Source organism: Tachypleus tridentatus, chromosome 6, assembly GCF_004210375.1.
Source record: "Tachypleus tridentatus isolate NWPU-2018 chromosome 6, ASM421037v1, whole genome shotgun sequence".
NCBI lineage: Eukaryota > Metazoa > Arthropoda > Merostomata > Xiphosura > Limulidae > Tachypleus > Tachypleus tridentatus.
The window spans coordinates 35,641,943-35,786,121 of NC_134830.1; the positions used below are offsets into that span (position 1 = coordinate 35,641,943).

Consider the following 144,179-nt stretch of genomic DNA (forward strand, 5'->3'; position numbering starts at 1 on the left):
GTTGTGATCAGAGACCATACGCTCTACAGAGCAACTCCTCCCATCAATATCAGCAGTTTTCCAGCGGGGATGGTGGCCATTAAAGTCCCCCAGGATTAAAAAGGGAAACGGAAACTATTCAATAAGAGCATCAAGGTCCGATTGATCATATGTCTATCCAGGCGACAGGTAGAGAGAACAAACAATGATGGTATGACCCAAGGAAACACGGATCGCTATGGCCTCCAAGGATGTGTCGAGTGGCAAAGACAAGGTGGGCACATGCTGATCAACCAACAGCGCCACCCATCCATGCACTCGTCCATCACACAGCTTGTCATTTTTTTATAAAGAAAATTGCCGAAAGGCGACTGTATCGGCAGGTTTCAGAAATGTTTCCTGTAAGGAATGACATACAGGATGGTAGGAAGCAATCAGTGTTTTGATGTCATCCAGATTAGAACGTAAACCTTGACAGTTCCATTGTATCAGGGTGGCCATTTTTATTTACGTGTTGACTAGTTGGTTGGAGAACCCTTCTTTTTATGACCACGTAATTTTTCCTTATTATTTTTATTTGAGGGCGGTCTGTCGACCTCCATAGATCCTGCCCTGGGTTGATTGGTCAGGTCTTTGCTGTTGGAAGGGGATTCCAGTAACTGAGGACGTGAAAGAATGATTGTTTTGGAGTGAGAGAAGAAGATGTATCGGAGGAAATGCCTGTACGTGAAGCCAAAGACTTTTGAATGAAACAGGGAGACATTTGCCCTAAAGGTTTGTCTGAAAATGAATGCAATATAAGAAAATGAGGTACAACAGGTGGTACAGGTGGTGAGGATTGCTGCTCAGAATCTTCAAGACGTGGTCGTTTACCTATAGACTGTTTTTCGCTATTTTATTAAGATTTTTAATTGGAGTATCCATAATGAATAAGGAAAAATTTTCATTAATTTTCTCAGTTTTTCATTCTGAGATAAATGCCATTTTTTCCTTCTGAGATTGATCTCAATCATATTATTTTGAGAGTTAACCACAATTCTTTTGTTGTGAGATTAATTTCAATCCTTTCATTTTGAGGCTAATTTAAATTCTATTTTTCTGAAATTAATCTCACATTTTTAAAGTTAATTTTATTTTTTTAAATTTTGAGGTTAATTTCAGTTCTTTTATTCTGAGGTTTATCTTATTTTTTTCATTTTGAGGCTAATCTCAGCCATTTTATTCTGAGATTAACTCAAATACTTTTATTGTAGGTTAATTTTAGTCCTTTTATTCTAGGTTAATTTCAGTCCTTTTATTCTTTGGTTATAAATTATACAGATACCTAATTGATGATAACATAAATTATACAGATATCTAATTGATGATAACATAATTTCTAACCCTTTTATATGAGATTATGAAACTCGTTCTTCACGACACCTCGAATGTGATATAATTTCACAATAAATGCGCACTGAAGCTTATTCCTTGATTCTGCGCATGTTTAAAGTGTTTTACCTGTTCCTCCTGAAATGAAGTGAGGCTACACCCCTAACAACTTGTTACACTGGGAAACCGATTAACACTTTCTTGTATTTAGAGTTTCTTGTTCTGAACAGCGCGTGCAGTAGAATATTTACACTGTTTGTCATCTCCACAACAGAAGAAAAACATTCCCATAGCTTGATTATGATGGGTAACAGTCTTTGGTATCATTTAAATCTTCCAACACAGATCATACAGGCAGTAAAGTAGTTCCTTTTGTATCTCTGATAGCTCATAAAACTGACTTAAATTATGAGCTTACGTGTTAAATTCTTTGTAATCTGTGGGTTTACGTTCTGCTTGCCAACAGCGGTTAGCTCCTATAATAGATTAGTATCTTTTAACTACGCTTTCTTAAGCTATTTATTAATCAACTTTGGTTATCAAGTTTTTCTCTTGGATGCGAGATTTATTTATTTCTGGAGCAAAATTTTACTTCAGTGCAGCTTTTATTTCTATATTGGACAAGTTCAGAAATGATAAAATTTTTGCTGTGTAGTGTGAAAGTGTATCTACATTTCCATGCTACTTGCCCAGACAATGCCGTATAATACAAGCGTGGATTAACATGTAATCATCTTTATTAGTTCTTTTAAGTTTATCAAATACTTCATGAAATACGATCAACTGTTGGAAACTATATGGAGTAGTTTAGCTGGCATTCAGATATAGAACATTGCTTGTTCTCCGTTTTCACAATACAGTCAAAGAATATATTCAGTTTGGCCTCAAACTGAAATATTCTGAAACTTGTGGTTTATCACTGAGAGAAAAATACGCGGAGTTGTAGTAGATTCTAGATCACACCGAAAGAAAAGCGTAGTGGATCCATTGTTTTCACTGTTCTCGAAGGAATATCTTTCAGTAAAAGTCGTTAAAATATTCTTATGTTAAGACTTATTCTTCGCAATGTAAAGCCACATAGAGATCACTTGTTCGAAATGTTTTGTTATTGCTTTTTATCGAGTTATGGTAGACGCTACTAAATTTTTAATCCTATTTATTTCCATGCAATATAGTCACAATTCACGAAATTTATGTTATTTATATTTCATTGTAGTTCATAATATTATTTTTTGGTAGACTAAACGAATATTAAATGGATTTATTTATGAAGTCAGACATGATTTCAGTTAATTTATTCAGATTAGGCTTAACTTGCATACGAAGGAGGTTGCATTTGTGAAGAGATAAGTTAGATAACCTTCGAGATCTTAACCTTGGTCACTACTTGTAAAATAGTTGCCCTAATCTTAGTTACAAGTGTAAAGTAAATGAGCTTATTTTTAACCCTGGTTCTGTCTCCATGACAACCAGTTAATCAACTGAGTGTTGATGGTATTATCGTTTAAATAACTCACTTGTGTTTGATCTCCTTATGAGTGTGTTCGAGGGAAGGTGGGGACATATCGCGACTCGAGCCTTCGACTTTATAATACGCAGCCTGTCACCTCAACAACTAAATCATGCCAGACTCTGTGTTTGCAATAAACTTTTATGTACGAATAGTATTTGGATATACAAATTAGATATAGAAACACATAATTTGAATGTATTTATAATTATTAGGAACCATTTTAATAAATCTTCATTCGTAACTGGATATACAGATTTATCAAAAACAAAGCGTCGAGGTTTAATCTATTATTTTAAATGCTAAATATATAGCTAATTGTAGTCTTAAATTACTTATTCATCACGTGTATTTATGAATGTATTTGTTCATGTGCGTGTTTGTATGTGTAATAATCTCAAATAATTTCAAGATAATCTTTGAGAATGTTGCGGATTCGTGTAATTTTTAAGTCACAAAGTTTCGCGTGCTCCTTATAACAACCTCGGTTATCGTACTTTTCTGTGTATGAGAACCTAACTGCTCAAAAGTTACAAAATCCAAGGTCGCCTTTTATCTTAATTTTATTGGCTTGAGAACGTGTATATATACTTTTTTTTGAAAAGAGGCTGCAAGGGGAATCCACGGAGAAATGAATGAAGGTTATATATGTGAAGCCTTAACCAGGTAGAACCCAACTGTTCTACTTCTTTCTAGCACAACACTCGTACATTTTTTAATGCGTATAAGCACCAAACGTTAGTTGGATGTAAATGATTTTGATATATAGAATGCTATTTTGCAAGGGGTCCACACTGACTTTTAAAACAACTTTTTATGAAATATTTGTAGGTCACTTACCTTGTTGGATACAAGGTCTCCAGTAACACGAATCATACAAAGAAATTGAACAAAAATATAATCAGTATTGCTATTTATGCCTTCTGAAATACTCCATTGCGTGATCATTATATCGGATTATCGAATTAAAAATAATACTTTAATTATTGATCACTTTTTTTCACGGATTTACCGCGGATTAACTTTAATGTATGGAGAGGTGTGATTCGGTAACAATGGCGGCCTCCATGAAGCTGACATAGAGAGCGGATAAGGTATTAACGGTCGATTTCTATTGTAATATATTTTATTTATTTCCCAAATTAAAGCAAATCCTTTTTAAATATCCCCTTGAAGTTATAAAGCCAGGATTAAATTCGTAAGCCGCGTTTTTACACGTTTTTAAATTAGCGGTGAGCCGCGATAATCCTCGCTCACATCGCTCACAAGACTTGCTACAGCGGCTTAAGCGATTTCACGGTTTACCGATCCGCGGCTTAGTGGCGCTCAACTGTATCTAACAGAATTGCTTAAAAAGCAATAAATACACTTTATTGTTATACAATCTTGTAAAACGTGCATGGCAGTAGTTGTAATATGTCGATTGTTCGAATCCCCATTTCACCAAATGTGCTCGCCCTTTCATCCGTGGGGGTGTTATAATGTTACGGCCAATCCCACTATTCGTTAGTAAAAAGAGTAGCCCAGAAATTGGCGGTGGGTGGCGATGACTAGCTGCCTTCTCTCTAGTCTTACGCTGCTAAAGCAGATAGCCATCGTGTAATTTTGCGCAACATTAAAAAACAAACAAACAATACTTAATATAGAATACACAGAGTAATACAACAATACTTAATGTAGAATATACGTGCTAATGGAGTACTACTTAATACCGGTTGTGCAGAATAAAATAACAGCACTTAATAAAGAATACGTAAATTCATATTGCGGCACTTAATACAATAATGATAGAAAAATATGTAGCTACTGCTCTAAACGTATTATGCTAACGTCTTTCCTGTCTTGTAAAATGATAACAAAAAATAAGTTGAACTTATGTATAAAAAATTAGCAGTTTATGAAGAAAAAAAGACGCATGAACGTGATAAATCTGAGGAAGCCACAGAAAACAAAAGTACGAGTAATATAGATAACCACATGTCATCAGAGTATATAAAAAAATATAGTTTGAGGGCGGTAAGCATGATAACCTTGGATTCACACTTACTCACCGGTAGACCGTTTCGACCAAGGTATATCTGAAAAACAAAACGTGTTGAGGCTTTAAAATATTTATAATAATTGTACTCAACCTCTGTATTCAGTGATACTAGAAAACTTAAATGTTTCTGCCATGCAGTTGTGTGCAACATTGTTGTTTTGTAAAGAACTTCTTGAAACAAGTATTAACATTAATAAGTTGTTTCGAAGCACAAATGATTGGTGTTGTATTATTATTTATTTTGCGCTACAAATTTAACCGATAACGACAGCTTTCTTTGCTTGGTATGTTGCAATGTCTAGTAAATGATTAAGCAAGGATGTTTTTGTGCAACACGAATATAACGATAGTAGATGACACACTGGCAAGAACTGGGTTAAAAATGAAAAATATAGCAGAACAGAATACACAGAGTAATACAACAATACTTGATATAGCATATACACAGAGTCAAACAACAATACTTGATATAGCATATACACAGAGTTATACAACAATACTTGATATAGAATATACACAGAGGTATACAACAATATTTGATATAGAATATACATAGAGTTATACAACAATATTTGATATGGAATATACACAGAGTCATACAACAATATTTGATATAGAATATACATAGAGTTATACAACAATACTTCATATAAAATATACACAGAGTTATACAACAATACTTGATATAGAATATACACAGAGGTATACAACAATATTTGATATAGAATATACACAGAGGTATACAACAATACTTCATATAGAATATACACAGAGTCAAACAACAATATTTGATATAGAATATACACAGAGTCATACAACAATACTTGATATAGAATATACATAGAGTTATACAACAATACTTCATATAAAATATACACAGAGTTATACAACAATACTTGATATAGAATATACACAGAGGTATACAACAATATTTGATATAGAATATACATAGAGTTATACAACAATACTTCATATAGAATATACACAGAGTCAAACAACAATATTTGATATAGAATATACATAGAGTTATACAACAATACTTGATATAGAATATTCACATTATACAACAATATTTGATATAGAATATACACATTATACAACAATATTTGATATAGAATATACACAGAGTTATACAACAATACTTGATATAGAATATACAAACTAATGAAGTATCACTTGATATCGAATGTGCAGAATAATATAATAGTACTTAATGAAGAATACACAAACTCATATAGCAGCACTTAATACAATCATGATATTAAAAAAAATACCTAAGTTCAAGAAATCTTGATAGAAAAATAAAAAAAACAAAAACATAACCAGAGCACTTTCGAAAGGTGAACCTTTCTCTACAAGGGGCAAACTGGAAATCCCAAAACTTTAAGAAATTTAGCCAATTTTTTTTCAAAATAAAAAGAACATTATTTCTCTCTCTCTCAGTAACAAGAGTTTCATGTTCGTGAAATGACTTAGATTTAGTTGTTTTTTTCATATTTCAAGTAAGACAAAAGGTTGAGTTCTAGTCAGACTGTGAAGTATTTGTCAGAATAGGTGCCACAAAGCTTAACTGAATTCAAAAGTTTAGCAAGTTAAACGTACCTACATTTAATATCACTCCGAGAATACAGTAGCTCAGACAAACCTGCATTCTTCATAAAACTGAAAAGCGAAACTGTTTCGAAATGTAGAAGCTGAAGAACCAGTGTCACAACAATCCTGACCAAGTTTTGTGCGAAAAAGTGAAGTGATTATATAAAGTATATATTATATACAATACACAATAATTTATCTCAACTCTGTTTATAATTTAAAAATTATAAAAAGGTAAATCGAAAATAATGAAGGAAAGGTGAAATCACGATAAAAAATTCTGTCTTTTATTTACATTTGTAACATAAATGTAAAGATTTATTTGTTGTTCTTTTCGGTGAGAAAATGTTTCTACATAATAACAGTAACAGAACACTAATTTAACAAGTTGACTCTTTAAAGATTTCTTAACACCTTGGTCTCCATAGGACATACGGTGTAGTTACATTATAATGATATTATTTACATAGTTTAACTCAGTTTTGGTAACTAGAGGAAAGAAAAATAAACCACCTAGCGGAAAGATTTGTCATCAAAGGGAGTTAAGACACCCCTTTTCCCAAGGACAACAACCAGTTAGAACTAGTTCATATAATGCTTACTTTATCTTCACTTTGAACAGCAGTTAGACGGACTCTCTTCAACATTGTTTGAACTTAATTTATGGTTCTATATTTTTATTGATAAATGATGCGTCTCATAACATTATGTGTTTTTTACTTGATAGCCTCATCCTACAGCGCACAATATTTGGCAGCGGACAATGTGTCAGAATCAGTGATGCTAAAATTCAAAGGAAACGATCTTGATAAGTTATATGTCGACAGTAGAGACGGAAATCAACAAAACAATAACACTAAACGGTCAGAAGAATCTTCTGACAAAGAATTACAAACAAAGATTAATGCTGGACCACAGTGGTCGGACATAGAGAAAATGATCAAAGGTTTGGTTAACAACGTTCTAAGCCAGTTTCTTCCAGCCATGGTACGAACTACTTCCAGTGTAGATTTGTCTGGTTCTTGTTATTCTAGTCTATTGAAGCTGATTTTCGGTGTTCGGCGTTTAAGATCTTGGGCAATTAGAAGTAAGTATTGGTATTTTTATAAGCATATGTATATTCATTAAACACGCATGTGACTATAAGTTGAATTATCAGTGCAGTTTAGTTTTGTCTTCATTTCTTAGAACATTTTTAGTAGTTACTAGAAAAGAAATTTCTGGAGACTGTAACTTACAAACATATGTAGCGTTTAACATTTAAGGTGCCACTGGAAAGTTTCTGAGATAGTACAAATTATTTTAAAACAAATGACATATGGCTGTCATACGTATTGCTGTTGATTACGTCTTTGAATAAACTTAAGGAAAATGAATAATACTATAAAAATTCAAACCAAATACAACTTTAATTTATATTAAAAATGATACAACTGTTACGTATAATGAACATAAATAGATAATAATTGGATACCGTCTAGGAACATGCTGTGAAACATTTTTTCCGAATACACACAAACTAAGTCAAGAGTCTATATAAACGTTGTTGTTTGAGAAAGTTAGCCTTGTCTAATACCAAGTTCAAAACGCCAAAATATACTAGAAATAATTACAGGAAGCAAGAAATGAATTTCAACAAAGCAGGTGTTCTGAACTCGACATTGTTACCTGTTACGTTGCCCCCACCAGTGGCTCAATTGTGAGTTTGTGAGTTTACAACGCTAAAAATCGGGTTTCGGTACCCGTGGTTGTCACAACACAGATAGTCCAATGTTCATATTATTGTTATTATGGTGGTACTTTCATTATCTAGTAAAGAAAGTACAGAGTGAGCAAACATTTCGGGCACCTTCCCTCAAACAAAGATAGTGTACATGAAAGAAAGAATTTATTGGATGTTGATATATTTACATAGTCTAACATAAGGTTCAATTAACAATCCAAAATGTGTCTCCGTTGGCCATAATTTTCATGACACAGAATGATAAGTCGCCAATTGTGATGTCATATCCTTCTCAGCATATACAGGTGACAGAAGCGAAACTTTCAACAACTATTTTGTTTCAAAGCACCAGTTATTTCACATCTTCCCTTTGACACAATCGGTTTGACAGAACCTCACAGTAAATTGTCACGTGAACTTTAGATAAGGTTAGACTTTATGTCCACTTTATATATTTGATAAAACACAAACTTACAAACATAAACGTTTGCCGGTACCAAAAAATTAACACCGGACCTTTTGTTTACGAAGCGTACACAGAAGGTTAAGATGAAATTATAAACAACAATTGGAAATGCTAGGTTATATTTTGTGTTGTTAAGTAATTAGAAATATGTATAAAATAACAGACTTAACCACTCTGACGATGTTCAAAACATCTTACACAATATAATATTTTACATTCATTGCTTTAAGTTTATATGTAATTGAATACCTTAGAGAATTAATAAAACAATACCAACACGTTATTTCGCACTTTGCTGAAAGTATTAGAAGAAGTGTCTTTAATAAACTAAAATATCACATAAAATTATTATGGTACACTCTTTTGTTGTTTAGAATTTTTACACGAAGGTGTCCGTAGTCGTTCTTAATTTTCTAATATTTGTATAAAGGAAAGACAGCTATTCAACAAAAGCCCACCGCCTATTCTTGAGTCACTCTTGTCTGACACAGTGGAGTCTTACCGTTACTTTTCTAGATCACCCATGTCACTGAAGTGTGAAACGTTTTTCTTTCCTTTGAAGCAACGAAACACGAACCATGAACCTCTGGATTCACGGTCCACACATGCTAACGACTAGACAGCGCCAGTATAAATACAATATCAACTTCCAAGTCATTTACATCGTATACAGTATTATTATAAAGTTGTTTTAAATTCATGAATAGAATTATTTATAGCAGAATCGAGGAGATGTAGGATGTAACATCACGTCAACAAAACAATTTGATGGTAATGACCACTAATGCCAGCACACAACATGACTGAAAACAGAAGAACGATGAGTAAAAACATTGAGTCTGTTAATGTTGTTATCAGTTTTAATAACAGAAAATGCCGTATTCCATTTTTTGCTAACAAACATAAAATACATTGGTAAGTGTTCTAAGAGTAGCAAGAAACAGTCTTCTTATAAACCACATTTTAATTTTACAAATACAAATGGTAGTTTTGACAAACTTTGGATTAGATGAGTACATGAATTGTTAACATAGAACTGAATAAATAGAATCATGCTATGAGGTATGTAGTTGCAGAAGAAATCCATCAGACATACACCATTCCTGGCTCTTCTTATGATTTTCTGTCTAATTTGAAGATGTAAGAAAATCCTTTTTTACTTGTTACAAAAAATGGTATTTTGTTCGTGTTTAAAATATATCCTGTTTCTAGAGAATCAACCAATTTTAAATTAATCATAAGCTATTCTTTTTGGCGAATATGAAAGATGTTATTTGTCTCTAAAATATTCTAATTTAATTCTAATATTCTTTCAAGCAATTTAGGGAAACCTGAGTTCTAATATGTGTCTTGAAACACCTCTACGAATATGAAAATTTAATAGCCACGACAAAGTTTCTCTAGAGTCACTCAAAAGTGGTGTCTTTAAACAAATCTGTTTAACTTCTATCTAAGTCTGTGTCAATATTCAATGACCTAGTAGATTACAGATTTTTAAACTGATATTTTGAGTTTCCATAGCTCCCTATAGAAATTTGAAACGTTTTTACTTTTAACAGCGCAGAATATCTTTGAACGCTTGTACATAATTCATTACTTATAGACCAAGTTTCATTATCTTTAATTGTTTAACAATAACTAACGACTCTTTGTTTAGTGTTGGACGCTTCAGGAAAGATCACAAATGGAATTTTGGACGGGTCATCCACAGATTTTGGTTCTTATGATCAATGCCTCAATGTCATCGTTTCCAACCGAAGATCGAAGGAAATAAATTTCCGTGGAAAATATTGTTTCTTACAGATTCATCCCGAATTTCCTTCAGCATCAATTTCACCGGATTCTAGGCTACAGGAAACGGTAAGAACGCCCTTTACTGTAAAACGCCCTTCACTGTAAGAACGCCCTTTACGGATGAAATTTTCAAAACGATGACTTTTTTTTCACTTTCTATTTTCTACTTAAAGTGAGCAAAAATGAATCGATATCAATACTTTGCAATTAAAAAAGAAATTTGAATTTGGTTTATTATTATGAGTTATCGAGTAGATTAAATAGCAGTTGTTGTTTTCTTAAAGCAAAGCTACACAATAAGCTAGCTGCACTTTGTCCATAGCGAAAATAAAGTCCCAAATTTGAGCGTCGTAACTCGGCAAATTTAACGCTAATCAACAGGAGAGGGACTGGACATAGGTTATTTAATTCTATGACCCATGTAAATATTAGAATAAAAACTATTAACTATAATTAACCGTAGTTACCAGAAGATTTGTTGAAGATCAGTGCTGGTTATTCACTTCTTTAGCACCATAAACATGCATTTGTTAGTTCTAAAATGATATGGTTGAGCTAAATGAAGTCAAAACCTGTTTCCTTCAAATACCCTTGCATTAATTGGTGTCATGTAATCTTAGAATAAAAAGCTAAATTAACAGTAGAGTCTCTACATGACACCTCAAAACAAATATTTTTCATATTAAATTAATAATGTGAGAACCAGTCCTGATAAAAAACAACAGTAACGCTGTTTATTTTTGTGTTCTGTACAATCGACAAATGATTGGTCGTCGTCTCGTTATGCAGCTTTAAATTTACTGGTTGATTAAATTTAGAATCAGTTTCTCCACACTTGTACAACGGTATGTCTACGGATTTATAACGCTAAAATCAGGGGTTCAATTCCCCGATGGACTCAGCAGATAGCCAAATGTGGCTTTGCTCTAAGAAAGACACACACACACACAAAGAGTTAAAAGCTAATAAATAAAAATATTATGATATTATTACAATATTGTTTTCACTAGAAGTAAATATAGAAAACAAACCTACAAGAAACACAAACTATTAACGTCTAAACTTAATTCACCATAACGACACTTGAGAACAATAGTTCCAAGAACTTCCTAACTGAAACTTTAATTTCACAGACCAAAGAGCTTCAACATTCTACATACCTCCAAGAATTAGATATATATAAAACACCTAGTCGAGCAATTGTTTCAGTGTGTAGGTGTCCTAAGAAAAGGTATCGTGTTTGTTGGATGGTATGAAACTTCTAGTCTCTAATTTGCCATTTTTATCTAGAGACAACACTTATGCTCTCAAAACTGGCAGTGACATCCAGCTTCTTAGACATCTTAACTATGAACATCAACTTATTGTAAACGGTAACCCAACATGATGAATGGACGGAGGTGCTAAGGCTTTTATTAACCCTTCTACGGCATAATTTTATTTAAACTCCTAGAACTTGTCCTAACACTATATTATTTCGAATTTGCGAGTAAATGTTACAAAAAAAAAATAATTGTGGTAACAGAGATGACAATGGGGTTTTCTTACTCTAATTGGTTTGTTTAAAACATTAAGGAAAAGTTATACAAGGTATGCTCTTGATACATTTGAACGTTACGTTGAAGAAATTATTCGAATGGTCTTCTGTAGCATAATCAACTACCAAGTTTCATAGGTTTCATTGAACTGGCATTGCCTGGTGGTTTGGCCACTCGACTCACAATGTGACAGTCGCGAGTTCGAAACCCGTTACCAGACATACTCGCCATTTCAGCCATGGAGACATTATAAGGTTACAATCAATCGCATTATTCGACTAAAGTAGTCCAAGCGTTGGTAATGAGTAATGTTGACTAGCAATGCATGGATTTCATTCAACAAACAAACAAAATCAACTTTTCATTCACAAAAAACTAACAGCCAGAGATGCTTCCCTTGATTTATTATCAGCTCATTTTACAACATGTCAAAAACAAACAAACAAAGATGAAGCCTGTTTTACTATCACTTTAGAAATGCTAGGGACACAAGAAACACACAAACGAACAACAAAACCAGAATGTTGGTAATAACAACCTTAGTGAACTAGACACAGGCCCAACAAGGAGAGCTGGTTAAGTCAATCGAACTCCTAATCTGAGGGTCATGTGTTCGAATCCCCCTCACACCAAATACGCTCGACCTTTCAGCTGGGGGGCGTTATAATGTTACAGTTAATCCCATTATTCGTTGGTAAAAGAGTAACCCAAAAGTTGGCGGTAGGTGGTGGTGTCAAGTTACCTTCCCTCTAGTTTTACATTACTAAATTAGGGACGGAGATAGCCCTCGTGTAGCTTTGCGAGAAATGTAAAAAAAACAACAACAACTAGATACAGATCTCGTCGTACATATGAAGTTTATACCTAGTTTCACAAAATGAGATCAGTTGTTTAAAATAGTGTTCATATCACGCGGGTATTTAAAGTGAACCATAAGAACAAAATAATTGCCTTTACGTGATTTTTAATAAAACAATATTTTGTTCCTTGTTTTTAAAGATCGTCAGGTGTTTAACTCTTCTAATTATAATTTGGATACTAAAACATGATCAACGAACTTAGTGATTTCGTGGAGAAAATATGGAAACTGAGAGCGCAAAGTAAAAGCTTTTTACTTCAGATTAACAAATCTGACAAGCTCTTTAATAATTTATAAAATTTCTTTCAGCCTTCAGATTTTCATAGCCACAAATATATAGCCTACAAACAAACCCATTAACCAGATACTTCTTTAAGTCATATAGCCTTTGCTTGTTAAGATTATAACTATATTTTCGGAAATTCATGTTTTGGACATATTTGCTCCTTCTATTACTAGAGCTTATTTTGTCCAAAACTCTGAACCTTTCGCTACACAACTAAAAACCCCCAACCCGGTTTCCTTTATGGTTATAGCCTAGTGTTTAGGGTGCAATAGGTGGGTTGCGGGTTTACATCCACGTCGAATGAACGTGTTCGTCCTTTCATCCGTGAGAGCGTTTATAATGTGATGATCAATACCATTAATCGTTGGTAAAAGGATAATCCAAGAGTTGGTGTTAAATGTTGTTAATTTTCCTTCTAGGAACAGCTATCACAGAGAGTTGTGGAGCAGCTTTGTGCGAAATTGAAAACAAATCAATCTTTCATCGTTAACTGTGATGTATGAAATCTACTCATATAAGTGCCCCTTGAACAAATAATTCACTATGCTTTGAATGACTGAAAATGACTCCAACCCCAGACCATTGCTTAGTGTTCCCTCCATTTTTTTTCACTTCTAGTAAAACGCTCTATTTCTGATTCATAATTAAAAGCAGATCGACGGTTTAAGTTAAGGAAATTCTGTTTAATATATTTTGGATAATTTACTTATTGTTAAAATTGAAAAAAATCATCTTCCGTTTCACCCCAGCTTTCAGTTTTTGGATCGGTTATGTAGAAGGTATGGTTGAGCTACATGAAGTGGCCTGTAATGAAAGGGATTATATTAATAATTTTCTTGCATATACGAACCTATTCTATTCCAACACCAACTTCACGTTTACAGTTTAAAATGAAGTTGACGAGAAACGGTTTTTTTAAAGTGTTAATTGAAAAAGTGGCTTAGCATGGTCAGGTAGTTAAGACACTCGACTCGTAATCCGAGGGTTGCGTGTTTGAATCCCTGTCACACCAAACATGCTCACCCTTTCAGCCGTAGGGGCGTTATAAAGTTACGGTCAATCCCACTATTCATTGGTAAAAAAGTAGCCCAAGAGTTGGCGGTGGGTGGTGATGACTAGCTGCCTTTCCTCTAGTCTTACACTGCTAAATCAGGGACGGCTAGTGCAGATAGCCCTCGAGTAGCTTTGCGCGAAATTCAAAACAAACAAAACAATTGAAAAAGTAAAAGTGAACTCTATATAATCATTATTCATAAAGACACATTCAGGAATTTATATTCATTGATATTACGTTTTCGATTGCATGAACAAAAGAGGCATAATAAAGAACATTTTTTCATACAGCTCAACAGTTTGCTTTCCGCATAAACATGTTAAACTCGCAGTTTTACTAGCAAAACAAACATTCTCTCACAGACAAATGAAATGTTATCATTCCGAGAAAAGTAACAACCTGGAGATATACTAACGATTGAGAACGAGTTGTAATGTTAAAAAATGTGATAGGCCTAACACGATAACATATAACAAGCGTAATTAATTATAAATTTACGATGTCTTTTTCACGCTTGTTGATTTATTAATTCAAAACATTGTTGAACTTATGAATGCTGTTGTTTATTAGTTGTTTAATGTTGATTTTACGAATTGTTTTACACGTATTGTGCATTGACCTTTTATTTAAATAAGTAATACAAGATCTCGTATTCGCAGTGTAGCCTGATGAAAGTCGTAGTTCCGAAGTTGAAGTAACTGATCCTCTAATGATGTTCATTAGTTCTGTGTGGCTTAGTGGTTAGTGCATTAAGATTGTGAATATTGTGAAATGTATGATAAATTAAACTTTAATTATTTTAATTTCTAAAGTTATTGATTTATCAAAACGGTAGACTTTATAAGTTAACAAGGAGCTAATTTATGAAGTTAATAAGTTATTAGGACGTAAAGTTACCTCAAAATATTTGTTGATTAACATAACTCTCACTTACAATTACTCATATTTTCAGGTTTTTCATGAAATTTCGGAAAACACGGAATATTTGTCTGAAGTAGCTTATCTTACAGCATTATGTGTTCCCTCAACGTGTACTACTGAAGACATCGAAAAACTTGCAAAAAAAGGTTTGAATATATTTTAACGATCAGTATTTATCTAAAGTTTGACGTTTTCAGCTGTTAAAATCACGAGAAGTTTTTTACGAAACTACGGTTATGATAAAAACAGTTTTTTTATTTCCATTAAAAACAAAACAACCTCGAAAAAACCTGTTTTAGGAATTGGGTTTTACCTTCATATACGTTCGTGACTTGATTCATCATCATCTCTAGAATAATAAAAAGTCTTGATGAAATACTTTATACGTTTGAATTAAATAAATAAACATGACTGCTGCCAGTTATCCATGAAATGTTCATGTACAATTGTTTGTATAATAAAATTATTGTAGGAGTTCGCAAGTTACGATGTGTTTACAATTTCAGTAGACACCTAACTAGATTAATTGTTGTTATTCAGTAGACACCTAACTAGATTAACCGCTGTTTTTCAGTAGACACCTAACTAGATTAACTACTGTTTTTCAGTAGACACCTAACTAGATTAACCGCTGTTTTTCAGTAGACACCTAACTAGATTAACTACTGTTTTTCAGTAGACACCTAACTAGATTAACCGCTGTTTTTCAGTAGACACTTAACTAGATTAACTACTGTTTTTCAGTAGACACCTAATTCGATTAAATACTGTTTTTCAGTAGACAATTAACTAGATTAACTACTATTTTTCTTCTTGTTTTCTACTGCACAAGAGAGGCGAATTACAAAAGTCAAATTTTTCGTTACCTGTATTTCCTATCAGGAAGGAGACAAAGAATGAAACATTTCTACTCAGGTCGAATTAGCACTTGTAAATAAATTACGCTACATCGTAATTTGCCTTACCTATATATGGCATTACCGCTTTACGAGTTATTAAATCTTTATTTTTCTTCTGCTTGTTTATGTTTTGCTACCCAAGTTTTTATCATATGTTTCCTGACCCCCTCATTTCTCTATTCTAATTCTATTATTTTTCTTTATATTCTTATTAGTATCTTTTAGGGGCCCAGCATGGCCAGGTGGTTAGGGCGCACAACTCGTAATCTGAGGGTCGTGGGTTTAAATTCCCGTCACACCTGACGTGCTCGCTCTTTCAACCGTGAGGGCATTATTATCATATGCCAATACTACTATTTCACCAACGAATAGTGGGATTGGCATATAATTAAGGATAACTATCGCAGACAGCTCTCGTGTAGCTTTGAGGGAAATTCACAACAAAACAAAGTATCTTTCTGTGTTTCTACTTTGTTACTTCTATCAGTTTTACTTCCTCATTTATTTACCTATAACTTTTATCAGGACCTATTTGCCCTACTTTATTGGTAATTTCTGTTAGTGTTTGATGTTCATTAGTTCTGTGTGGTTGAGTGGTTAGTGCATCAAGATTGTTAATGTAAGGGTTTATTTTTTGCTGCAAAAAATGCTTTCTGCACTTTGTAGCCGTGAGTACCAACTATTCAGTCAGACGAGAGTGGCCCAAAAATGGTTCCTCACAGTTTTTGATTATTACTCCATTACTTATTACTTCTGTTACATTAAGTATTTTTAAGTCACTAATATCACTATTTTTTCCAGAGAATTTCGCGTTTTCTATTGGTTATTCCTATGCATATTATTTTTTGCTTCCCAGTTTTTCCTTACATAACTCTTGCCAGCTCTTACAATTTCTAGGTTTTGGAGTCCTTTTTAAGTCATCATTTAGATGTGTGAATGCTATAAAGACATTGTACTTAATTGACTATTTGATATTATACAGAAAACGTCATATAAATATTACAGATTTATTTTATTTTCACAAAAGGTGAACTTCAAATTATCATAATTAATGTTGTAGAGGCTTAATACATTACTTGATTGACTGCAACCTATGCTGTGAACCGCAGTTTCACCTCCTGAAGACTTAATATATTCCTCGATTGCTGTAGCAACAAATTATAAAGCTAAAGTAGAAAATATACTACAGGTTCAAAATTCAAAATTTAGCTACTGAAATGTGAGAGTTAAACGAAATACACAGAGTATTTGAAACAAAATGAAGTTTGTATCACTAAAATAATGGTTTAAAGAGTACTGGTATAATTTACAGTCCTTCAAGATACGGTTCGAGTCTCAGTTCCTCACTGTGAAGATAAATCAGAAAAGGAGTTGACTAAAGAACAAATTGGTGTTTTGTAAGTTACCCTATCTTCATATTGATAGTAGCTTCTAGTTGGTGTCAAATATGTTTTTATTGAGCGATTGTAACCCTTCATTATGAGTTACGTGGACTACAAAAACGTATTTGAATGCTTTCTTTAATCACTTAAGTACCAAAAGCTATAACTGATAAAACTGTATCTTAAAAAAAAATAAATTGCAAAGATAAGAAGTGAATGCGAATTATCGAGTTACATCCAATTTTCACTTTTTTCCAAGTTTGATTGGATAACATTAAGTAATTTTTCTCTCTGAACAAAAGAAAGACAATAAAGAAAGTATTTAAAAACAAAACCTCAGTCATAACTAGCCAGACGACTCGAAAATCACTAATGTGGATGGTAAATAATACGGAATAAATTAGAATTTATTTGATTTCTTTTGAGTACTGATTTATTATGTTATGGAGTGATCAGAAAGTGTTGAGTCATGAGTTGAATACTCTCGTTCACAGAGTTTGATACATCAAACTCTACATCGTCAAATTAATGAACAAGTAACACGTAACAAATGCAGAGGTAATATTAATATTTTAAAACAAAAACCACATTTAAATTCTAACACATGCGCATTGAAATTCATTTATTTCACAAAGTCAAAAACTCGAAATAAAACAAACATGAAACCTCGACACATGGCCATTTCTGATTTTTTTGAGAGACAAACTCTTGTGTATTAAAGTATTTTTATGTGCATAGAAATCTGTCCGTTTGTATCAAAATATTTTTACGTCTTTCAACATTTATTCATATCTATCAAAATCTTTATGCGTATCAAATTATTTCCTATATATCAAAATATTTACGCGTATAGACAAACATTTTCATGTGTGTTTTTTTTGTATCAAAAAAATTTTTATTGTATCAAAACGTTTTGACTTCTACCAAGTTAGATTCATATTTTATTAACAACTGTCAAAGGCTCGGCATAGCCAGGTGGTAAAGGTGCTCGACTAGTCCCCTGAGGGTCGGGGGTTCGAATTCTTGTCACACCAAACGTGCTCGTCCTTTCAGCCTTGGGAGCGTTATAATGTTTCAGTCAATCCCACTATTCGTTGGTGAAAGAGTATCTTAACTGTATCTTAAAAAAAAATAAATTGCAAAGATAAGAAGTGAATGCGAATTATCGAGTTACATCCAATTTTCACTTTTTTCCAAGTTTGATTGGATAACATTAAGTAATTTTTCTCTCTGAACAAAAGAAAGACAATAAAGAAAGTATTTAAAAACAAAACCTCAGTCATAACTAGCCAGACGACTCGAAAATCACTAATGTGGATGGTAAATAATACGGAATAAATTAGAATTTATTTGATTTCTTTTGAGTACTGATTTATTATGTTATGGAGTGATCAGAAAGTGTTGAGTCATGAGTTGAATACTCTCGTTCACAGAGTTTGATACATCAAACTCTACATCGTCAAATTAATGAACAAGTAACACGTAACAAATGCAGAGGTAATATTAATATTTTAAAACAAAAACCACATTTAAATTCTAACACATGCGCATTGAAATTCATTTATTTCACAAAGTCAAAAACTCGAAATAAAACAAACATGAAACCTCGACACATGGCCATTTCTGATTTTTTTTGAGAGACAAACTCTTGTGTATTAAAGTATTTTTATGTGCATAGAAATCTGTCCGTTTGTATCAAAATATTTTACGTCTTTCAACATTTATTCATATCTATCAAAATCTTTATGCGTATCAAATTATTTCCTATATATCAAAATATTTACGCGTATAGACAAACATTTTCATGTGTGTTTTTTTTGTATCAAAAAAATTTTTATTGTATCAAAACGTTTTGACTTCTACCAAGTTAGATTCATATTTTATTAACAACTGTCAAAGGCTCAGCATAGCCAGGTGGTAAAGGTGCTCGACTAGTCCCCTGAGGGTCGGGGGTTCGAATTCTTGTCACACCAAACGTGCTCGTCCTTTCAGCCTTGGGAGCGTTATAATGTTTCAGTCAATCCCACTATTCGTTGGTGAAAGAGTAGCCCAATAGTTGGCGGTAGGTAATAATAACTAGCTGTGTTCCCTCTAGTCTTACACTGCTAGATCAGGAACGGGTAGCGCAGACAGCCCTTGTGCAGCTTTGTGCGAAATTCAAAAACAAACAAACTACGTAACTTTAATGTTATACCTTGTTCAATGATTCTCACCAATTCTCGAATAAAAAACAACAAAAAGTAAACATACTAGTAAGACACTTAATAGTTATCACAACATAATGACTGCTTAATCATAAAACAGTCAAATTGTTTGTATAACGTTAATTATGGATGAGGATTCCCATACTGCGATATATTGAATAATTTCATTCTTATTCGTGACACAACACTTACTCTTAAAAATTAATTAGCCGAAACAAGTCATTTTATTTGTAACATGCATAGGATATCTAAGGAGCAATTAGTGGGATCAAATACAACATTAATTTTGCTTACATTTCTTCGGTGTTGCTTATGTTTTATCAGGGATCCTGATATCAACAAATGCAACATTTGTTTAGCATTACTCTAGCCTATAATTTTACTTAGAATATTGTTACCAACAAAATCGTTAAGCAATTCTTGATGACGAGAAACCCACTTGAAATAAAAATGTATCTTAGAATAGCTGTATGGGTATTAAAAGTATTAATAGATAATTCTCTGGTTAATTTCTTTATGAGAACTTGTTTCTATCCTTTGGTAAATCTAACGTTATCATTAAACCATTTTTTTTATTAATGAAATACAAATCATGAGCTAATCAGTAGAGTATGTTACATTAAAATAAACAGAATATTTTTTCTAAATGGTTATGAGGCCCGGCATGGCCAGATGCTTGGAGCACTCGACTCGTAATAGGCCCAGAATGGCCATTTGATTAAGGCACTCGACTCGTAATCCGAGGGTCGCGGGTTCGAATCTCCGTCACACCATGCCTGCTCGCCCTTTCAGCTGTGGGGGCGTTATAATGTGACAGTCAATCCCAATTTTCGTTGGTAAAAGAGTAACCTTAGAGTTGTTGGTGGTGGTGATGATTAGCTGCCTTCCCTCTAGCCTTACACTGCTAAATTAGAGACGGCTAGTGCAGATAGCCCTCGAGTAGCTTTGCGCGAAATTAAAAGCAAACCAAACCAATCGACTCGTAATCTGAGAGTCGCAGGATCGAATTCCCGTCACACCCAACATGCTCGACTTTTCAGCTGTGGGGTCGTTATAATGTTACGGTAAATCTCACTATTCGTTGATAAAATAGTAGCTTAAGAGATGGCGGTGGGTGTCGAAAATCAAAATAACAACAACCAAATGGTTTTGACATCTTAACAACAAAATACAAATGTAAAGATAGCGATAACTGCCAGTAAATGGATTGTTCATTTGTCTTCCTTCGTTTTTAAAATCCAGTAATAATCGCAAAGTTTCTAGTAGTCAAGGGTAAAGAACAGGTTCAGCGAGTAGGGCTAAGACAAAAAAGTATTCTGTTGTATCATTGTACTCTTTAAAAAGTGTTGTGTCTTACCGTAACTTATTTATATTTTAATTAAATATTATTCAGTTACATTAGCGTTTGCTTCAAATAAAATTGCAAGCTTTGTTCACTTGGAGTTTTAATTATATCATATAATAAATACCATTATTGACAAAGAGACGAAAGTTTCTGTTTTGCTTTCCTCTTCGTTTGATTTTCTGTAATAGTTTCGCAATTTAATGTTAGAGATTTAGCATAAACGTTCTGTAAGAAACCGTCCATGTTATTTATGGATTTAACACGTCAAAGAGGAAGTGCTTGCAGATGAAATGTTCAAGATATTGACACAAGACACTCTCATATGTTTTTTTTTACCTTCTTTGTGTAATGTCGAGCAGATACGTTAGGCCAAACTGGAACAACCATGTTAGGCCTGATTACTGTTAAGCAACTACATGACTTCGCTGCATTTAAAAATAAGCATCGCGTTTAATTTATAACTTTCATTCCCGGTTTGAAGTTTATCACTAAACTCTGAAGTTCAAAATATTAATATTTTTCTTAATTAGTTTAAGTATTCTACCCAATTTTGAGAAGTTTTAAGAATATAATTATTGATTTGCTTAGTTTGTGCAATTATGCGCCAGGTCGTAAATCGAAGACTGTGGTTGCGTCTATAATGAGCAAAAGTAGCGATATTGGTTTATACTTTTTATATTAAAGTCGTCTTTCGCTTCTACTTACATTGGACGCCCCCAGGATTAACAGAGACCCGATCAAGCTTCTATGTTATGCTGGCTTATTTTTGTTGAGTAAAAGACTCAAAGTTGGATATAAGCTCGAAAAAAACAAACAAACACGGTTTCAAGAATCGAGTTCTTGGAAGTCGTGGGGGAGGGACAAAACACATATTTGAGTCCAGCGGCTTTGTAAACCTACTCCTAAACCTCATCCCATTATTTTTGTGTAACCTTTCAGGCACGTTATATCCAACATGGCGTCCCATATAAATTAGGACACCCACCGGGCCACGCCAAGGCTACCTATCAAGTTAGTACGAATAGCCCCTAAACATTTGGGTTGTTCGTGGAAAAATTAATTCACAAACGCAAAACTTGAACTAATATGAGATTTTGTGGAGTTTAATGAAACTGTAAGCAAAACGGCGACGCAACTTTCTTCGAAGAACATAAATGAAAAACCATACAAGTATTGGGTAAATAAAAATACAGTAGTATATAAGATCTAACTGAAGAAGTTTTCTGAATTTAATATATTTTTAAATAAAAGGTTTGTTGTCTCTGTTACATTTTTTCTTATGATAGAACACATTTAGATGAAAGGTTCATCATAATAAGAAAATAAATTTCGGACAATTATAGTTTACACTGTAGTTTGTTTATTTGGAATTAAGCCCAAAGCTACACAATGGGGAATGAGGGCTACGTGGAAGTACCAGAGTGTTTTAATGTGAAGTAAACTTGACAAGAAAAACGATTTTCATAAATAGAAATTTTTCTCATGAGGTGAAGAGAGATGAAGAAAATAAAATGTTTCTATTAAACACAAAACTAAACAATGGGCTATCTGTGATCTGCCCACCACGGGTATTGAAACCCGGTTTCTTGTGGTATAAGTCCGCAGACATTCCGCTGTGCCACTTTGGGGCAGAAAAGATTATGCCTAGCTTATCGCTTCTTTTGATTATGTGATGAAAATATATTTTAAACTGCGTATTTGAGACTCTCTGAAATAAATTTTGTTTCTTTGTCATACAGATATTTTCATGTTATAAAACTGTGACGTTTATTGCACCATAAGTCCATGTCATCAAACTTCATTGACTTCAAGTAGCTTTATTATAGCACATGCGCTATTCATTACGTGGTGAAAATATAAATTTTGCTGTGGCATTGAAACTTGAACGTATGGTAAAAGTGAAGACACTAAGTATAGAATGACTGAACGTGTCCAGTAATGACAGCCTAATCCCGAGTGTTGCATGTTTCAGATCAGCAAACCTTAAAATAAGTTTTTAATATGCTGTATTGTTCTGTGTGATGAACAATAACATTGCACTTGGCTATCCTAACCAACACCATCTAGAATCGATATTACAGGAAATCCAATACCTCAGGTTTTATTTTATAACTATTCATTTTGATGTTACAAGTAATTAGTGGCTAATTTGGCGATAGCAAAGCACTATTTGGATATCAAGTGATATCTAGATTTGATTTAATATGTATTAACAGTTTGTTTACCATAATAAAGGTTGTACAATGTACTTTACTGAAGTTTCTGTAACAGATCCGTGCTCACATTGCTTCAGTATATCAAATTCACGCGAGGAGTTACTAATGCTAACAGTTACCTCTGATATCACGTGGCTTTAATCTGACATTTTGTTGGACCACTCTAAAATCAATTACACTGATAATCAAAAGTTTCCAGTCCGATAACAATGTTATTATGATGACGAAAATTTTCTATTATAGCACTGACAAAATATTATCATGAAACAATCAGCACATGTAACAATACATTAAAAGGAATGAACAAGTGTTATTTGTCTTGTGCTCACGACACATTGAACTTAATCTAATTAACGAAGTAACGCTAGCAGGCATAAAATACATGATAAAAATATATCTATCAGTCCTAGAAGTTTAAGCACATTCAATACTAAAGAGTGGAGCCTACCTATAACGGAAATTCTTAGGGCTCACAGTGCTATTAACTAGCATTCGATATTCATGGTAAATACAGCATATATAGAACATTGTGTAGCTCTGTGTTTAACAAGCAACACAATACATATATTTGTGTTTTGGTATTTCATATTGTTCAAGAAAAGAGGAAACTTGTTAGAAATGTTAAAGAACTTTTGATAACATACGTTTGTAAATATGTGAAACTGTTAAATCGTCATTCGTTGAAAATAAAAATATAATTTTGAAAATCTTACATTAGGATTGTGTTTCGATGAATCAGGGGTACGTTTACGGACTAGCAACACTAAAATCAAAGATTCATTTTTCCGCGATGGGCAGAGTGCAGATAGCCCACTCTGTAGCTTTGCAATAAGAAAACAATTACAACTACTTCGTGGTTATGTACAAGTATTTAACGTATTGTTTACAAAACGAAGTCAAAAGAGTGTGTGTTTTTCTTACAGCAAAGCCACATCGGGCTATCTGCTGACCCCACCAAGGGAATCGAACCCCTGATTTTAGCGTTGTAAATCCGAAGACATACCGCTGTACTAGCGGAGGATGTAGTTAAAATAAAGAACCGAGGAAAAATATACATCGGTTTCATTGTTGTTAAGAGCAATGTTGCACAATGGGCTATCAGGTTTCTTTTCTCCGTGGGTATCAAAACACAATTTTCAGCTCTATTAGCCCTCAAACTTACCGATGGGCCACTGGGAGACCAATTACAGTTATAAAAGTGACTTCAATAATAACGACACCGGGAAAAAAACAGCACCAGTAACACTGGAAGTCACAAAACGTAATACAATTTTTTCTTCAAAAAGGAAAATAAGAGAAAAAACTGTATACTTCCGAGTTCTTATAGAGTTCTGTCAAACGTTTTTCTCGTCGTACATTATTACTGGAGCTGTTGTAATTGATATCTTTTCCATAGTAACATTTTACCTACAGTTCTTTGTTACTGGTTTCAATTTCAGTAGTACCATTATCATTGGTACTGTTATTACTTGAAGCAGTTGTTACCAGAGAAGAAGGTAATGAATATTTTATTCCGAATAAATATTTTAACAATTTTTGTTTCAATAGGCAGATATAAACCCAAGCTTAACCATTTCGTGATATATTAATTTAGATTTTGGAAATAAAAATGGTTCTTTATGGTTTTCATGTTCTGAAGAAAATGTTCCGAGCATCAGGACTTTAATTTGAAAGCTAATATTTGTTTTCTAGTTTGCTTTATATCATTTTCAGAGCTAGTGTTATCACCATCAGGAATTTCTCATTTATCGTGTACTTTACTCTTTAATTTGGTGTGTATGATTAACAAGGCTAGCTGCTGAATCTTTAGCTTAGATAAGAAAACTAAAGAATCATTGTACATGAAAATACCAAGTCTGCCATTGAATAGAGGTACTGGCATAACAATCAGGTCTAATGGGGAAGTGTAAAAATTTAATTTTCAAAACATCGTTAAAGTTTCATTTTTCTTCATTTATTTCAACGTGATGAGTCTGTTTCAACGCCCCAGGAAAGAATACCAAATAACAGCCTTAAAGAACAAATCCCACTTTAGCCAAAGAAGATAACTTTAATGAAAATGAATTTCAAAAACAAATTCAAGTTATTTAAATAACTAACATCAGCTCAAATACGTTTTAAAAAAACATTTTTTCTATTTCTTCGAAATTTTTTCATTCAAAGTTTTTTTATTTACAAATTTCTAAAGCAAATTAAGTAAGTCAAACTCATAATAAAGTTTATAGATTTTCCTAAAAATGTTACAACTTACAAGTTTCTCAATATCGTGGGTAATCTCCAGATTATTTATTTAACTCTCCGCTGTACTGTAGGTCCCTTCTTGGAACGATCCTGTTTTTTGTGACCTTAGGAACAGTACTTGACCTTTGGAAACATTACCAATCAGATTTGAAAAGCGATGAGGGAAGTGTGTCTTGGAAAGGTGAGAACTGACCCGTGTAAACGAGAAAAACTTATATCACAACTTGGTTGTCCTTCTCTCTTTCAAAACTCTAAGATTCTGTTTTCGAGATCTATTTATAAAATGTAAAATGTGAGAACTAGTAATGTGTGATAGCTATTAGAATATAGTCTACTTAACTACAGTGACGCTAGCGGGGGAGTGGAGAGCAGCTGCCCTAACCACTGAGACTTTTTTTAAAGTATAAAGCGCCTGATTAACATACTCTATGTTTGTAAAAAAAAACACTTATATTGATATATACAGAGTACGAAGTCTAAATTTCCGAAGTATAAAGCGCCTGGTTAATATATTCTATGTTTGTAAAAACACTTATATTGATGTATACAGAGTACGAAGTCTAAATGTCCGTATTTTTCTTATATTGATGTATACAGAGTACGAAGCCTAAATGTCCGTATTTTGTCCCTCATAACCCTCAGGGTTTTACGTAGTTATTACAGTTGATGTATGAAGTCGAGAATTTACTAAGTAATTAACACTTCATGTATTTTGTAAAAATTATGGTTTAACACCCTCAAAAAAAAAAAGCTGAAATAACTTCTATAACTGCTACATAATCTAGTCTTGACTAAAACAACTCGATATCTCAACTTAAACAGCATTTGATTTATTATTTAGTAAGATATGATTCTCGCTTTCTGCATAAAAAAAAAAACGTTTAGAAGCCTACCTAACATTTCATTATTTGTATTTGTTTCTGACTGAATGAAAACAAAATACTGCAAAATAAGAAGTGAATGACGTAATTTCTTGCTTGGATACTGTATTGATGTCAATGGTAATAAACTTGGATATTCATTCGCCTGTATATCTCTTCTTTCGTCAAGTGACCAGAGAGAATGTACGAAGACATGGAAACATAAACCTTTATAAACCACACCAACGAAACTTTCTGAGATAATAATTATTAATTATTATGTCCTACAACTTTTGTTACTTTTTGTCAAATGACATGCATCAAAAATAACAATAATTAAAAAACAAAACACTTTTCGTGTCTAAATATCAATTTTTAAAATAAATTTTTTAGTTGTGTTTAGAATGACTAAAACACAACTTTTAACAAATGATTATTTCAGCAGGACAGGTTTTCAACTTCTACAAGTCATTTTCCATTTTCACCAATGGAAAGGAGCTGCTAAATACAAAGGTCGGATCAGGAAGCCTTGGTGCTGTACATGGAATGAGGTTCTTGACTATTTTATGGGTTATCTTGGCACATACCTACATGTTCCCGGATTTTAGTATTTTCAGTAAGTAATCATTTGTTGAAAGTTTCAATTATACCAGTAAAGTAGCCTAAAAGCTATCACAAAAATTCATTGAGGCTAATATAGACTTATACTGAAAGTAATTTGAAAATACATGTCAACTTTAGTCCTTGAGCACGCGCAGATAATACGGGATTACTAACTTTAAAAAGTACATATTATTTTATTTTATTCTAAATGTTTCTATATTTTTGATTTAGTTTTATCCTACCATGTAAGAGTTTTTTTCAGTTGTGTCAGTTTTTTGGTTTTTTTACTACGATGTAAAATAATGGAAATAGACTCGCCGTCTTTTCATAAGGTCAGTAATGAATGTAAATACAAGTATCTTTATTCTATTCTAAGAAAAAATAGGTTTTGTTTAGTCATTACGTTCAACAATTTATTCTTAGAAAATCTTTGGAGATACAGACTAATTTATGTTACAGAAGATATAAATATTAAATTTAATTTCATTTGTAACTTACAAGTAGCTTTAGCAGGCGTATGTCAGCCACTAGTTATTGGAACATCTCAGTGTCAACATTTTTCAACTACGCTGTGGGGTGAATAAAAATTTATCATTTCAGAACCAGTAACAGATCACAATCTTCCTGAATTACGTACAAGTGAAACTGGAAGTGTATTTACACTATTCCATAATAACGGTTTTCCTTTGTCATAGTCAAATATATTATACATTTTATTATAATGTGATAAACTGTGGCGTCAAAAGTGTTCTGTGTATTGTATACCAACAGCAAAACGATAAGCAGAATATTTGTGCTATTACTACAGTCTACTACTTTTCATGTACTCCCACATAGGATGCAACTTTTGGGTAACCCTGTATATTGTTATGTAAACTTAGAGAAACGAGTAGGGCTGCTAAAACTGCCTTGTCAACTTGGTGTTGTTTCTTAAAATATTTTTGGGCCTGCCTATACTGAAGATCTTGCTAGAACAAACATAAATAATCAGTTGAACTAATATAACATCTCATATATGTTTCCCCCCGCTAGTACAGCGGTATGTATCCGGATTTACAACGCTAAAATCAGGGGTTCGATTTCCCTCGGTGGGGTGAGCAGATAGCCCGATGTGGCTTTGCTATAAGAAAAACACAAACAAACACACTCATATATGCTTCCAAATTTTGGAAATGAGTTGAATTTGAAACCATAAGAAAAATATTGAAAGTTTAATATAGTAACAAACGCTTTCACAAGGTTTTATCGTCTCAAAACGAGTTCATCTTCTTCAGTCTCAATAAAGACTTAGTCAAATAATAGAGTTAAACCACAGGATAAACACAGTGTCAGCATGGGCATTTGGAACACTGTGTAAGATGAAACATGTAAAATGGACAAAGTATTTTGCTCACATTTATAAAGAATTACAAGGGGGGGGGTAATAACTCAATAACAGTTTTTTTATTCAGTAGTACCACCATCATTTTCTATGAATGTATTTATCTTGGCAATGATACTGCTAAAGACCAAGTTTTCACCTGCGTTTGTCATGGTCCCCTGATTTCACTCTTCTAATTACTGTTTGTGAGACTTTCTAGATGTCTATCGCTGTAACCTACATAGTAAAGAATCCTCAACAGATAGTTTTTGTTTTTTAAACACAAAACTTTACCGTGAGCTGTTCCAGACATTATAAGCCTTCAGGCTTGTTGCTGAGCCACTGAAGGACTAGTCCTCAACAGAAGGATACTGTTGTGTCAACTGTTCAGACGATTTTCCGAGAGGTGTTGCGTGCTGCAGTATCTAATACCATTGTCAAAATGGACGTTGTAATCGAACTCCCTTGGTGTCACTTCCAAAACCCGGCATAGTAAATGTAAGCACGTATGCTAAATATCTGTCATATAAACTGTTCCAAATTCCGATTCCAGTCCTGTATACGGGACATGTTTTACGCTGAAGACCAGTAAAATATTTTAAAAGAATAAAAATGGTTTTACTCTAGGCTAATTTGAAGATTATGAATGCAATTTTTTTTATATTAATGAATTGTTTCGCTTCACTTAGAGCGGCTTGTAGATTTCCGAGATGCACCAAAGAGCGTCAGTTTCCTGGTTGTGTGGAACTCGTGGTTGCAAGTAGACACTTTCTTTTTTCTCACGTGAGTAATTTCGGTATTGAACAATATTTCCTAAGTATCTGTTTTGCTTCCTTCATGTAAGTACGGACTAATTGGGAGAATTAAACGGCTCTGGAAAATACTCAAAAATTAGAATGATATATATAGAAAGAAAGGTGTACTGTGCGTTATTCAGTAACACTGGCAGAGTATTAACAGGTTATAAACCCACTGGCCCAAGCTTCACTTGAATTTTATCTGGTGTCCCAGCAGCCTAATCCGTACTAGTATATGTTGTTGTTTTTGGTTTTTCTTCAGTGATTAGTGTGTGTTGTGTGTTTCTCTTTCAGTGAACAGTTTATGTTGAAGAAAAACATTTGCTTTGTTACAAGTTTGGTTTAATTGTGATTCTAAGAAGGTCACTCTTACTTCTTTACTACCTTTATTCAAGATACGTATTAGAAGTTTAATAATAAAAAGAGTTCAGAATATTCAACAAATTTACGACAGTCTTAAAACTTACGGATAAACAGAGACTCTTAAAGTTGATAATATAAACAGGGAGTTTAACTGGGAAAATTAAGATTATGTTTTGCGCATCTGATAAAATTATTTTAATGACCTTTTTGTGAAGTGGTTTTAATAATATAAGAGCTATTCGAACAATTAAGTTAAAAATGTTTGTTTGTTAAACTTCGCGCAAGACGTCACGAGGATTATCTGTACTAACTGCCCCTAATTTTGAAGTAGAAAAGCAGATAATTAACATTGAGCTACCTTGTTCGAATAGTGAGATCCACTGTAACATTATAATGTCCCCACGGCTGAAAGTGCGAGCATGTTTGCTGATGGAATTCGAAGTCGCAGGTTGCGATTCGAGCGCCTAACCAGTAGGTCATACGAATTGCAAGATCAGTGTCGGGAATCGATTTCTGCGACCTACAGATTGAAATTCAGGTTTTCTAACCACCAAAGTAAAACTATGAAGGTTGTTTTACTGTTTTTCTAAAATCCAAAATTATATGATATTAAAAAAAATAATTTTTAAATATCAGTCCCGAAATAACACGTCTAAACTTCTCAATAGGCCATTTCTTATAATTCCAAATTTTGGAAGACAAAACCAAAACAATTTTTTTGGAATAATTATGGTAATGGTAAAAATCATTAAATTAATTATAGTGGTAAACTTGTAGGGTATAAAAGATTGATAAATACATTTTTACAAAATGACCATCATATAACTAGTGCCTTTCGTAAACGATTTTGTTCTTGCTTTTTTTTTTAATGGACTTTGGCCAAATGGTTAAGGCGTGCGACTCCCCGTCGCACCAAACATGCTCGCCCTTTCAGCCGTGGGGGCGTTATAATGTGACGGTCAATCCCACTATTAGTTGGAAAAAGAGTAGCCCAAGAGTTGGTGATGGGTGTTGATGGCTCTCTGCCTTCCCTCTAGTTTTACACTGCTAAATTATGGACGGCTAGCGCAGATAGCCCTCGTGTAGCTTTGTGCTTAACAGTAAACAAATCCATTAAATATTTTTGTTTTGTTTTTGAATTTCGCATAAGTTTCAACATCTGATGTTTTGAGATATAAGCCAACACACTAACTGTTGAGCCATTTAATCTTAAGTTTTTAAAATGAAAAAAAAACCCATTTGATTAATAAATGAATAAAGGTAATTATGTTAATATATTTTCAACAATATAGTGACAAACTCTTATTTTACATATGATATCAAATGTTAAGGTATCAGTAATGCAGTAGTGTAAATATAATTACGTAAAACTGTTATAATCATATCAGTTTCGCCAGATATAAAATTTCATTTTGTCTTGCCTATAACGAATTTTAACAGTTTATATATGCATACATATATATACCCAAAAAACATTTTTATTTCGTAATTTCATATAACTGGGTCAACACAGAAATCTTCGTTTATAAAGGACAGACAAAGAAACTAGGCTCTAAACTAGGAAAAGGTAAACTGAACTCATTAAGAATGGTATCTGTAAAGTAACAAGGCTCTAAACTAGGAATAGGTAAACTTATCACATTAAGACTAATATCTGTAAAGAAGGATAAAACAGAAGAAAGAATACGCTGTCTATTAATGAACATTAAAATTAATATTGGATATGAATAGCCAAGAACACAACTTTCCTTACCGTGTGCTCCCAATTTTAAACAAGTATGGTTCTTTTTTTTTTGTAGTGAAAAGAACATTATTTGAAAAACAACATCAGGTTGCTTGAAGTTTAATAATGAAGATACGAAACAAGTAGTTGTTGAAGTTAACACTCAAGCTCTAACAATGACATGTATGTGAGGAACATAACGAACCTTCAGTTTTATCAGCTACGAATATCAGTAAAATAACAAAAGAAACTAAAAATTTTCTACATCCTTTTCTCTGACCACTAGGGTGTTAATACGCATCTTATTTTTCTTTTCGTGGGGAGCTAATGAGATTTTTGCACATAACTGGAATTATGTCAACTGAGAAATAAATCTATTAACATTTAAAAGATGGAGAAGCTTCTGGCTTTCAAAATAGTGACGTATTGTTTTAAAGGAGTTTGTGTGTGGAGAGCAAAAGTTACATTGAGTAGGTTTAGCTAATAAAGGGGACCACAATGAAACTAAGCCATACAATTTTGGAAAATATGTTAAAAACACGACTTCAAGGACTTCAGAGAAGTTTTGCCAACATACGATACAAGTGGGTTGATTTAATCTTACGTAAGGTGAGGTTTACACGGGAAATTCCACTCCGCAGCTACGTCGTTCTAATAGTCCTTTGTATATCCATTGCGCAATACAGCTGTAGGTATAAAAATTCACAAAAAGTGTTGTGGATATAGATAAAGATAAAAATAAGAAAAGGGAAAATAAAAATAAAAACCTTTTAGCATTTAATAAAGAAAATGTGAACACTATGAAATTAGTTTAAATACTAGCTGGTCAAAAGTTTAAGATCATATCAAAAAGAAGTCCTAAACAGGATAGGAAATACCTAACAAGAGGTCTCAGTAGTGAGCTGCACGGCTGTCATTACGAATAACTGCAAACATTTGCTTTGGCATGATCGATATAAGCGTTTGGCTGGCTGGAATGTTATTCCAAGTGGTGAAGATGGCTTCACGAAGATCATGCACTGTTTGGAATTGACATCCATTTCTATAAAATTCCCTTGCCATTCACCCCCAAACATTTTTAATGGGGTTCAGTTCGGGCGAACATGCTGGATGGTCCAAAATAATCACGTTATTTGCTATGAAAAAGTCCTTTGTCCTGCGGGCATTGTGGATTGCAGCGATGTCCTGCTGAAAGATTCAGTAATTTCCACACAAGCGAGGGCCTTCAGTCAAGAAGGATGCTCTCTCCAACGTGTTAATGTAGTCAGCTGCTGTCTGACGCCCCTATATAACCTGAAGCTTTATTGTTCCATACAAAGAGAAAGCACCCCAGATCATGATGGAACCACCTCCACTGTGTCGTGTAGAAAATGTCTCTGGTGGGATATCCTTATCGTACTAGTAACGTTGGAAGCCATCTGGACCATCCAGGTTAAATTTTTTCTCATCAGAGAACAAAACCTTCTTCCACTTTTCTACGTCCCATGTTTGTTGCTTCTCAGCAAAGTTTAACCGAGCTGTTTCGTGGTGTGGAAGGAGGCGTGGCCTTTGAAGAGGTTTATGGTTTTTAAAGCCTTTCTCTCGTAGTTTGCCGTCTTATTGTTCTTGAGCTGCATTTTGCGTCCGTAAGGACCTTAATCTGCTTCAATGATCGGCTGGTGTCTTACCGGACAACCCATCGAATCCTCCTGCTCAACGCCGGCGAAAATTTCTTGGGCCGATCACTTGAAATTCTCGTTTCGTATCCTTCGGGGTCTTTTAAGAAATTTGTAACAGCAGTTTTACTACGCCCAATCTCACCAGCGATGGCACGTTGAGAAAGACCTTGCTTTTGCAGCTCGATAATTCTGCCACGTTCAAACTCTGTCAACGTTTTAACCTTTGTCATGTTTTTACCCAGTGTAACACAAAAGATGCCAGTGGGAAATGTTGACAACGCTAATGCTTGAACACAAATGACTAAATTTCGTCACGTGTTTACCGATTAACACTTTGTTTCAGTATGGTTTTAAACTGTTGACCAGCTAGTATTTAGGCTAATTTCATAGTGTTCACATTTCCCCTATTAAAATTTTTTAAATTTTTATTTTCTCTTTTCCTTATTTCAACTTTCGAAGCTCTACTCAAATAAGGGGTTGAGTCTAGCAACGCAAAATGCATATTTTTTCTTTATGTTCATTAGTCTTAAGATTTTGGCCAGTAGTGTATAAGCTAGCTAATACGGTATTTACAAGCCCAGATGATGATAAAACAAAACTAGTAGCAAAACTTTTTACTGGGATGTGAGGAAAACCTGCGTTACCCATTCAAGTTAATTATCATGTCATATAGAACACATTTTTACCTTTCCCACATGTGACGTAGATTTTAGTGTACAATTTATTTCTGTTTTAAATGTGCGATGTTCCCTAGTCTGTGGACTTACAACGCTGGTAACAACGTTTTGATACTCGTGTTGGGCACAGCATAAACAGCCGACTGTGTAGCTATGTGCTTTACTTTAAGACAAACAAACAGTCATGCCTGGCATCATTTTCGTTTCTAGATTATTTATTATTTTAATAAACGATTTACTTCTGGAAATATATTTTGCTTATTCGGTTGCTCCAGGGCATGGTTAAAAATAGGTATCAGTATGTTGTTGTGTAGCTTAAGAGCGATTAATAAGACCTCCAAATGCTTTCGTTATGCGATTAAATGAACAAAGATTTGTGACGTTAATGATTGGAACTTTCTTTTTCTATATTTGTTTGCTCGTGAGTTTATTTACGTACACATACATAGTTATTTATATATAAATGACCTATCTATCGAATCGGACCTAGGCTAGTAGTTATTCTTGATGACGAGAAAACCACTTAAAATACAAATGTATCTCAGAACAGCTGGTATAAGTAGTAACACTTTTACTGATAGTAAAAGTGTTAATACCCCTACCAGCCGTTCTGAGATACAGCCTAGTAGTTAACTATACTCAGACCGTAAATCAGAACGTTAGTATTTCGAGTTTTCACCGCTACAGATAATTGGCTTCACACTTTAGAGCCATGACTACGGTGTAAGAGTGGCGGTCAAATCCCACTGTTCAGTTACAATAGCCCACGAGTTGGCGGTGAGTACCGTTGACCAGGTACCTTCCTTCTAATTTATCATTTAAAAATTAGAAATGGAAGCCGAATGTTGAATATTTTTACATGAATATCTAAAACACACAAACAAAGGACATAATTACTATAAACAGTATATTTTTTGAATTTTTCAGTAACGTGTTGTTATCTATTCATACAAAGTCTATCAGTTCCTTTTCTTTATAATAAAAAATTATGAAAACTAAGGTTCTCTGCTATGAAACGTTAGATTCAATGAGAACTTCTCACTGTTGTTTTGTATACAGAGCGTATGAAAAGTCTAAAACCATAGTTCATCTTCTAATTTCGGATGGAAGACTGGTTTTCGAAGCAGGAGAAGATAGAGTTAATCCTGTTGTTAAACCAAAGTTGTTTCCAATTACAAAGAACATATTCTCTAAACTACGTTGAAGTGTCTGTTGTTTCAAACTCTTCAGACCCCCAGTACAATTCAAGTAAACCTGGTAAATATTCACTGAAGAGTTGAACTGTTTAGCATTTTTGAGTTATGGACGATATAAGAATTGTTTCTTGAAGAATTTCCTGAAGTTTTAAAATATTCACAGTTTTATTAATTTTCGCAACTGAAGAATCGGGTTGCTTTTAGATTTAAATGCTCTAAATAATGTCTGACATATTAAGATATTCCATTGAGAATAAACAATATATATTTTATATACATAATAATCTTCTACCCATCATCACATTGCTACAGAGATCAGGATTGTTCTTGTAGCTAGAGTGCTGTGACTGTTCGTTTGTTTGTTTTTGAATTTCGCACAAAGCTACTTGAGGGCTATCTGTGCTAGCCGTCCCTAATTTAGCAGTGTAAGACAAGAGGGAAGGCAACTAGTCATCACCACCCACCGCCAACCCTTGGGCTACTCTTTTACCAACGAATAGTGGGATTGACCGTCACATTATAACGCCCCCACGGCTGAAAAGGCGAGCATGTTTGGCGCGATGGGGATGCGAACCCGCGACCCTCAGATTACGAGTCGCACGCCTTAACACGCTTGGCCATGCCGGGCCTAAATTGTGAAAATAGTGCCAGGAGTGGGGTGCTGTGACTGAGAATCCAAGGTTCATGGTACATTTCCATTGCCATGAAAACACGTTTTGCACTTTGGGATTATGGGCGTGCTATAAAAGTGACGGTTAATTTCCATTATTCGATCAAATAAGAGCAGCATAAAGGTTGATGTTGTTGATCAGCTGCTTTCCCTCTAGCCTATCAGATAACAAAAGCTGCTAATGCCAGTCTAGTTATGACCTACAGTAATTGGACATTCGATTTGAGTCTAAATAATCCTCCTGTTCTCCGGTGTGACAGTTGTAAGATTTCGGATTTACAACGCTAAAATCAGGCGTTCGATTCCTCTCAGTGGACACAGCATATAGTCAGTGTGGCTTCGCTATAAGAGACACACACACACACACACTAAATGATCCTCCCAGAGATTCTAACTCCACACAGTTATTCACATTTCTTTACGTGTTTCATGTGAATGTGAGCTATATATTAATTTCGTTTTACTCTAGGGGTTTAACACTGACGTATACATCGATGAAAAAACTTGCTCAGACAAATGGCCGATTGGATATTGTACGATATGTGGTACATCGATACTGGAGGTAGGTGTGATCAGTGTGGTACTCTTTAATATTATTCAACATTTCTGTTGAGTAAGAAATAAGCTAAAAATTCATTATTAGTAAGTAAGTTTAAAATTGTGATACTTTATGGCTGTTTTCACCTGCTGATAATATTGTCATCATATATCGAACACTCTTCACGTAGAAAAACAAGTTACTTTACCCACGACTGTTTAAACCTTTAATGATTTTGTCATCATATACCAAAACCATTTCGCTACCCGTTAAGATTGAATGTCTATATACCTTTCACATTGTCACACAACTTAGATGTAACCACCGGTGGCATTAGTCTTTTTTGCGTAGTTTCTGTATATTGTATGAAGATAACCCTACTGTGCACTTAACTGATGTATTTGATTCATATATTTTTTATAAAAGTAGTTTGTTCATCCACTTCTGTAAAAAAAAGAAAGCTATTTTTAACATGTAGAATAAGAGAGTTTGTGTTTTGTTTTAATCCAAAAATTTCTTTTTTTCGTACATAGATCTATATTTGTATTTAAAACATTTTGAAGGTTGACACCTCCGCTATATTTGTATTTAAAACATTTTGAAGGTTGACACCCCCGCTGATGCTCGTCATATCATTGGTTTTTCTCCTTCCCCTGCTTTCTTCTGGACCATTGTGGTACAAATTTGTTGAGCCTGAAATTCAAAATTGTAGAGACACCTGGTGGGCAAACGCTTTGTATGTTAGTAACTTTATGGGATTATACAACGTCGTAAGTATCTTATACTAAACAAAACAGAACTTGTGTCATTAACAAATGATAGGTATAAAAGAAAAAAACTCAGTTGTCCTTGACTGTTGTTTGATATGTAAGAAAATGTTTATTATTCTTAATTACTGTTGAAAGTTTATGAGCAATATGGTTTGTTATGATAATAATATATTTTTATGTTTTAAATCATGAGTCGTTCGTAAAATAGAGAGAGAAAATAGTTACATAAAAGTTGTAATAGCAGAGAAGAATTGCTTATTTTATATCTAGTCTGGAAATTAGAATATTAATATATTACTTACGGAAACATGTTTCAGCATTTCTAGTTCAATCACAGCTATTTCCAATAATTAAAGAAAAATAAAATGTAGTTATTAGAAAGTTTTGTACTTAAAACTTAAAAACTATTCAGTTTACATTAAAGCCTAATGTTAACTAGGCTATTATGTAACTATGACTCTGTTAAGGTAGCCAAATGCCCTGTCATCTAATTAGTGACGCGCATGAATGGATTAACGAGATTCCCACTGTCCCTATCTACTATCTAGCGAAATCACAGCCAAGGGAACGGGCTTGGAGAAATGTCACGTCAGAGCTATTTTCGGACGGAAAAATAAAATGTAGTTATTAGAAAGTTTTGTACTACTTAAAACTTAAAAACTATTCAGTTTACATTTAAGCCTAATGTTAACTAGGCTATTATGTAACTATGACTCTCTTAAGGTAGCCAAATGCCTCGTCATCTAATTAGTAACGCGCATGAATGGATTAACGAGATTCCCACTGTCCCTATCTACTATCTAGCGAAACCACAGCCAAGGGAACGGGCTTGGAGAAATGTCACGTCAGAGCTATTTTCAGACGGAAAAATAAAATGTAGTTATTAGAAAGTTTTGTACTACTTAAAACTTAAAAACTATTCAGTTTACATTAAAGCCTAATGTAAAATGTACATTTTCACAGAAAACAATGTACCTGCACCCATTGTCTGACTTATACTAAACCTAGTGTTATCTGATTTAGCCAAGAACTTACTACTAGTATGGTTGACACCACGTAGCGGGTGATATATTAATATCATTAAATGTATTTTATTATAGTTTTAGGTTAGAGTTTCTCAAACTTTGTTTTTTTTATTTGGTTCTAATTTCAACCGTCGAGCACTTTATTTCTCTTTCGTAAATATGATCCTGAGGTTTGTTACTTTTATGAGTATTGGTCAGTCTAGGATATCTCTGTCTTCTCATTAGGTTGCAATATTTGTGGCCACTGAAAGGTCAACCGCGGTCAGTGGTTAGTGTGCTGGACTGTGGCACGTCTCTCCCTCCCAGAAAAAAATTGCATTCCGTATTTAGGAATCATGAGTACACTATAAGAGTAACAGTGAACTCCAGCTATTGGATTAAAGCAACCTAAGGGCTGTCAGTAAGCAGCATCATCTAAATGTCTTCTCTCTAGCCTTCCACTTCAGAATTAAAGACGGCAAGCATAAATAACCCTTGAGTAGCTTTAAGGAAAATTCAACAAACAAGTGACCACCAAGCTGGCCTTCTAGGGTTACTGACCAGATAGTCACGAGGGAAGACAGAGTTGCATGTGACACCGTTCCTAAGTTCGGACGGACATTTTGTTCGTTTGTTTTTCATTTCTAAATTATCCCAAATTTGATGTCTGTAGGGTTGAGCCGATCTCAAAGACGTCATATGATGATTTTCCGCAAAGAAGTCCAGGTGCTATAAACTGAACAAACTTTCATTACAACATCTTGAAATCATTGGCTATATTTCACGAGTAACATAACAGAAGAAACTAGAGGCAGAGCAATACTGCTCAGCCATAAACCTGTCAAGTCCTTAATGTCACTTCAATGGACTTTTGTGCTGTTGATCTGAATAAAGTTCACTTGGAAAAATGTAGACTTTAAATAATAACAAGTTTATGAAACTTTACAGAAAAGGTGGTTAGGGCGTTCGATTCGTAATCTGAGGGTCGCGGGGTCGAACCTCCGTCACACCAAACATGTTCGCCCTTTTAGCCATGGGGACATTATAATGCTACATTCAATCCAACAATTCGTTAATAAAAGAGTAGCTTCTAAATTAGGAACGACTAGAGCAGATAGTCCTCGTGAAAGCTTTGCTCGAAATTCAAAACAAACCGAAAAGAAGAAATTTAATCTGAAAGACACATCATTGCAGGCTTATTGTTAAGAAGCATATGAACATGATTTCCAGACAAAAAATATAGACGTAAGTACTGATATGCTACCTTATCATAGTTTTTCTAAAACTTCAAATGACAAACTGTATGTCTTTCATGAGTTATATCAAAACTTAACGTCATTTTAAAAATTGACGTTATGTGATACAAGTCACAACTCTTAATACTTTAATTTACATTTTAAACTATATATGCTAAGTTATAATGTTTACCACCCGACAAAATAGAAATCCTCTAAGTAAGACGGGTGATGCTGTGTAACACAAACTGTGTGAAAAAATACAGTTTTTTATTTAGAACAAAGCCACATGAGCTATCTGCAGTCCGTCACAGGGAATCGATTCCAAGATTTTATCGTTATAAGTTTATTTTTTAATTAATGTGGAAGACTCAGAAAATATTAGTTTTCGTGGTTTTGAAATCGTTCTGTAAGCCTCTGACTTTACAAGTAATTTTATTATATTGAATATTTTACTGGTTCACCTATAACACTTGAATATTCATCTGTAATTAATTAAAATTATTTATTTTTTAAAGTCTAGAGTCAACTTTTCTCAAGGTATGTTTTAATTTATTTCCTTTTTTTTTCAGTGCCTCGGACCAACTTGGTACTTAGCAGCTGATATGCAGATGTACTTGATATCTCCTATCGTTCTTATAGCTTTATATAGGTACACGATAATGTAGCTTTTTCATTTGATTATAACAATTTTCACCTCACATTGGTCGGGCCTGGCATGGCCAGGTGGTTAAGGTACTCAAATCATACTCCGAGGGTCGCGGGTTCGAATCTCCGTAACACCAAACATGCTCGCCCTTTCAGCCGTGGGGGAGTTATAATGTGACGGTCAATCCCACTATTCGTTGGTATAAGAGTAGCCCAAGAGTTGGCAGTGGGTGGTGATGACTAGCTGCCTTCCCTATAGTCTTACACTGTTAAATTAGGGGCGGCTAGCGCTGATAGCCTTCGAGTAGCTTTGCGCGAAATTCAAAATAAAACCCATTAGGTGTTTGTTGTAAACACAACAGGTATCCCTCAGATCGTAAAACAACTGAGGGCTTATTACCCGGGCATCCTGTTTAAAGACATTAAACGTCTTCCAAACGGAAGAATCATGTTAAAATGTACGGAACCACACGAATTTGCACACATTTTGGCCCACTGGCCCAAGGATGCCTTCGGGGTCCAAGCCACCATTAGCACACCAAAACACAACACTCCAAAGTTAACTGTTATTATCAAAGGTGTCGATTTCGACATCGAAGATAACGAGATCACGGAGGAGTTAAAAACACAAGGTTATGAGATTGTAAAATCAGATCGAATCATCTCTTTTAGAACAAAACAAAAAACGCCACTTGTCAAAGTAACCGTGAACAATAAAGACGACCAGGACAAGCTATTAAAAAACGGTTGCTTTTTATTCTTCAAAAGACACACGACCGAACCGGAAAAAAACACCAAAAGCCTATTCTACAATGTTATAAATGTCAAAGGTTCGGACACACAAAAACCAATTGCATGGCTAAAGACAGATGTGTGAGATGTGGCGGACCTCACGAGGTTGCTCAGTGTCCTAACGAGCGAAACCAAGTGTGATGCGCAAACTGTCAGGGCCCTCACGCAGCCAGTTAAAAAGGCTGCCCCAAATACACACAGATACGAAACAAAATTATTTTCAAAACCACGAACAGTAACAAACAACCTCTCAACACTCACATTACTAAACAACCACTACTAAAAACTCCAACAGACACTCAGATCACAAACACTCAGCCAAAACCAACACGTACATACGCACGAAAACAACACATACATTTAACCCTACGGAATTCACTACAAATTTATTAGCAATGCTAATAGAATTGAGTGAATTCCCTGTATTTGAATCAAGGCACGAATCACTCAAGGCTCTTTGCAGCCTTGCAAGTTATTACTTTCCCCATTTCAAACCACACCATCTTTCACTTAAAATTCATGCAAGGGAAGTAAAACAACACAATGATACAACACATTAAAATTTTACACATCAACTGCCAAGGAAATCTCAAAGATAAAAGAATAGAAATCTACAATATAAACAAACGTATAAATGCCAACATTATCATCGTATCAGAAACACTTTGTACAGAGAAACAAAAAAAATCACAATCCCCGGACTCATCACGCACAGCATACCTTACTCAGAAAACAATAGAGGTATAATAGCTTACTTTAATATAGAAATTTCGCATTTAATCTCAATAGAAGATTCCTTTAGATCAAACATAAATGAAACCATTTTTTGTAATATACACTTTAACAACCGGCTAACAATTCCAATTCTAGCCATATATTGTTCACCCACTAAAGATATTGACATTAACTTCCTACAAAAATGTGTTAACCGTAAACCCAAACCAATTATTATTGGTAATTTTAATTCTCCGCATACAGAACTAAGGGGGAAACAGAAACACACGCAGAGGGTTGTGTATAAAAAATGTTCTTTCTAGTAACAAAATGCACCTAATAAACGACCAAACACCTACACACTTTTCAGCCGCCAACGGCTCATATGACGTACTTGATTTCATCATAGCACCCAAGGGCACGTGACTCCCTCAGCATACACTTATACCAAAACAGATTGGCTCACTTTCAACACTACACTAGACTCATATCTACCCAATTGAACATGCTAACAACAAAACAGAACTAGACAACTATGTAAATCAAGTTACAGAAGCCATACATAAACCCATAAAAAACACAATCCCAAAAACAAGGAGAAAGCAATCACATAATCAATGAACTTTAACACCGGAAATTCATACACTGATAATCAAACGCAGGCAATTAAAACGAACACACTACATTACACGTGATCCATCTTTCAAAACACAGATCAATAGAACAAATGCAAAAATTAAACAAGAAATTAAAATAGCAAAAGAAACTAATTGGCAAAACTTCTGTAAAAACTTAGAAAAAATCAAGAACAATCCAAAAGAATTTTGGAAAAACTTCAAGAGTATTTCTTCAGACAAAAACACAAATCACATGCTACAACATATCACACACAACAATAAAATCGTAAGGACGGACGTAGAGAAAGCGGAACTATTAGCTGACTACTACGAATCCTCCTTCAGCAACCTAAATTTAGTCGACTTTGACACAAAACACCAACATCATGTCAACAACTTCATAAATACAAACCAAGCTTCATTCTCACCACGGTTCCCTGGCGAGACACTGGAAGCATACTCAAGTTCAATTAATAGAAAAATAACCATAACTGAACTAAAAATTAATATTAAAAACTTGAAAAATACTTCCCCCGGACATGACCAAATTCCAAACATTATTCTGAAAAAAAGCTCTACTCTCCTATTACAACACCTCACAAACATCATGAACATTTCACTAACAACTGGATATTACCCCGACACTTGGAAAAAACCCATCATAACCACGATTCCAAAGAAACAAACCAACAGAACCAATCCAGATAATTATCAGTCTATTAAGCTGCCTTGGCAAACTGATGGAGCGGGTTATCTCTAACCGTCTTCTCCACTTTTGTGAGACAAATAACATCCTTCCAGAATCCCAAAATGCCTCCAGGAAAAACAGGCAAACAACAGATCACCTCACACGACTCACCAAATCAGTCTATAAAGCTTTTAACAACAACCAAGTAACCATTGGTGTATTCCTAGATGTCAAAAAAGCATTTGACAGCGTGTGGCACAATGCCATCAAATACAAGCTAAACCACCTAAAGATAAACCCTACCATAGTTAAATGGGTATCAAATTTTCTAACAGATAGAACAGCACAAGTAAAAGTCAACAAAACTATATCAAAATCCTTCAATATAACTGCAGGAGTGCCCCAAGGATCAGTCCTTTCTCCACTTCTATATATTATTTTTGTCAGTGACATACCTTTCCCCAATTTAACATACACGCATAATTCACAATACGCAGACGACATCGCTATCTGGAGCACCTCCAGAAACCCAGTGATGGCCATGTCTCGCCTGCAAGAATCACTGAACAACGTCTCGACCTGGAGTAACAAGTGGAGAGTAGTTTTAAATCCAACCAAAACACAAGCAATCACCTTCTATAGGAAATTAAAAAAACAAAGAAAAAAATCTAGAAAAAATAAAACTATCACTCGGAAACACGCCCATTAACATGAGCAAAAACATCACATTCCTTGGCATCACTTTCGACACAAAACTAACATGGAAAAAACATGTTAACAATATACACTCATCAATTAGAAAACGGATTACACACTTAATGACTCTAACCACTAAACACTCGAAATGCTCACCAAACACCATTATCCAAACATACAAGGCTTACATCCGTCTACTAATAGAGTACGGATGTCAAGTAACATACAAAATGTCAAATAACACACTTCAGAAAATCCAAGTTCAACAGAACAAAATACTAAGATTTGCATTCAGTCTACCATCATACACTCCAGTAAATTATATACATCAAATCAGCAACTTACCAACACTAAAAAATAGACTAACGGAAATATCACTTGAATAGTATTTAAAAGCAGAAAACAGAAACAAACTAACGGCATCACTCTACAAATTAACTGGTGCACTAACCAAATATATTTCACCTTACAACATATTTCAAGAATCACAAGTCACACAATAAAGTATTTAAAGAACAAAACTCACGTTAATACTATCTATTTTCTTTTTTAGGTATCGGGCACAGGACAGGTAAAACTTTCGGCGCCTGTCCTGTGAAAGTGGGTTTTTCTCGGGGCGCTCCCGTTTCCCCCAACAGCAAAAACTTAGGCATTGGATCTTTAGATCCCAGCCAAGGCAACTATTGCCATGCCCTGAATCGGATCGTTTAGATTTATGTTCATATTTGCCGTGACATCTGCCTTTCGGGACAAAATGTGACCGTTTTCTCCAGTGCTGCCTGTGCCTCGTTCACGAATAATACTAAACTTTACTCCTTCACCCAAAAAAGAGTTTAAAAATTATTTAATAATAATAAAAATAAATAAATAAAAAAAGAAGCTAAATTCAATAACCTTCCACGAAAGGGGACGAAGAGGAACCACAACGTTCCTAAACACCCCAGTTGGAGAGAGAATTCTCACGATTTCTCTCTCTCTAAACTAAACCCCTGCCACGTTAGTTTGCGTTTGTAAAGTACAAAGCTACACAAGAGAACCTCTAACAAAACTCGATTTTTGGCACAATAAGCCCACGGTCTTAATTTTAACCTCTCGAGAGTTATCTTCTGTTTATCACAATATATGGATAAATAATATTGTAGATTTCTAACATTTTATGTGACAATTTTTTAAGTTTGTTTTTATAATGAAAAACAACAACAAAGCATTGCCAGCAACAATCATATCTGTAATGATACGGATTTAATTATTTTCTTTAAGATAGACTCCATTAAGCTTATCATTTTTATGTAACTTCTATTATTATTATTTATTTGTTCCAACATTGAAGATTACTTATTTCGTTTATTGTTCAGGCCTTGCATGGCCAAGCGCGTAAGGCGTGCGACTCGTAATCCGAGGGTCGCGGGTTCGTGCCCGCGTCGCGCTAAACATGCTCGCCCTCCCAGCCGTGGGGGCGTATAATGTGACGGTCAATCACACTATTCGTTGGTAAAAGAGTAGCCCAAGAGTTGGCGGTGGGTGGTGATGACTAGCTGCCTTCCCTCTAGTCTTACACTGCAAAATTAGGGACGGCTAGCACAGATAGCTCTCGAGTAGCTTTGTGCGAAATTCCAAAACAAACAAACAAATCGTTTATTGTTGTAATTCGCTTAATCATAGTTTATGGTAAAACAAAGCTCTATTAAAATATGTTCACCGCTTTTTAATAGTTAAGAGGAAAGACCGAAGCTAAGATCAACAATAACAGTCCAGTTTAATAATCTTACGCTTCGTGTTTATATATTAACGATTTCAAAGATTATGCGGTTTTCTAAAATGTCTTTATTGAAAACAGACGTTTAACAATAAATAATTTATATGTTTACCAACAGATGGCCACGAATAGGAATTGGTCTCGCCACCCTTGGAATATTAGTATCATGGGTCATTATCGCAGTAGTCACTATGTCGATGGGCTTTCCTCCTTCTGTTGTAATTTCTGACATCAAGTAAGACCCTAAGACAGTATTGTAACACAGATATTGAATATATTTTAATATCAAATATTTAATTTTAAATAATCCAGAGCAATTTTTGTTTAGTGCCGGTATTTCATCTTCCAGGAGTTTCGTTTTAGTGAATATAATTATCTAGCGATTAGAGAAAATCAAGATGAACACATTGCTGCTTTAAATTTTAGTTGAAGTCAGGTAGTTTTCTGTTTAGAAAACTCATTATATATGTATAAAAGAAATTCACTATTGAAATACTTTACGCATACGTTAATTAATTGTCCATTATGGGAATTTTAGGCAGACAAATGATTACTATTAATCACACATTCAGTTACTAATGCAACATTCGCTTTCTTTAATAAATTTTTCAGGCGTCCTTGGGTGGGAGAACAGTAAGTTTACGGACTTACAACACTACACTCGGAGATCAGATTTCCTACAGTAGATATCTCATATGATTTGGTTCTGGTTTGTTTATTTGCAGTTAAGCACAAAGCTGCACAAAGTGCTATGTGTACTCTATCCATCACAAGTACTGAAACCCGGCTTCTGACGGTGTAAGTCCGCAGACATACCGCTATGCCACTGTGTGTGGGAGGGAGGGGATTTGGTTCTGGAACAACTAACCTTTCACGTTTTATTCCTAATGTGTTTTGTTCGATAAGCAAATCCAATCGCGTAATAAATCTTAGCATTCAGTAAGCCTTGTTTTCAGTAAGCCTTGTTTTCAGTAAGCCTTGTTGTTTTCAGTAAGCCTTGTTTTCAGTAAGCCTTGTTGTTTTCAGTAAGCCTTGTTGTTTTCAGTAAGCCTTGTTTTCAGTAAGCCTTGTTTTCAGTAAGCCTTGTTCAAATTAGTTTTACCAACAGAAATTTCCGTATTGAAGAAATCAAACCAAAAACGCTTGGTTCTGGTTTTGTATCATCACAAATAATGAAAGTTGTTCATCATGCCTGAAAATGTTACATTTGATTTCCAGTTTTTCATTAATCATTCTTTTGTTTGACTTATAATTACATTTACTCAGAGCTCTGGTTATACACATAAAGAGTTGAAAGTTCGTTGAGTTTAATACTTTTTTCTGATTTATTTTTGCTTCTGTTTATTCATTAAAACTACGAGAGATGATTAGTTCCCGTTTCTTTATTACTTTCGTAGTTTTCAACTTGCTATTTTTAGCATAGTTAAGTTTTCTGTAATGAGTTATATGACGTGATTTTCATGATTATAACAGGAAACAATTTCTATAATGTTGCTCTACGTGTGAAGTACCATACATTTCGGTTCCGTATGTCTGCTTTCTAATTCTTATTGTAGGTAAATTATTGTATTGTGTATCCACGTTTTATTACCTTGTTTCATACTGTGAGAACGGTTTAGCAGAATCAGTCTAGACATTGGAAAGTAGACCATAAAGTCTCTTTATACAAATTACGTTCTTACTAACTTGGGCAAAAATAGCGAATTTGTCAGAACAAAACCTGATAAACACGCGTGAATAAAATATTTTAAATAGAATAAGCTCCATTACGTTACAATAGTAAATTTGTTAGAGTGAGGATTGAGCTACATTTGATGAAATAAATTACAGGAGTACCTCTTGAAATTGAAGATGGAGAAATTATACTAGAATGTTTTTAAACAGATTATAACAGCAGAATTTAAGAGGAAAATGAATTATGGCATGATTGTAGCTGAATAACTATGCTATCCTGTAAAATGTTAAATAAAAGTTGATTCTTATAATCAAAGTTGGTCCCACTTTCGAGAAAAGATCCTTTAAGGTTAAACACATAGTGAATTGAAGACTAAAGAAAAATCAGAGTTATCCAGCTAATTGTAAAATCTGAACAGTTAGTATATTCCTATTTAAAACTCATGGAAAACAACAACTAAGAAGTTCAGTTTTTGTTCGTTTTCAAGTACGTGAGTAAATAAATGTATTATTCCATAAATCCTGTATTTAAAGAAGAATCGTTACAACAAAGATACTCATTTGTTCGCAACTGTTTTGTTTTGAAAATTATTATTAGTTGTAAATACAACCTTTACGCACCAACTTTATGCTTTTAGCCAATTTGCGCTAATAATTCATTACACAAACTGTTCATTTATGTATTTAATGAATTATTCTCACTTCTAAGAACATAAATCTCATTGTTAATACAGTGTTTTTCTATAATTGAAAATCGTATCTTTTAATAGAAATTCTTATTATTACGTTGATAAGGTTTATTGAAGGTCTAAATTTGCACCAGCTAAATCTAATAAGTTTCAGGGATATTATAAAGTGATATATATGTTTAAAAAACTTGTTTCTCTCAAACTGTTTTATTAGAGAGGAAGCTCACGAAATATTTATTGATTTTCAGTTGTAAGAAAATTGTTTGAATATTAAACATAAAAATATAAAAGTTATAGCCATACATGAACATAATTCAACATTTTTATTTATGAATACTCACACAACTTTAAAGGTAATGAAGAGTGTTTGAAAATAATTGTTTTTAGTAGAATAAAAATTGTCTAAGATTTGTATCCTATTTTAATGCTTAGAACAGTAAAGGAAATGACCAGCTACGTTCACTTTATGCCATATGTTCATTTGGGCCCTTACTGTGTTGGGATAATTTTGGGATATCTGCTGCAGAAACACAAAAACATGAAAGTGAAGCAGGTAAGTGTCGGTGGATACTATGTATTTATTACACGATAACTTATTGCCATATTAATCCGGTAAGATGTTATTAGTTGAAACAAATGCGATTATATTTCGTAACGATTTGCAGTAAAAAACGTATTACAGTTGAGGCAGATATTTTTTGTCCTTTTCTGGGAGTAAAAATCATCCAAGCAAAAAAGATACAATTCTGAAACTGATAATAGCAAATGGAACAATGTGAAATTATGTTTATTGAATGAACCATTTATGTTTAAATGTTTAATCTTATTTTATTTTTTACCAACCATAACCGTTTAACTGTGCAGACGATCCTAATAGTCCACACTTGTTTAATTTCATTGATTGAGCAGCCTTCATACTTTTGTTTTTCAGCCGCGGCATATGGGTTCAGTAAACGAATCTGCGTTGTTTTTTCTTTTGTTTACAAATACATATTTTTAGCTCGTAACCCCGTCGTATCTTGACCAATTTTAAATCTAATTACAGTTTCGGGCTCAAGAGGCCAAAGCCTTTCGAATGATGTATTTCACGATGCTAAAGATGTCATAGTTTGAGGATAGGCTGGTAGAGATTCTGATGAGTAATAATATTGGATCGGGTATATACACGTTCCACGCTTGGTATTGCTGGTGAACAAAAATACAACTAATAAAAATGAAAAAAAGGTCCCATAGATCAACTTATATTTAATCCTGCCTGAGATAATTCCAAGTATAGCAGCCACTGAGGTCTCTTTCTTTCTTTTTTTTCAGGTTGTTGTGGTCCTTGGCTGGATCGTTACTACAATATCATGTTTGGCTGTGGTTTTCGGAGCTTATGACTGGCATAACGGAATCAAACCAAACATTTTTGTTAAGATTCTTTACAGTTCGGTTCATAGAAGTGTGTTTGCTTTGGGACTAGCTTGGATAATTTTTGCATGTACCAATGGTTATGGAGGTGAGAGTTCTCATCTATTATCTCAGATATTTACATTATATTTTAGGTCAAATGTTTACGGTAGGTCAATATATTATTTTTCTTAAAATAAGCAATAAAATTCTAATATCATCAAATAAAATGCACCAATTTCGATTGAATTAATAGAATGCACAACTACATTGAGAATTTACGTCCTAGTAAAAAAACATACGAGACTAAGGTGAAAATGTTATATCTTGTAGCTTGCTCTTAATGTTATATCTTGTAACTTGCTCTTGATATCTTTTCAACTCATTATAATTAAGTCGCTGCTCTATGTAAATATAAATTGTTTTGCAGTTATTGTATCTAGCACCTGCTACTTTTAATTATTCATTACTAAATATCACTTAGAACAGCATCAAAAAGGAAGAATGAAATTACATATTAAATGTCTGTTTCTAAAATGACTATTCTAAAAATAAAGTCTCCCGTGATGTCGATTATTTGCAGTAAATACAGTAGATAGCAGTAAACACAGTTAGATTTTACTGTTTTCGAACATCAAGTGAAGAAGAGTCCACGGATATTAGTGTCAAATTTCTGAAGACTGGAAAACATAATTCAAATAAAACTAAGGGAAAAGAAAAAAATCAATAACTTCCTGACTAGTTCAACTTACTACTGAAGTAGAGATGAACATTATACGTAGTTCAGACAGAACTTAGGACTAAAATGTTAATCTTCTATCAGAGCTACTTATTTCACAATCTAAAGATAATCTCAACCTTTAGGAAAACTTGGTGTTAAGTTTATGTTAAAATAATCTGATTTATAACACACACACACGTTAATGTTCTTGCTAAAACCGATTTCTAAAAGACTGAGACTTACTTCGAAGAATATATAAATATATATATATATATCAGTGGAGTTTCATGACAATATTTTGTAACAAATAAACAGTAAAATATTGTACGGTAGCACAATCATGCCACTAAATAAGTCAAATTTTTAATGCAACTTATAATAATACGTTTTTATCTAAATGTCAAGATCTGTTCTTGCTCTATACAGTGATAGCAAAGCTTTCAGTTTAGCTCAAATATTTAATCACAGCATTCGTAAAATAATGTTTTGGTTTTAAACATATGTTAGTTAAAATCGCTTATAATTTTAACAGGGCCTGTTAATGCACTATTGGCATGGAAACCATTTATAGTCCTTGGAAGACTGACGTATATGATCTACCTGGTGCATTCTTTAGTCCTGCTCACCATTCTGGGGTCAGTGAGAGAAAAACAGTTTTTCAGTCACTTCGAACTTGTGAGTCTTTCAATTATAAACGAATTATTTTCAGACGCGAATGCTCCTTGAAACAACTGGACTTTTACAAAGAAATGAACCTATAAAAATAATAAAGTCATCTAAAAAGTTTTCGTTACATTTCATCTAACTTGTCATTCAAGGATAGCATGTTTCGAAATTAAAACAGTACTTTGGTGATGTTACATTGATTTTAAAATGGTCTTGTATTTTTATAAAGCTTGATACTGACTTTTTTCAGTCATAGAATGCATTCTTTGGTGTTTGAGTTACACACGTAACGAAACCGAAACTTAAAACTGAAAAAGAGTTTTGAGTATAATTATCACCAGTTTCATCTTGATGTAATATCTCGTATATTATCATCTAAAATACATGAAAACCGTTAAATACACCAACAGAAATATGAAATCCAGGTCTGTAATACTTTAGTTTTGTTTTAAAGATGTTAAGATATAAAGTAAACAGAAATATTCCGAGACCAAACTTTGAAGCTAAGCCTATTTAGCAAGTGCAAGTTCTCCATAATATAGACGTTTTCCCAATTTGAATTTTCACATAGGTGCAAAATGTTTAGGCATTTCTTTTGTTTGTAATTATATTAATCTAGCTAATATGTCGTTTCGCTAGTAACGTTTTTAGAAATATGAATTTGAATGGTAATACTTATATTTATATTAAACAAAATAAGCTAACCTGCGAACTATTAAAATCATATATATATATAGATGGCGGTTGTGAATACTGTTACATCTTGATCCGCATGTCGTCTCAGTAAATATGCTGATAGAAATGAGCTTCGTTGTGTATTGAATAATTGTAAATAATTCATTAAACATTGATAGTACTGGTGGTAGTTGTTGTTTGTTATTAAGCACATAGCTACACAAAGGGCAATCTGTGCTCTGCTCAATACGGGTATCGATACCCGGTTTCTCGTACTAGAAGCCAGGAGATATATCTTTGTGCCACTGGGGGACAATACTGGTAGTAACACTCAAAATGTGAAAAGACAACTCAATGGCAGTTCATGTATAGTTATTTATACGTTCCTCTTTATAAAACTTATTTTAAATGGACCTTCTGTATTTAGCCCGGCATGGCCAGGTGGGTTAAGGCGTTCGATTCATAATCTGAGGGTCACGGGTTCAAATCCCCGTTGCACCAAACATGCTCGCCCTTTCAGTCGTGAGGACGTTATAATGTGACGATCAATCCCACTATTCGTTGGTAAAAAAAAACTAGCCCAAGAGTTGACTGTGGGTGGTGATGACTAGCCGCCTTCCCTCTTGTCTTACACTGCAAAATTAGGGACGGCTAGCGCAGATAGACCTCGAGTAGCTTTGCGCGAAATTCCAAAACAAACAAACCTTCTGTATTTACAAAAATCCACGCTTATAAAACAAAAGGAAATCCCTAATAACTGTGGTATTTGAAATTATTTTAGGCAGGGTTATAGTAGATTAACCTCCGATACATTTCCTTTTCATTTTTTATTAGCTATATATTTGTGCGCCAGCAACACCAAGTGTGAGGTGCGAACATAAAAACCTGATTCGACTTCTTGATTGAAATTCTCTGAGGCAGGATTAGAAGAAATTAATATATGAGACCCTGTGCTTGGTTAAATACATCGATTGAAAGAATTTGAGCTCCTGAGTCCAAAACTGTAATTATATCTCAAGTCGGTCAAGAAATGACCAAGCTATGGACTGAAAGTTTGTACTTGAAAAACAACAACAAAAGCAGAACCATTCTTTTTTAAGTCACTCAGTCGTGGCTAATAAATTTTATCTTACCATAAATTGAGTTATTATTCCTTAAAATGTCCAGAGAATCAGTAACTGTACCAGTATATTACATAATCCTAATTAATCTTGTATAAAAATTAACTATTTTAGTTCCTAGATTAATTTTTCGTGTTCATCTATGTAGATATCTTGTTTCATCAGAGCTTATTGATAATGTACACAGATTGCCAATAAGTAGCTTGACACCCACTGCAGAGAGAATACTATTGTCTTAAATAATAATAATAAAACTTGATACAAACAGTGCTCACTATTCGTTGGTAAAAGAGTAGCCCAAGAGTTGGCGGTGGGTGGTGATGACTAGCTGCCTTCCCTCTAGTCTTACACTGTTAAATTAGGGACGGCTAGCACAGATAGCCCTCGAGTAGCTTTGTGCGAAATTCAAAACAAACAAACAAACAAACAAACATATATAAAAACAGTGTGCAATCATCATTAGTATTTAGTGGATCTACTCTTTGATGTATTTAAAGTACAAATGGTATTTATAAAATCTGAAACCTAATCCTCTTGTATCGTACGTCACTCTTGGCAATGATTAGAGATGTTCCTAGAAATTGAATATTTGTGATCGGTCAAGAATGAACCACACGTGTATCATAGCATTAATATCCGGCGATCGACCATTCGCGGTGAGTGGTACTGCATAAATTTCTAGCCATCCTTTTGTTGCCGGGGCTGAATAAGCAGGATCCCCATTCTGGACGAAAACACTGTCTTGTAAGTTGATCAATTGGCACAGAGATATAGAGAGCGGTGATCTTCGCATACAACCAACTTTGTTCGTTCAGGTGCTCAGGTAACACGCCATACCATAATAGGGATACTACTGTTTTGTTTGGCTTGTAGACGGTTTTACGAAAGTTCTTGTGAAGGTTGACACTAAACCAAAAAGTGTCCGCTGCCAGAGAAATGTGCAAATTTGGACTTTCCTAAAAAATCAACCGGACATAGCCTGGTGATTGGGGCTTCGACTCGAAACCTGTGGGTCGCGGGTTCAAATCCTCAACATTGAACATACTTGTTTTTTCATTTGCAGGAATGTTATAATGTTATAGTCAATCCCATTATTCGTAGGTAAAAGAGTAACCCAAGAATTAGCAATAGGTGGTATTGATTAGTTGCCTTCCTTTAATCTATCACTGCTAAATTATGAAGAGCTTTGCGCGAAATTGAAAACACATCAAAGCAATCTGAAAAATCATGGTACAGAAAAAAATGACATCTGAGAATCCTACTGTTATCAACATGTGATACTGTCTGGGGTGAGATGTAGGCTTCCATCCAGCTACTGCACAAGTGTAGCCCTAACTTTTGATGGTATTGAGAGTGAGCCTCACAACGGTGGCAGCCGTCTTTTAGCATGAGTTTTTCTCCACGTGTCTTCTCTCAGCACGAAAAATTCGTTTTGTTAGTTCTAAAAACTCAAACCAATCATAAGTTTTGTTTTGCGACGTGACTGTGTTCACTGTGGACAGCTCTGTTGCGGGCATCTTCACGATTCTTCGCTGACCATAACTAAGCTCCCACAGTCCATTTATACGGCCTTATGAAACTCAGGTTAAAGTTATAAGGATTATTTCCTTCATGGGATACTTGTTTTTAAGATTTTTTGTTGTATTTTGTTAGGAGTTATTTGAAAATGTCTTTAGGAGGGGTGGTCTTATTTATTATTTCGAGAAAGTATATGTGTTTACCGGTAGGCTATATGTGTGTTTTATGTATATATTATTCTATACCTTGTAAATAAATCGTCCTAAAGTTCTTATTCAATGTACTTAGTAAACTCGTGCACTTTCTTTCAGGCTTGCAAGTTCCTGGTCTATCTTGCCATATCGATCGGAGTAGCTTCAGTTCTTTATCTGATATTCGAAAGTCCTTTCCTCAAACTAGAACGGTTTATCCTACCTCGAGTAAAGTCGGCCAGGAACGTTTCCACGATGAAACAAAATGGCGAGGTTAATCATAATGTTATACCAGCCAGCGGAGGGCAACAGTCGTTGGGAGAAAACGAAAATATTTCTACCTTCACTAAACTATAATATAATAATATACTAACTTATCGTTTTTACTATTCATAAGTGCTCCTGTGGAAAATAACATTTCATAATTACTTACTACTAAATGGTGTACGATGTCTTATACTATCAACTACCAGCTTGATAACGGCAGCAGCGCCATCACGAAAGTATTATTTCTTTGTGTAAGAAATACGTGTGTTTGTCGTAATAAACTTCTAATTGAATATAAGACTCAACTTAGTGTTATAAATAACTCAATTTACTTATCATTAATAATAAATAACGACGGCTAAGTAATACATACTCAAAACACAAATGTTTACTAATTAATCACAATAATGGCTTCAGTCATATTTATAATTTTTGTGTTTGTGTTACCGCTTTAATTTTTTTTTCTGCTGGAAACATGTTACTTTTAACACCCCACAATTGTTTATTTCCTTAGTTTACTAGAAAGACTTAACACAAACTCAACATGTTATATATGGTTGGAAAGCTCTGTTTATCATCTATCATTTAAAAATTATTATATATTTATGTAAGTAAAACTCCGAGACATTTACCTCAAAACACTGACAACATCGAACTGGACACATGAAATCCTAGCCCATAAATTGGTGTGTTTAATAATGGCAACTAACAAAATGCCATAATAATCTGTCTTCAAAAATTACCCGTAAATATTTTCAACGAATATATCTGAAAGTTAACAGCACTCTTCCTGGTCCGGCGGAAATAGGAGGAGACACATGCTCTCAATTATGATCCCAGTAGTGAAATGCTCCTTTAAATGGAGAATGGTTCCATGTGTATAACTCATGGAAAGCCGATCTTTTAGTTTTAAACTTAATAGTCACGGTTAACAAAAGCAAATGAGGTGCCTTCAATAGTCGGTATCCTTCCCGGAATGTGTTTCGCCCTCTTTGCACTTTTCAGTACTTTTAGATTACACATTCAAATCACGTACATGCAGTCTTGTTAGGTCACTAAAGACGAAATAAAAACGTCTAAAATACAAAACAAAAAGAAATAAGATGGTAAAACATTCAGAGTTCTCTCCTGAAAAAATAATCCAAAAGAACTCGGTTTGTCGGATTTCCTTTTTGTCTTAATTTTAAAAATATCAACTACGATCTGAGTTAAATATATGGAATGTAAGTTTTAAAAGCAGCATAATTAAGTACGGTAGAGATCGTGATTAAACAATATAGTGGACATGAGCAAAACGAAAGTTTATTGTACTTATAAAACTGCCTGACTCGCTATATATGTGTATATGGAATAAAAGAAATTAACCCAACTCCACTTTTTTTCAGGTCATTAATTAAATAAACCCTTATGAAGATGGATGTGTCTGAGGAAAACATCAGGCATATAATGCTTTATGAGTTTAAAAAAGGCAACAGTGCAGCAGAAACTACACGAAATATTCAAGGTGTTTATGGTGCGGTGTCTATCAATGAAAGAAAAATGTCGAAGATGGATTCAGAAGCTCAGGTCAGGTGACTACAGCTTAAGTGATGCGCCATATTCAGGTCGTCCTGTTGAGTTTAATAGTGACTTGTTGTTGACTACACTTGATGAAAATTGTGCTGTAACAGTTGAAAAACTAGCACAGAAGCTTAATTCAACCCATTCAACAGTTCACTGTCATCTGCAACAGCTTGAAAAGGTGTCAAAACTTCAAAAATTGGTCCCTCATGATTTGAGAGAAGCCAATCTTAGAGCTAGAGTGGACATTTGCACTTCTCTGCACTCTCGTGAATGTAACTCACCTTTTTTGGTCAGGTTAGTGGATATTATAAAATGGATATTTTATAAAAAATGTTAATCGCCGCAGACAATAGCTTAGTGCAGGTAAACTGAATGAAGCACAGCCCAAAATGGACCTCCACCATAGAAAAGTCTTGTTAAGCGTTTGGTGGGATATTGATGTTGAGTTGCTGCCACTCAATGTAACGATTACATCAGACTTCTATTGTCACAGTTAGAGTGCTTGAATGTTGCAATGAAAAAAAAAGAGGCCTGCTTTAATCAGTCGTAAAGGTGTTGTGTAACATCAGGATAATGCACGGCCCCATACAACAAGAATCACATCTGCAAAGATTGAAGAACTAGACTGGGAAAACCTCCACATCTTCCTTATTCTCCAGACCTTGCCCCATCTGATTATCATCTGTTTCAAAGTTTACAGAACTTTCTTGATGGAAAAGAGCTTGGAACACATGAAGATGTCAAAACTACCCTCTCTGCATTATTTTCCTCCAAACTCCAAGAGTATTATAGAAGTGACATTCAGAAGATTGCGAATCGTTAACAGGAAGTACAGGTCTGGCATGGCCAGGTGGGTTAAGGTGTTCGACTCGTAATCTGAGGGTCGAGGTTTCGAATCATCATAACACCAAACATGCTCGCCAGTTCAGCCGCAGGAGCGTTATAATGTTACGGTCAATCCCACTATTCGTTGGTAAAAGAGTAGCCCAAGAGTTGGCGGTGTATGGTGATGACTAGCTGCCTTTCCTTTAGTCTCACACTGCTAAATTAGAGACGGCTAGCGCAGATAGCCCTCGTGTAGCTTTGTGCAAAATTCAAATCAAACCAACCTATTTTGGAAAACTGCTGTAATTATTTAGACCTGAACCAAAACATAGTTAAGATTTTTTTTTTAATTTTCAGTAACTCAGTTTTGTAAATTTGACTTTCTTCTTTTAATACTCTTTGTCACATTAAATCTTTGTTAGTACAGTTAGCTAGGGTTATTGTTTATTATTAAGCACAAAGCTACACAATGGGCTATCTGTACTCTGCCCACCACGAGTATCGAAACCCATTTTATAGCAGTGTGAGTCCACAGACATATCGCTGTGATACTGGGGAGCATCTCGCTAGGTGGCATGTATCGATCTCCACTTGTCTTGATAAAATTTGAATTTTTTCATTGTATTTGTAAAATACCTATACTTATGATTAAGGCCCTCGACTCGTAATCTAAATGTCGCGGGTTCAAATCCCCCGTCACACCAAACATGCTCGCCTTTTTAGTCGTGGAAGCGTTATAATGTGACGGTCAATCCCACTATTCATTGGTAGAAGAGTAGCCCAAGAGTCGGCGGTGGGTGGTGGTGACTAGCTGCTTTCCCGTCACATTATAACGTCCCTACGTGTGATAGGGTGAGCATGTTTGGTGCAACGGTGATTCGAACTCAAGACCCTCGGATTACGAGTGGAGTGCCTTAACAACCTGGCCATGCCGGGTCCGTAATAAATGTTTAATTTAATGTGATGTTTACGTACAAATGTATCAAATGTTTTGATGTATCAAAAGGACTTGCGTTTCAAAAATTTACTTTTGGTAAAATTCTGTCTTAAACAATCATTTTATGTCAGTAACTTTTTGGAATATTTTTTCTTTCTTCCCCCCCCCCCCAAAAAAAAAAAATGACGAAGAAATGCGATTTTCTTAATATAATATATAACAGTAACAGGTCTTGAAGAAATTATTCTGAAATGAGAAAACTAGAAGTTTCATTAAATATTAAAAAATTATAAATTTTTAACAAATATAATTTTTTTATTTACTAGCTATTACTTTCTTCTTTTATTTTATTTTACCCAAGTGTCTCAATCAAATCTATCAGACGTTGCTGATAGGGAAGAAATTCTAACTAGTGACTCGAACGCCCTCATCACCAGGCCATTTCAGGCTCTAAAGATAGGGCTAAAAAACACACGTGCAAATAGAAATCGAGACAAAATTTAGAACTAAGAGACAAGCACAGAATCCATCAGCAAAGACACAAGTTTAGAAGTTAAGCAACCAGTTAAGGGACCTACCAATCACATTATATCTTCAACTCTCTGGGAGTAAACATCGCTTCATACATGTTCAAGATAATGGTTGATTGCCACTCTGTCATAACATAACGTATATAACAGCTGAAAAACTTTCCACGTGTTTATAATGGGTGTGTATGCTCCCTGATAAATAGAGGGGAAATACAGACATATGGTAAACATAATATTTTGAAATTATGAAAATTTCACTAAAACTCATTATTTATTCAAGGGCAGTGTAATCGATTTAATTTTAAATTTATAATCAAAATATTGAATATTAAACTGCAATTTCCATTCGATCTTCCATTCCAGGTTCCAAAAACGCAAAGTTGACTATACGCATACTTGACGTCATCATTTAACACTGGGAAAGTACAGATATACTTTATAGGGTAACCGACATATACTATACACTCTCTTCTGGACCAGAAATAGGATAGGACCAGCACTCGAGCTGTGAAAAGTTAACAAGAAAAAGTCCTCAAATCTAATTCACCGATGTATGTTTTCTCAGTCAAGAGTTTTACAGCCGCAGTTTCTTTCAAAGGGGATACTGCTCTCCTTCGTTTCTTCTTAGTTCGAGCATTGGATAGAACGAAGAAAAATGAAACTAAATAATGTAGGAATATATTAAAACTTTACAGTAAAACTAATTTCACTTTAAAAACATTACCCTTTCAAAATTAGTTTAAAATATAAATATAATACAGTATGGAATATACATTACAATTGAATATCCCTATGACGTTACAGCTTAAGCCCTAAACGAAATTTATTCATAAAGCTCAATACTGAATATTCCAAGGAAATTTTTGACTGACTGTCTAAACTACTGATTAAATGACAGAAGCAGTAACTATTATTTTTTTATCGACTATTCGATCATTTTTTTCTGAACTTTCATTCCTACGAAGTATAGAACCTTTAAATACTTAATAATAGGTTTTTGAACATTTTCGATTTTAATGTATGAATTAGAATGTTTAAAATGAGCTTAAAACCACAGACGATCTTACCTACTGGGCAAACTGGGCAACTTCCCGAGGCCTCTTACTGCTATGGCTTTTAAATCTAACCCTGAATTTCCTTAGACGGTCTTACCTATTGGGCAAACTGGTCAACTGCCAAAGGGCTCCCACTGCTATGGCTTTTAAATCTAACTCTGAGTTTCCTTATCATTATGTAGCCCAATTTATTGAATTATGCTCGGGGTTCCAGAATGACTAAGACTGTCCCTGCTTATAACAACAACAAAAAAAAAAGAGAGTAAAATATTAACGGTATTTTCATCTAAATTAATACAATATTCGATCATCACATTCGTTTAAGAAAATGTTGAAAATAACAACAATGAAAATAAGAATCTTAAAGTAAAAGTAATTTTTAAAAGAACTTAGATAAATAAACCAACACTGATTACAAGTATCTAAAAGTGTAGAATGCTTTGGCGTAATGGAAAATATCCGAGTGATATTGTCCCTCTGTGGCCCAGAGAATATGTCTGCGGACTCGCACCGCGATAAACCAGGTTTCGATATCTATGGTGGGCAGACCACAGATAGCTCATATTGTAGCTTTGTATTTGATATCATGAAACATTGTGTTCTCAGGCTTCAAAAGTTTTGATGAGAACATGGGTGTATGTTTCAAACAATACTTTATGCAAATCAAAACAAATCTCCGTTTGGTAGAAGATCGTCTGGTTGGCTCTTGGAATCCGAAAGTAACCTAAATTTAACTAATTGTAAATGTATGAGTAGAAAACCTCAATTCCTTGTGACAGAGATGGCTAATCTAAAGCAAGTACGTATTGTAAGTGGCATGCGAAGCAAAAACATACATGGCGCTTATTTTGCTTAGAATTTCTGCACACACACATGAAACACTATAAAAATACGTATCATATTATTAATTGTTTTGTATAATTTATAATGCCTTTTAATTCCACTACTTGAATACTTCCTTCAAATCCCTATATATACTCTTGAAAAAAAGAAATGCAAAAGGGATATTTTTGTTATTTTAAAGAGATATATATGTAATAACGTTACAAGCTCAGAGTATGTGATGTTACACGTGTTAAGGCACTGATTGTCAGACCAAAATGACAATAAAAGTTGTGCACTTTGAAAACGGAGGAAAACATCGGATTTTTCGCCAAAACGCATTCGTGTCCAATAAATTTGTTTGAGAGATCTGCATGTTCTGCAAGTGCAACATGTGCAAAATCCCTATAAAAGTGACGGGTTCTCGGTTTCCATAGCTCAGTGTTAAGCCACCGGCACGCAATATAGTTACGCCAAGACTGACTGAAGCACAATGCAACAACGCCATTGGTAGCTTGGAAGCAGGCGAATCTCGATCAGATGTTGCCAGAGCTGTGAATGTTCACCCAAGCACCATCACAAGGCTATGGAATCGTCACCAACAACATGAATCAACTTGTGACCGTCCATGATTTGGCAGACAAGATCGCTACATCCGGTTACGTCACCTTCGGGATAAGACAACCACTGCGACGTCTACTGTCTCAACCATACCAGGGCTGTAGGATTTCCGATCAAACCGTACGCAACCGTCGACGAGATTCTTAGGCCCCATGTGCAACCCATCATGGTGAACGTCAACGACGTTTTTCAACATGACAACGCCCGTCCTCACACAACCCGACTCACCACTGTCTTCTTGAGACACCACAACATCAACGTTCTTCCCTGGCCCTCCAGATCCCCAGATTTAAACCCCATCGAACATCTTTGGGACGAGTTGGACTGACGTCTGCGACGGCGACAACCTCAACCTCAGCTTGCAGCAGCTTTGCAGGCTGAGTGGACAGCCATTCCACAGGATGTGATTCGTCATCTCATCGTTTCCATGGGGAGGAGATGCCAAGCAGTTATTGATGCTCACGGGGGGCATACTCGTTATTGACGTTGAGTGACGTTAAACTTCAACTAGTGAGCGTGGACTTCGCCTTTGCAGACTTTGGATGTTCAGTAGTGAATGTGCAAAGTTTCACACATGTCATACAGAACTATCCGAAATAAACTTGTTAACAATATGTCTCAAATTTTGCCTTTTGCGTTTCTTTCTTTGAAGAGTATACTTTAATTTTGATTGTTTTTTGTGGTCAGTAGATCCTTATTTAAAGTTCAGAACTTAAAATGATTCTTATGCTAAAGGTCTGATCACCTCTGCCATATAAATTTAAAGACTGCTTTTGTGTAAGACAAAAAATTGTTACAGAAACCTGAGAAGGAATTACAGAAATGTTGTTATTTTTTCCTGTGATAGTTTGGGTACATGATGGGATGGAAAATGATGTAGGTTCAGGGGAAGTTTTGAGACTATATTTTTGGTTTAGTCCAAAGAAAACAACATATATGTAACATTTAGTTTGTCTAATAAGAATATCGTGAACCACTGTTATGGTTTATATAGGGTTCGCTCAAGAATTTAATAAAACTTCTAATAGAACACAGGGCAAAACCAGACGTGTATTTAAAAAAAACAACACTTAAGTTCTTTTATCTTAACGGCTAAGGCTTTTCAAATATTGATAATAGTAAATACATGGGATTCCTATTGTTAGACAAAATACATTAATTTGCCTACAGTTCTTGAAGCCATACGAACATTAAAACCTACATCAGAAATGGCTACATATACTATGCCAAAATCAATGCACAACTACGAAACAAATTCCTGCGATGGTTATGCTATTTTTAAATTGATTGTTGAGATACTCACACTCTAAGATTTTTAAAGAACTTCTTCGCTACCACGTAAGATATTTGAAGCCATTTAAACATCGCAGAAGTGTAATAGCCATCAAAGCACCGTTATACTTGTCAGAAATGCTTAATTTAAACGGAGTAAACAAAGTATATTTATAACAGTGATTTCCAACTTTATTATTGCTGATTATAGTTTTAGAAGCTATTACATAAAAATACTTATAAATATTTTAATGAAACCCGTACAATAGTAATTAAAACAGTACTAAGTATGTCATAAGACAGTTTTTAAATTAATTCAAGCGTCTTCGTTTTTTCGTCCTGAAGAATTTCTCTAAGTTCTTCACTCTCCACCACTGAAAAAAATACGTGTCTTACTAATCCGCAGTAGTTGGAAAATAATTTGTGCAACTTATGGCGCATTAATTGGAAACATCCACGTTGAAAATTCAACATTTATCGAGTTTGCTATTGTATTTTGTCCATACGTGGTTTCCTACAACCACTTCAATGAGTTTTCTAACAGTAGATTATTACTTTATTAGATTTCTCTACTACTCTTCTGAGTGGTGATTTATTCTACTGAGTTTGTTGATTTTGTATTGTTGAAATTGTTAGTGTGTATTTAGTTTTATTTTATTATTATTGTTTTCAGGATAATCAATAAATGTGAAATTTAAAAGGGAGATATGGATCTTTAGAAGTTAAAAAAATAACAGAAACAAGTTAAATGAAAATGCAAAGAATTATATTTTTAAGCCTACGACAAGGAATTTAGAAAAAAAGTAAACAAATTGGGCGGAGAGTGTTCACATTATTTTCTCCAGCTACAAATCTCTATTTTTACTCCACTAAAATTGATAAGTACTGCAGACATACGTTAATATAAATATCTTTAATAAATATTGTATCTTAACTTATGTTCGTCAACAGGGGATATTGACTTATATTTTGTGGATCAGTAATTTGGCAATGAATTAATTACCAGAATAGTTAGTCGAGGGTCAAAACAACTGTATTAAATGGTGTGATGACCTATATTATCATTTCAAAAATCAACACTTTCAAGAATAAGCTTTAAAATGAAATTATTATCAAATTGGAATAATAAATATTGAAATGAAATAATAAAACCTTATTATAGAAGGTACATTTCGGATGTGATAAGTTACGATCTGAAAGTTGAATAAATAAAACAATAATGTAAAATTATCAGAAAGTTCAAATATAATGTAACTTGGAAAAAATGTATCATCAGTGAGATTTCAAATATCAATTGTACGACTTAAAAATTAAATGTAAATAAAGTAAAAAAATTATAAAAACTTTTCTTCATATTTTGAAGCATTCTAAAAAACGGCTTAAATATAATAGTTTTAAATAAAAAAGAGCAATAATAAATTTCATAAAGTATGTTAAAACATGTAAAGAAAAGCTGCCTTTTTTTCAAATCTTCTTTTAGGATTTAATGATTTTGGTCATATTCTTGAGAGTTTGACATAATTTTCGGATATTTGAATTTCTAACTACATTTTGATATCTGACAACACTTCAGAGAGTGCTGTGATCGCCACACATGGTAGGTGTACCTGTGTGCGTTGTTTTCTGATGGCAGTATAACTAACTTACGAGAGATTAAAAGAAAAATAATCATTTTGATCTCATTTAATTTATAATTAGTAAGAAATAGTGTTTGTTTATTTTTCGAACGATAAGTATACTATATTTATTTTTACGTCTTTTTCCTGAGGTACTAATAGAGTACACAGTTTCTACAAAGTTAACTTGATATTTATAATTTGTTGCTAGTGAAGGTTGTACTTAAACTGTTGAAGTATTATAATATTATATCACTAGTATTCAGTGATCATGATTAATGTTGATAATACCAGGTACTGCATTTGACAGTTAATTATTTTGTCTAACAGTTACGTTCTGAGGATGTGTTTTTATTACTTGTAGTTGGACATCGACTATGAGTGATTGTCAGATTACATTCGACCGTCGTTATTATCAATAGCGACAGACAGTGCTCATGGACGTCATGTAGTTGTAATGTTTTACTAGTTTTTAAGTGCAATGTATTGTAATGTTTACATATATGCTGAAAACGAAGCTGACAAGATTCATGTTCTGTCACTGTTGCATTGTTTTAGTTTATTATGAATCTAGAACAAATCTTAGGTTTCATGTATTCTCATTTTCTTTTTCTAGTGTTTTTTTGTCAAGATATCCATTACTTATTCGTTAGTTTCATTTGTTTTTGTTGGTATAGTATCAGTAAAATTTCAGTTTACTGCTTTGAAAGACAGCAAATGTGACACAGATAAAATTGTTGAAATGAACAATATGCATGGTGAACTGGTGATTAGCTTATATCTTGATTAACTTCTGTGTATGTTAACAAAACCTTATATGCAGAAACACGTGTAAATAAAAACAATGTATTTACCTTGATCAGCCATCACCATGCACCAGACAGGATATCTAATTTAGGCTTACTAAGTTAAACTTACTTAATAGTTTTCAACAACAACTTATGTGACATTGTGAATTGTATGTCATAACAAAAAAATCAACTGATAGAATATTCTGAAAGCACTAAAGTTTTTTAATCATTCAATACAGTTTTTGGGGAAATGCCAAGAGCATCTACAGTTTTTAGTGTCTTGGTAAGTGTACAAAGTGTGATGTAAGATAGTAAGTTCAAATTAAAAACCACCATTCATACATACACTTATGACTAATTCTTTTTGTAGCATATTTTAAACTTAGTTATGATTTTCTTTTGTGAGAACAATGGGGTAGTTATAGGGACATGTCACTCTCTCATGAATTCAGTTTTTGTATAATATACATACAGGTAATTTAAGAAAAAAGGATCTGTTGGTCTCATCTAGGTCATACTTTTCAGTAACTTAAACTTTAAAATAAAATATTCACATCCAGACATTATCATTCAAATATTTATCAAACCTTCCCTGAAAAGTTAAATTAACTGCATCCATCATATCTTAAGGCAACCAATTCCAAAAGCTAATCACCCTGTTTTAGCATAAGATGACTCCTATCTTGCTAAAATATATCTCTGTGTCTCCTAGTTCTACCATTCTTATCAAGTACAAAGAAAACAACAATTATGTAAACATCTTACACACCTCAGTCACATTTTCATTAATTCTTTTTCAAGAGAAAACAATTTCGGAGATCTTAACCTGTCCTTGTATCACAATCTCTTTCTTCCCAGGTATCTTTCTAGTAGCTCTCCTTTGAACCACTTCCAATAATTAAATCTCCTTCCAAAGGTATGGCATTCAAGACTGAACACCATACTTCAAATTTAGTCTGAACCATGAAATTATAGTCTCTTTACTCTTGTGTTCAGTATTTTTGTAGATATACCTTAAATTTTATTTTCTTTGCCACTAACAATAACACATTAATGATGGCTACAAAATCCTTTATCACTTCTCACTAACCTTCCTCCAATCCTAACATTGTGCTTACTCTTAAGGTAAATAAATAATTTTTTTACATTTCAGCCAACCTTTCTTTATGTAATTTTTTGATTTCCCATTTAACCAAATCTCTAAATCTTTTATAATTCATAACAGTAAATTTAAACTCCTTAAATTTATGATGCTTTTGATTTGTATCTCAGTTCACAACAGATGATTGTCTCATTCCTTCAAAATGTGTTTCTGAAAATTTAGAACTAAAATCTCATTATTTCTTATCTCCCTATGTATAAAAACATTGAACATAATTGAGTAATGATGTTCCACAATCTCTACTCTAGCAAGTACTTATATCTTTAAAGTTAACAATAAATCTAGAATATCACTGTTCTTGATAACTTTCCTGAGTAAAGTATGAAGAAAATGATCATTAACAAGTTCTAAGAACCTGTCTATCCCACAACTTTAACATTTCTCAATCCATATGTCTGAAATTAAAATTCTTCATAATTATGACATCATTAACAGCTGAATCTTTTACTTCACCATAGAGTTTCTCATTAATTTCTTCAACTTTGTTTGGTGGTATGTAGCATATTCCAACTAAAAGCCTCTTACCCATACAAGTGCTATTAGCTTTGATATTCTCAATTTGAATGGGATTTAACTCGTATGTAAGGCTGTTTAACCCCCTGGTTTTAACACTCTATCCCTATTAAATAGCTTATAACCCTGCATTTCAAAGAAATTCCTATCTTCAGAATTTCTTTACATTTAATCAAGTTTCGGTTATTGGTAGTTTATCTTCTATTCTTAGTAGTGCTCTAAGTTCATCTATTCTATATCTTATAATTTTATTATTACAGTAATTACACTTTAGCCTATGATTAAAGTTATCTGTGTGTTTTGGTCCTTATTATTTTTCTCTATATCTTATTTTCTTCATTTAGTTTATTCTGGCCCTCACTCTCATGTTGTCGTAGTTTATAGCTCTCTTACAACTGACTTGATAGCCCTTATGAACAAGCCAACTCCTGCTCTATTTGAATTTAAACCTCATATTTGAAAAAGCTGCATTTTTCCATTAAACTAATCCCATATCCAGCCAACCTGTTTGTGTTTACATCCAAGCCGTGTGTTCTATTTATACTTTTATTCAACAGTACTCATAACAGATATAAATTATTATGGCCCTTTTCTTTAGATGCCTTTATCGATTCCATGTACTTATTATTGAGCCCTTTTAACCTACCCTTCCTCGCGTCAATAGTCCCTATATGCACTACAAATACTGCATTGCTGTTATTACCTTTTATTAAATCACTTGATCTGTCAGTTACATTAACTACCCCTGCCCTTGAATATCATAATTTAATTCTTTTCTCCCTCTTTACCTCAACAAATATTCCATCCATGTGCTATACTAAAGAATTGTAATAACAACAACAACCTTTTCCTCCTGTCATGTTCCTTTTGTTGTCCTTTCATCCTCTTGTTCTTCTGTGGAAGGTAAAGGCTGAAATCAGCTACTTAGCAAAGCCTGCTCATTACAATTAAATTCATTATTTTTACTCTATCAGTACTGGTTTTAACTTTCTAAAAGTCATCATTAGCTATTGTATACTTTACATGCAAGACTGTAAGTCATTCCTCAGAGTTTATCTTCCTCTTTTACCTGTTGCATTTATTTAGGATAATCTAAAAGTTTTTCTCCAACCCACTAACTCTACATATAAATTGTACATCTTTACTACTAGTTTCCCAAATAAAACCCACTTCTTGTACCTTAAACTGTTAAGGCTTAACACTTACACTACTCTTAACCATTGTAGTCTGGAAACAATCAACACTAAATACAAATTACTTATTGACAGTACTGTTAAGTGTGACGTTAAGTTAAATATATTATACTTTATCACTACCTTATTTTTTTATTGAAGCTATTACATTTATCATTAAGACAACAAGTGGTAAATAACTAGTTCTTAAATCATATTTATGTAGTAATACAGTATATTTAGCTAATTTTTTTTAATGAGGTTTCTCTTCTAATTACTTTTAGTTCAAAATGTCCTGTAACAGGACCCTATTTCAACTTCTCTCATAGGTGTTGTTGACAACCTGTTTGTTTCTACCGAGATTGCTACATATCTCAAGAAGGTTTCTAACAACTATGGCATCTAATACTGAAGGAGACTACCAGTACACTCCAGGTCTTCATTCTGTGACATATGTTACAGCTCCAAATGAAGAAACAGCTAAAAAGTTGGCTGAGTAAGGGTTTTTTTGGAAAACCATCAATGAACAAAATAATTGTGATATATTATTTACTTAGAATTGTGTGTAATTTATCAAGTTATTTGCACCACTTCTTATGCACTTTAAAACTTGTTTCAAGTTGACAACCTCAATTATCATATGATTTTAGAGTTTTACTTTTATTGTTAAAGAACTAATTTTTACTCGCATGTATCCAAACAAAATTATTTAGGATTTCTAAGTAAGTTGTAACATGTATTTTGTGATGCAGATTTTATGCTGAAAGATTCTAAAATCCACAACACAATGAAATGTATCTTTAGTAGGAAAATAAATATTTTTTTTTAGTGTAAAATAGTTTTAACGATAAGGTATAATGCTAGACCTCCCCCCCAAAAAAAAATGTTCAGTTTGTATCAGTAAAATAATTATGCACACATTTTGAAATGCATCATTATAAAATAACTGTTAAGTGTTTGAACCTGGATTGTGATATTAATTGTATATTCTTAGTTATACATGTTACCTTTAGAATATTGTGTAAATCAAAATTCCAGTAAATGTAGATAATTACCTCTTTACTAAGCTGTGATTATATTCATATTACTTTTGATAAATGTATATTCTGTAACTTCTCTTTCTGTAATTACAACCTTACATAAAAAATGAACCATTACACTGATTTTGGTAATTATTTGAGAAATTATGCAAGTTTCTTGTAAATATTTAATACTGTAAACAGTAATATTTCAAAACCATGACATGGAGTGAAATATATACATACCTGTTCAGCTGATTATGTCAGGTTTCTCAACCAGAAAGAAAAATCACTCTAACTTCTCTATGTGTAACCCTTTGCTTCAACATATATACATATATAACATACTAAATTGTAGACCTATTTACTCTTGGGATGTACTAATTATCAAGCAGTATATTCCACAAGTTAACAAACTTCATAATACCCACTTTATGGATCTGTGGTTAATTTAAATTTCCTAAGAATATCAAACTATGTACATGTAATTTCTGTCAGTGAAAACTTTGCAACAGCTTGAAACATAAATTCTGATTGTTGAAGTTTTTACTTCATTACTTATTATTCTTTAAGAAATATCATTGGAAATCCTGTGTGTAGAATATTTAAAGTTTATGTCAACTGTCAGTATGAACACAATACTTTATCAACTTTAATGATATATGTTAGACATTTTTTGGTATTACACTGTAATTTGCTGTATTTCAATAAAGTGGCAGTGTTCACTTTGAGATTGTAAGTGGTATCTCAGTAAGCTACTATGTTTTAACTAAGTCAAACAAAATGAGAGAAATTGTATGTTTTAGTGCATAGCTGAGTACAGTTATTGTATTTGCTGATTCTGATGTATACAAATTAGATAAATGTTTGTACAGAGATTTTGAATGTTCATACACTAATTAATTACTTTATCCCACTCATTGATCAGCAGCATTTTGTGATAGATTAGATTAAGAAAGCTGACTTGACTGTGCTTTTAAGATGGAGGCCTAATTGATAACCAATGTTCTTTGGAAATTTACAAACTATTAGCAAGGCTAAGCCCCTAAACATATAACTATTAATGTTCACCATGCTTGAACCCACAATATTATATACTATAACTTACCAGACAAACAAAACACAACTCTAACTTTTAACCCAAACACTTACATTCCATCTCTTCTCAAATCAACAATATGCAAGGCTATGTCAAAGTTTATAGAAGATAGACAACTTTCCATGTTGGCAATAAAGTTAAAAATTCAACATATATTCTCCAGTTAATAATAAAAGAACTTTTTATTCCTACCATTTCACCATTGCAGGATTTTAGGGCGAGTAGCTACGATGAAACATTGGCAGAAAGTTGTCATAATGTATATTAGATACTAAAGAACAAACTTCACAGGGAGGAAATATTTATGTGCATTATAAATAAGCATTAAGGGGTTAGATATGATTCTAGGACTGTGTTTACAAATCCACAAAGAGGAATTAACTTTCTTTTTTCTTTCTTTTTTGTAGAGGACTTGTAAAAAACAAATTGGCTGCTTGTGTCAATATTATTCCCAGTATATTTTCAGTGTAAGTAAATATCACTTACTTATGTGACTAAATATATTTTTGTGTATTAATACAACTAGAAAAAACTCTAATAACTAAGTATGTAAATGCAAAACTGATCTTGCTATTCTAATGTAACAGTTTTCTTTCATCACATTAAAAAATAAGTTTTAACTTTTAAAGAACTTTATGGGTGAAAGAGTAAAATGTTTTAAAGTAAAGTTATTTAATATGCTTTATAGCTTTAGTTAAGTGTTATCTGAAATCAAGACACTGAAATTGTAAGCACTTGGCTCCACTTCAAGTGCATTATTTCTGGTTTCATCTGAGCTTAGGATACTACACATGATTGGTATAGTAAGAAGACTTGCTGAATTAGTTCAGGCTGTAAATTTTTTATTTACATTTCTTTTTGTGTAAGTAAAACAAAAGTAAAATTCCATGCTTCAGTTTTCTCTTTTTCACATTATTAGAGGATGGAGCTTTGGTGTAAAGTTGTAAGGCACATTTATCTTCCTCTTGAAGCTGAGATACATCAGAAATTTTGTCATTCATTCTAAAAGTTTTTTTATACATTTGAGACCTAAATCTCAATTTAAAATTCATTTTGGGACACTATGATTAAGAAGTTTTGATTTTGTACACATACATTTTTAAAAATAATCTAAATGTGTAAAGTGTCGATGTTATGGTGTTTTTAGTGAACTTAAAAGTATTAGCAATTTCAGTCTTTCAATTAGGGCCAAGTCATATATCTTACAAATTTAACACAATGTTGCAAAAGAAGGCATGGGGAGAAAAAGCTGCTTTGGTTGGTACATCTTGCTACATTATCAAACCATTATTCATTGAAATATTACATCTATTTTAGAAAGAGGGTTGGAAGTTTGGCTTACAATTTCTGAGGTTTTTACCTTAATTAATTGTCTTTTCAGTTTTTATTTCTACATTGGTTTCTATACATTCATTATTAAAGGTGGCAAGTGACTGAGTAAATATACAGAAAACTTGAATACATGGTATATCAGAATATAACAGTTATTTACAAAACATTAATTGTGGTGATAGTTTTCCAACTTATTATTATATAGATATGAATGGAAGGATGAGATACAGAAAGACCCAGAAGTTCTTATGGTAAGTCGAACAATACTAAATAATACTTTTCAGATTTTTTTCTGAGTACTAAACGTATGGCATAAGTCATAAATTTTACAGTTCACTGAAAAGCATTAAAATTATTATTTATTTTCTAGGTAAAGTTCTAAACCTCTTTACAGAACAGTATAATTGGAGTAACAAGAATTGCATTTTAATAGTTTTAAATTGTAATATAGGTGATAAGGTATATTTTATTAAATTTATAATACAGTTAGTTACATTAAGAACTAAATAGTGCTTGTAATTTCATCATTGCAATAACTTGTGTGTAATCACAATGAAAATTAATTTTGAGAAGATACTGTGAAGTGCAACAAAATTTTTGAGAACTTGATGTTTATAATATAAAAGAAAACTTTTAATATAATAATAATATTAATGCAAAAGTAGTGGTTTCTCAAGATGGCTGGTATGGGTATTAAAACTAATTAAAATAAAGTACAAAAAACATTTTGACCTTCTTAGGTCATCTTCAGGTTAACAAAGAGAATTTCCAACTGATTGTTGCCATGCACATGCCTTAGGGACAAGTGTAGGACATTGCAGTTAGATGTTAGATTATTAGATACTATAGGTGTAAAGGTGTTCTGGGAATATGTGGTATGTAGCAGTATATGGTTTCGTGATTTTTTAAATTGTGGGGTATATTTACTTTTGTTAGTTGATTTTGCTCTTTGTCTCGGTGTGTGCGTATAATGTTTTCTATGGTTTGTGGAGGAAACTTATTGATGTTGATGAAGTATTGTTTTATTTTGTGTAATTCGTTCTTAATTTTATCTGGTGTGCATGGTTTTATGGCTGGGTTTATTTGGTTTCTTAGTATGTTGAGTTTTTGTTTTGTTTCATGTGCTAAGTTCCAAGGAATATATAGTCCAGTATGGGCGATTTTTCAGTGGATTTCTGTTTTAAGTTGTGTATTGGTTCTTGTAATTTTGAGGTTAAGAAATGATATGTGATTGCTTTTTTCCAGCTCACAAGTGAAGTTAATGTTGGGATGTACAGAGTTAATGTGATTGAAAATATTAAGTGTGTGTTCTGTAGATGTGAATCCCACAACCGTGTCATCTACATATCTGTACCAGTATAGTGGTGGATGTAATGTTGTGTTAATTGCTTGTGTTTCAACTTGTGTAGTAAAAATATTGGCTAGAACTGGTGATACTGGGTTGCCCATGCTTAGGCCATTTGTTTGCATATAGTTGTGGTTGTTGAATGTGAAGTTTGTCTTCATCATGGTGAATTCTGTAAGGGTTGCTAATTGGTTGCTGGGAATGTCTGTTGATGTGTTAGGGTCTCATATAGAGTTCTAAAGCTATCTTGCAGGCTTCAGTGGTTGGGACTTCTGTAAAGAGGCATATGACATCGAAACTGGCCATTAAGGCTTTATGTTTAAGTTGATTAATGTTAGATTTGAAATTAAGAGTCTTTGATGAATGAGCTGGCTGATGTTACATATTTGGAGAATGTCCATGCTATGTATTTACCAAGATTGTAATTAAATGATTCATATGTGGACAATCTGGTTTATGAGGTTTGGGGATGCTGTATATTTTTGTTGTACATGAGTTGGTTTTGCGTAGGTAGGAATAAAGTGTTTGTGAAATTGTGTTGGTTTTTTCCATTTTTAGTAGTATTTTGTTTAGTTGCATTTCGTGTGTCTTTGTTGGATTTGTGTGTTGGTTTAAATTTGTTTGTGTCTGATAGGATGCTCTTCATTTTTTGGATGTATTCATTCATGTTCATTATGACTATAGTGTTTCCTTTATCTGCTTTTAGAATTTTAATGTTTTTCTCTTGTTTTAGGTTCCTTATGGAATTAATGTCTCTTTTTGTGAGGTTGTTTGCTATGGTTATGTTGTGCTTAGTTGATTTGCAGTGTTCAAAAACGTACGAAGCCACAAAACTATTCTCACCTGATAAAAGTAATTATGAAATCAATAAAACCAAACAACACTTACTTCATCAAAATCAACAAATTTACTTTTTAAAAAAATGTTGGAAAAAACCATCCACACACCTACACCAACAGCACAGTCAACAACAAACTATAAAACATTACACTGTTGCATACCATATATTCCTGATATCAACAAAAAAATGACTAACATATGGAAAAACTTAAAGACACAACATTCCAGTAAGCACCAAATTTGTTCAAAAAACAGTTAGAGAACTAAAGTCCATACTGTGTAAAAACTACACTGACAAACACAACATCAACATAAGTTGTACAGTACAACAACTGCCACGATTTCTGTATTAGAGAAATGAGCAGAAAAATAGAAACCTGATTCAAAGAACAAAAAAAACGTTTGCATATATTTTTGAACACTGCAAATAAAATATGCACAACATAACCATAGAAAACACCCAGATTCTAAGTAGAGAAACAAATATAAACAAATTCAAAATCAAGTCCTACTTATACAGCAGCTAAAACCAAAATTGAACCAATATTAAGAAACACCTTTATACCTATATTAATTGATAACTAAACACCTTATTACATGTCCCCTCCAATTCTGTAGCTGTTTACACTCTAATCCCAAAGAGATGTCTGGTAACGGTCAGTTTCAGACTCTCTTTACTAACATGAAGATGACCCAAGCAGGTTGAAACGTTGTTCTATGCTTTATTTTAATTGAAGTTTTAATATCCACACCAGCCAACTATAGAATACATTTGTACTTCAAGTAGGTTTCTCAGCATCATGAAAACTAATGATTGCTAGATGTCATCATTACTAATATCTTAAGAATTTACTGCCAGATCTCATTCCCTAAATTGTGCAAAATGTTCATTTCAAGATATTTTAAATTTCCATTATAGATGATTAAGACAAGAACTTCAAGACTGGAAGATTTAACAAAATTTGTCAGGTATCAATGTCTTTTCAGCATAGAACATATAATAAGGAATTAATATTGTTAAAATTGAACTAAGTATTAGATATTGTTATTCAAACTGCAGTCTCTTACGTACAAATCAAAATCACCAAACTAAAAACATTAAAATTGGATAAGTAGGAAAATTAGGTGTATAAATGCAATTCACCAAGTTATTTAAGCAAGTTCCTATTGTCTTTAGTATATATTAAATAGAATGAAAGAAAATAAGTGAAAAAGAAAATTAAGTTAATTGTTTGAAATGTGTTTGTTTCTGTGTTATAACATATTTATCATTACTCATATTTTTATGTGGTACTTCTCTCTCCTCATAAGATTAGCTGTTTCTATTTGTTGCTGCCCTTTATATATAAACTTATCTCAGACCCATTTGTGAGCTCCTTATCTGCATGATTTGCACATGGCTATGTTTTTAAGGCATTTCATTTGTGATCTGGTCATAGTCTCAAGTGGCACCTGTCTGGCAACAATCTACACTTTCACATCTGGTAGTCCATTTATCTCAGTTGAAGTCAAGTGTGGTACCATTTTCAGTTTTCTATCCTCCCCCTTCTGAGCCCTTACCTATCCTTCCTTGCAGTGCCACGATTCATTTTTCTCAATGTTGCATCATACATTGCCAACAGTTCCAATGATTACCTGGCAGGTTTGGGCCAGGTGGGAGCTCAACTTACAATCTTTCTTCATCAATGGCATTTTTTTATTACTGATGTTAGGGTCCTTTAGGTTTTGTCAGAGGTACTCAAATTCAATTTCTTGCCCCACCTCTTATGTCCCAGGTACCTGTTACCTCCCCTTCTCCTCAGGATCCCATAACTTGCTAGCATCTTGCAGAAGCAATATACAACTCTTCTTCCAGCAGGCTATTTAACTTGCTTCACATCATTCCCTGGGGCTTAACCTAATTTGTTTGTGGTTCCCAGGAAGACTTGGAAATAGAAGCCTATAACTGATCTATCCTGCCTCAATCATTTTTGTCACCTCCCATGTTTTACCATGGAGTTCTACCTCACTCTCCAGTAGGCATTTTCTCCAGGTTTATCGATAACCAAGATGGATATTTCCTATGCATGTCTGCATATTCCTATCTCTGTACAATCTCATTCTTATCCTCAGTTTATTCATTGAGGAGTGGTGTACCAATTTTGTGCCCTCCCCTTTGAGCTGGCTTCAGCTCCTAATGTTGTTGTTTTTTGAGTTGTGAGAAATTTTGCTCTACATCCTATGCCCCTGAGGCTTCATTTTCATTTCTCATTGACAGCTGGCCACTTCTGGTCCATTCCAAACAGAAATTGGCCAGTTGTGCTCATCAGCTCCTTCTTGTACCTCATCAGATAGGCTAGTTGACCAAATGGGAGATGCCCTTCCTGCATCCTTCCAAATCAGCTCAACCTTTTCCTCACTGACTCCATTCTATGGAATTGTCTGTTTGCCCTGCCCTGTCTGCTCCCTCACTTTCTGCATGTGAGGTTCTGTTGCTTCTGAGAACTTGGTCTTCTTTGATACTGCTAATCTTTCTCAGCCAAGCATATATGAACTACCTTCAGTTGACTTTGCACAATCAATGGAACTTTGCTCTGGAAGCCTTGGAAGTTCCCTTTTTTCCTTCTCTTAGAGATTATCTTTATCTCCTGTGACAGTTGCATAAGACTTGCACATTGGTTGGTGTGTCACTTCCTCCTCTTCATCTGGATTTAGAATTCACATCTCTTTATGGATGCACATCTTCAGGGCTTGGGTACATGGGCTGATCAGCAGGAGGTTTTGGGTTGTTGGTCTGTCAAGAAATGGTCTTTATATATCAAAGTCCTAGAACTCCTTTCCATTTGTTGGGCTTTCTTACAACTGCCACGAATCATCCAGTCAAGAATCCTTTGTTTTTGTACATTGGATCTTATATATTGGCCCATGTGCAATCTGTTCATTTCATTGCATGTCATGTGCCAGGTGCTTTCAAATTTCTGACAGAACATCTTTGTCTCAACACAAATTCCTTGACAGAATGGTCCCTTTATCCTCTTGTTTTGATGTGGCTTTGCAAACTGTGGAATTATTTCTCATACTGATGGATTTGTCACTATCCTCAATCACTAATTACCCCTCTTTTGTTTTCCAGTACGTCATCCTCAGGCTTTAGCTCTAGATACCCTCAATCAGAATTGGTCATATAAATTCCTTTGTTTATTCTCCTATTCAGTTAATTCTTGGGTAGTTTCTCTTATCCATGCCACTCCATACCAGCTCCTGGTCTCTCCCTACTAGTTGCCTCAACCAATGGTTTCCTTGTTTACTCTAACTACAATTATTCCCTCCTCTATTCACTTCCCTTGTTACCTGATCTCCTTTGTCAACTTCAGTCACTGGTTCTGCATCCTGTTATTCATTTTCACACCTGGCTTTTATCTGGTCCTTGGTGAAATTATCTGGTTTATCTTATTATGTAGGTTTTCATTTGGATAATAATAAAGGTTGCATATAGAGGGCAGCAACAAGCAGAAATAGCTAATCTTGTGAGAGGAGGGATGTATGTATCAGAAATATGTTTTCAGTTTAGGAAAGTTGTAGCTTTATTGTTTTGTATGTTTACTTTGTTTTTCAAAATGTAAATGTGTAATATGATATTCATAAAATTTAAATTTGTTATAGTTCAGATGTTTTATACACGTATCAGACAATTAATGTACTTATATTTTCCATAAACATCTAAGTCTGTAACACAAGTTATGCTGAGTATAATAGTGAAAATAAACAACCAAAACCTGATAATGTACACAATACACAACATTTTTATATTTCAACCCCAATCCAAGAAACAGATTTCCTTTTAGAAAATTTCTGGGTTGCAGTTTCCAAAAATAGCATTAAAAGACATAAAAACATTCATGACTGCTAAGATTTACTTTGTTACATGATGATAAGAGTTAAGGACAACAACAGGACTGTTGGTCTATCTCGTAAGTTTACCACATTTAAAACTACCCATTCCAAAGGCAAACCAATCTGTTTGAAAAGTAAAGCTCCATTCACACCATTACATAAAAAAAAATGATGCATTGGTACTATCATTTCCCTTAATAGTCTTGAATGCCTCAATCAAATTTGCTCTTCTTTTTTTCAAAGAAAACAATGTACAAGATTTTGACCTGTCCTTGTATGACTATACTCCTGGTATCACCCTAGTACCCCTCAGTTGAACCCTTTCCAACAGTTCAATGTCCTTCTTAATGTAAGGATCCCTAGATTTAATGCTATACTCCCAATGAGGCTTAACCAATGGCCTATGCAAATAATAGTTGTTATAGTTAAAAGCTGTGTGATAGTTATTTGCCCAACTCACCAAATGATCCAAGTTACTTAGCCAAACAACAGCATCCTCCTCACAGCCAGCAACACTCGAGGCTTCATCATCATCAACAAATTGTTGGTAAAGAAGCAGCAGCATCACAACTGGCAACACTAAAAACAGTAATATCAGTTTATTGATCATTCATTTATCTATTACGTTGATGCAAACCAAAAAGAACAAAGGTCCTAACACCCAAGCCCTGTGTCATTATTCCAGTTTGACTAACTCTGTTTATAACAGCCCTTTTTCTTCCATTCCTCCAGTCATTTTGTGATCAACAAACCAACCTGTACTCTGCACCTACAGATTATTTTTAATAAGCTTTTCATGTAGCACTTTGTCAAATGCCTTTTGAAAATTCCAATAAATGAAATCTACGTCTACACAAGCAGTACGCTCTTCCAAAAATATCTGAAGGTTACTAAGACAAGACTTTCCTGTATTATTAAGATAAGCTATGAAAGACAGTTATATTGTCCCTAAAATGTCAGCTACTGTTAAATACCTAATATTCAAGGCCCTACTGACAGTATTATACAAGTTCTTATAAATATGAAATATACTAGTGTATGTACATATACATGTATGTATTTATATATATATATATATTTTTAAATACTTGCAGAGATAACCATCCCTATGAGGTTTGTGAAGTGATATCTACACCAGTAAGTAGCTTTTTATATAATCTCTATCTTGGCAAATACATGTTTACTTATTAATAAATATTAAATAGTTAATTCTCTGCCAAGATATTCCATTTGTTCAACAAAGCATCCTCTAAGGAATGTTATGGGATTTCGTTTTAGTTGCTCAATGAAGATAGTTTTTGCAGAAGTTGAAGTTTTAATAAATTATTCCCATTATCACATATAGACTTGGACTTTCTTCTATTTACCCTTAACAAAGCTGTCACAGCAATGTGTAGTAAATAATTATTTTGGGATTGGAAAGTACTTATTTATATATAAACACATTCATGTTAGAATGGCATATAGGTTTCTAGTGATTACTGAACTATACAAAGACTGGTCAGTTGATGACTAGATAGATGTGCTCCTAACCCTTTGAAAATGGTTGCAATGATACTGAACAGTATTATGATTTGGATGGACTATGAACTATTTCAATAAAATGATATTTGGAAAACAGGTATAAGTTTTAAGTACTGTGTACATGGGATCATTGTCTTGCTGGAACAACACACTGGCTAGCTGACCTTAAAGCTCTATCATAGTTTCTGGAATGCTTTCATTTAAGATCTCTTGTTTATCCATATGTCTTTGGATATGCAAACACTTCATAGAAAGATCCTATGACCACCATGCAAAATACAGTTCATACTGTAAGGTAACTGCAGTGATCCTTCACAACTAGCATTGAACATAAGCAGCTATTACTTGGAAGGAATTGCTGTCATTATTTCATCATGATTCCATTGTTGATTAGTTCTACACTATCAAAATGTACAATTCCCTATTCCACTCTTTCCAAGAAACCCAACTTCACAGAGATGTGCTTCACACATCTGTAAGGCAGTGCTTCATAAATTATGTTCTGCAGAAGGGTCTCAAGCATACCAAGAAATATTTGCAATTAATAATGTAAATTTATTACCATTCTAATGAATTTTGAAATTTGATTTATTTTCTCCCTGACAGTAATATCTGTCTGTCTCACTCAGGGGATGCCACTAATATACATGTGCTACAAAACGTTTGGGACATTAAAAATACACTGCAATCTGAAACAAAGTTTTAGAAGCACTGCTCTAAGGTATCATCTGTTTAGATGCTGCTTAATGATAAATAAAATGACTTATATTCTCACATTCATAAAGATTCACAGTTTTCAAAACTTATCCTTCATTTTCTGAATAATGTTGAATACTCTCATTTGCAGAACATAATGCATGAAAAGTGTTTTTACATATCCATCCTCTACAATTAAAGCTGTAAAGTTTTCTCCCTCATAACAGCAGTATGTCTATGGATTCACATTTGTTTAAAACCAGGTTTCAATACCCTTGGTGGGTGAAGTGCAGATAGCTCATTGTTTAGTTATGTGTTTAATTCTAAGCAAAAAACTCAACACATTTTGAATCAATTTTGTCTTCTGTGCCAGGGTTATCTATGTTAAAGCAGTTAGAACTAATGGTATTTTAAAATTTTGTTCTTAAGGTAGGTTACCGTATGCAATACTATGAAATATACCACAGACCAGAAACAGTAAAAGCTCAAGAAGAATGTGTGTTAAAATCATTCTAATAAATTTTAAATGTACTGTATGGAAGTTGACAGTTTTATCACATAGTAATAATAATGTTTTAAAGCAAGTCTTGTTGAAAAACAAATCCATATTGTTTATGGCTATGATACATATTGCAAGACGTACTTGTGGATTCTTTTGTTTTTCCTATGTGAAAAGTTTGTATTAATGTAAATAAGGACCTGTAACTCCAGAAAGTATTGTTAAAATTCAATGTTTCACTATTATAGCTTTGTCAAGGCTATCAACAGTCTTAAAGTTCAAACTAAATTGGAACACTGTAATACAAAGAGGTGTATGTTATTTTAATTGCATTAATACTAATGTATTATAATGAACTTCAGTTTGCATTAAACAAAGTTAAGAATAAACATTTTGTTTTTATTCTGTAGATCCAACATGGAAACTTACCTTACTTGAAATGGTTAGGAGAAATTGTTCCAGATAAGCAATAGGCCTTATTTAACTACAGTATAAACAGATATGCATTTGTCAAGTCTTTGAAATTAAGACAAAATGCTGGAATTATGTACAATATGTTTGAGAAATTTGTGTGAGCAAACAGTTTCAGTTTTGTTATCAAGTAAAATTTGGAAACAAACTTTTGATACAAGTACACTTGTGTAATTGACAAGATATAAATAAATACATTTGGCAAATCATTTCTAATGTATTAATATTAATACTCAAGTTTAAATAACTGATCACCATTGAAGCAACCACCAATTCCACTTCCATAAAGGGTCAAACTGAGTTATATTTAACAGATTCAGAGCTATCGCATGTGGAGACTAATCAAAGAGTGAAAGCTAACTGATAGCAAAGTTCAGTCAAAACACAAGTGTAGGTATTTGGTTACTTGATAAAAAAATGTTAAAGTCCAGGAAGAGTAACTTTCTACAAACAAGAACTCCAATGAACGAAAATTGCATTTATCTATTATAAAAAATTAAAACTGTATAAACACACAATATTACTACATTTCAATTCACTGTATAAGAATTCTTAACAGTAATTTTTGTCAATAAAGATTCAGTTGCTAATTATGTCTACAATTACAAAGATCATTGTACAGAATTGAAGCTTGTATTTGTAGATTGTACATGCCAAACCTAGTTATAGAAGTCTTTTTAATATCACATCTTTACTTAATTTGTGATAAGTAAATATGAAAGAAACAGTTTTTCATGAATGTTACTTTGTTTAAATGTTTTGTACTTATGCCATAACATTATGCCCAGTTAACAACTGACATTAAACAAAAGGCCTTTAGAACACTGAAGTGCTTTAAGACAAATTCCAAATTTTCAAACCTGTATTGAACTCATTGTAAGGAATGTGAAAAATCAATGTAGTATGATTTTCAATGCAAATGTTGGGCTTAAATAAATAATGCAATTCTAGTAAGTTCTGCTTCACTGTTTATGGTGTTTTGAATTGATTTTGCAAGTAACCTTAATATTTGTTTAAAATAAGTATAAGTGATTGACAGTAACAGTTGGTGTACTTGGCTGACTTGATGCCTTTAGAACCTCTGCATTTGTGCTTTTACCAAAATTCTATCTTTATTTTTTTTTACAGTTTTTCATAATATTACTTTAATGTGTTGTAGTCAGGTATAATTGAATACTTGCAGGTGTTGAATTAGCATACTTTGAACAACAGTGTACAGCCAACAACTAGCATTACTGATAAATTTGGTAATTCGATTTAAATGTACTTTCTCTCAACTATTGGAAAAAATCAGCAGGAAATAGCATTTCTGAAATTTGAAAGCAATTTCCTTTTTATTTTCACTGTTAAAGATGAATGAAAAAGATTTGTGTGTGCAGGTTTTTTCCATGTGATCTAGCATTTTCCTTCACTTTTAAATCTTCTCACATACTAAAACTACTATTTATTATTTCATTTCAAGAATATAGAAAATGGCATTGATAACAAAGCTACATGAATAACAGTATAGTTTAGCCTAAAGTTTCCTGCAGAATCATAAGTCCTGTACAAGCTGTTTGTTTTTGAGAGAAGTAATCAAGAATTAAAAAATTCAAGATTTTCCCAGATTTCATGAAGTGACCTAACCATACACTCTACCCATTTAACTGGTTTTCAAGTAGCATTTAACAATAATCTTCATTCTAGTCCTGGAGGAAAAAAAGATGCAAACACTTCTGACCACCCCTGGTTATATTAAACTAAACTGCTACAAGTGGAATGAATTTCTTTAAAAGAAATAGGTGAGTTAGGCTAAGATGATCAACTCAGCATATTAAAGCTTTAAATCACTCTTTTTACAGGGTTTGGTAAACGTTTTATAAAGAATTACCAGTGTGCAAAATGAATGCTTTTAATTTAATAGATTTTCAAACTAGAAGAGTAAACGTTAATTTTCCAGAAGTTCAAGTTGTAAGGGTCACATGAAGTAATGAAGATACTTTAAAAATCCTTCAAATTTGGAAGAAAAAGTTTTCAAAACAGATTAACTTCTATGATGATAAAAACTCGTACATATAAAATTATATTTGCAATGTAACCATGGACTAAGAACATTAAAAAATACAAAAAATTTATATTCACAGTTGTGAACAGTACACATTATTCAACATACTAATGCTCTCATGGAAACTTTAAAACAAATTAAATAATAAAACTTGTAAGCTCTAGCGATTGTGATATTTTATCTTAATAAAATCGTTATCATTGACAAGTGTTTTCCAAGTCAATGTTTGTATTACTTACAACCATGATACCATAAAGTATTTATCCTAAATTAAACTACGTGTTCAGACACTTTAATACAATTACTCTATTATATTACATTTTTAAAGAGTAAAGATTCACTTGACAAATGTTAATCTTTATATTGTATGTTTTATTCTTCACCTAAGCTTGGAGTTGGTTTTAATTTCAGAAAATGAATCAGGAGTCCATTTCATTCTCGTAATTTTATCTAGATTTATATTTTTAGCTTACACTGATATAATGATACATTCATATAAAATAAATTGCTTTTCAAATGTTATATCTCTGCATTACTACAATGACAAAATATAACACCTCAATTGTTTCTTTACAAGTCATGCCACCATAAATCAGTTATAGGAATGATTTTTAACTCATGGTCCATGGAGGGGAAATAGCAGCATAATGTAGGTGACACTGTGGTCCACAAAGGTAAATATATTAGGTGGTCTAAAGATTGATGCTTATAAACAACACTAAAGGAAAAAGGGGAATATTTTTCATTATTTTACTATTTTTTTGAATAAAACAAATACACTGAAGACTTCAAAATATGAAAAACTCGTTTTTAGTTTTAGTATTAAATGACAGTTCGTAATAAGTCTACACTAAAGTATATTGATGATAACAGATGAACTGTATTTTCACGTCCTCACTTGGAATCTTCCATTCTTAGTAAGATACTTCACTCCTTTGAAAGGTTTGTATTTCTGCAACAGTCATAAAAACATTTTTTGTACTCTAGCATCAGTGGTTGAATCAACACAATGAAAGTTTGGCTTGGGGAAAAAACTAATTCTACAGAAAAAAAACTACAGTCTCCTTAGTGATTTATTTTTGTAATTCAACTTTGTTTATTTTTATATTTTGCCTTTATAAATTATTACAAGATTAAATGTTATTCATTCCTTGAACAGTAACATCCTACCATCATCCAAACTATACCTAGTGTGTGTATATTTTTTTAATTTGACGGAGTAACAAAAACCTGTGTGCCAATGTTACCTGGACACTTGTTAAGTCAGACTTTAAACAAATCACTACAGGGAAGAAAGCAGTTTTTAGAAAATAAAATAGTTATCTTTTAATGATGAGACATTCTCTGCCATTATAGCAGTTTTATTAAGACATTCTACAACATTACTAAAATTTATACATGAAATGGACTGTAGAAACTTCTATATTAAATGTTCCCACTTACCTCCCCATACATGTCTAGTCGGTTGACTTTTAACCCCGACACTGCAAGCTGACTGATAGTGAACTGTATCTAAGAAAAGAATTAAAATTCTGGAAACAGTGATATATCAAATAATTCCAAAATTTATTCTTATTCATTATAAGTAGGAGAATAATAAGAAAGAAACAAAGCTAATGAATCTTATTTTGTTGATTTTACAATTGGCTAGTAATATTAAACGTAACATTGGATTTATAAATGAAAATATTAACTAATCAAACGTTATCTTTATAACCAAGAACTTAATAAATGTATATTTGATTGAACATACTCATGACCAAGTTGATTTTTAATTTATGTAGTATGCTAATTCTGATAGTAAGTTAATTTTAAATATTATTTAGAAAAAAAAATCATTTTGAAGCAGCCTGTTTGTTTTGAATTTTGCACAAAGCTACTCGAGGGCTATCTGCACTAGCCATCCCTAATTTAGCAGTGTAAGACTAGAGGGAAGGCAGCTAGTCATCACCACCCACCGTCAACTCTTGGGCTACTCTTTTACCAATGAATAATGGGATTGACCGTCACATTATAATGCCCCAATGACTGAAAGGGCGAGCATATTTGGTGCGAACAGGATTTGAACCCGTGACCCTCGGATTACGAGTTGAACGCAATAACACGCTTGGCCATGCCGGACCTTTTGAAACGGATTAAAAAACAAAACCCAAAGGTAATGAACATCGGAAATGAAAATATAAGGTATTTGAAAAAAAAAAAATATTAATACAATTTCATACCAACAGATATCATTAACTAAATGATTACATACTCAAAGGAGGGGTCAAGTTAAATTTGTTTTGTACAGTTCATTCAAATACTCACTATCTTACATTTAAAACTGTTTTTCTTCTACAATATGGAACTGTGTATTTTCTAAATTTAAGAATATTCTGTTAAACATACAATCATGACAAAAACATGCAAAATAATTATATGGATTAAACAAATTGTTAAAAGCATATTACTGAAGGTCATAACATTTCATGGAGGCATGAAAGCATCTATATTATAGGGGGGGGAAAAAAAAATCAGTACACTAGTTGCAGTTTGGAGGTGTACATATACAGAAATAATGTATACAAAAACATATTTAGCCCCTCTGGTGTTTGTTCATTTGATCAAACAAACCATTCTGTACATTTAATAAATTTTACTATTACCATAACCGTTTTAACTTTTATAGGACTAAACTATTTTATGTCTACAAACTAATTTTTATTTCTCTTAAGATATTTTTGTGCAGGGTTCCTAAAAGTGTTATGTTTCAAGAACAAATTAAACCAAAATGTAAAGCAACAAATATTTATTTTTTTGCTTTTGAAGCTCATGTCATGTCTTTATTAGTCAACGGGGTGCATAATTCTTGTGCACGTTTTATTGACATCACAATGGTACAGCAGCTTTCTGCCCCATGCTTTTAGGAAAATAAGTGAACCATATTATATTCTCTTACCTCTACCATTTCAAACAACTTATCAGTACTGTGACAATAATTAATTGAACTGGATTCTAAAATATTTGATATGCATATCATTACAGTCACTGCCTTCTCTTTCATGATAAACTTTAATTTGCATAATACTAGTTTACCTCAAAATGTAAATTCAGAAATAAGGACTTAATTTCTTTTAATGCTTTTGAGCTAAATATGGTACACGTGTATTATTGTAAACAGTAACACAAATATTTTCAGTAACATAACTCTCTCTATCTCATAATTGGTTAACCTTATGTGTACAGATAACAACCATTGTTGATTTAATGATAGTTTGTGGTAGAGGAGAGCAAATATCAGATACAACATACAGGGATACTGAAGAAAACTGTAGATACAGAGAGTATACAAACTGTAAAATTAACAAAGACTTTTATTCTTCCCATAAACATCACTTGTACTTTGACTTGTTAGAGTCCAGGTCAATCTGATCCTGCAATTCACAGGTGAATACAAATACTCTGTAACATCTGATTTTTTGTTTGGAACAGACCTGCACATCTCACTCAAAGCTTGCCACATCCCATATAGGTACATATAGTAAATTATGAATCATATTCATTATTCCTTCTCTGATACACAATTTGTCCCACAGACTAACCCTGTACATAGTTGGTTTGTCAAGTAGACAGGAATAATTAGTGTTTTCAAATGTGTTCATAAAGTTTGAGACAGTAACTTAATTCATTTAATAAAATATATTAAATAGTGTCTGAGCTGTCAGATAAATATTTATATACTGCTTCACTAGCCCTTTTGTTAGGCATTGATCAGAACACGTAAATACAAGAAAACTTACAGATATGATTGGATTTGCTTCTGGACCTGAGGATCCCGTCTGCACACTGATCTGTAATTCATATGTTCACAAGAATATAATTTGTATCTGGCATACCTTAACTGAATCACATGTAATTTAGTGTTTATGCAATATTCTCACTATACAAAAAGCTTCACACAGTTACAGATAACATCTACATTTTCTATACTCTTATCCCATGTGACACAGAAATCAACTGAATCCTCAAAATATATTTTCCTTTACTATATGTGCTAGTGAACAATGCAACTAAATGCCCTCTATTGAAACAGCACTTTTAAGAAAAATAACTTATCTTTTTAACTAGCTTGTTGGAAAAAATTCCACACCAGTGGATTTAAAAATTGGCACTTACTGCAAAGCAATAACAATTGGCCCATTTGAAGTGTGTACTAAGGGAATATGCTAACAAAGAATTAAAAAAAACTACTTGTGAACTGCTCTTAGAACTATGTTATAGCTGTAGTTTCAGTTGGGAGCAAATAATAAAAACTAATTGAAATACAATTATACTGTAAAAGAATATTAAACCAAATTTAACATTAGATTTCAAATCTGGTGGAAATATGAAACGCAAATACACATTAACTTTCTCTACATGTACAAACTTGCAAATATTCAATTACTAAAAATACAAAATGGTATGGTGAAGTCTATCACTACCAAAGGGTTTTAATAGAATAATTTTAACACGATCATTGAAAAATTTGAAAGTTTCTGTCAGTTCTAAGTGATAATTTAGCCAATCATAAGGTTATTAAAAATCCATCATTTTGTTCAAAATGTATTCCTGAGTTTTACCAGTTTCAGTAAATTGCACATCATTAGCCACAGACAAGAGTCCATCAAACAACAAGACTAGGTTTCTTATCAGAGTGGATTGTATATGTATGATGCTTGTAGTTGTTTTCTACTCAACATAGTGAATCTATATGTAGAAACTTCATTTCTCTATACACTTAATCTTAGTTGAAGTCTATTAGTCAAGACAGTGTAGTTTCCTGTTCATTTTTTGCCTTTACAAAATGTTCATAGGTTCATTACACTCATTCAGTGCATTGTTCTTAAATGGAAGACAATTTAAATTCTTCTAAAGACAAATAATGAACAAGAATTACAGTCTATTGGTTAATAAACTTCAATTAAGAATAAATTACGAGAGTGGTTCAGTAATTACACCATTTTGTGTGTTTATGTTACTTGGAGCCCATGTTTATATTGGATTTAAATGCTAGAAAGCAGTGGTGCTACTAATTTATCTTTTAAAGCTGTTTAAAGGTACTGAAAATATACGAGTTGTCTTTTACTCACTAGAATGAGAAACATACAATTGAAAACACCACACATATAAGATTGTCAGCTATATTTTAAACTTTTCAATATAAAAAGATACTATGGCACTAGAAAAGAGCACCTCTTCAACTTTATTTTCATAACAAGCATTCTGTTCTCAAAAATTTCTATCAGGTAAGCACACTTTTGTAATGTGACTATTATAACAAAGCACTTACACTGAGGAATAGAAGGTCAATATTAAAAACTGCTAATTTCTACTTAGCCAAAGGAACAAGTGTTTATACACTTGTCTTACTGCTAAAAACATTTTAAAATTTGTCATATTTGTAAATAATATTTTAAGCTTGTAGGAATACTGAATTTAAATGAACACTTAACCATAAATATATGCTATATACCTGTAATACCTTATGTACATACTATGTTTTTTTTCCGTTAGTACCATACAATGAACAGTGTCACTTCATACTGTTTTAGAAACTAAGTTAAATTTCTTCTATAATCTAATATCACATATAGCATCTCCTTTATTCTCACACATGTAGTAAAATAAAATTGTCTCAAAAATATAATATTTATTCTTAAACATACATGTCCCCGAATGTTAGGAAGTTTTCCAGCTTCGATACGGCCTATTTCCCACACCATATTTTTACTAACAGGATCAAATGTGTATTTTCCTTGAGTAGGAGTCAATGTCACATTAAGAACAGTCTTCGGCATTGGAATTTCAACTACAACATTCTCCACCTGCATTATACGATATTGTTAGTCAAGAAATGTTTTTATAGCAATATATAACTGTCAAAAGGTTAAAACAAAGAGAGTATGGCATCAAATTTCATTACTAATAAAAAAGAGTCAGGTTGTTTTAGCACCTTGTACTTGTGTATTCATATAGTTCTCAAACATCTGTGTACATCAAAGACATACAGGCAATTACAGAGTTATGCACAGCCCTGACAAAATAAGTAAGAATACATTTCTGTTATAGATGTTTGTGCCAACAAATACATGACCATGCCAGACAATATGTAACTAAACAATGTAAAATCATACCATTTATACAAAAGTATAAATGATCAGTGATGGCAAGAAAACCCACTTGTAGAGAAAAATATACATGTAAAAATGGCTGGATTGGTTGAGAAAATTTTTTTATGTAGAGGAGCAAAAAACGTTTCAACCTTCTCGGTCATCGTCAGGTTCACAGAGAAAGAAAGAGGTAACTGACCGATAGCTGACCACATATTTGAAGGGGGTTGTGTAACTGAATGTCGGAATGTAGAGGGCATGCTTAGATGTTTGATTATATTTGTTAATATAGGTATAAAGGTGTTTCTTTGTATTGGTTTATTTTAGGCTTGAGTTGTTGTATAAGTAAGGCTTCTTTAATTTTGCTTTTGTTTATGTTTGTTTGTTTATTTAGTATTTGGGTGTTTTCTATGGATATGTTGTGTTTGATTTGCAGTGTTCAAAAACGTGTGAAAGTGACTTTGTGTTCTTTGAATCTGGTTTCCATTTTTCTACTTGTTTCTCCAATATAAAAGTCGTGGTAGTTATCACATTGTATTTTATAAATAATGTTGGTATGGTGTTTGTCAGTGTAGATTTTACATTGTATAGACCTAAGTTTTGTGCCTGGTTTTTGAATAAATTTGGTATTGACGGGAATGTCATATCTTGTTACTAGTTTTTGCCAAATGTTGGTTATTTTTATGCTGATGTTGGGAATATATGGTATGCAGTAGTATATGGTTTAGTGATTTTTTTTAAATCATGGGATATATTTACTTTTGTTAGTTGATTTTGCTTTTTGTCTAGATGTGTGCATATGATGTTTTCTATGGTTTGTGGAGGAAACTTATTGATGTTGATGAAATATTGTTTTATTTTGTCTAATTCGTTGTTAATTTCATCTGGTGAGCATAGTTTTATGGCTGTGTTTATTTGGTTTCTTAGTTTATTTGGTTTATTTTGTTTCATGTGCTGAGTCCCAAGAAATGTATAGTCCAGTATGGGCGATTTTTCGGTGGATTTCTGTTTTAAGTTGTGTATTGGTTCTTGTAATTTTGAGGTTAAGAAATGATATGTGATTGCTTTCTTCCAGCTCACAAGTGAAGTTAATGTTGGGATGTATAGAGTTAATGTGATTGAAAAAATTAAGTGTGTGTTCTGTAGATATGAATCCCTTAATTTCTCAACCCAAACCAGCTGTTTTTACATATATAAAAGTATAAATGGTATAATTTCAAAGAGGAAATGACTGAAGGCTGTGGCATCCAAAAGCACTGGAGATATTCCATCTGTCAGACAAATGGAAAACTAAAACACAAGCTAAGATTCGATAAGGAGTTAGAATATGGGTGCTAGCATTCACAACGTCCTAGATCCCCATTATCACTCATTTTCTATAACCAGTTGTGAACATGATAGTTACCCCTAAAATATAAAAATAGAAATTGATACCACCAACCATGCTCAATTTCTATCAAAAACACAATGAACAATGTTATTTGACTCCTTATAACACATTACATAAATAAAACATACTGTTCTCCTTATTGCACTGTAACTGCTTAACTTAGATCTCTGGAGCTTACCATCTTCCCCATTGTTTGCTTTGGTCCAATAGTAATATCCAATTTTCCTCCCCCAGTTTCTTTGAAGGAAATACTGTGTTTCACATACAGAGGTATGGCCACCACACTACAACAAAACAATAAATTAAGCACTTCTACAATGATGGGAATGTTCACTTGAAATAATGCAATTTTAAAATAATTTTGATGAAATTAAAATATGCTTAGATACTGTCCTATTTTACATCTTATGCCCATGAATTTTTATTTATAAACATTAGCTGTGTCTGACTTAAAAACAAAATCTAATTATATGTTTCAGCAACATATCATTTAAATCAAAATATGACAGTATGGTATAGTTATGTAACGTTTCATCTTAATTTGTTATATAAACCTAACAAGACATCTTTCTTAGCATACCTTATTCAAAGCATACATAAAAGAAACTTCATATCAAACTGTTAGAAAAATCAAAGTATTATAAACCTGTGATTAAAGGAAAATAAACTCAGATCACTATTTAAGAATTTTAATTTTATTACATATTTACAAACACAAAAATAATTACAAGTTTTAAATCTAACATGCTTCAGAAATATACACAGTATGTCACATAACTGTCTTTTGTTATCAACAAAATTGTACACATTACCATACAAATCATTCTTATATTGATACTTATGATTCTGGTATGTAACTAACTACTGATGAGGTTCACACTGACCTCTAACTGTTGCACCTTGTACATAACAATCTACTGATGAGGTTCACACCAACCTTGTACTGTTGCACCTTGTATGCAACAAAACCTACTCATGGATTCACACTGACCTATTACTGTTGCATCCAGTACATAACACAAACTATTGATGGGTTCACACTGGTCTCATACTGTTGCATCTAGTACATAACGCAAACTATTGATGGGTTCACACTGCTTTCATACTGTTGCATCTTGTACATAACACAAACTATTGATGGGTTCACACTGGTCTCATACTGTTGCATCTAGTACATAACACAAACTACCAACAGGATTCACACTGGCCTCATACTGGTGCATGTAGTACATAACACAAACTACCAACAGGATTCACACTGGCCTCATACTGGTGCATGTAGTACATAACACAAACTATTGATGGGTTCACACTGCTTTCATACTGTTGCATCTTGTACATAACACAAACTACCAACAGGATTCACACTGACCTCATACTGGTGCATGTAGTACATAACACAAACTATTGATGGGTTCACACTGCTTTCATACTGTTGCATCTTGTACATAACACAAACTACCAACAGGATTCACACTGACCTCATACTGGTGCATGTAGTACATAACACAAACTACTGATAAGTTCACACTGCTTTCATACTGTTGCATCTTGTACATAACACAAACTACTGATGAGGTTCACAATTTGATAAGAATATCAATATATTGAATAAAATTTATCTGTTATTCCTCTCACTCTACTTACTCAAGTATTTGTTTTAAACAGTCTGCTGCCTAAAGTAATGACAACACTAATATTAAATTTTCAAATTATTATTTTACTTGAAGACTACCATTACTTAAGATCATGTCACATTTTATTTTCTACAAAACATACAAATTTAAGTTATTTGATAAAGTGAAGGACTAATATATCTCATTGTTAAACCTAACTCTGAAAAGTATCATTTACAGTTTCTTATTGTCTTTCTTAGAAGTATCATTTTCTAAAACTTTACTTTTAGAATTAGAATAAAAAATACACAGTGTAGTTCAGTAAAAGAAGTCTTTTATACACTTATTAAAAAACATTAAAAACTAATAATGACACTAAATGTGTGTTCTTTTTACTAGTAACTTACTTTTGGGCTCCAATGTGATATGACATCAGTCTAAAATTACCATCTGGTGGCACAAATGACAAAACTCGTTCAGACTATTGATAAAAGAACAAAAACAAAGAGTGAAGGTTAAAATCCTGTACTTTGTACAATAACAAAGTTTAAATTGCTTAAACAATCTCTCACTAAGCATTACTTGAATATGTTGAAGCAAAAAACAAAAACTTTACAATTTGGCACTGAGTAACTGGAGGGCATATCACAAGAACATTTTTCCAATAACAAACTACTTAGTATGAGCTGAACCAGCACTAATTTATTTATATCTGATCTAGAATCATATTTAAATTTAAAGTATATTTCACATTTTTACCAAAAAACTGTGTTAAATTTAAATGTGATTATTTAAGAGCTCCTTAACTCTTTGTTGCTCAAAACATGAACTTTAGAAAAGTCAATTACTTTAGGCTTAACTATTATTTCCTAAAGAGAGATCCAAGTTCATTTATACATGACTGACACTGTCAAGTAATAACATATCTAAGGAAGGAATGAAATAAATGGTTTAATTATCAAAAATGTAAAAACAAACTTTTATAGGAAACATTTTCTAAGTCAAACATACAAGTACAGCACTGTATACTTAGATTTCTTCGAAAGCACAGACAAATAATGTATAAATAAAAACAGAAAAAGTTACCGATTTCATATTTGTAGAAAAATATGACAATTGGTTTTTAATAATGCAGGTTTTGGCAATTAATGTAACTTTTGCTATCAATCAAGGAAAAAGTATTTCTAATCTTTGGAAATGTTTACATTATTATTTTATAAAATATAGAACTACATATTCTTAAAAATTAAAACAATTGTAAGTGTACTTCTGAAAGGAAATAGACAGAAATCAGGAGACAGCCCCCTGCTTTAGTGGAGCAGTTACAACACAAAAGCCTTGCCCATGCTGAGAGAAAATAACAAACACAGAAGTTTACAAAACTTTTGTTATAAAAAAACTTTGACTGGGAAAATTATACCCTTTGAACTACCCCATACTCTTGTAAACATTGGATTCCTTCAACTTGTATTCCTTATATATTCCATGACAAATTCATAAAAGTGACTTAAGAATCAGTGTAGCCAAAGTTTCTTTAGAATCCACTTTAAGATAAAGGGACACAAATAATGAAGACAGACAACATCAGCTCACAGGGGATAGTAAAGACAGACTGTACCATTAATAGACCCTATGTTGTTAAAACTTGAGAAGGTGAGGGCTTCATTAATTCAGTAATAGCATGGTTGTAAGTGTTTATTTTTTCATCTGCAAGGAGTAGTTTCAGTAGTCAAACATAAAATCAAATTAAGATAGCAACTGAAAAATGAAAAGCATAATAATTATTATTATAGTTATTTTGAAGAAATGACGAAGGTTTTATTTACTGTTGAATATTTAAAACGTGAGCTATAGTTGTAAAATACACGAGAAGCCACACTTCATTTTACTTATCTGACCAATTTCATAAATATTTTATATGTACCAAATTAATGTAATTATTACCTTTCATGATAATTAGCTGAGGGATTTTTCTGGACAAGTTGAAATTGAACCTTGAGCTCATGAATTTACCATGAAACACATTTTTGTTACCTGCCTTTATAACCAGTGAAAGGTTTAACATTGACAACTTAGTAGCTTCTACTACATTGTTCTGGTGTTATTGTTACTTGTAGTTGCATTACACATCCTCCCATTGATAACACTATAAAAATAACACATTTTGCCACTAATAACTCAGAATAATTAGACCTAAGACCAAATATCAGATAAAACCTGTACTTACTTCCCATCTTCTGAAGCGAACACAAGGATGGAAACTGACATCATCAAAAAGCCGTGGGTTTATAAATGTCAAGCTGAGATCTGGCATGCCACTTAACTTAATACAGCAGTCAATCTATTATACAGGTAAAGGTGTTAAATTTATTTAACATTCTTGTACAATCTCATTTTCATATGTCAAGTAGTTACCAGAATTAGTTCACATTTTGTTTAAAAACCAAATTCATTAACCACTGAATCTAATAACAAATAAAATGTAATGTGTTTTTTTTCCAATTTGCTCCAAGTTCAACAATTCAACATGGCTAAACATGAATGTAAAGAAATTAAACAAGTTCCTGAATTTTCATTTATTAACCTATCTCATAAAGATCATGGACCAGGATCAAACTGATACTTCAAATATGCAACACTTTAAATTTATGTTTACATTAGAAATAGAATTTCAAAATAAATTTAATAAAATATAAAACAAAATATTTAAACGTTTATTATTTCACTTAAACATACAACTTTCAGGAAAATTAATTTCACCTATAACTTTTCTGTAACACTAACTGTACTGCTAAATCTCAAAGATGAAGTCATTACTACTATTAGTGCCATATCCAAATCAGAGACAGATAGAAAGAGAGAGTCATCCACAGACACAAAATTAATGATTTCTGGGCCTAACAACTATGTTACACATTCCTGTATGTACAAGAAAACAGGATTTCAATCAGTGAATTTCAATGGTGAAAAATGGCAAAACCTAGAAATGTTTAAATGCTACCAACTCCAGGTTTTCTTATTAACTGATCATTATCTTCTTGTCATCTTTTAACTTTAACATAATATTTTGGAACAACATGAGACCTATTGGTCTATCTTGGCTGTTCCATTCCCTAAACAAAATTGATTGATTGATTGATTTAGTGTTTTACAGCACAAAGCAGCTAGGCTATCTGCACCAAACGTCCAGTAAAAAGGTAAAAATAAATTAAATGTAGTAAAATACATAAAAGGAAATAAAGGTAAAACAAAACATCATTGAAAAACAGAAAAAGCATAAAACCAATGTTGACACCTAGTCTACAATGTTAAGAGAGGAAGCAGAGTAAAAGAAGTTGTAAAGGACTTTCTCTAGCAAAATGGTAATGATCATAACCTGCCAGGAAGACTAACAGGTAAGTTCAAGAACCATCATCAGTCACCTGAAGTTGGTCTTTCCAGTCCTGGTTCTGGGTTATGTGTCATAGCAGCCATTATCAAAATGTAAAATAATAGAAGTTTTAAAAGACATGTAGCAAAATTGTAATAATGAGTAGCCAAATATCCAGTAAAAAGGTAAAAGTAAACTAAATGTAGTAAAATTTGTAAAAGTAAATGAAGGTAAAAACAAAACAGCAATTAAAAACAGAAAATTGCATAAAACTGATGTTGACATCCAGTCTATAAAGTTGTAAAGTTATAAAGTTGTCAAATGCTTTCTCAAAATTCATATACACCAAATATATCTCTTATCTTCATCTAAATAAGCAGTAACCTTTTCAAAAAATGAAAAAAAGATTTGAAAGGCAAGATTTTTCCTTAATGAAACCATCTTGAGTATTTAACAAAATTATAAATTTTGTTTAATGGCTTTGCAAAGCAAACACTTTTCAAAACTTTTCCCACAACTGATGGGCCTATAAATACTGGGATAATTTTTGTCACCTTCCTTGAAAAGAGGAAGTACATTAGCTAACTTCCAATCTTATGGTGCCTGTCCACAGTTCAAGAAATGTAAAAAAATATATAGCAGCATGTGGCTAAAATATTCAATTTTTAACATTTCTCAAAACCCTACAGAAATATATTGGCCAAAAGTCAATATTTATTAATCAACTCAGAATTAATGTAGTTATCTTGTTTGATCTTGTTTCCATTTATCAACTGTTCAAGATGTGGAATACTGCTTGTATCTTCATTAGCAAAAACCAAAGAAAAAGTAAAATATAAAAACCCAGCCATTTCATAATCAGATACTAACTTTCCTTTATCATCCCTCGAGGGTCTTACCCCTCCCTCCATTTTAAGATTTTGTTTACTCTTAACATATTTAAAGGAATTTTTTTATTGTTAAATTTTCAGCCAACTTTTTCTCAAATTCTTGTTTCACCACTTTTCTTGATCTTCTATAATCTTCTGTCAATTTCAATTTCTTGAGTTTTTAAAAATTTTATCTTAGTGAGCCAACTTGGTTACCTACTTGCAGCTACCCTTTCCTTTCTATAAGGAATTACCTTGAATATTTAAAAATGTTTCCACATATCATCAGTGTCTAAATAACTCAGCTACCCAATTTACAAAAGATAATTCTTGTTGCATCCCTTCAAGATTTGCTTTTTTGAAATTTTGTAACTGAATTATCATTATTCCTTATCTCCATATTCAGCAATACATCAAACCTAGTACAGCAATGATCATTTGCACCCACATCTTCTCCAATTTCTACCCTCTCAATTATTTCTATGTTTGAAGATGACAATAACTCTCAAATAGCACTGTTTATAATAGGTTCCTTAACTAATTGATGCAGAAAGTCATCCTGTACAGTTTCCAAAAACCTTTCTCCCTCATGGCTTGACTCTAGCATTTCCCAATCTATATGCCTGAAATTCAAATCACCCATAATTATAACTTCATTAACATCAGCTGTAATTAACCTTAACCTCACTGTAAAATTTCTTGCTAATTTCATCAGTGATCTGTAGCAAAGAAATTCCTACTAAAAGCCTTTTCATCTTATATCTGCTAACAGATACCCAAATGGATTCAATCTCAATGATATTATCTTTAATATTCTCAATTTCAACAGGATGTAGCTCACTTTATATATACAGCCATTCCTCCACCTCTCTTTACTACCCTGTCTCTAACCTTGTATTTCAAAGAACTACTGTCATCAAAATCAATTATGCTTAACCACATTTAAGTAATTTTCATTATATCAGAATCCTCCATTCTACCAGTGCTTTGAATTCATCAGTTATTTTTTATACTTCTAGCATTACAACAGTAACAACAAAAATTCTATACTCATGTCCTATGTCAAACTTTTCTCTTGTTCTTATTTTTTTCCATTTGATTTTTTCCTGACTCACCACTGTCCAGTACTAGTTTTAAACATCCTTTATAACTCAGTTATCTTAGCAAACAAGCCATCCATTACAAAATGCTCCCTTTTTCCACTGAACTCATCCCCACAAGTCAAAATAGCTAATTCGCTCATCCTTACATACTAACCTAAGCCTAGTATTTAGCCCTAGTGACTTACTTAGAACTTCATCCTTACAGTTAATTCTGGGCAGTATCCTTGACAAAATTAAGTTACAGCCTTTAACTTTAAATACTTTTGTCAACCCCTTGTGCTTATTAATTAGCTTGTCTTACCCATCTTTTCTCACATCATTAGCTCCTACATGCACCACAAAAACTGCATCTTTACTAACCCCCTTTATTATATCTTCTGATCTGTCAGTTATATCCTCCACCTGTGCTCTCCTGGGTATCATCTAATTCCTATCTCCCTGTTTCCTCACAGACTATCTTATCCACATTACCAATAACTACCTTAACATCCACATCCTTTTCTGACCCCTATTTTTCCTTCCTTCCAATAGTTCCCCATCTGCACAAGCCAATGGCTGAAATTTGTCATTCAAAAGAATAGGGTTATTATAACTAAATTCACTTTAACTCTAATAGTACTCTAACATCCTGAAAGTCAATGTTAGCTGATGTATCCCTTGCAGGTAAATGTATAAGCTCCTCCTGAACTCTTATTAACATTTCTCACAGTCTACACTTTTGTTTATCTATTCCATTTACTTTAATGATAGTTTCGAACTTCTCCTCCAAGATACAAACTCCACACAAAAATTGCATATCTTCATTACTAGCTTCCTTAAAAGTACATACCAGTTCCAAGTTTCTAAAGAAAACCCACTAATTTCAACCATGATACCTGACACACTGAATGTTTAACTCCTATGCTTGTCTTAGCTATTGTGTTTATACTTAGTCTAAAAATAATTACTCTATACAAAATACCAGTAGCCTACTGTGAACATTGTTACTATTAAGCCTAACAAGAGCATTTAAGAACAAATATTTTTTGCCACTACTTTGTCTTCACACTTTAGTAATAAAGCTTATCTTTAATTGTGTAGAACTTAGAAAAATAACTTAATAAGCTCATTATTAAAACATCCAGAGAAAATAAACTAGTTTCTAGATTGTATTTATTTAATAAAACAATGTAGTTATCTTGTTTTATGATTTACCAGTAAGTACACATATGCCTAAGCCTAAAGTACTGTTACACATGTTAAGCCTATTTCAAGGTTGTAGTAAAATTCACACCTCTAAATTTAAAACATTGACCTTACTTTTATTTATCCAATTACTATATCTAGCTATTACTGTTATTTAATCCAAATTACTACAAATTATAACATTAATATTAAATCACTTTTAGGCAGTTATAAGTATGATCATAAGAAAATATTACAACTTTGTATTATTTTTCTGGTACAATTAACAGGAGAGCCAATGCAAAAAATTAAAAATTCCAATAACAACTACCAAATACAAGTTCTGGTTTAGCAGGAAAACTACTCAAAGTATCCAATCAAAACTTCATACTGTTCAAAGAAAGAATTATATGCAAAATAATTCAACTTTTTTTTGTTTTAAAAGGTCAAGTTCTGAGAATACAAATAAAATTTTTAAAAGTATTGAGCTGATTCATTTATCAGCATTTAAACTCCTTGTCAACCAATATTATGTGGAAGTGCCAAATAATCATATCTCTATATAAAACATTTACAAAACTGAAGTTATCTATATAACTGAGCACAAATTAATTCATTCAAATATACTACAAATGTATATCTCATGTACTCACATAGCCTTGGATTTCTGCAAATACAACAGAACCACTTTTGTCAATAATAGCATCCACCTCTTCTATAACATCAAAGTATGCCTCATTGTTTGTGTACTTCACCCCTGTTCTTCGCCATGGGATGTTGGAGAGTTGACCCGTTGGAAGTGTATGGCTAAGACTAGCATTCAAAAAACAATGCAATTTATGATAAAAAATCTAAAGATGAAATATAACAAGAAAATGGAAAATGCAGAAGAAAGCATTCTTTTTTTTAACCTTGATATTAAGAACTATATAAAAACCTTCATATTCACTAACATTCAAAATTTATTATTAATTATTCTGAAAAACACATTTCAAAATTATACTCATTAATATTGCTATGTTCTTCCTCTTTCTATAAAACCTTCATAATTACCATTTAAAATATTTTTATTATTATTCTTTTTATCAAATGTTATCTCAAAAACTAAAGTAAAATCACATACAGTTTATTATAGACACACACACACACAAATCAGGAAACAAATTTAACAAATCCATGAATCTGGGAACCACAAACAAAATATAGTACAGAATCTGATGAATACTTGTGATATCAAAAATAATTTCCTGTAACTGGTAATGTCTATCATGTATCCCATCATTAGTCTAGCCTTAAACTCATATAAACCTACACAATACTTCTCCAAGACTATATATTTGAATATTACAATAAACAATAATGCAACAACCACATATTTATCCAATTTCTTTCTAATGTCCTACTTAGTCTACTATATGTTTAAATGGCATAACAAATTGGGTATAATGTAGTGAAGTATTTACTTGAGGTAAAGGTAAATATGAAGTTCAGAAAATAAATATTTCTCCTTTTCTTTGTGACCTTTAAGTTGATAACATATTCAAAAAATAGATTTCACTAGTATCATTGCTTTCATTAATAATTTATAAGAAAACATTTGAAAGAAATTATTCTATTTGTTTGACAATATTCAATGAAAACTTACATTTTACATTAATTAATTAAAGAATAACCAATACTTTTAAACATACTGTGAATTATATATATACATATATCAGAAATGAGAGCTCAATACAGATTTAACACAACAGGTTTTTTTTCCCCCTACAATGTGGCATACGCTAAGGTACACTTTTTTTTTTTTTAATTAACTTAAATATTAGAAGAGCTTTATATGAGAGATGTGTTCTTGATGTGCTATCAACATAGTATGCTTGCTTGATAAAACATATTTTGGCAAACATATGAAAAAACCTGACAATTTTTTTTATTAAAACATCACTCAGAATGTTTAAACAAACATTTTTTATTCAAATACACTGAAATATGTAAAAAACAGCAATTAAAGATGATTTAAGTTTATACAACCTAAACAAAATTTGATTTTATCACTTTGAAATTTACTAAACACACTACTTATGCTTAGTTCATAAAGTGATTTCAATAATCTACTATGTGTATGTATACTAACTTAGATTTTCCTGTAACAGTGTTAGCAATAGTCCTCAAAATATTTGGAGGTTTAATAAGCTCTTTCAGAACATTGGATTCAGTGGCTAATGGAAATCCATTGTCCAGCATTTCATCAAGAAGCTAAAAAAATGGGAAAACATTGTTTCATCACTATAATGATAAATCTGGAATTAAACACTGTATATAAACATTTTTTAACAAATTACAACAATATCAACATAGCACACTGGAAACATTAAAATATAACACATTTATCATTATTAATAAGCTAGAAAGGAGTAAAAATTGTATTTTTTCCCAAAACATTAAAATAAGCTATTAACCCAAAACAAAATATTTCTTTCACAAAATTTCAATTGTAGCTTAAGGATTTTTAGACAAAAATCAGCTTCATTTCTAAAGTATAAATATTTGTTTTTTTCTCTATTTTATAGTTGTGTTAGTTTACTTATACCTTGATTTAGGCTTTATTAAACAGTACAATGTTATACCATAGGAATGAACACATGGGTTAAACAGACGTAAATGAATAGGAAACACGAGTTTCATCAAATTAAAGATAACTAATTCATGTTAAATAATATGATAGTGAGGGAGCTTTGGAAATTAAACAAATTGATAGGAAAGCTGGTGCACAAGGAGTGTAGAAAACAAAAAGAGTAAACTGCATAGCAAATTAAATAATAGTTTTAAAGACTGTCAGACTTAACGATACACAGAGAGTTAATGCAAGAATAAGCTTAGTTGATACTACTGCTAATGCCAAAAAGATAACGTATCAGCTTTAGTGGAAATATACGCCTATGACAAACTGGGAATTACTGAAAGTTTATTAGATTTGTAGAAAGACAAGTACAATAATTATTTTCAGTGTTTGAAATATGGGTGGAATATCTGTTTGCATAGTGAGATACTTACCTGAATAGCCCTGGCTGTCTGCATCAAATTTTGGTTTCTTGACAAATGTCAATTAATGTACAGCATATTTAAAGATTATTTGTATTATGTTTTAATAAATATCTATCTTCTATTGTCAATACTAAATTAAAACTCATAGATTTATATGTATTGAAACAAACAACTCTTGGCTGATTGCCAAGCATCCACTAGTTCATACTCTGCTGCACCAAAATATTTTGTTGATATTGAGCAAGAAGAATGTTGTGGTAAAGAAAGAATACTATTGGTTGAGAAAACAAAGGAGGCAATACACAATGAGAGTGAATACATTAAAAGAAACATTTTTGTTGTAGCACATAAATTTCTATTCAGTATTCATGCTAAAGTTTTGTATGAATTTGCTGAAGGTGACAAGAGTTTTCAAAAACATTCATTAAATATGTTGTTATTCATTACATCACTTCCACTGTTGTATTGTTCATCATTATTGGTTTTAGTTTGTTGATTTAGAAACCCTTTGTTCATGCATCTTGTTCATTGTTGGAATTACATATTATGTCAAAGTTCTTTTCATCAGCAGCTCTATCAAATTCCTGACCAACATGTTTGTAGATAAATGAAAAATCAACAACTCTAGGCTTCAGTTCCTTTTTCATACACTGCTCTAAACAACAAGTAGCTGATTTCACGTAATCAAACCCACATAAAGATACAGATAAACAATGTAAGAACAAAGTTTATTAATTTTGTCCTTTAAGTTCTCAATCTTCAATACTTATTTTAAGTAGACACTAAAATTTGAAGATACTTTGATTTCAATCTATTTTTGATTTTATTTCTAAACATGTCTTTAGCCACAAATGGAAGACTGATACAAAATAACAGTTTGGGTACATTATAATTTGCTTCAAGAATGGTGCACACTCCATTTAAAACATTTTAAAATGTTGTCAATTGATGATAGACGAAAAACATTTTTAACACTACGTTTTACACTTTCCATTTCTTTACAAAAATAATTGTAGTTATTGACAATATGACAGGCTCTATAAAATAATCATATTGCCAGTAACTATCATTATTTTCACAAAAAGAAACAGAAAATGTAAAAAATGTGCTGTAAAAATAATGCCAGTAACTTACATTATTTTTATAGCAGTGATTAACTTATTTTGCCACTGGCAGTAGTTGAGGTCAACACTATACAAGAGCTTAAGAAGAGAAACCAGATATTCTCTGAAAAGAAGTGTGGATTTAAATGTTAGCTTTTACAAAGGGTGGATGTGGAAGGATAGCCTCGATAAACTAAATGGTCCCTTGTCATAGCTTTTCCTGTGTATATTTAAAATACATTTTGCATCAAAATTTGCTACTTACAAAATATTTTGCTGTTTCATGAATAGACTGGGTGATTTAATTTATTACCTAAGAAAAGCAATTTGAAACCATGTAAAATTAATCAATTAAATGAAATTAATGTTTCCATTTATTACTGTTTTAGAATATTCCAACAATGAATTAATCAAAATTACATTTAAATTGGATACCACAATAATAAAGTAATTAAAATTAATGTTTCTAATTGTTACTATTTTGGACTATTCAAATTATCCAAGTAGTTCAAATATTGCTGTTATGTTTGTTGTAAAGCAGCTATATAACATTCTTCATGATTTTAGCCTCATAAGTTGTTTTTCACTTCAGTGTTGTTTAAGCTTCAGTGATTTTAATGACGACTTGTGAAGAAAGGGTTTCAGGTTTAATTCTCATTACCAACCAACTTTCTTACAATGTTTTTCTTATAACAAAGCTATAAACATTATTTTACACTTTTACTAATTTTTAATTGCTGTTAGAAAAAAGGCAACTGTCTGTCATCAACATATTTTTTTTTCTTCTGAACTGATTAGACAGAAGGCAAATGTCTGGTAGTACCCACCTCCAACTTTTTTCTTTGTTCTTAAATTGCTGATTAGAAAGAAGTCGACTTGCTAGTAACATGTGCCACCACCTTTTATTATTATTAATTTGCTTGAACACACCATGGTTTAAGGTACACTGTAATAGTTAATTAATCAAATATAAATCAATTAATGGAATTGTCAATCAACCAATTAAAAAATACCTCTAACTGACCAGCCCTATTCGTGAAACAAATGTACTAGATTTTCTTCACTAAATTTTAGTAATTTACATAAGAATATGAAATATTTTCTGATTTTTAAAATCATTAAACATCTTACCTCATAAACCACAACATAATGCTCTTTTATCAGAAACTCTGTGCAGTCACCAAAATAATCTTCTATAATATCTACTACACGATGAAGAAACTCGATAACAAATAGAGGCGGAGCTAAAAATAAACAAACTTGATACAGCACAGGTTTCAAAGTTTTTTATAATTCATACATATATTATGTAACTAAATGTTAGGCATAACTGACACATAATTCAAACATAAGTATTCATACCCAAGCAGGCTATCATAAGTTTGTAAAGTCTTACTGACAAAATGAAATTATCAATGTGTCAAGAAAACTATGATGATGAAAATTAAATTTAAAAAAAATTAATTTAAAAGGTATTTATGTCCTGTTAGCCCATTTGTTAATTTATTTATATTTTCTGATAAATTCAATTACATCCACTTCACTCTTGATAATGTTTTACTGTGGGTGTTCTTTAAACATAAATAACAACCAAAAAAATCTTAAATATGTTTTTCCCTTTTCATTATGTTTATTTTATTAAATTTTCTTACAAGTTGTTCATCATTATGAAAAATATTTTTGTTAATTGTTGGTTAAAAGGTGATTTTTTTTCTTCTTTATACCACTTGAAGTTCATTGTTTGGATTCATTAATATGCATCTCAAGTTACAGACTAACCATGTTACTTAAAATCAAAATGTAACTTGCAGTTAAAACAAACAAAAGTAACAATTTCCATTTCTGAAAAGTTAATTAATCAGTTAACAAGATAATTAAATTTGTTTTATAGAATGAGTGTTTCACTTAAGGCTCTTTTGGATTTGGATTTCAATCCCTTGCTGAAGATTAAAAACCTCCAAACTTCAGCATACTTAACTAATTTTGTAGTACATAACAGTAAACTAAAATGTGGATGTAAAATAACATTAGTGTTATAATTTTTATCTGACACTTGCTATTTTGATAATCCTTCCACTGTCTTGATAGTGACTGCTAGTCACACCTTTGCTTATTGCTTCCATGCTAGAAATCAGGACATGAGAAGGTAATTCCTGGGAAAATTATGAGCCTGTTATTCTCATTAACTGATTCAGAGATGTAGCAGCTCTTGTTGTATCTTACACTTAACTATCTAGCTTTGAATAAGAGGTTACCAACCACTCAAATACTGGTTGCCCTGTTGCACATTAACTGCAGCTCTACTGTGAACTCACCAAATGCTTAATAACATGCTAGTCAATACCCTAAGAAAAATACTTACAGCATATCAAAGTCACAATTTAACATCAGTACAACATTTATGGTATTAAGTCTGAAAAATACTGGTATGAATATGAATCCATTAAGATAGCCTACCACTACCATCACTTCGTAATTCACGTGTATTTATGATGTACAATTTTAATTGGTAATTTTAAATACATACTAACAGTTAACACAGTAGTAATTTTTACAACCACTTTAATACTTCTCCAAATGTACATGTGTGTGATTTTTTTATATTTGTAAGCAACTTTACTTTTAAAACCATATTTATAAAATAAAATTTATTTGGGTGTTATTTCTTCAAAAACAAAAGAAATAGTTTTCATTCTGATTGTGTTTAATTTTCTCAACATTTTTGGGAGAAGAAAAAAAACAACTCCCCTCCCACTTTATCTTGGAGAAAACCCAAGAATATAAACATTAAAATTCAACTTGCCTTCTGACTGAGTTATTGCCACAAAGAACAGCTGAGAACGATATATACTGATCAAGTAATGATGAGGTGTTGCTATAACAGGTGGAATGTCTTCTGGAGAAGACACTTTCCTCTGAGCATCAAAAAAATAATCACAAACAGACCTGTGGATGACACTTTTCCAATGTTTTTCCATAAAAACATCCCTGAAATAAAAATATTAAAACTATAATCACATATATTAATAATATTCATAAAGAAATATCAATAAATTGGATAAACTGGCTGAAAAAAGTAAGTCTTCTATGTAGTTGGCTGTGAAAAGGATGATACCATTTTACAAAGGATCTGGATAGTTCAACAAATTGGGCAAGTACATGGTAGAGAGCATTTAATTGTACTAAGTGAAAGATAATGCATTAATTTACAATTACCACCTTGATGAAAATCAACATAATGTTGTTAAAGAAATAAATCTTTGTTTTGGTTGACAGTATTTTAGGCCTTCTAGAAAAGTGTGCAGTTGCCAATGGGAATACAATAATTACTTGGAGTTTTATGTACAAGAATGCTGGTTATAAGTGAATGGAAAGTATTGTTTCTTCGTAAGATTCCTGATTAGGCCTCACTTAGAGACAGCGTTCATTCTTTGGACCCCTTGCCTTATGGATGTTAAGTTGTTGGAAATAGTTTAAATGAAAAAACAGATAGAGGACCTTAAAGTTAAATTCTCTTGAGGAAAAAAGTAATTATAACATCTGATTGAAATGGTCAAGATTTGTTGTTGTTCAGTGGTTAAAGTAGTAGGACTATATAACAAAAATAATAAGATTTGAGAAAGAGTCATCTACAAACTAAATAATTTCAGTAAAATACAAAGACTGGTTAGAGGCAGGTAAGTGTCTGATGTAACAAATGTGAAAATTACAATGGACCAAAGGACCCCTTGTTGTCCCTTAAATGTTAATGAGAACAATTATCACCAAGAACAACAATAGTTAATTGACACAATAGTTTGTAGGATCTGATTAGATATATTGCAAGTTTATCTTCATGTTTTGTGGTTGCACTAAAGGTTAAGTAATCCTGAAGCATAGATATTATTTATCATTAAAATCACATTCTACATCAGTTATCAACCAGAGATGGGTCATTAGTGGAATTTGCTATATCAATTATACTCATGTTACTGAATATTCTATGAGATGACTAAGAAAACTTATAATGCTACAAAGTGAGTTTTAATAACCATGGTTAGAAGACCATTGTGAAGTTTTGAGTTTTACAACAAACAGGTACTTAATTAGACAGTTAGAATAATCAAAAACCCTAATTTCAATTAGTTATTTATTTCTACAACTTGTGACACTAATCAATTAATCAGAACAGACTTGAATTAATTGAAAACAACAATGAAAAATAATGACAGCAATATTTCTGCTACTGGATAGGTGGAAAAATGAAAAATAGTAATAACAAGAAATAGTAATGATTATATTTGTGGCACCAATTGATAATTATGCAGATGTGAAGTTAGGAATTAATATTACTTAAAGCCCTGCTCTGTTAATCACAACTAAAAATATTACTCAATTTCAAATTCTTAACAGTTAGTTAATTTGAGAAACATGAGAGAATTAAATCACTTTTATATAACAGTTTTATTTAAAGCATAGTTATGTTATCATTTCAGTTCCATTCCAATGACAAAAAACAAAACTCCTAAAAGTTTAGCACACTAAATAAATAATTTTGAATGCATAAACATAGGCTGAAAGTGAACTCAAAATTCTTTAATGGTAAAGGTAGGATGTTTATGTCATTTGCTGCTCAATATTTCCACTGTCTTGGCAATAATAGTCAATCACACATCAGGCAGAGCTACGAGAATCCATTGTTTCCAATATCTGTAAGAAATGCTAGATTAGGTACCACACATACAAAAATAGCATCTGTACATGAAATAGCTTTATTATTTTTACATGTGGGAAGTGGAACATAATGTGATATTAGATATCTGTGACAAATGTAAGCAATAAATAAGATATAATAACCAAGAAAAGTGAGGAATTAGCATTCTATATTTTAGGGTGTAATAAATATATTGTATGCACAATACAGACACTGTGACACTGATAGCTAAGGTAAGCCATTATCGCATAAAATGATCAGAACTAACAAAATACATTTTCAAAGGACTTAATATTTGAATGTGAATCCGTATGGTTGGTACATTATACAATACAATTTCTTGTCAGATTAACTTTTCAGCAGAATAACACTGACAATGACGATACATTTTCTATTAAAATACAAAACTGAAGGCTATGCTGCAAATGACATCTGCTCTCTCTTCTGTCAAAACATTCTACTGAAATAAACTGCCTGAACCTACACTAGTCTCGAAGCTTAGATATTTCTTTAATGCTTTATCGTTGTCTTTTAAATTCTTTATCATAGAGTACATCACAGTGACAGCCATACCTATTCATTTGCTTAAGATATTAACTTATGTGCGGTCGCCGATAACACTGGGCTAACGTTTTGGGTACTTTTACTAATATTAATCTGTAGTACTACTGACTGCCGTAGCCAAAATTACGTATCAATTATATAAAATTTAAAATATAATTATAAACGTACTTACCCAGAGGAGTTTATTACAAATAGGCTGTGAATCATTTTCTTATTTAAAAAACCTTCTCCTTCCACTCTTGTGCTATTTTTTTAACAACAGAATTGGTTATTCTATCAAGTTAAACTTTAAAAACACTTCAAAATACATATACACAATCAACGTCATACCATTTCTCACCATCACCTATCATGTGTCCACATAATCATTATTTTTGCCCTCTTTCGGTGGAAAGAATTACTTCATTTTTATTGTACTGTATTACAGTAACATTTAAAATTTAATTTACAAGAAATTTTTAATGTTCTAGAAATAAGAAAATGAAGTTTGGGAATTAATAAACAAAATAAATATACACCAATATTTGTGTTTATATATATAGTTATCGGTATATAAATCTGTAAAGACTTCAAAATCCAAAATAACCAGATTTTCCATATCACTAAGTCCTCTAATAGGACAGTGGTAAATCTGGGGACTTAAAATGCAAAAACGTGGAATTCTATTTCCCACAATGGACACATCTAAAAGCTGAATGCGGATTTGTTGTAGCAGAAACAAGTATGTCATCACATAATATATAAAATTAAACTACAAAGTACATATAAACAAAACAAAAAAAAACAGCACATTATAAACATTATTTCTTATTAAAGAGAAATATGTCCGTCTTTAATTGACAAATAGGATTTTGTTTATGATATAGTACATCATGTAAATATTAGTTTGTGTATAATTTTATTTTCCTAAAAGACAAAATAATACAGCATATCAGATTTGGTACAAGTTGTCCTTTAGCTAATCTCTAAAATCAGTGACACTTACTGTCATTACAGTATTAGCTATTAATCGCTCCCTAGTGGCACAGCGGTATATCTGCGGACTCACACTTAGAAACCAGGTTTCGATACTCGTGGTGGGCAGAACACAGATAATCTATCGTGTGGATTTATGCTTAATTCCACATAATTAATCTATAATCAATAAATCAGATATAAATGACATTAATTCTATGTATACTTGAATAGGTTAAAACTTTGTCGATTTGTTGTATTCATTTGATTTCTCATTTATTAAACCTCTAAACGTTAAAGAAGTATGTCATACTAAGACGAATGATAAATAATTTACCGATCCTTTCAATTCTTAAAAACAGTCAATCTCTTAATACTAAAATTCTCTGATTGGTGACTCACTTTTATTTTGACAACATTACAACTTCAAAACGTAAGGTGCCCACTTTGATGATCACCACCGAATTAAAAGTTTATGCTCCATTGAAACGCTTTTTGAGTCTTACCACACTGTAACGATCCATGACGTTGTATCTTGATCATGCCATTTCTGACGACAATGCATCGTTGTTTCAAATACAAAATAAATGCTCCGTCGTAAAGCTGCTATGTCAAAAGCACACTAATTCTTTTGCAAGTCTTTTTTATCCGTCTAATATACGAGTGCAATGGTTTCCCATTGTCCATTTCAATAGTTTCGTTATGGAGAAATCCATAGAAGCTGTGTTCAGCAACTTCACATTATGTATTCGTACGAAATGGAATGAACATCTGTTTCATTTTCCAACTGCTTGAAGAATGCGATGGTTGAAATAATATGTTGGAAATAATTTGTGTGCATATGTCTTGTGTCACCTTCCATGATGGGCATCCATTTTTTCTACTACGTTTGTTTCATGTTTTGAGCTCACGAATATCTTGCTTTGGAAAGTACCATATTCAGTCATCTCTAATTGGGTAAACTCCTAATAGTGAAATTTCATTAGAAAATATATAAATGTTACTTAACACATTTCTTACCAGTATGACGTTAAACTGCATCCAGTTGTAGAGCAGTCAGTTGTCAGTGTAAGAGTGAGACAAGTATTCTCTAGCTGTTGTAAAGGTTGAATAGTTTCAAAGTAATTCTTCTAATTTCCATAAACCTAATGGTTTAGCGTTTTTGCCATCTAAACTAAAGCTTGTTATCATTAATAGCCTACTTGAAACATATTTGAATTATCAGTTGTAACAAAATATTAATTAACAAACTAGTAATCATACTTAAATTACACTGTGCAACACTCAAAAAAAGTACAAGAGATCTGTGGCCATTTTTATATGCAAAATGACATGGAAAATTCATTACTGGCCTTTCTTTTGTTGAATTAGGCATGGTTTTTGCAGAATTGTCACTGTATACCCTTTTTGTCATTATTATTAAATAAAAGTTTCTACCGCATTGTAAAATGGTTTTCAACCCAGGGCTAGAGACCAATCTTAGTAACACCTACAATGTGATATGATAAATAGCACAGTACAGTTTAAAATCATATTTTCTGGTTTATTATTGTGTGCTTATATTTAATTGAGTTTATCACTCAATACTTTATACTTCAAAGCTTGTGTTTAATGTTTTTTTTTTCTTTCAGATCTTATTTGTTTTCAACAATGAGTGTAAGACAGTGCAAAAGTGATCCAAACAGATTCTGTTACATATGTGGGGAATTAACTTTTGCTAAAGAAAAGCGCAGTATTACACGCCATATCAAGAAAATGTATAAAGCGTACTTCGTTTGTGACTTAGGAGATCAGGACAAGTCATGGACTCCTCATGTGTGTTGCCTTACATATATGAAAACATTGAGTGCCTGGTTTGCAGGAAAAAATGTTCACATGAAGTTTGGTGTGCCAATGATTTGGCGTGAGCAGAAAGATCACTCTAATGATTGCTATTTCTGTCAGCAAGACTTAACAGGCTGTACTACAGCAAAGAAAAAGAAACACATTGTTTATCCAAATTTGCAATCAGCAATGCGCCCAGTAGAGCACTCAGAAAATTTACCTGTGCTCAAACCTCCAGATCAAGAAATGCAGAGTTCCAGCAGTTCAGATGAACATTTCAGTGGTGAATATGTGGAGCCCAATCATCCAGAAAGCGAGAATAAACCAATACCATTTTCTCAAGAGGCTCTAAATGACTTGTGCAGGGATCTCTATTTAACCAAAGACAAAAGTGAGTTTCTGGCATCAAGGCTTCAAGAACGTAATCTTCTTGAGAAAGGAGTGAAGATAACACTGTACAGGAAACGTACAGAGGATCTGCTTGCATTATTCACCATGAAGGATGACTTATGCTTTTGTAATGACATCACTGAACTTTTTGAGCAACTGGAAATACCATATGATAACACCAACTGACGACTTTGCATAGATGCATCCAAGGACAGCATCAAAGCTGTTCTGCTACACAATGGTAACACTCTGCCTTCTGTTCCCATAACTTATAGCACAACCATGAAAGAATCATATGAAAATCTGAAAGCAATTCTAACAAGCATACAGTATGATGACCATAACTGGCATATTTGTGCAGAGTTCAAGGTTGTGGCCATGCTTACTGGCCTTCAGCTTGGCTATACTAAATTTTGCTGCTTCCTGTGCTTATGGAACTCCAGAGCAAGAACTGAACATTATGTACGCAAGGATTGGCCGATCCGAGATGAAAATGGACAAGGAAAACACAACATCATGCACAAACCACTTGTGAAAAGTGATAGAATTCTTTTACCGCCTTTGCATATTAAACTTGGTTTGTTTAAGCAATTTGTGAAAGCCTTGGACAAGGAATCCTCCACATTTGCATATCTTGCAGAGAAGTTCCCTTCCCTGAGTCAAGCTAAAATTAAAGAAGGTATCTTCATAGGTCCCCAAATTCGAAAAATTGTACTTGATGAAACCTTCATCACACATCTCAAGAGAAAAGAGAAGCTTGCCTTTGAGTCATTCAAGAAAGTTTGTGATAACTTCCTAAGGAACCATCGTTCAGAAAACTATGTGCAAGTTGTGAATGATTTGCTGAGTCATTATCATGATATTGGATGTAACATGTCTCTAAAAGTTCATGTGCTCCACTCTCATTTGGATTGTTTTGCAGAAAATCTTGGTGATGTGAGTGATGAACATGGCAAGAGATTCCATCAGGATATTTCAGTGATGGAGCAACGATTTTTTACAAACCTGATTTTAGCGTTATAAATCCGGAGACTTACCGCTGTATTAGCGGGGGCTAAAAGAATTAACTTCTAACGCTGAAACAAGGGATCGAACCAATGACCTTTAGATTTTCAGTCTAACGCTCTCCTAACTGAGCTATCTCGTCTCGCGAGAAATTTGCATTAAATTGTTACACTTTAGAAACAAGCTGTAACATTCAATATTCATTTATTGATTAATAAACATTTTTTTTGTGTGGATTAGTGTGTTTTTTTCCGAAATAATAGTTCATTATTACTTACGTATTTTTTAAATTTATTTTTACCATGTGGTTCCCTCGGACCAAGAAAGAGCGACAGTGGAAACGTTTTATAAAAAACACTAACGCAGGGTGAAAGGAACCAAAATGTGAATGACTAAACCTCGCTTTAACGCATGAGAACATGTATTTACACTAGACATAACTAGAACCAGAAGAGATAGAACTTACAGCTTATCATTAGAATAAAAGTGTTTCAGAATCAAAATAAAGTCAGCCGTCCAAAAGGCGTAAAATGAATTGGTTGTTTTTGCTTTTTAATTTCGCCCAAAGCTACTCGAGGGCTATTTGCGCTAGCCGTCCCTAATTTAGCAGTGTAAGACTAGAGGTAAGGCAGCTAGTCATCACTACCCACTGCCAACTCTTGGGCTACTCTTTTACCAACGAATAGTGGGAGTGACCGTCACATTATAACGTCCCCACGGCTCAAAGGATGAGCATGTTTAGTGCGACGGGGATGCGAACCCGCAACCTTCAGATTACGAGTCGCACACCTAACCCACCTGACCATGCCGGGCCGCGTGGAATGAAAACCCTGATAGAACATCACCTTAGCAGAAAAACTACTCTTAGAAAACGCCGTAACAATTCTGTCAGCATACAAATTTAATGCCACAGTGATTATTAAATTTTACTCTCAAATGAAATAATTACTTTATAGGTAAGGATAGGTAAATCTGAATTTCTGATTTTGACTAAGTTTGAGAAAGAGAAAAAAGTAACTAATTCCTCCAAACTTGAATCATGAAGAGTTTTTAACCATAGTTCGCAACATCTCCCTACACACATATACTGCTATGATATAATTCACAAACAAGGCTACCTTCTCTGTTCCTTAGTTGAATGCAGCTCTTCTTCATGCTACCTTAACTGGATATACCTAACGCATTCACTAATGTATCAAACCTTGAAACATAACAATTACTCGGTTAACAGTTTGAAAATGATAGGTTTTTCAAAGAATATATCCAACTGAGAATTTCATAAATAATATAACTCACAGCATTCTGTATAAACACAATTTACTTCCAATACGAATAAAATGCTACCAACAAAAGGAAGGTTTAGACATGAATCCTCTCTATTACCAGTACGCAATATTACCTACATGAAACTATTTGAGGATAAAGCCCTCAAAACATCCAGTTTGAGGTTTAGATTTGGTTGAGATATGTTGATGAAGTATTTCATATACAGATAAATTACAGACAAGATTACAGAAATTATAAACCTCCTAAGTAGGTACAATTCGCGGTAGAAATAGATGAGTTCCCTGACCGTGGTGTGGGTTTGGTTTGGTTTGTTTTTGAATTTCGCACAAAGCTACACGAGGGCTCTCTGCACTAGCCGTCCATAATTTAGCAATGTAAGACCAGAGGGAAGGCAACTAGTCATCACCACCCACCACCATCTCTTGGGCTAGTCTTTTACCAACAAATAGTGGGATTGACCGTAATATTATAATGCACCCACGGCTGAAAAGGCGAGCATGTTTGGTATGATAGAGATTAGAACCTGCGACCCTCAGATTATGAATCGAGTGCCTTAACCACCTGGCCATGCCGGGCCTAATGGCGTGAGTCACTAAGATGTGCAACTCGTATACCATTGGAGCTCAGAGGAAATCCACATACATTGGTAAACATACGGATCAAATCACCCAAAAAGTGTAAAAACGCTTAGTCTTAACAATGAGCAATATATTTAACACAGAAGTTGCTAAAATGAATGAGGAAAACACTTGACTGAACCGTTTTTGATGATGCATACTAAAAAAAGTATAAAATAAAACAAATATCACAATAATCAGTAAGAAAATTAAAGACACACGACCAATAATCTTTATGTCAAAGGACTCTGTGAAAACTTTTAAAGGATATACAGGCAGTATAAAATTATAACAATTCTGAACAGCCACAACACGCTGGGATCACATTCACTACTCATCAAATCATTTATAAAATGATTTTTATAATTATAAAAATAAATAAAATAAATATAAATTATTTATTTGTAAAATGGCAACTGTAACACGTCTAAACAAACTTTCTCCCATCCAGGAGAATCTTTTACTTCTACGGGAGGCCCGGCATGGCCAGGTGTTAAGGCGTTCGACTCGTAATCTGAGGGTCGCCGGTTCGAATCCCCGTCGCACCAAACATGCTCGCCCTTTCAGCTGTGGGGACGTCATAACGTTACGGTCAATCCAACTATTTGTTGGTAAAAGACTAGCCCAAGAGTTGGCGGTGGGTGGTGATGACTAGCTGCCTTCCCTCTAGTTTTACACTGCTAAATTATGGACAGTTAACACAGATAGCCCTCGAGTAGTTTTGTGCGAAATTCAAAACAAACAAACAAACTAATTAGTAACAAGCATCTAAGAACAAAAATATAAAATCAGTAATTGGTGAAACTCAACAGCTCAGATTATACAGATGTGCCTGCTAATATGAACAATAAATATTCAAAATGGATTATTTAGAATGGTTTACAATTAATATATATTTTTTAAATTGTCAACTAGTTTTACTAAGTTTATAAAGTAAGACATTACTGGATAGCTCAACAAAATATTTTTTCAAAGGTTAAGAGAGTTACAGTACTGCTTCAACCAGTGTTCAGCCATGAAGTAAAACCTTATCAAGGAGGTTTTGGAAACAAACATTCAACCAATCAAAATGAAGGAGTTATCTTTATTGAAAAAAAAGAAAATTCAATTCGTTTTTTTGTAAAATTAGTTTACTATGACCGTGTGGTATGTTTCATTTATTTGTTTGTCTTAAAAACTTGTTAATTCACGGTAACGGGACAAGAACCATCAATTTCAACACTATTTGTTTGTTTAAAGTTAAGCACAAATGAACACAAAGGGCTGTCTGTAAAAACAGTGTGTACGTTTTAGCTATGTATATATATAGAGAGAGGGAGAGAGAATCTCTTTTCATTCACATTTGGAAAATGTTATGTAAAAAGTGCAAAATAATAATTAGCGACCAATGCTTTTAAATTTTTGTTATTGTCATTTTCATTTTTCAAGCCATCTCAAAGTGTCTATAGTCATTCTTCAAGATACTTCATTCACTGTATTTAAATACTGTAGCTATAAGCTCAAGAGACTTTTACAAGAAAAATGGAAACTTCTAGGGACAATGTTGTTTGTTTTTGTTAAGTACAAAGTTAAAAAAATGGGCTGTCTATGCCGTGTCCGTCTTCTGTTATCAAAACCCAATGTTTAGCGTTGTATGTCCTGAGACTTATCTTTGAACCACTCAAGAGGGTAGGACAGTATAAATCAGGTTAAGTTAATTATATGTGTATATAAAACTTAATGCTTTTGTTTTAAAGTATATTCCTTGATTTTATATTACTTATTGCTTTGAGCTCCTTTAATATACAGCGATCAGTCACACGATATTCTAATAAATCAATCAACAGCAAATATTTACTTAAAACTAAAAACATCGAATACGACATTCTTTGCTTCAACCGCTTAATAAACTTGTTAATTTAGTATTTCAGTGAAAAGAAAAAATAAGTGTTATTTTAAATCAATTTGCCAATGAGTAACGCAGTTCAGTAACCAATCATAAAAGACCTAACAAACCTAACGCTTATAACACAAATTAGAACTATCCAGAGACTTATAAAGCTACTTTTATTGATAGCTATACCACTAAATCCAAAAGATCCCAACTGAATCAACATCTACACGAAGTCTTTAAAATACTAAATGAACCCATTATTATTAGACACTTTTATACTTTTAGAATCTTTCTTATAAAATGAGTCAAGTTTCAGTCCAGTCTCTTTCACAGCTCAAAAGAAAAGTTACTGAAATTTTGTACTTATTCGAGGTCCACGACGGTTGTTTCTAAGTCGTAGACTATGTTTCTAGAAATTTCACACGTTTCTTTAAAAATTCGTAAAACCGAGTTTTCTGGATTTTTACAGCAACTACTAAGGTTGCTTCAATGTATTTTTTATATAGTTTTATACATTATAATGCATTGTAGCTTACAGATGAAGACGTTTAGGTGTAATGAAACCTTGTATGTGTTATGAATACTTCTTGTTCTGCATTATCATATTACTGCAGCACATGTTCGAATGTTATAATACGATGATGACCTCGGAAGACTCGAAACTGCCTTTTAAATATTATGTAATTTCCCATAACTTTCAATTCTTAATGTAGATTTGGAATACTATAAAACGTTTCAGAAGAAAAAGAGTTACACTTGTAATTCACTTAAGTGCTGAGGGGAATAGTGTATTTCAGACATTTTATGGGAGATGTATTTCCATGAACAAACAAACTTTATTTACTTTTTAATGCAAGTCTAATTGTAACGATATATATAGGCCACCTGTGAGCTTCAAAATAGTACCGTCTTTGAAAGAATTTTCTGTTCACACATGCATTGTAATCTTATTACCACTATTAAAACAAATTTGTTTTAAAACAGTTACCGAGTAGTTAATTAAATGCCGAATTCGAGAATTAGGTGACAAATGTTATGGTTTTAAGTTAGTTGTTCCACAATCACTATATATAGCTTCTCTTTGTGTCTCTGAATCGGCGTTTTACTTTTTCATAAATCTATGAATTATTCGTTTAATGCTATGAATAATGACCTTCTTTTGTCTCTTTCAGACATTTTTCATGTCGTGTTTTGTTCCTGGAAAGAAAGCACTATGCCATTATACTTTTATAATGCTTTGGTTTACAAATAGAAGTCTAAAATGACTTTCATTCATCATAGTCAATAGAGAAGTCCCTTAAAATGGCGTTGGAAAAATTAAACAAATTAAGTAAGTTCAGAATCTAATATAAATAAATTTTAACAAGTATGGAAAGTTTGTGTTGCATACTGCTGTTTCTGACCTTTCAATTTCCAGTGATTTACTTAAGATTTTTACAAGTTATGTAAATCATAGGAATATTCATCATTCTTTATGAAAAACTGTAGAAGGTAGTTCTAGTTCCAACCACTACCTCAGCAGTGGCACAGCGGACTTATACCGCTAGAAACCGGATTTCGATAACCGCGGTGGACATAATAAAATCGTTACAAAATTTGTCGAGAAAAAATCGTGAAATCGTGACAAGTGGCGAATGAAACATTATTCTGACTTAACTTTTCTTTGGTACAGATAAAAGGGATGGTTACATAAGTACAACTTTTCTGTGGAATGTTTCAGTTCAAATTGTTAATAAGCCACAATAATTAAATAAACTCATTTTTAGTTATTTAATAATTTTTGTGAGGTCAGTTTATTGTATTACCAGTTGTTGTTGTAGTTTTTATTTTGCATCAGCTTATATTTTATTACATTAATTGTTACTGCATTATTTACTCGCTGCTAAAAAAAATGTTTGATCTGGTAACTGTGAGAATTTTTTCAAATTTTTTACACAAGGGACTACCGTGATTGGTACGTATCGAAACTCAGTTTTTAGTGTTGTAAGTCTTCATACTTATAATTTCACAGCTAGAAAAGGAAATTTGAAAAGGCGGAACTTCAAGAAAATTATGTAATATCTAATTGCACAATCCCCCAGTAGCCCCCCCCCCCAGTGACACAGCGACATGTCTGCGGACTTACGACGCTATAAACCGGGTTTTGATACCCGCTTTATCAACAACAAACAAACAAACTCCCCCCAGTAAAACACGGCTATCTTTGCTAACTTAAAACACTAAAATCCGGGGTTCTATTATGCCTAGTGGATTTTTTTTTATAGTTAAGCACAAATTCACACAGTATATAAACCTACTTTGTAATGTTATAAGTCTTCCGATTTCCTGTTGAGCCACTGAGGAAGGTTGGGAGTGGTGGAAAGAGCACGTATAGCCCGTCGCGTGGCTTTATGTTGAAAACAAGAAATAATTTAATTTAATGTCTTACATGATAAATGTGATCTACGTCTAGCCATGAATTCTCTTGTGATAGATTTTTCAATGTTGCAAATATTCTTGATTATATGAACTTTTCTTTATTCACTCTTCTATCAAACCACCATCGGTCTTCTTTCCTTCTGTTTACTCTTGTCATGAGTGGTAATTATATTTATATTATATTTATATTTCGCACATATTCACTTGTTTCTTAATCCTAGCGACACCACGTGTTTTGCCAAAGAGGTGTGGTTTACTTTAAAAGGGTTTATATTGTGCGGGGTTTTACTGTGCTCTTAAAGTGTGGTGAAAATAACCAGTTATTCAACGAGTTAAAATTTTGATTTAAATTACCATTTCGTCTTGAATAAAAGAAGACCTATTCCTCATTTTAATCCTAGTGATTCCTGACTTCAAAATATCTGTTTGATCTTAGTGAAGTGTTAAGATAATTAGTTCTCTGCGTACCGATACTGTTCATAACGGCAGAACAAACCCCATCCGGATAACAAACATGGAACTAACTCCGAACAAAAATCCCTTTTTCATTGTTACAAACGATAGGAAGGTTATAAAAGATATAAGTATCGATCATATCGACAACGGACAAGAAGTTTCTTATCGTCAGACAGATGAAATTGACGATAACTGCCTGGCGTATAATCCAACTAATTATATCAAAGTTATCAACCCAATCCTGGTGTCTTTGTCGATTATAGGAGTCCCGCTGAGGAACATTCAATACCACTCACTTCAACAAAAACTGAAGGATGGAATTCATTGGTGGAAATGGTTGATATTGTTAATTGTCCATTTACTTTTTGTTCAAAACGTTGCTCTTGCAATACACTCTGCACAACTGACGACCAGAAAGTTTTTATTTATAGAAAAGTGGTTGTTTATTTTTTATATCTTTATGGTTGTGATTGATCTCGTCAGCTTATACAGAACATTGTGGTTTGAGGAAAAGATGTTTCACTTGATGGAAATGTTTAACAAAAACATGACAAATAACTCTATGAAAGTTATCCAAATATGGTCAGTAATTCTTACAATGTTTTCCTGGTTCGCGTGTCTCTTTAGAATACTTCTCGATGTTTTCACCATGAAACTGAACGATAAAAACAGGCTGCATCTTTTTCTCAAACTTTCTGAAAGTTTTGGCAACAGTATAGTAATAACGCACTTAGTATTATTAATTTCTCTTTATTCTGTTTTGTGTATCTCGATCAAGTATAAGATTAGACATGAGTTTGCCTTAGTTCTTACAGAACTGGAGCAAGCGTTAACATCTCCTCGTTCTCTGCGCAAACTTTCTAGCAAAGTTTACAAGATTAGTGAAGCTCTAAGTATGGCGGATGAGATTTTTTCTCCAATGGTATTTTTTTGGTGTATTTACGTGTTTGCTAGTCTCTGTGTGGATGCTAACATTCACTTTCAAGAATGGGAAGATAAGTCGGGGTCAATGAAAGAGGTACTTAAAATGTTTTACGATTTCTCTCTACCCACTTGCATGTTTATGATAGCAACTGTTAACTCTGTTTTAGCAAATGAAGAAATTGGTACTGTTATTCCAAGGTTACAATGTTACTTTCAGAAATTACCTAATAATTATAACTTACTCACTTTGCTACAGGTAGAGAAGTTAGTAAACATGGTGATCCAACCCATCTCAGTGTTAACAGTGTGGAAAATATCAAGTGTTACAAGAAGTTTTATGATATCTTTTTGTGTAGCTGTGATATCCTATACAGTTCTTATGTTGCAAGTGAACCCGGATGCTGATATTTAGTCACATTTTATCTTATGTATGGTTATTCATCTCTTATTATTGGTTGCATTCTTCTGTATATTAATATTTGATAAATTAATAACTAACATGTGATAATTGTAAAACTTTTAATTAATGCTTTCGTTTGGATGCCCCGCGGTGGCTCAGATCTAAGTCTGAGGACTTATAACACTAACAATCAGGTTTCAATATCCTTGATTGGCAGAACACAGATAGCCTATTTTGTTTCTTTGTGCTTAACTTCAAACAAACAATTCAGCTGCGTCAGCGCTATAAAGTGACGGTCAATTCCATAATTTTAATAGAATAGCATAGGAGTTAACGTGAGGAGATGTTGACTTGCTGTTTCTTTCTCTAGTCTATAGCTTCTCAATACAAATGACTAGGAAAGATAGTCTTCGCATATGTTCTCATGAGATTCAACAAACTAACGAATGTGGTACATGCATCTGGCTATTTCTGGATATTATTTTGTGTAAACGTTTGTGTGTTTGTTTTATAAACTAAATAAACAACAACAACAAACACACTTTCAAAGACATCAGGCCTAGAAAGAATTCCGACTGAAGCATTCATATCAATTGTTTTTCCATTAGGATCGGTGTACTTACAGCCAGAACACTCGACAGGACATGGATTAGAATCCCCTTTAACGAACATGCTTCTCCTCTCAGCCGTAGGAGCATTATAATCTGAAGGTTATTTCCATTATTCGTTGATAATAAAAATAGCTCAAGATTTAGCTATGGGTGGTGTTGACTAGCTGCCTACCCTTTATTTTATCTCTGTTAGATAAAATAGCCCTCATATAACTTTTCGCGAAATTCAAAACAAGCCAAATGCACCAGGATGAACCTTCTTCACACAGATGTCTAAAGGTAATGAGTAAACTTAAGGATTCGTTGTTAGGTCAGAATTGTAACGTAATCCTACAAGTGACACTTTCAAGTTATACAAGTATGTACGGATCCAAGTTATCACGTGTCTCTGCCACTAAAATGTATTCTGTCACTTTGACTTTTCAGTTCTTTGTGTATACTGCTACTTATTTAAGTGTCCTATTGCACTGCCTTTCATTTCTTCATATGTTCAATCTAACACAATTGATGTTTTTTTTTTTTACATATATTAGTGTGAAGTGTTATGTGTTTTTCAGAGAATAGTGTTGTATTATGTTATGTTATTATATGACTCTGTGTTATTAACTAAGTACGCTTTAAAGATATATACGTGCTATAAACGAATGCAGAGATACTTAATATAGAATTTATGAGCACTTTCTGCGCTGATCTGTAAAATAAAGGAAAATAAATTTTCAAGTGTAATAAACAAGGAATAAACTATTCAGTAACGGCATCTGTAGTTCAAATACTAATGTAATATAAAATAAGCTATTAGATTACGCTATGAAAACATAAGATGACATTGGATAACAAAACTTACAATTTGTTTAGCTTAGAGCTCTAGTTTCGAAAAACGTCAAGTCTCACCGCTTCAGGTAGATCAGTGATATGGAATAGATGGTATTTAATGTACCTTTATATAACTTCAGGTATAAAGAAATGGTTCGGTCTGTTTGTTTTTTACAGGGTTGTTTGTTGCTGTATACTTTTTATTACATATTTGATATTCAGGCTTAACCTTTCGATTACATATTTAACATTCAGGCTTTACTTTTCGATTAAATATTTAACATTCAGACTTTACACTTCGATTACATATTTAACATTCAAGCTATCTTCACATTTATATCACATATTTTACATTCAGGCTTCATCTTTCAATTACATACTTAACATTCAGGATTTACTTTTCGATTACATATTTAGCATTCAGGCTTCACCTTTTGATAAAATATTTAACATTTGGGCTTTACCCTTCGATTACATATTTAACATTGAAGCTTTTGTTACATTTCTATTACATATTTAACATTCAAGCTTTCTTCACATTTCTATTACATATTTTACATTAATGCTTCACCTTTCGATTATATATTTAACATTCATGCTTTACTTTTCGATTACATATTTAACATTTAGACTTTACCCTTCGATTACATATTTAACATTGAAGCTTTCTTCACATTTTTATTACATATTTAACATACAGACTTTACCTTTCGATTACATATTTAACAACGTTCAGGCATTCTTCACCTTTCATTGGAATGAATTGAGAGTTTACATTTTCGTATCGCAACTAAATCACAAATCTAGTTTTTTACTAATTTAATGTCTGTAATGATTAGAAAACATTTTAGATTATGTTAAATTAATACTTAAATAGGTTAAAATATCGAACTTTTTACAATAATTCAACTACCGAATCACGTGGAAAGATCAAAAGAAAACATCTTTCCCGCTTAAAAAAGGAATTACAACATTTTACAAAAATTAACACGAAAAATAATAAGCTTTAATTATTTACTAAGAGAGATAAACTATTTTTTTATCTTTTCAGCAAAATGGCCGCCAGAGTGGATATGTGTTAAAGTTATTATAATTGTTTTTTATTAGTGCAGTTGAAATCTTGTCCAGAAATGATTTTAACAGAAAAATGAAATATAATTTAACGTAACTTCTTGAAAAAGGAGTTACAGCCACAGTACAAACGTCCAATACCAGAACATAAATTATAAAGTGGGTCATCGTGTGATATGCCTTGGTTTTTAGAGGTTCTACCGTTAGTAAAACACAAGCTTTTTTAGGGTACACCGTCTATTCAGTTTAACCTCAGCTTCGCTGGCCTCACATGATTTAGACAAAAAAAAAGCGATTGAGTGTGGGTGCTCTAGCCCACAACGTTCCACATCTTTATCACCTTTCGCTGTCAACAACCAGATGTGAGAAGGTGTTACTCCACAGAAAAATAAAACAAAAATAACATAAAAAAACAGCAAAAATAATAAATACTTTACATCAATAGGGAAGACAGTAAAACTGTCTTTGAAGCTGGCATTCCAATCTCCAACATTACGTTTGAACATAAATACAAGGATGTTAAGGTATTGCTCTCCTAAACCTAACCAATATTATAAGTATAGTTCCCATCATCCACTGTTCTATGGTACTACTTGGAGCTTATTTATTCTAAAGAAATCCATGCAATAGGTGGTATTATATAGGGAAGGCGATATAACTTCAACAACATTAACGTACCTAAAGAGATGCACACAGTAGTAGGATTTATGTAGGAAGGTGATATAAATACCACAACACTAATATACGTATAGAGGTGCACACAGTAGCAGGTCTTATATAGACAAGGTGATATACCTAAATAGATTCACACAGTAGCAGGCCTAGTGTAGCGAAGATTATATAACTACCACTACACTAATCTACTTGTACGAGGTATGAATTATCCAACAAGTATTTCCAATTAGTTCCTTTAAAACAAATTTTAAAAATTAATTTTTAATATGCGTATTATAATTTTGATTAAATCACTATATAAAGTATTTTCAAGTACAAATATACATTCAGTGATATTACAAAATGATGTCAAACCAGATAGTACTACATTTGTAGAAGGGAATCTTCAACATTCTTTTTGGATTGTTTGTTTGTTTTTGAATCTCGCACAAAGCTACTCGAGGGCTATCTGCGCTAGCCGTCCCTAATTTAGCAGTGTAAGACTAGAGGGAAGGCAGCTAGTCATCACCATCCACTGCCAACTCTTGGGCTTCTCTTTTACCAACGAATAGTGGGATTTACCGTAACATTATAACGCCCCTACGGATGAAAAATAGAACATGTTTGGTGCGACGGAAATGCGAACCCGCGACATTCAGATTACAAGTCGCACACCTTAACCCACCTGGCCATGTCGGGCCCTTCTTCATGGAAGTGTAAAAACTCATACACTAGAACATTGAGGACAACAAGTGGCTTCAAACCCACACTCCAATGCCCTCATCTACAAATTTAATGCTATGTTTGTGAAAGGTAGTCCTCTAACCTAATAACTAGTACATTTAAATTGAGTATATCTTCTTTTATCATTAAAAAATAAAATAACATAAAGAAACAAACAGAAAATAAATAATTAATTACAACAAATTATTCAACCAAATAACTTTCAAGTCCCACAATGCAATTTTAATGTTTATAAATTCCAAAGTTCAAACCTTGATGTATTGATTCTCAAGAGAATCATCCACCAAGAATATTTTTTTATCTTAACACTAATGTTAATGTTATTTTCCATGTTAAATCTTAACACTAATGTTAATGTTATTTTCCATGTTAAATCTTAACACTAATGTTAATGTTAATGTTAATGTTATTTTGTTTATATTATACTAAGTTGAATTGATACATATTTATATCATACCTGTAAACAAACAGGCTTTGCTTTCCTTTCTGGTTTCTCATATTAGATGGTCACTTGTTCCTTCCTATCATTGGCGAGTCATGTGATCATTCTCTTTCCAGCTCTATCAAATCCTGTTCGAACGTTGACTAGTGGATTTCTTGAGGACAGGTGGAAGATATTTAACATGACCATTGATGTCTAATTATCTACATTTGACATTGTGGGCAATAAATGTATTGTGCTTTCAATTTCATTAGTAATTCAATAACTTGATAACTCGTGTTGTATCTAATGTTTAAAACCTCCCGTTTCCTCGTGTCACGATCAGGGATTGTATTGGTTAATTTAAATCAACAATTACTTTATATTTAGCTTATTATTATTCCAAAATAAGAATTTTGGAATAAATTTCCCGGTTTAAATTTGACATGTTGCTTCTACTGACACAGTTACCTTCTTTAGGGTCACGGGTTCGAATTTCCATCACACCAGACATGCTCGCCCTTTCAGCCGTGAAGGCGTTATAATGTGACTATTAATTCCACTGTTCTTTGGTAAAAAAGTAGCCAAAGAGTTGGCAGTGGGTGGTGACGACTAGCTGCCTTCCTTCTAGTCTTACACTGCTAAATAAGGGACGGCTAGCGCAGATAGCCCTCGTGTAGCTTTACGCAAAATTCAAAACAAACGAAACTACCTGCTCTCCGTGTTTTACGATAACCAAACAGACTTTAGAATGACTGCGTGATTGTTTTATAAAGATGTTTTGCTTATACGAATAGTAATCTGTTATTTAGTTTCAACAAACATACTTCAAAATTTAGTTTATTTGGTTTTATTAGGATTAAAGTTCAAATTTCTAAGTCAGGTATAATTTAGCATGGCTTCATTTTTAAATCATAAATTAATTTGTTAAAACCTTTTGTAATTAAGTACAAAGCTATAGACTGGGCTATCTGTGCTTTGCCCACCACGGGTATCGAAACCAAGTTTATAGCGGTGTGAGTCCGCAGACATGCTGCTGAGCCAGTCGAGAGTTTTGTTAAAAATAAATTATTATTTGTTGTCAGGCTTCGTTATTACAACATATATCTCTTCACATAAGATATTCCCCCCCCCCCGCAAGTGAGTCAGCGATATGTCTAAGTAATCTCAACACTAGAAACGAGGTTTCGATAATCATGGTAGGCAGGGCACAGATAGCTCACTGTGTAGCTTTGTGATTAACTACAAACATACATACGATTTATTAAATTGTTCTTAAGTTGCAATCAAAGTTGTATGCTCATAATTACAGAAGGCTGAGTACGTTACATTAAAACGATTTTTAAAACACAAATTCATAAACTACATATGACACTCACAGCTGATATAAAACCGTGGTGGAACAGCATGTACAAGGATTACATTTTAACATTGTTTAGTGTGATGTCACTAAACATTAATCTCTTTGGAAAAACAGCTTTCTCTCTAATGTTAAATATTCATACACTCAGATCATAAAGACCCACGTCAATGATTTATAATTTCCAAGGCGGGGATATCCCTCGTACTTAATCGTATTAGAAAACAAAGGAATGTGGATCAGTTTAGTGAAGCAGAGTCATCTATAAACAGATAAACAATAAGTCGTAGTAAACATAATGCATCACCATATAGTATTTGAACATCCACGAACCCAAAGGTCGGTAGCGAAACCGTCTTTGTGACTCAGGCAACAATAAGCAACATAATCAAGAAGGACCTCTCTTCGGGAAGATGACACAAGTTGCTTCCACGAAAAATCCATTCAACCGTCACATGTCTCGTGCAAGTATTCACTGATTCCATACCAAACCAAGGCGACGAAACCAGCGCTTATGGATTTATGTCCCATAAGACTTAAAACAGACCATGGGAAATAATCGTCCTTGCACATTAGATGAATTATACACAACCTTCAGAGAAGTGCCCTTTACAACGAAGTCTTTTGTTGTGGAAAGTACATTGCAGGATTATTACTAAGGTGCACAGTCTTAGATAGAACATGACCGTACGTGACATTATGGACTGTAACGACGCGGTGAGGTTCTAAAATCATTTTAAAATAAGCTATTCAATCCAATTACAATTATTAAAATATTCTGAAGCGACACCATCCCTCTGAGGTTTTATATCTTTAAATAATTTATTTCCGTCAAACTGTTTGAACAACTGTTCAAAAGTATAGTAATAACATATATCTTGTTTTTGTTATTACTCAAGATATTATAATAAAATTGGAAATTTTACTACTTAGGTGACTTATAAATAGGTTTTCTCTTTGATAATGTTTTAACTGATTTAACAGTTCTAAATCACTTAAAATAATTTTGTTGCTCTGTAGATTAATCCATATTTCTGAAAAGAAATATTTATAAAATTAAATTTTTATTTTGGCAATGAAGAAGTTTCTTTTATTGACGTTTTAAAGTTTTGTGTAATTGATTTGTTTGTTTGTGTTATAAGTCCTCAGAAATATCATTGTGCTGCTAGAGGGCCTGCTTCTGCTGCAATGTTCATCTCTCGCACCAACGGTGATATGTAATTGGCTGCTGGTTTTTCGAGTGACGTTTTTAAATTATGATATTCCATGGATTTAATAAAATTAAACTAAAAATTTTGGAAGTAAGAAATTTCACCATAATTTTTAACAACATATATTCATTTACAAAAATATAAAAGTACCTGAATCTTATATAACCTAAAGGACAATATTTAATGTTTTCTTGATTACCTTTGGAGAAATATTAAATAACGTTTTGCGAATACACTGGCAGTAGACTCTTTGTTTTATAAACTTGGGGAAAAATGTCTAATGTGAACGTTTGATAAATGATATACAACATAGAAAACTTGCAAAGTTAACTTTTGTAACGAACCTTTATTATCTAACCTTTCTGTAATGAATGTCACTGGGCGTTGCCGAGTTCCTGTGATAGAATATAAACAGGACAGTTAACAATGAAAAAGTTAAACCTTGTCAGTATTAACAATCAATAAGTGTTAATACTGACAATGTTTAACTTTTTCATTTTGACCAAAATATTTTAAATAGCATAAAATGTGCGTCATTTTAGAAGACATATCACATAATGGTCACGACGTTACACATAACTAGTTTTAAAGAACAAAACTTAACAGTATTAGTTTCTTTTATATGCAAAAACGGCTCGTTTGGGTTGAGAAAATATTTTATATAGAAGAGCTCTTCTATATAAAATATTTTCTCGACCCAAACGAGCCGTTTTTGCATATAAATTTCTCAACAAGTGGGTTTCTCGACATCACTGATTAGTATTAGTTTCTATTGATCGTCTCTACCTTAGTTATTGGAGTGACATACGCTGTAGGTGCATTGTAAGGCCAACATTTCGACACAATAGACAAATCCCGCCAAGGTAGACTTACAGGCAAAATTTAAACTGATTTTTCCTTATTACAAATTAAAGGGATGTTTGAAGCTCTATTCTGAGAGTCTTATTGAAAAAAATTCTTATTACTGCTAAAACCAAGGCCAAAACAACTTATAAGAGTTGCATACTCTAGACCAATGTTTTCCACTCAGGGAAATATCGCCCCCTAGTGTGCCTTTTAAAATGAATTGTTGAAGCAGTCAATACTTATACCTGGACCATTCTGTTTATTATCATCCATGGAGAGAAGTAAAAGATGTGAAAAAACATTGATTTTTTTACCATGACATCAAATATTTCTAAATTATATTAAACATTATAGCACGTAAAGGAACTAAGATTAGAGGTCATTCTCACTATCTTAAATGTTAAAAAATTCCATATTCATTCACTATCATTTTTAATAACATACCTTTTTAACTGATTGCTTCCTCTCGTAAAGAACATTTTTATATACGCTCGTATCAGGCTTAGTGACGATTTTTGTTGGAGTATGTTTTTTCTTTCATAATTATTGGTACATTACAATCACCTATATCCAGCATACCTAGTAACATATATGTACCTATTTAATTCATTTAATTTGAGCTTAAAACTTTACAATATCTTTCAGTAGTAAAGAATAGAAGCAGTTCTTTGGTTTATATTTAAAACAAATATTTTTCATTACATAATTTGATTAAATATACTTAACTGTTTGCCTATGTTAGTTAAATTTTATACAACAGTTCAACTTAATGTAATTACACCAAAACTTTTATCTTTTATTTCATGTTGTTGTTAATTACACTTTATATACAAATACGTAATATTAATAACTGCTGATGAGTATTTGTGAGAAACGCGATTTTAGGTCTCTCTGTAAAACTTCAAAGAAAAACTTGAACATGAAATATGTCACATGTAAAATGCACTTTTTCAACTGAGCAAATGAGGTATTACTGCACGAACATTAGACAAATAAAATATACCAGGAGAGCAATCATTATTGTTCTTGACAATAACAGCCACCTTGTTCAATAACAAGAAAACTAGACACAAATTGGTACTTTCAACAGCTACCTTGTTCAATAACCAGAGGAGTAGATACGAGCTGATACTTTTAAAGCCACTTTGTACAATAACCAGAGGACTAGATACGAGTTGATACCTTCAATAGTCACTTTGTACAATAACCAGAGGACTAGATACAAGTTGATACTTTCAACAGCTACCTTGTTCAATAACTAGAGGACTAGATACGAGTTGACACCTTTAACACTAGTTCTTTTGTTTAACTGTAGAGTATTCACGACCTTCTTAATTAAATCTTTAAAATATCATAAACACAAGATTGTTTATAACAATCTAAACAAAGTAAGAGTTAACATAATGACTAAATTAAGATACTATCTTTAAGCATATCTGATTTTTTGTTAATGAGCATCGTAAACAAGAACTAGTTTGTATAAATAGTATAACTCTATTTGTTATCAATTTTAATACGTAGAAACGACGCCAGGTAGTGATGTGATTACACAATGACTTTTCAGCAGAGCCTCTTGAGATCTGGAGACTGTTAAGATAACACACTTTTACTACCTCGTACATAGTTAACTCAGTTTCACATAAATATAGCTTGCTAAAGGAGAATGTAATACAAGGAAACTCTTGTATAGCGAGTTCTTTGCTCAGTGCTTAACGATATCCTAGTTTTACCTACGTTAGTATCGCAGGGACTCAAACATTAATCTGTGATGCGAAAAGTTTGTTTCTTTTCTAACTGATGACGTCATGATGATCGTGGACGTCCAGAATCGGCTTCACTAATACAATCAATTTAAATATCTGTCATATTGTTTATGGCAATACCTTCAGCAAGATTCATGAAGTTTTATTTTATTGTCGATTGAGTAAGAAAATAGAAACAGCGAGAAAATATAACTTCTTTTTTTTCAGCTAAGCGACTTGAATCTGTAAGCTTTCAGCAACGTGTACAATTCATTATCAACATAACAGTAATTTATTTCTCAGTATATATAAAGATGGGAGATTATATAAAAGGTCGACTTGACTTTAAAATTCTACGCGAGGACTTTTATAGTCGAGACGAAAGTCACTGATGAGGGAAGAAACTGTCACTAGTGGAGAAGCGTCGTTGTCTAACTGTTTGTTGTTGTTCTTTGTTGACTTGTATCATTAGCGTTTCTGTTCTATCTTGTGATACTGAGCTCTAGGGAAAAAGGAACACAAACTTTAAATCACTGAGGGAAAAAAGAAAAACTTGAGACTCAAGTCTATTTATGTTGAAGCGATTTACGTTCTAAAGAAAAATATGTATAACAAATTTTAATTAGAATATTTCAATCTTATTTGAACTTGAAGACCCATACATATAAACTCAAAATCAATTCCACGTAACGACTAAAGAAATGCAGATATTTTCTTTTAAAAGTGCCAAATACAACAATAATTCTGATGAACAATATACATCACGGTATTTATATAAATATCTTACTAAACCAGAAGAAATATAATTGATTTTTACATTTAAATATTTCATTCTGTTCCAATAACATTACATTAATTGTACTAATAGTGGGCCTTGCATGACCAGGAAGTTACGTCTCTCGACTCGCAATCTGAGACTCGCGGGTTCGAATTCGTGTCACACCAAACGTGTTCGCCTTTTTTAGCCGTGAGAGCGTTATAACGTGACAACCTATCCCATTATACTTTGGTAAAAGAGTAACTCAAGAGTTGGCGGTGAGTGATGATGACTAACTGCCTTTCCTCTAGTTCTACACTGCAAATTAGGGACAGCTGACACAGATAGGCCTTGTGTAGCTTTGCGCGAAATTTAAAACAAGCTATGTATTAATTGTGTATTTTTCTTCTTATATAAAATTGCCCTGCAAGTCATTTTGTAGGATGCAATAACGTTTATCGTTTCACGTTTATTCTTAAACGAAACAGTTATATAATTTACAATCAGTCGACCACACTACTCATTCCTCAGCCGGAATGCAACATGTCTGTGTAACGATCATGGGTCCTAACTAGTCATTCTTCTATCAGTGGACCCACTTTAAAGATTTAGCTTTTCTTATATTGTCTTCCTGAGGCCATAAGTTCCTTTAATCATATTATATGATTTCCTAGTTAAGAATGATAATCTATTTGAATAAGTTGCAGTTGTATCCTTAAAAGGTACATTGAGTTCTGTTTCAAGTATGTCAACGACAAATAACAATATACATAAACCTGATGAAAATACACAAAAGTGGATCGAATCGTCGTTCAAGGCACCTGTTTCCAGTAAGGTTGTTCATTTTAACAACCTTCTACTTACTACAATTATCTACATGCATCGTGAAAAGAATATAAATTTTTCTTTCCGTAATATTTCTAAGTGATACTGAAAACCAATGTTTTCTTATAATCCACAGATTTACCGGTGAAGTCCATATTGACTTTTTAAAATAATATATCCACCGACTTACTTCTGGATCCATGACTTTGCTAGTGATAAGATTCCTGATAATATACAAGTCACAATAAATTATTGTTGAAATTCCCAAAGTGGTAATGTATCATCACTTATTTTGGCAAACGTTTCATAATACAATAACTTTTACATTGTCACATATTTTCTCAAATATTTTTGTAAATGGTCAGCATATGATGATAACATAATTGAACTGTTTAAATATTGTATCTCTTTATCGTTGATTTGTGTAATATAGTTATTAAAATGAAATAAAAAAAATACTAAAATTCACGCCAGATCTCGGCAAATCACGTTGTTCCAACTTTACATAAAGCAAACAAGCCTTACTACGCCGTTCCTTTTTGTGCCAGTATTCGCTTCGGAGATCTTTCTTGTATATCTCTTTATTGATGATCCTGGTGTCTCTAACTGAATACATGTTAGAGACATATATATCTAGATAAGGCCTAGATATCCTCTAGGCCTTATCTGACGTTTTGAAAAGAAATCAAAGGACCCAATTCCTCAAAAAGAACGTTCCTTACACCATTATGATACTAACACTGTTGGAACAACACAAGCGGATTAAAGAACGTTCATTACACCTTTATGATACTGGTAATGCTGGGACAACACAACAAGATAAAAGAACGTTCCTTACACCATTACGAAACTAACACTGTTGGAACAATACAAGCAGATAATATTAATTAAAAACAATATTTAACACCATTCCTTCCTTTTCCAGTACCTATTTTCAACATATAAATTATCTAATATGACTCACAGGTTTGACGACCAGGTCAAATACTTTTAAGGTTCAAATATATCCACATTTAATTTAGAACTGCTGACCAAAATGAAAAAAAACCAGCGAACACCACTCATCACCTATCTAATAGAAGGGTAAATACAGGGATTGATTTCACTGTTATCATGCGACGCATTGTAGCTAGAGCCTTGGACCTTCTGATACGTAGAAAATATACAGATTTCTAAAATCAGAATAAATTAATACAAATCGCTTATCTAAGTTAACCTAATATAGGTTCTTTAATATTTTCACAGCACTTTAAATATTTATTTACGTTTTACCCTTTAGGGAAATAACAAATTACACGTAAGACTTTACTTCGAAGAATCTTTTATTCGAAAATTCGGATTGAAGATTCTATGTTTTATATCATTCTACATTATATATTATTAATATATATTATATTTCATAAGATTTAATTTCTAATTGAACATGCTATGTTTTATATCATTCTACATGTTTTATATTTTTTTACAAATATACTTATGTTATTATCCATTTTCAAAATGTGTTGTTTTATTTCATTGTTTATGTACAAATGAAATATTTAATATGTTTTAATATTTTTGCTTTATTTTCTATTTTAACTATTTATTATCCTTAACAGTTTACGAAGATCAGTTAAAATTGCACTATCTAGTGGGAAACTTTGGCTGCTTATGTGTACACTGAACAGCCATATCTTTACAACTGCACGTAATGGTTTGGATAATATTTTGTCTCATTAAGACCATAAACCTACCATCCTTCTCTTGTGATACTGAAAAGCCCTGCTCGTTTTAGTCCATTCATCGAGAAATACAAACTGTAATTAATTTCTGTATGCTGGAACGGGATTACCGTGACGAATACGAAGGCCAAATTAACGAGATTTATTATTTAAATATTTGTAGTGCCAATGAAAGATGAACTGATTGATTGTGGTTTTCGTCGAATTAATTTTGTAAAATACAATCCTGTTGTATTACCTTTTGGAAACTTCTGCTGGTAAAGGGTGAAATTTTAACAACATTGATTGGCAATGGTCGTTAGCAACGTTTAGATATCCTCTAAGCCTTATCTGACGTTTTAAAAAGAAATCAAAGGACCCAATTCCGCAAAAAGAACGTTCCTTACACCATTACGGAACTCACACTGTTGGAACAATACAAGCAGATAAAAGAACGTTCCTTACACCATTATGGTACTAACGCTGTTGAAACAACACAAGCAGATAAAAGTTCCCGATGAGATTTTTTTCTATGATTTAACGTCAGTTTGTTTCCTGTTAAGAACATATCTATGCAATGAGTTGCCTGTGTTATGACCACCAGCCAGCATTATAAGCACTTACTGAGCCAATGAGGGACGTCAGTTAGAATATGGTGAAATAACTTCGTAGATGACGTCGCACGTTCCCAGTCACCCCTAGTACAGAGTTATATTTTAAGCCCCTCAAGTTGTGCTTTCCTTCTTGCATAAGAGATAAAAATGTTTATCAACCAGCTGTCGGGTGTCATATGACAAGTTTAGTAAAGTAATTTTAGGTTACTGTGGGAATAACAGATTATTTTCTCTTCTTAATAGAATGGATCAGTTGGAGCAAATCTGACGTCTGTTTAACTTATAAGATTAGTTAATCATCTTCCTGGATCATCTATTGTTTGTAAGACAACTGTGTGACGTACAGTACACACTCTACTCGTTTTCTCAAAATATGCTCTAGCTTACAAGACTATCTAATAGTCTGGGAGACACTGTGTAACATCTAGCTTACAAGACTATCTAATAGTCTGGGAGACACTGTGTAACATCTAGCTTACGAGACTATCTAATAGTCTGTGAGACACTGTATAACTTCAAACTTACGAGACAATCTAATAGTCTGCGAGACACTGTATAACATCTAGCTTACAAGACTATCTAATAGTGTGGGAGACACTGTGTAACATCTAGCTTACGAGACTATCTGATAGTCTGGGAGACACTGTGTAACATCTAGCTTACAAGACTATTTAATAGTCTGTGAGATACTGTATAACATCTAGCTTACAAGACTATCTAATAGTGTGGGAGACACTGTGTAACATCTAGCTTACGAGACTATCTGATAGTCTGGGAGACACTGTGTAACATCTAGCTTACGAGACTATCTAATAGTCTGTGAGACACTGTATAACTTCAAACTTACGAGACAATCTAATAGTCTGCGAGACACTGTATAACTTCTAGCTTACAAGACTATCTAATAGTCTGGGAGACACTGTGTAACATCTAGCTACAAGACTATCTAATATCTGTGACTATCTGTGAGACACTGTATAACTTCAAACTTACGAGACAATCTAATAGTCTGTGAGACACTGTATAACTTCAAACTTACGAGACAATCTAATAGTCTGCGAGACACTGTATAACTTCTAGCTTACAAGACTATCTAATAGTCTGGGAGACACTGTGTAACATCTAGCTTACGAGACTATCTAATAGTCTGTGAGACACTGTATAACTTCAAACTTACGAGACAATCTAATAGTCTGCGAGACACTGTATAACTTCTAGCTTACAAGACTATCTAATAGTCTGGGAGACACTGTGTAACATCTAGCTTACAAGACTATCTAATATCTGTGACTATCTGTGAGACACTGTATAACTTCAAACTTACGAGACAATCTAATAGTCTGTGAGACACTGTATAACTTCAAACTTACGAGACAATCTAATAGTCTGCGAGACACTGTATAACTTCTAGCTTACAAGACTATCTAATAGTCTGGGAGACACTGTGTAACATCTAGCTTACAAGACTATCTAATATCTGTGACTATCTGTGAGACACTGTATAACTTCAAACTTACGAGACAATCTAATAGTCTGTGAGACACTGTATAACTTCAAACTTACGAGACAATCTAATAGTCTGCGAGACACTGTATAACTTCTAGCTTACAAGACTATCTAATAGTCTGGGAGACACTGTGTAACATCTAGCTTACAAGACTATCTAATATCTGTGACTATCTGTGAGACACTGTATAACTTCAAACTTACGAGACAATCTAATAGTCTGTGAGACACTGTATAACTTCAAACTTACGAGACAATCTAATAGTCTGCGAGACACTGTATAACTTCTAGCTTACAAGACTATCTAATAGTCTGTGAGACACTGTGTAACATCTAGCTTACAAGACTATCTAATATCTGTGACTATCTGTGAGACACTGTATAACTTCAAACTTACGAGACAATCTAATAGTCTGTGAGACACTGTATAACTTCTAGCTTACGAGACTATCTGATAGTCTGGGAGACACTGTGTAACATCTAGCTTACGAGACTATCTAATAGTCTGCGAGATACCTGTCTAATCTATGTTACAAGTTGAGATAGTGTGAAACTGAATTAAATAATAATTTAAAGTTAGAAGTTAATTAAATGTCGATACGTATTAAATTTATTTTATCTACCAACAAGATTGATATACACAATTTTTGTAAATACAAATATATGTTAATGTACAAACAATAATACAATTTATAATAATGACTATTTTAAATAATGACTGATATACAAACGTTTTACAAATTTACAAAAAAATGTGGTGTTTTCTATTTGTTCTGGAACTGGATATTTTAGCAAGGGTCCACGAAGAGCGAACTAATTTTGAGTTAATATATGCACAATTCACTTGAAAGGGAACTAGCTAGTTCTGCGTCGAGTTTTCCACCAATGAAGTTATATTTATATTTTCGTAAAAATATTAGTATCCGATGTGAAGCCACCAAAGTTAAATGGTTTTTAATGTTAGAAATCTATAAACGTTCCTGGCCAAATGTCAGAAGTTTCCGATTAATAAGGGATAATCACACTTACAGCTTTCGATGTTTAGTAGTATAACAATTGTAATAAACCAATAATACATACTATCTCTCGGTGCGTCGCGTTGGTTACAATTATAGGCGTGATGATTCTTATGTTCGAGAATCTTCTACAACTTTAGTAAATAGGTGTGAATTTCGCAAAACAAATTTAACAGTATAATATACATACGTTTCTAAATATATGTTTAACTTAAACATCGATATTAAAATAGATATATAATAGTAAATCCGTCATATAGTTTAGACGTAGTCTAAACGTTTTCTCAACAACTGCATGACATACAAGACTGTCTAATAGTTTTACTACTGACACACGTTTTCCTTAAATTGACACTGTCAGTTGATAAATGGCTCTTCATTTTGTTAATGGCCCTCGGTACTAAGGGATATTACCCTCCCTCTGATTGTCAGTTGTAGGTCTGGCATGTCCAGGTTGTTAAGGTGTTCGACATGTAGTCTGAGGATAGTGGGTTTGAAACCCCATCACACCAAACATGCTCGCCATTTCAGCCGTGGGAGCATTATAATGTGACAGTCAATCCCATTATTCGTTGGTAAAAGAGTAACCCAATTGTTAGCGGTGGGTGGTGATGACTAGCTGCTTTTCCTATAGTCTTACACTGCTAAGTTAGGGACGGCTAGCGCAGATAGCCCTCCTGTAGCTTTGCTCGAAATTCAAAAACAAACAAACAAATCTATCAGTTGTATCGCAGCATAACATGATATACCCACGTTACTGTTATCATCTGCCGTAAAAGATGGTCAGATTTTACATGTACAAATACATTATAATTTGGACATTCAAATAAATAAAGTGCCCTATAAATATTTGAGAAATGTCCCTAATTACGTAGCCAAGAAGTATAGTAGGTAACTACAGAAAGACGGTTGGAAAACTTAACTTTTAATATATTTTTACGATTGAATTATTCACGTAAGTGAAACTTTATCTGCTTTTAGTTTTCTTCTTCAAATAATCAAGACCACCCTTTAAAATACAAGTAATGTATTATTTACTTCAGAACTCGAATTGCTAACTAAATCTATAGATATAAAACACAACGTGTAATAAGGTTTGGTTCAATAAACAACACGTTCTTGCCTGATGGCTCTTGACTGGTCACGTTCATGATCACATTATATTGATAACATTGTTACATATCTTATTGTTCATAGAATCAACATTATTTTCTTTACCTGAACAGAAAAATTTTCAAATTCTCTACTGACTCTCCTCAAAATGGATCCAGCTTCACGTACCCGTTCTTCAAACGACAAGGGAACAGAAGAAGACCGGCCACGTGTTTGGGCCAGTGGAGCTTGGACCACATCTGGGAGAGTTCTGTCGGCAGCCTGGTTGTCTGTAGATGCCGGAGAACTGGTGTCTTGATCCGGTAAGTGGAAGACTGGATCACCTAAACAGAAATTTTGGAATAATACACTGAGTCGTCATTTAGACAGCGATAAAAAAAAAATCAACACAAGTTGTGTTAAAAAGTAAACTGTTAAATATTTTTATTTAACAAAAACAATAAAAACACTTGTTACACAGAACCTTCTGTTACCTTATAGACATAACACTGGGCGCCTTCTTCGGATTTTGTATATACATATATTTAACTCAACAAATTATCATCTTCTTTCAGGCCGATTCCTGACAGTGTTTGTAACTCGTTAGCTGACAGATAGACATCTTATGGATATCTATAATTTATGTTAGTGCTCAATGTGCAGCCCGAAACGTTTCCCAACACATGGAGAAACGGCAGATGTCCATAAAAACTCTAAACACAAAAAAATATCATAATGTCACGGAAACTTAACAACTACAATTACCTAATAAACGGTAAGATTAAACTCTCATTGAACATCGAACTAAAACCCTTGAATAAACTAACCTTCATCAAACAAACAATTTCTTAAATAATTTTGTCACTAGATATTTAACAATAAAAGTTGTTAAATTGATCAACTAATACTTAGGTTTAACATTAAAAATATGTCAGTGTTTAGAGTGTTTCACAACATGCCAGACATCACAAGAAACCACGAAGTTTTAAACAGTATCGTTGGGTTTCGTACGTCTCACTTTTTTATATATTATGACTGTTTATATGTGAACATTCACTTGTGTCTTTACAACTAAGTTAGCCTGATGTATTATGACACCACAAAGAAACTCCTTATTGGTGGAACTTAAGATATTATCAACGTTAATGATTTGAAAAACCGTTCTGTAAATACTTTTGGCTGAGAGCCTCGAAATCACCACACAAAAATAACTTAGGACGATATTTGTACCTTATTATCACTTCTATTATAAACTACTTCTCATAGAGATAAATTGGGATATCTGTTTAATTTATTCGTCACCGGTACTGTTTAGTAAAATTCGCTGGCCTCCCAGTAGCACAGCGGTATGTCTGTGGACTTACAATGTTGGAAACCGAGTTTCTATATACCCATGGTGGACAGAGCACAGATACCCCCTTGTGTAGTTTTGTGCTTAAACAGAAGCAAGCAAGAATCCGCTGAAAGTATTTAAAAACTAGTCTCTTTTTAGGGTTGGTAAAGGAGTAGCCCAAAAGTTGGTGGTTGGTGGTAATAATTAGTTGCCTTCCCTCTAGTCTTACACTGCTAAATTATGGAGGGCTAGTGCAGATAGTCCTTGTGTAGCTTTGCGCAAAATTCAAAACAAACCAAAAACTATAGTGCCTTTTTGGGAATCTAATTATTTGTGATTATTCAACTACCACAGAATATAAATAGTTGGAAAAATTATGCTTTAATTAACCATGGGGTGATATATAAAGCACTAAAATAAAGATGTTCTATAATCATCCTTTCAAGAAAACAATGTTCAGTAAACCACGGAGTGATATATAAGGTACTAAAATAAAGATGTTCTATAATCATCCTTTCAAGAAAACAATGTTCAGTAAACCACGGCGTGATATATAAAGTACTAAAATAAATATGTTTTATAACCGTCCTTTCAAGAAAACAATGTTCAGTAAACCATGGTGTGATATATAAAGTACTAAAATAAAGATGTTCTATAATCATTTTTTCAAGAAAACAATTTTCAGTAAACCACGGAGTGATATATAAGGTACTAAAATAAAGATGTTCTATAATCATTTTTTCAAGAAAACAATGTTCAGTAAAGCATGGTGGGATATATAAAGTACTAAAATAAATATGTTTTATAACCGTCCTTTCAAGAAAACAATGTTCAGTAAACCATGGTGTGATATATAAAGTACTAAAATAAAGATGTTCTATAACACTGGGTAACACTCATTTTGTTGCATTTAAAAAAAGACCTTTCTATAGTCAATTTGAGTGTGTTGATTTCAAATCTGAAGTCGGTTTTTGTCTGCAAGCTACAGATTTTATGCAATTTGACATTTTTATTTATTTTTTAATGTTTCGTTATTATAGGAAATTATAGGAATAGCTTATCAATTTGTTTGTGTATTTTATTCAGGTAGGAATTTGCGTTTGTAACTTTTGCGTTTGTACACTTCATCTGGACAATCTCGTTTAATGCTCCAGCAGTAGTCAGCCATCATACTTTTGTCCCAGCGCCCTTGGTAGCGTTCTTCCATGACCTTTAGGTCTTGGTGGAATCGTTCTCCTTGTTGGTCACTCACAGCCCCCAGGTTGTCAGGGAACTTATCAAGGTGGCTGTTCAAAAAATGGACGTGAAAATGCTTATACATAGTTTACGCAAGTTCACATTTCTACAATTTCATTAACCTCAAATTGCATACAAACTAGAGCTTGTAGAGAAAAACTAATTTCAGATTTGAAATCAGCACCTAAAACTCCTTCAGAATCAGTTACAATATCCAATGCAACTCAAAGTTACTGAAAAAGTGTTCCCCAGTGTAATCATCCTTTCAAGAAAACAATGTTCAGTAAACCACGGAGTGATATATAAGGTACTAAAATAAAGATGTTCTATAATCATCCTTTCAAGAAAACAATGTTCAGTTAACCATGGTGTGATATACAAAGTACTAAAATAAAGATGTCCTATAATCTATTCTGTGGTTATTTGAACAGCAGAAAGAAGAAAACTTATTTACTTCAGTGATGTATCAGTAGTTGTGAATTTAAAACACTAAACGAAGGTGTTGAATATAGCTAACGTTTGACCACAGACATTCATTAATGTTATCACCAGTAAAACAGATGTCGAGTTAACGGAAATCAAAGTACATGCATACGTTATTTAAACATTTTCAGAATAGCTTTCTGAACGATATAACCTAAAACATCAGCCTAATCCATAGAACCATTTTAAACAGATATGGTTATTTACACACAAGCCAGAAGCCGGTTCTGAGACGAGTAAAATGGTCTTGTTGAGTCTTTTGAAAAATAATGAGTAGAAATACTAATTTTTACCTCAAATCTCTGTAGAATATTAAATTATTTATAGAATAAAAATAAACACAAATATATAAATCAAAGTAACTACTTCACATAAATACCTTTTACAGTTTCACAAAGTATATGGTCTTACGTATTATTATGGCCTGGCATGGCCTAGCGCGTTAAGGCGTGCACTTCGTAATCTGAGGGTCGTGGGTTCGCGCCCGAGTCGCGCCAAAACATGCTCGCCCTCCCAGCCGTGGGGGCGTTATAATGTGACGGTCAATCCCACTATTTGTTGGTAAAAAAATAGCCCAAGAGTTGGCGGTGGGTGGTGATGACTAGCTGCCTTCCCTCTAGTCTTACACTGCTAAATTAGGGACGGCTAGCACAGATAACCCTCGAGTAGCTTTGTGCGAAATTCCAAAACAAACCAAAACAAACGTATTATTATTTAATTTCGGACGAGTCTCCGATTTATTATGTTACGTACGTTAACGTGTTACAATTTCAAATAACTGGACATTTTTATTTCAGTTTAGAAGTTGATAAAATGTAAATACGTATCAAATTTATGCTATTTGTCAACAACATTGATACACACAATTTTCTTTTTGAACGTAAATATATTTTAATATAAAGCATAAAAACAATACAATTTATAATAACGTTTATTACTAATAGTTATTACAAATGATGATTTATATACAGCAGTTTTACAAAGTTACAAACGATACTTAAAGATGTATGCAGTATAGAATTGAATATTTTATCTATGATCCAGGTCCACAACGAAGATTTTAATTCTGAGTTGATATTGTCACACCTCGCTTAAGATAGGTAGTTCGGTAGGCTTCACACCGGTTAAAGCTCACATCTCAATGAGGGAATACTTAATGCCGTCATAGAAGTAGTAACGCTCTTATAATTCACTGAAGTTGAACGGTTTGTAATGTTAGAAATCAATAAACGTTCCTGGTCAAATTCTGTAGTTTTCAGCTAAATAGACGTTAATCACAAATATAGTTTTCTAGACCAATAGCGAACTGACTGCAGCTGTCCAATAATATTCTCTTCTCCCGTCTCTCGATTAATCACGCGAGTTTATAGAAATTTTTACACTCCAGGATTCTCTACCATATTCGAGTAGAGGTTTGGACTTGTGCAATATACAGTCAAGAATATACGTCATATGCAAAAAAAAGAGAAAACTATACAGAAACAAGTGTAGGCACTAAAATAAATGTACAATAGTAAATCTGTAACAATGGTTTTAAGTCTTCAAAATACTGAGTTCAGAAACGTAGGAAAAGAGTAATATATCAGCTTTCCGTTAAGTATGTTACACAACTTTTATATCGTTTGTTTGTTGTTAGCCACAAATAGGCTATCTGTCTAGCTTTTCAACATCAACCGGCGTCACTTGTTCGCTTACTCTTTCAGACCAAATAGCGGCGAACTAGCCGTCACTCTTATAACGCACCTATGACCCTGAGGTGCAGAACGCAATTTATTCTTATTTTCTGGGGGCAACACGGCGCGAATCGCGTAATTTTAGCTCCACAGGCCAGTACGCTCAACCTTGGAATCAAAGATAACTTTGTTACATTTCCACAACAATCCTCATAAAGGGATTCTAGTTGTCACACTATTAAGTTATAAAGTTGGTGAACCAAAGTAGCTTTGTACTATTTCATGTAGCGAATATTTCTGGTCTTTCTTCTCCAAAAACAACATAATCTATGTTTTAACATCTTGCAAGTACTTCTATACTGTTGTCTATCAGACATGTTCGAATACTATGATCAGTAGATGTATATATAGGTTATATATAGCTGAATAATGAAGGATACCTAATGTGTACCATTGATACAGGTATGAATTAAATAATGTAGAATTCCTAGTGTGTAACATTGATACATGTATGAATTAAATAATGTAGAAGCATTGATACTAGCGTGAATTAACATGTGATACCTAGTGTAACATTGATACATGTGTGAATTAAATAATGTGTGGATACCTACATGTATGTGTAACATTGATACATGTGTGAATTAAATAATGTGGGATACCTAGTGTGTAACATTGATACATGTGTGAATTAAATGATGTGGGATACCTAGTGTGTAACATTGATACATGTGTGAAATAAATAATGTGGGATACCTAGTGTGTAACATTGATACATGTGTGAATTAAATAATGTGGGATGCCTAGTGTGTAACATTGATACATGCTCACCCTTTCAGCCGAGGGGAAATATTATAACTTGAGCCCCTTTGCTAAATTGTAGACCAACAATTTGGCGGTGGGTGGTATTGTCTACCTTCCTCCTCTTTACTTTATCATTGCTAAATTAGAGGCGACTAGCGTATATAGCCCTCATGTAGTTTTGTGCGAAATCGCAAACAAACCAACCAAATCTTCTATGTAACCTCAACTTGTCGACAATGACTGTATGAGTATTACAGTATTTCATAGCCCAGTGAACGTTACATAGAATTATAACAGAGTGATTTCATAGGAAACTGAAAGGTTCTTAATGGTTCACTTACTATGAACTTCTCTGAACATTCTTCGTCGACGCATAACAGATTTTAATAAAGACAACTCTTCTGACTTCGCCGGCATATTGTAGACAGGAGTCATGGAGGGCTTGTATCAAAATATGCGTAACAAAACTATATCAAAGTTGTACCTTTACACAACCTCGCTCGTGAAACGTATTCTGACTCATGTACATTGAAGTGTAACTCACTGCTACGTAACGTTTACGTAATACGTGTTGCTGTTCTTAGTTTCTCTATCACAAATGTAATATGGCTCTCTTTTTTATCACTGTACGTTTACGTTTGTTTTAATGTGATAAGCTACACCACATTATTGTATGTTAGGTATGTGATTCATATCGGTAAGATAAACAATGCTGCTGAAAGAGTCTCAAGTGATTAGTTCATTTCATCTAGTTACATTGTATACAAAAAAAACAAATACGTTATTTGATGTTATTTGAAGCCTTCCATCTTAGTTTTAAGGAACAAAAATTAAAGAGGGCGTAAATTCCCACCTATAAGGGTGTATGTGAAAAAATAATATGCAACATATGTTTTAAAAGATTTGGATATTCTTTACGTATAGCTATCCCAGAATGTTAACAGTATCCACAAGTGAAATATTTTAAACGTTCTTCAACCTACGAAAACTGATTTTAAGGTAAGGTAGAATTCCGAGTTATATTTAAAACACTTTGTTTGTTTGTCAGTTGAAGAAATTAACGTTCATTACGTCGTTCGAGTATGCGACAATGTATATGACACGCTGTGGTGTGTGTATCTTACAGAATTATACAATACTGTCAAAAGTACTTTGTGTCAGAAGGACGTTATTTGTATTGGTAAATAAAAAAACAAACGTGGAACGTCTGTTATATGTGTTATTGTTCCTTTATGGCCGTGTAACTACAAAATATTTCAAACCAATTCAAGTTAAGTATTGATTATAATAAAGTTATTGGTTTAATAGAATATAAAATTCAAAATAACAGCATCTCTACACTATAGTGTTGTAATAACAACAAAAGTCTATGTATTAACGTTCTATTCAATACATTATTGAAATAAAAATAACTACGCCTGCAGATATGTTTTACTAATATAAAATGTGATTGCATCCGTGTTAATTTTAATGTCTCCTATATACCGATAATGGGCTGTATGTGTGTTCTGCCCACCACGGATATCGAAACCTGATTTCTACCAATATAAGTCTGCAGACATACCGCTGTGCCACTGGGATTTAATGATGATAAGTAATTTATTAGTTTACATTCTGTATAGAATATGAAATTATAATAACTGAAACAATTATGCTTATATGATAAGAGAGTAATATTAAATATACATTTTTTGCGTCACGAGTAATAATGTTTAATGTGAATAATAATTAATTACAATAATACGTCATTCATTTGCGATGACAAATTATAAAAGTCTGTTTATATTATATCTAATACATTCCAACTTACCCTAAGAACCGGAAGGGATCTATAAAATATGTTGTTACCGAAAGATACATTTCATTTCGAGAAGTTATCACTTAATGACGTCATTATTATCAACCTCCCAATGGCGTTCGTTTATCTTTTGAAAATGAAACAAAGAATCGCTTGCACTATGTTTTCATTCTTAATATTTGATTACACTGTCCTTAAATTTATAAACAAAAGTCTTGTTTTGTATTCCATAGTTTCTTTATAAAGGAAATAATACACATAACTTATTTTTCACCTAACCTTAAGATTCGTCAACAAATGTCAACACTATTCTTTGCAACGCCTGTAGATAGTTCTAGGCGTGATTTATATATAGATTCGCTTGCCCGAACAGTGAACCGTGGATTTTCAATTGAAGTTTAGCATTTCGTAGCTGTAGAAACGTGTTTCATACTTGAGGCTCCAGAGTGCGCTGTAAAAGTTTTGTTTGTTTGTTTGTTTTTGAATTGCGCACAAAGCTACTCGAAGGCTATCTGTGCTAGCCATCCCTAATTTAGCAGTGTAAGACTAGAGGGAAGGCAGCTAGTTATCACCACCCACCGCCAACTCTTGGGCTATTTTTTTTACCAACGAATAGTGGGATTGACCGTCACATTATAACGCCCACACGGCTCAAAGAGCGAACATGTTTGGCGTGACAGGGATGCGAACCCGCGACCCTCAGATTACGAGTCGCACGCCTTAAGACGCTTGGCCATGCCGGGCACGCTGTAAAAATAACTGTCAAGCTTCAGTATTCGTTCAGACAAGAGTAGCCTTGGAGTCGGTGATGGATAATGTTCACTAGCTAACACTCTAGTTCGCCAACTTTAAAGTAAGTATTGCCATACACGAATAGTCCAAGTGAAAACGACGTTCACAGCTTTTAAAAGTTTCTTCTTTGTTTTCTTATCTCATTTGCGAATTTTTGCGACGGCGGGGAGGGGGATTCATTTTGCACAAAATGCTTGCGTCATATGACGTCAACCACAATTGAAGGGTTAAAAAATTAAAAATTTCAAAAAAGTATGCTATTGATACATATCGCTTCCGTCAAAATCGTCTCAAAAATGTTTGTGCAAAACCTTGTTAATTTATACAATTTTTACTTAAAGAAGCCTTAATATTCTTAAGATTTCAAACTCCAAATGTAGATATTTAACGGCATATTTCTGAAAAAAAATCCTATTTTATTATTTGGTTAATAACTATCTCAGGAACAAGATCAAAAACAACGAATCTCTTAACAAAAATGGGAGATTGAATTACATATGTAATTTAGCTCTTTTGGGTTTTGGGCTAAATCATCTGAACCTTTCCATATTTTCTTCTTACACGT

General features: G+C 33.0%; 4 protein-coding genes and 1 long non-coding RNA gene across 15 annotated transcripts; 2 read left to right on the top strand and 3 right to left on the bottom strand.

Moving 5' to 3' along the window:
• The first annotated feature begins 7,081 nt into the window (after window positions 1-7,081).
• On the top strand, window positions 7,082-53,996 carry LOC143252238 (nose resistant to fluoxetine protein 6-like). Of its 2 annotated transcripts, none has more exons than XM_076504073.1 (15): window positions 7,082-7,581; window positions 10,341-10,543; window positions 15,167-15,281; window positions 17,347-17,431; window positions 25,494-25,603; window positions 26,725-26,898; window positions 28,935-29,028; window positions 35,799-35,891; window positions 36,472-36,637; window positions 39,449-39,528; window positions 44,906-45,022; window positions 47,583-47,703; window positions 48,462-48,648; window positions 49,793-49,935; window positions 53,552-53,996. In XM_076504073.1, exons 1-15 carry the CDS (start codon window positions 7,182-7,184, stop codon window positions 53,786-53,788), a joined length of 2,325 nt encoding a protein of 774 aa, XP_076360188.1. In that variant the 5' UTR covers window positions 7,082-7,181; the 3' UTR covers window positions 53,789-53,996. The 2 variants fall into 2 exon arrangements, with proteins under 2 accessions (XP_076360188.1, XP_076360189.1); XM_076504074.1 differs by having other exon boundaries at window positions 26,728-26,898.
• Window positions 53,997-62,826: 8,830 nt separating this feature from the next.
• On the top strand, window positions 62,827-79,484 carry LOC143252240 (protein CutA homolog). Of its 7 annotated transcripts, none has more exons than XM_076504079.1 (8): window positions 62,914-63,020; window positions 63,970-64,013; window positions 66,907-67,073; window positions 69,103-69,162; window positions 70,233-70,278; window positions 73,132-73,181; window positions 77,180-77,222; window positions 79,215-79,484. In XM_076504079.1, exons 2-8 carry the CDS (start codon window positions 63,981-63,983, stop codon window positions 79,275-79,277), a joined length of 462 nt encoding a protein of 153 aa, XP_076360194.1. In that variant the 5' UTR covers window positions 62,914-63,020; window positions 63,970-63,980; the 3' UTR covers window positions 79,278-79,484. The 7 variants fall into 7 exon arrangements, with proteins under 7 accessions (XP_076360197.1, XP_076360198.1, XP_076360194.1 ...); XM_076504081.1 differs by having other exon boundaries at window positions 62,917-62,934; XM_076504080.1 differs by lacking the exon at window positions 62,914-63,020 and adding an exon at window positions 63,074-63,091.
• LOC143252241 (uncharacterized) lies at window positions 65,993-76,669 on the bottom strand. Of its 2 annotated transcripts, none has more exons than XR_013028898.1 (2): window positions 76,546-76,669; window positions 65,993-66,299 (listed from the first exon to the last, which is right to left on the bottom strand). It is a non-coding gene; the product is annotated as an uncharacterized LOC143252241 (long non-coding RNA). The 2 variants fall into 2 exon arrangements; XR_013028897.1 differs by lacking the exon at window positions 65,993-66,299 and adding an exon at window positions 69,521-69,666 and having other exon boundaries at window positions 76,546-76,663.
• Window positions 79,485-81,749: 2,265 nt separating the features above from the next.
• cm (AP-3 complex subunit carmine) lies at window positions 81,750-106,732 on the bottom strand. Of its 3 annotated transcripts, none has more exons than XM_076504076.1 (12): window positions 106,537-106,730; window positions 103,911-105,796; window positions 102,239-102,351; window positions 99,094-99,215; window positions 97,616-97,775; window positions 92,684-92,797; window positions 90,864-90,937; window positions 89,019-89,124; window positions 87,007-87,165; window positions 85,099-85,149; window positions 82,763-82,831; window positions 81,750-82,271 (listed from the first exon to the last, which is right to left on the bottom strand). In XM_076504076.1, the coding sequence occupies exons 2-12, from the start codon at window positions 104,083-104,085 to the stop codon at window positions 82,206-82,208; spliced, it is 1,209 nt and encodes a 402-aa protein (XP_076360191.1). In that variant the 5' UTR covers window positions 104,086-105,796; window positions 106,537-106,730; the 3' UTR covers window positions 81,750-82,205. The 3 variants fall into 3 exon arrangements, with proteins under 3 accessions (XP_076360191.1, XP_076360190.1, XP_076360193.1); XM_076504075.1 differs by having other exon boundaries at window positions 103,911-104,095; window positions 106,537-106,729; XM_076504078.1 differs by lacking the exon at window positions 87,007-87,165 and having other exon boundaries at window positions 103,911-104,095; window positions 106,537-106,732.
• Window positions 106,733-128,137: 21,405 nt separating this feature from the next.
• On the bottom strand, window positions 128,138-141,572 carry LOC143252242 (uncharacterized). Its single transcript, XM_076504087.1, has 3 exons — window positions 141,366-141,572; window positions 135,622-135,839; window positions 128,138-128,487 (listed from the first exon to the last, which is right to left on the bottom strand). Exons 1-3 carry the CDS (start codon window positions 141,457-141,459, stop codon window positions 128,371-128,373), a joined length of 429 nt encoding a protein of 142 aa, XP_076360202.1. The 5' UTR covers window positions 141,460-141,572; the 3' UTR covers window positions 128,138-128,370.
• Window positions 141,573-144,179: the final 2,607 nt, after the last annotated feature.

Bases quoted from the DNA above. Each gene is read 5' to 3' on its own strand.
- LOC143252238 (XM_076504073.1), top strand. From the start codon at position 7,182: ATGATGCGTCTCATAACATTATGTGTTTTTTACTTGATAGCCTCATCC. The intron at 10,544-15,166 runs GTAAGAACGCCC...TCATATTTTCAG, and splicing joins ATTCTAGGCTACAGGAAACG to GTTTTTCATGAAATTTCGGA. The intron at 26,899-28,934 runs GTAAGTAATCAT...CGCTTCACTTAG, and splicing joins CCCGGATTTTAGTATTTTCA to AGCGGCTTGTAGATTTCCGA.
- LOC143252240 (XM_076504079.1), top strand. From the start codon at position 63,981: ATGCCAAGAGCATCTACAGTTTTTAGTGTCTTG. The intron at 64,014-66,906 runs GTAAGTGTACAA...CTTCTCTCATAG, and splicing joins CTACAGTTTTTAGTGTCTTG to GTGTTGTTGACAACCTGTTT. The intron at 70,279-73,131 runs GTAAGTCGAACA...TTTCCATTATAG, and splicing joins AAGACCCAGAAGTTCTTATG to ATGATTAAGACAAGAACTTC.
- cm (XM_076504075.1), bottom strand. From the start codon at position 106,571: ATGATTCACAGCCTATTTGTAATAAACTCCTCTGG. The intron at 104,096-106,536 runs GTAAGTACGTTT...TTTTTATTTCAG, and splicing joins TTTGTAATAAACTCCTCTGG to GGATGTTTTTATGGAAAAAC. The intron at 85,150-87,006 runs GTATGTTTAAGA...TATGAATTACAG, and splicing joins TTCCTAACATTCGGGGACAT to ATCAGTGTGCAGACGGGATC.
- LOC143252242 (XM_076504087.1), bottom strand. From the start codon at position 141,459: ATGACTCCTGTCTACAATATGCCGGCGAAGTCAGAAGAGTTGTCTTTA. The intron at 135,840-141,365 runs GTAAGTGAACCA...ATTTCTGTTTAG, and splicing joins AATGTTCAGAGAAGTTCATA to GTGATCCAGTCTTCCACTTA. The intron at 128,488-135,621 runs GTAAAGAAAATA...CTTTTTCCCTAG, and splicing joins TTGAAAATTTTTCTGTTCAG to AGCTCAGTATCACAAGATAG.